This window comes from Macaca fascicularis, chromosome 17 (assembly GCF_037993035.2).
Source record: "Macaca fascicularis isolate 582-1 chromosome 17, T2T-MFA8v1.1".
Classification (NCBI taxonomy): domain Eukaryota; kingdom Metazoa; phylum Chordata; class Mammalia; order Primates; family Cercopithecidae; genus Macaca; species Macaca fascicularis.
Genome location: NC_088391.1, coordinates 100,328,069 through 100,472,247, shown reverse-complemented (window position 1 = coordinate 100,472,247; position 144,179 = coordinate 100,328,069). Strand labels below are relative to the sequence as shown.

Here is a 144,179-nt window from a genome sequence, read left to right as displayed (position 1 = left end):
CAGCTGACTCCTGTTCTTCAACCTTTATGAGTCCAAAATGATGACTTCAAACATTTTTGAGAAGGAAGTGGGGATCAGGGGTGGCTAAGCCACAGGGAATGTGGCCTGCTAATCCTGAAGACAAGGGCTGTGGTTTACACTTCCTCTCTGTCCTTTCCTGCCACTCAGAAGTGGCCTGGGCATGCACGCCATATGTGCCATCACTTAATGCTGGTTTGGTTTGACTTTCCAGAAACCAACCGTTCTTCTGCTTGCCCAGAGGCTGAACTCCTCGTTCTTCAAGAGCTGGTTCAGATAATGCTTCTGTGAAAATGTCCCTACCCGACTTACGCAGTCTGAGGCCATTTGCTCTGTGTGCCCCAAAACCATGTACAGAACGGCCGATGTCACTCGATGCTCTTATACAAGTCTTTGTCACCTGCCTGTCCCACTACCCTTGAGTCATCGACAGCACAGTTCCAGCCTTCTGCATTTCTGTGTCAGCACTGGTGAGGTGCCTGCCACGTGTTCCATGTATTCCATAAATGTTCTTTTTCAGAAGGAATTTGAGACGAACAAGGGCTCTGGGATCATTCAGCAGGATACAGACGCTGACAGCCAGCACACAGCGGCCACACCGGCACAGTTAATCTCCTGACTCTGACACCACAGGAAGCAGACCCCCCACATAATGCTGGCTTTATTTTCTCCACGTTCAGGCTAATCAGTCCTAAACACTCTTCTTGTTGTCTCTTAAATGCCTCTTTTCCTCCGCAATTTTATTTTTAAAAATGCTTCTTGTGCCTTCGTTCTATTCATATCGGTTCCCTTAATTATAAAAATAGGCTGACTTTTAAAGATTAACTTATATATTAGTCTATTAAACTATCTAAGTTATGTGGCAGATATTATTCAAAACTTACTAGTAATAGATATTTTGCCTGCCAAACCCTTCAAAATGTCATATTACACCAAGGGCTGTTGCTTGGGTTAATTTAGTCACACTAGAATTAATCCAATTAGTGTGCTAATTTTTATTTTGATCTATCATGATTTCCATGAAACGTCTTCTCTGTTAGAATCTGCCCTGCCAAGAATGGATATGTCATTCCATAGCCAGCGAGGAAGGGTATCATAGAAGAATGTTTAATTGCGGGAGAAAAGATTGGCCCTCACTGTTTATTAAACAGGAAAGTATGTTCGAATCTCAGTTGTATTATGATCCTGAACGTGAAAAAAAATGACAGCTTATCTTTGGTTGGGATGCCTGGGAATGATTTTGATTTTTCTTCTTTATGCTTCTCTGGATTGGGGAGATTTCTTGGATGGACAGAAATTTCTTTACATCAGGTAGGGAAAAAGCACTTTCAAAAATCCTTGGTATTTGGAAAGCTTAAGCCATAGAGTTAAAACTTCCTGCCTCTCCTTGAATATCCAGAGAGTCGGGGCAGGGGTTCCCTTAATTCACAAAAAGACCAGGAGACTCTTGCTCCCCTTCAAGGTGTGAGAAATCTCCCCACCACTGCCGGCTCATGGCAGGTGGGATGTCACTAGTGTTAGAAGGTTGTGAACCCGGATCTGGGGAAAGCCACCGTGTTCTGTAACTGGGTAAGTCCTTGAAGAGCAGGGGAGCCCATACACATGTGTCACCCAGGGGGCAGAAAGGGCGTCATTTGGACGACTCCACACTCAGGTAAATGGAGGAGATCAGCCTTCAGGGAATAATGGTGGAGTCTTGCCGGGCAGGACCACCTCCCACGTGGCTGCGTGCAGCTGCCTTCTAAGGGATGGAACAGCACCTGAGGGGTCGGAGGGGTTCTATCCCAAGAAGAGATAACCCCAGATGATGACACAGCTGACTGGCACAACAGGATGACTCAAGACTGAAGTCAGATGGGCGGTCCTGTTGCACCTGCCAGCCCATGGTGCTTCTAGAAAAAGACAAATAGCAGTCCTGAGTGTCTACTCTAAAACCAGGTGTTTTATAGTACGTAAAGCGTTCGGTTTGATGCTGGAAAACAAATGCATCTTGATCATATAGATGAGGAGACTGAGGCCCAGGGCAGTAGTAACTCAGACAGAAAGTGGTGGAGCTTCAACGCCAGCCTCCACCTGGATTCCACGCCTCCTCACCACTTCAGGCTCCTTCCCCAGTGCGCGGAGCTGGCTGTGCCTTGAGTACATCAGGCATGGCCTCTGAACTACGAAGTCCATCTACAAAGTGAGGCTACATTTTTTCTGATGTTGACTTCACACAGCAAAGCACATCAAGGCAAAGACGGCATGTGCATTCTGATGATAGAGGACTCCAGGAAGGCCACAATTAGAATGGCTTCTCCCATGGGATTGTGCCTTCTCCTACTAAGCACCAAAATGTCAGTGAAATGGGAGCATTGCCTCTAGTGTTGGACAGTAAGTTTCTGAGTAAGTTTAATCTCACATTTATGTGTATACACTGGATCTAGCCCCCTTCTAAATTCCATACATATATACAATTTGCAATCCACTGATTAATTTTTCATCTTGTTGGAATGTTGATTTCCTCAACACCTATGAAACAAGCCTTCAAAATGGCAAATGGAATCACTTCCACTTTCACTTTGATACTAAACTATGTTTGAAAAAAATGTATTAATTTTACAAGCCTGTAATGACCGCTATTTTCAGTACATTGTAAGGGCATGAGTTTCTGAGCTCTCTACAAACCAAACAAATTAACCGCCCGGCACTTCAAAATCAATTAGCCAGTTAAGGTCTGTTTGTACTTTTGTTGTTCGAGTTGCTCATGTATTTGTTTTTCAGGGCTTAAAAATATTTTTATTATTTTTTAAAATTTTTATGGGTATATAATATGTGTATGCATGTCTAGGGTACATGGGATATTTTAATACAGGCATGCACTGTGAATTAAGCACATCATGGAGAATAGGGTCTCCATCCCCTCAAGTATTTATCCTTTGAGTTACAAACAATTCAACTGCACTCTTTATTTTAAAATATACAATTAAATTATTATTGACTACAGTCACCCCATTGTGCTATCAAATGGTAGGTCTTATTCATTCTTTCTATTTATTTCGTACCCATTGCTCATTTCTTTGGACTAAAGTTCTTCTGCTCATAATCATTATTAATGTCCAGAAAGACGAATAGGCCTGAAAGCAAAAATGCCAGAATTTCATGGGGCTATTTGTGTCCTATGGTAGAAATGGGAAATTCAGTCCATAATTTTATACGAATATACGTTCATAAAGGCATAAGAATTATGTCAGCTAACTGCTGAGAATTGTGGAGAAAGGGAGATTGTGGGGCTTTTGAGACAGAGAAAGGCTGCAGAGTACTTAGACTTCATTTATGTTCAAAGACACACGGGAAGTGCTTGGTTGGTGCCATCTCTGAGTGCCGCTGATGTTCAATGGGTTCGGCCTGCGGAAAGGACGTCTAGGGACTCGTTTGGAATCCAGCTCTGGTATCAGACAGACTCGGTATTCCTGGTTCTGCAGCTTAGCAGCCATGTGACCACGAAAATGCTGCAGGACCCCTGAGCCTCCATATCCACTTCTGTGAAGGTGGATTAATCCTAGTCTTTCTGCATGAGATGGTACTGAGACCTGTATTGGACAAAGTAAGTGACATGTCATCCCAGCACTGAGTACAGGGTTACCATCCAACAAATGGCTGCACATCTAAGTAGCAAAAGGGCCACAGTGTGAGTTTCCCTCTCCTAGGAAAGCAGGACCAGAGGAGAGACCTCCAGGCTGGAGTGGAGGAGCAGGTGGAGGAGAGATGCTGGATGAGGAGGCCAGCGCTGCTGTGACAGGGGCAGCAGGTGTGCAGGACCACGACCTGGTGTGAACCCCCATGCCGCTTCTCTCTCCTGGTTTCGCTGCTCACAACTTTCTTTTTTAAAGCACCAGTTACTGGATGGCTCTTGAGGCACTCATTCCCAAATAACTCTCATTTTCATGTTCTCATTGTGACCGCTCCTGTGCCCTGTGTTTACAGGAAGCCTGAGTTAATAAATGCCTAGCTTCACCTGCCACAGGTCCAAGTGCCTGCTCTGTATTGGTTCTGCACAGAGGACACACGCAAGCTGAACAAGCCTAACTGATAGACCGAGGTTATCAGCCGGAAAGCCCGGGGTGTGTGGGTGAGGCAGCCCTCATGACCATCCTGAGGAAGCCGAAGGGCCCTTTGACCAGGAAGCCATAAGGCTGAACGGAGAATGCAACAGACACAGCAAGCAGGACTCCAATTACAAGGTGGAGGGCACGAGGAGCCCAAGGCCACCCTTTACCCAATTACAATTTAAATTATTTTTCTCCAAATGTGATCATGATTCTTCCCGATTGGATGTCATGCAACTCTGAATAATTTTATCATTTATAAATCAGAAATAATACCATATAATGTCAAAACTGGTCTTTATAATGTGGGGAAGGAAAACAATAAATTTTTTATCCTTTAATAGTCTCAAAGTGGATCAGAATGCAAGGCCCATGATGCACAGAATAGTTTTGTCATTAGAAAGTGGATGGAAAGAATTTCGATGAAAGTTCTGAAGTCTTGCAATGCAAATGAAATAGGCAAGTTGGCAAAACTCTGCACTTACAGATGTTGATTAGTCTTTAAAAAAATGCATGCAGCCAAAAAATGAAACCTCAGGTGTTTGAAAGAATCATTTTAGAGCATGCAAAGATGTCCCCTTTACCTGCTACTTACCGAGGACCAGTGAAAGCACAGACAATTGTCTTTCTAGCTGGTGGTTGTGCCACAGAATCAAAAGCTTACACAATAAAAATAAAGCTATCCTACTGATACTTTCTTAAGGTGGGTTTCATTATTTCTTTTCTGGCTGTTAGTATTTCCCCATTGATGTAGTCCATGGTTGAGGGTGTTACTTAGAAACTGAAATATTGCAGAAGAGGTTTTGTAAGCAATATAATCATATGATCCATTATCCAGGCACCATGCCAGACTTTTAATCTCACAATAGCATCAGGGATGTAATTTTTAATATTATGTATGCCTGGAATTCTGTTAAAAATATAACATCGAGAACAGTTTGGAGCGAACTGTGGTTTGATGTTTTGTTCTCATGAGTAAGATTCATTTTTTTGATGAAAATGGGGGAAAAGTGTGAGTTTTGGATTAAATCACCCAAAGAGCCTGATTAAAAAATATTCTTTAAATGATTAAGCAGATGGTTTGTTCCCATTGCATCAACAAACAAGGAAACCAAGCTGAAACAAGAGGCACAAGTTGTTTCACCTGAGACTAAAAAAAAAGCTAGACAGGAGGAAACAGATGATGTGAGCGATACTGACGAGTCAAAAGGCGCAGACGGCGGCAGAGTGTGTGCTTCGTCCCGGAGACGAGAGGATCAACGGAGAGAATGTTACGTCAACCACCAATCTGTTAATTAATTTTACAGAAAGGCATTTATGTTTCCTTACCCTCCCCAAAAATGGCATTTCCTCATTCCACTGTACACTGACGTGGAGAATTTTTCAAAAACACAAATCTTGTATAGTTCCTGACTATTCGTTCAAGCTGCCCGGGTTTTTTTTTTTGTTATTTTCTGTTTTTTTGTCTCAGTTGATCTGAACCAGAGCTTCATGTTTGTCAATGGGTCTCTGGTCTCCTTATGAGAGGGAATTACTCCTTACACCCCACCCCGCACCCCCACAAGTATGTTGTTCACAGTGAAGTCCGTCATCAGTGTAGGGAGTGGGACCGGGCCAGGGGCACTGGCTGAAATCCTGCTGCCACTAGAAATCAAGAGAAACAAGAGAAATAGAGAATGATGAGCAGCTGAAATATCTGCTGGGAAGATCTTTAAAATCCTCGGAAATGTCGAGAATCGGGCTGTGAACCCTATTTTAGGACAAAGTAGTTCACATCACATAATCATAAAGAGATCATCTGGTCCACTGTTTTTAAAATTATTTATTATCAGCAGATGCTGTTCTCAAGCAAACTCTTAGGCAGGCTTCTAATATCACAAAAGGAATAGGGAAGATAAAGGAAGAGCTGCTCATACTGGGAAGATCCCAGCATGGATTATTCTAGATGGTTCTAAGACATTTCTAATTCAAAACAGCAAGCCTAAAGAGCAAAGACTTTGCAAGAATGTGAATTTGCTGTTCAGTAATTAAGCTCATTGAAAACAAAGGTGCAGCTACAACCCAATCTCTTTTCAGAGCACATTGGAATGGGGTTCTTTTTAGCACTCAGTATGTTAACAAGAACTGTTGAGTGAAGTATGGGGTACATGGAAAAATCTACATTGCAGTTTAGAAAACTTCCCAGTGAATGGTCGAATTCAAACACCATATGTCAAACCATTCACCTTTATTGATCAAGACAGGTTGTTCTCGTAGGGGAAAGGCTTAATTTAATGACTCTGGATAACAGGTGGCTTGGTTCATATGTTGATAACTATAGATAATGTGCTTTTGTTTTTTTATAGTAGTACACACATCTTTCCGGACTGGAAGCCCAAATAACAAAATGCCTCATTCACCAGCCTCTTCCCCTGTCATCACCATCACCCGCCTCTTCCTGGTCATACCTTGGAATCTTCTTGGAAGCCAACAGGGCCTCCATGAGCTCTTCCCAGAGTGACACTGTCTGTCTATGTGAATCAGAGAAGGCTCTTCCTTTTCCAGGACTATGGAATAATTACGAGGGATGCGATGAGTCCTAGCAGCATGGGCCATCCTCAGTAGGATGATGCTGTGCACGATGGAAAGTCACTATTCCACCTAAAAGGAGCAGTTGCTGAGCCCTCATCCTTTCCCAGCCCTCCGCTGCTCTTTCCCATCATAGCCTCAGGGTGACTATGAAGGGGCAGCAGGAGGAGACCTTTCTGTTGAGGGCATAGCCCTGCACAGGAATCTATACAGCTGGTAGGATGGCATGGGACTACACACATTGTAGCAATATGAATTTCCTGGTTTGATATTGCAGTATTGTTCCACAACACGTAACCATGGAGGGAAGCCACAAAGTGGATTAGAGATCTCTCCATATTAGTTTTGCATTTTCCTGTTAATCTATAATCATGTCAAAATAAAAGTTTTCTTAAAAAAAAACAAACCCTGGAATCTCTCTTTTTGTTGGGATTTGGTCCTTCTCCTTGTCTTTCTCCTGGGTACCTCACCTCTGTAGCACAGGGGTGCAGGGTAAGAGCAGTAAGCCAGGCTCTAGAACTAGAGTTGGGAAGGGCACTGGAGCCTGCGCACCAGAGGGACCCCCATACTTGCTTCCCCTGTCTCTCTCCTTCTGGGTCACCAGGTCCAGGCTGTCCATGCATATCAACTGTGTGAATGGGATGGCCATATTTTGTAATGCAGCTTTTGTTGTTTTGCAATCAGTATCTATGTCCAAGTCTACGTATGACAGATCTCTTGAAATGGACTTTTTAAAACACTTTGATTACTTTAGAGGAGAAATTTACCAAGTTTTTCAACTTTTAGGACGCATGGCTTTCTAGGTACTTTTCAGTGTCATGGACACGTCCCTGTTGTGATAGCAGAGCCTAAGCAGAGGGTGCTCCATGGCTCTGCAGTGGGCCTAGGGCAGGAGAGCCTGGGATCTTCCACTGTTGGTTTTGGGAAGTGGAGGAGATCTAGGTACTTTTTCCACTATTATTAAAAGTCTGTAAAATGAGTGACATCAGAGGACACTGGAAAACCCCAACTAAATTTTTCCTTTTTTAAATTTCTTCTAAAAAAATAACTGGGATACATGTGCAGAATGTGCAGGTTTGTTACATAGGTTTACGCGTGCCATGCTGGTTTGCTGCACCTATTAACCCATTCTCTAAGTTCCCTCCCCTTACCCCACAATCCCCAGCAGGCCCTGTGTGTGTTGTTCCCTCTCTGTGTCCGTGTTCTTATTGTTCAATGCCCACTTATGAGTGAGAGCATGTGATTTTGGTTTTCTGTTCCTGTGTTAGTTTGCTGAGGATGATGGCTTCTGACTTCATCCATGTCCCTGCAAAGGGCATGATCTCATTCCTTTTAATGTCTGCAGAGTATTCCATGGTGTATATGTACCACATTTTCTTTATCCAGTGTATCATTGATGGGCATTCGGATTGGTTCCAGGTCTTTGCTATGTAGTGTTGTAATAAACATACGTGTGCATGTGTCTTTATAGTAGAATGATTTATAATCCTTTGGGTATATGCCCAGTAATGGGATCGCTGGGTCAAATGGTATTTCTCATTCTAGATCCTTGAGGAATCACCACACTGTCTTCCACAATGGTTGAAGTTATTTACATTCCCACCAACAGTGTAAAAGTGTTCCTATTTCTCCACAGCCTCACCAGCATCTATTGTATCCTGACTTTTAAATAATCGCCATTCTGACTGGCATGAGATGGTTTCTCACTGTGGTTTTGATTTGCATTTCTCTGATGACCAGTGATGATGAGCTTTTTTTCATATTTTTTTTGGCCACATAAATATCTTCTTTTGAGAAGTGTCTGTTCATATTCTTTGCCCACTTTTTGATGGAGTTGTTTTTTTCTTGTAAATTTGTTTAAGTTGTTTGTAAATTCTGGATATTAGACCTTTGTCAGATGGGTAGATTGCAAAACTTTTCTCCCATTCTATAGATTGCCTGTTCATTCTGATGATAGTTTTTTGTTTTTGTTTTTGTTTTTTTGCTGTGCAGAAGCTCTTTAGTTTAATTAGATCCCATTTGTCAATTTTGGCTTCTGTTGCAATTGCTTTTGACGTTTTTGTCATGAAGTCTTTGCCCACACCTGTGTCCTGAATGGTATTGCCTGGGTCTTCTTCCAGGGTCTGTATGGTTTTGGGTTTTACATTTAAGTCTTTAATCCAACTATTAAGAAACTCACTCAAAACGACACAATTACATGGAAATTGAACAACCTGCTCCTGAATGACTCCTGGGTAAATAACTAAATTAAGCCAGAAATCAAGTTATTTGAAACCACCAAGAACAAAGAGACAACGTACCAGAATCTCTGGGACACAGCTAAAGCAGGGTTAAGAGGGAAATTTGTAGCAGCAAATGCTCACATTGGAAAGCTTGAAAGATCTCAGATTGACACCTTAACATCACAATTAAAAGAGCTAGAGAGGGAAGAACAAACTAATCCAAAAGCTAGCAGAAGACAAGAAATAACTAAGATCAAAGAAGAATTGAAGGAGATAGAGACACAAAAAACCATCCAAAAAATTAATGAGCTGTTTTTTTTAAAAAAATAACAGGAGCTGTTTTTTAAAAAAATAACCAAATAGATAGACCACTAGCTAGACTAATAAAGAAGAAAAGAGAGAAAAATCAAATAGACACAATACAATTTTTCAAGTATTTTGCCAAATATCGAATTTTTGAAAACCATTTGTTTACATTTATTATAAGATTTATGACTGTCGTCACATTTATTGTAAGATTTCTGCTTGTGGCACAAAATGCTAAGATAGAGCTTTTTCCTCTAAGATGCAAATTATATATCAGAAATAATGAAACTGAATTAAAACATCTCCAATGGTGCAATATTGCATTTGTGACATGGTGGCATAGTCATTGTTACTTCTAACTGTATTGTCATTCTAATGATTGTCAGCTCTGCTATTTTAAAAGGTTTTGTTGTAACAAAAAAAAAAAAAGAAAAAAACTTGGAAAACAATATTTTATAATTCTTCAACACTGACTGCAAATGAAATGCATTTAAAATTTTCCTAGGGATTTGAGTAAATTATTATTAAAGAATTAAAAGTAAAGGGAAATCTTAATCCTGGTCTTTGAAGTTCATTTGAAATTTAATTGACCATTAGGCCACCAACAATCTTGGCTCAGGACCATTTAATAATGAGAAACTCAACCTTACATTAGGAACAAGAGCAGCATAATTCATCAAAAGCTACACACCATTTACATTGCTTTCCATGGAGATTTCTTGGGGAAAGTGTAGAACACACAGTTTTAAGTAATTTATGAGCTCTTTAGAAGTGTTATAGCAATTGAGTTTTGGCAATAATGAAAATGTTTGCTGACAAGTAGGCTTAATTTTTTTTTTTTAACTTGGGCCATGATTATACCTCATCTCCTACCACAGAAACTCAGGCTGAAATTAATAAAGTCATGAAAGAAGGCAGTTGAAAAACTTCAGTAACGCTGATCAACAGAAACATCTTAAAGTGTTTAAATCAGTATAAAACAATAATACTGCCCTATATCCAAACAATGTCAATTTGTAAAATTGCATTGCTATTCTGAAAAACCTCATTTGATTCATATAAACCCTATTACTAAATTTTCAATGTAATAATTAATTGTCAGACTTGAAAAAGTATAACTCTTACATAAACCGTCTGATATGCGTATAACAAAAAGGATGACCATGATTTTTTCAAGTTTTGATCTGAAAATGGACATAACCCTGACCTCCTGCAGACTTTCCATTGTAAGGATACTGATGATCTCCACCTTCTCCCCTCTTTTGGGAGGCCCAGTAAGTTACAGGGAAAGAGGGACTCTGCAACCTGGATGCTGCTTTTCCTGTGACAAACTGTGTCCTGGAGCTCATCATTCCAAGTCTCTGGACTTCAGGTTTCAATCCTGTGATTCTGAAATATCATGTAGAATTGTGGTTTTCAAGCTTTAAACATATGAAGACCAATTTCCTAACTAAAGTATATTGAACACATATAATAAGGTTTACCTTCATTCTCCATTGATTAAACATATAGATACATATACATATATAAGAATATGTATACATATATAAATAAATCAGGACTTCTATTAAGTGAATGTGCATCTAAAATCTCAAAATTCTAAAATATACTAGCATATAAAATGGAATTTATTCAGTCTATAAAATCGTTAGAGCTATGAGTTATGGGGACTTATCTTGTGGTAAGCATTGTGCTAATTATCCACTTGCCATTATAAGTGTAAGTATATATAATTAGTGTAGTTATTTTATGAATGAAGAAACTGAGGCCTTGAGGGATTAACTTGCTTGAGGTCACAGAGCTAGAAAGATGTGGGTACACTGAACCCTTGCAAACTACCCTAGACTCCAATTTTCCCACATTCCCAGGCCACCTGTTGAACACTGCTGACCTGACTAGTCTAAGCTTCATCATTCTGTTAGAATGTTTGGCTGCAAGTAAATTCTCTGCACCAATCACCACAACATCAGATGAAAAGACCATACCCAGTTTTATTTATTCCACAAACGTTTATTTACTTAGGTACACAGAAAGATTCTGGATATATGCAAGACCTAAGTAAATAATTTATTAACAGTGAAGGTGAAACTGCCATTGGTTAATAATGTGCTTCTCCTTTGGTTTGAAATGACTTGTAGAATGATCCAGATAAGAAATGTAGGAGGTGAGGGAGAGGATTCCAAGATGGCTGAATAGGAACAGCTCCAGTCTACAGCTCCCAGCGTGAGCAACGCAGAAGATGGGTGATTTCTGCATTTCCAACTGAGGTACCAGGTTCATCTCACTGGGGCTTGTTGGACAGTGGGTGCAGCCTATGGAGTGTGAGCTGAAGCAGGGTGGGGCATAACCTCACCTGGGAAATGCAAGGGGTCGGGGAATTCCCCTTCCTAGCCAAGGGAAGCTGTGACAGATGATACCTGGAAAATTGGGACCTCCCACCCTAATACTGTGCTTTTCCAATGGTCTTAGGAAATGGCACACCAGGACATTATATCCTGCACCTGGTTCAGAGGGTCCCACGCCCACGGAGCCTTGCTCACTGCTAGCACAGCAGTCCAAGATTGAACTGCAAGGCAGCAACGAGGCTGGGGGAGGGGCATCTGCCATTTCTGAGGCTTGAGTAGGTAAACAAAGCAGCCAGGAGGCTCAAACTAGGTGGAGTCCACCGTAGCTCAAGGAGGCCTGCCTGCCTCTGTAGACTCCACCTCTGGGGGCAGGGCACAGCTGAACAAAAGGCAGCAGACAACTTCTGCAGACTTAAACGTACCTGTCTCACAGGTTTGAAGATAATAATGGTTCTCCCAGCACAGAGTTTGAGATCTGAGAATGGGCAGACTGCCTCCTCAAGTGGGTCCTTGACCCCCGAGTAGCCTAACTGGGAGACACCTCCAAGTAGGGGCCAACTGAGAGACACCTCCCAGTAGGGGCCAACTGACACCCGGTACAGCCGGGTGCCCCTCGGAGACGAAGCTTCCAGAGGAAGGATCAGGCAGCCACATTTGCTGTTCTGCAATATTTGCTGTTCTGCAGCCTTTGCTGGTGATACCCAGGCAAACAGGGTCTGGAGTGGACCTCCAGCAAACTCCAACTAGACCTGCAGCTGAGGGTCTTGACTGTTAGAAGGAAAACTAACAAACGGAAAGGACATCCACACTAAAACCCCATCTCTAGATCACCATCATCAAAGACTAAAGGTAGATAAAACCACAAAGGTGGGGAGAAAACAGAGCAGAAAAGCCAAAAATTCCAAAAATCAGAGTACTTCTTCTCCTACGAAGGAATGTAGCTCCTCGTCAGCAAAGGAGGATATTCGAACCCATCACAAAGAAGCTAAAGACCTTGAAAAAAGATTAGATGAATGGCTCCAGAGAAGACCTTAAATGACCCGATGGAGCTGAAAACCATGGCACAAGAACTACGTAATGCATGCACAAGCTTCAGTAGCCAATTTGATCAAGTGGAAGAAGAGTATCAGTGATTGAAGATCAAATAAATGAAATGACGTGAGAAGAGAAGTTTAGAGGAAAAAGACTAAAAAGAAACAAACAAAGCCTCCAAGAAATACGGACTATGTGAAAAGACCAAATTTATGTCTGATTGGTGTACCTGAAAGTGACAGGGAGAATGGAACCCAGTTGGAAAACACTCTTCAGGATATTATCCAGGAGAACTTCCCCAACCTAGCAAGGCAGGCCAATATTCAAATTCAGGAAATACAGCGAATGCCACAAAGATACTCCTTGAGAAGAGCAACTCCAAGACACACAATTGTCAAATTCTCCAAAAGTTGAAATGAAGGAAAAAATATTAAGGGCAACCAGAGAGAAAGGTCAGGTTACCCACAAAGGGAAGAATATCAGACTAACAGCAGATCTCTCGGCAGAAACTCTACAAGCCAGAAGTTCTTTTACACTGTTGGTGGGACTGTAAACTAGTTCAACCATTGTGGAGGACACTGTGGTGATTCCTCAAGGATCTAGAACTAGAAATACCATTTGACCCAGCCATCCCATTACTGAGTATATACCCAAAGGATTATAAATCATGCTGCTATAAAGACCCATGCACACATATGTTTATTGTGGCACTATTCACAATAGCAAAGACTCGGAATCAACCCAAATGTCCACCGATGATAGACTGGATTAAGCAAATGTGGCACATATACACTATGGAATACTATGCAGCCATAAAAAAGGATGAGTTCATGTCCTTTGCAGGGACATGGATGAAGCTGGAAACAATCATTCTGAGCAAACTATCACAAGGACAGAAAACCAGACACTGCATGTTCTCACTCATAGGTGGGAATTGAACACTTGGACACATGGTGGGGATCATCACACACTGGGGCCTGTCATGGGTTGGGGGGATGGGGGAGGGATAACATTAGGAGAAATACCTAATGTAAATGACGAGTTAATGGGTGCAGCACACCAACGTGGCACATGTATGCATATGTAACAAACCTGCACGTTGTGCACATGTACCCTAGAACTTAAAGTATAATAATAATAATAATAATAATAATAAGAAGAAGAAGAAGAAGAAGAAGAAGAGGAAGAAATGTAGGAGGCAACGTGTTTTTAGAGAAGCTGGCTTCAAATGAGTAAATAAATGAGAACTCTGAACTTCCTTTTCTGGACACTACTGTATTATTTATCAAATCGTGTGAAACGCCCAAATTTAAGGAGCTTCCCAAGGTAAACAATGGCTGAGTCTCTCAACAGGCCATAATACTCAATGAGCAATTCCCTGCTTAGATTTTAAGGTATGTCTACATTGTCCATCAACATTTCTGTGAAAATACTGTTCTATGATTTAGCAGCTCTGATATAATTTTAAATGTCTCTGCTGGAAAAAACAAAAACCTTATTTTTTATTGTAAACATTGGACAAAGATAGAATGCTGATTCTAAATTTGAAGCAAACAGAAACCAACCTCATTCAGATGTTTCGTGTATAAAAATGCGGCTCTGTCTTCCATTCAAATCAACCTCCTTTAGCGGGTTTGGATTTGATTGGTCCTGCCTGTGACTCGAGGACAGTTTTAATTCAGGACTCCAGGATTGTGGGTGGAGGGAACCCAACAACTACAAAATAAATGAGCCAAATATATATGTTTGATCTAATTGTTATTTTAGGTGACATTTGATTTAATAAGACAATGTCCTTCTAAAGTCACACACTATAACCTCTCCATTAATATAGTTTTCTAGGTTGAAAAGTACATTCATGTACACATTATCGTCACCATGACTAATGTTAAATTATAATGCTTTAATATATTTATATAAATCCTGTTGTTACATTTACTTGCATATGGAATGTTGTTTAAAAGAAATTGTCATTCCTATTTTTAAACCACATCCCTTATTTATTCAATTGAATACATTTACTTCAAATAGTCCACCAGAGACACAATTTCCCTACAAGATTCCACTTATTCTGGCAATACTTTAATGTGATATAATTTTGCAGATGCTAAATGTTCTTCTTTTTCCAAGTTTTATTTCATATTTGAAATTTGACCAACGAGTATTTACTGACACTGTGTATAATTTAACAAGCTGCAGAAATCTTCCAAACAATGTTTTTAATAACAGGAATATTGTCTCAATGATACTTAGCTTGAAAAATAAACAAATGCTTCAAGAAAGTGTGTCGAGAAGCATGAATATTTGATGCATACTTAGAAAGTACCAAGAGAATGGCGTGCTATCTTAATTTCATTAATTGAATTTTTAAAAACAACCAAAACCCTCAAAAGAACATTATGTACTTTAAAAACTTCAATAGTCCCATATTTTGCCTACACTTTTAATTAATAAAATCTACCAACGCTTTTACTGTTAACAAGAATAATGTATTCCAGCTCGACTTCTCCACATTTGTTTTATATTATTTTCCTGACTGAAGTATTTAGTTGCTATACCTAATCTGTGCCTCATTACATAATTTTGAACAAAAACACAGATAGGAATTTTTTCAAGCGGACATGTCCTCCAAAATATTTGAAAGATTCTAAAACAATGTTTGGAAGGGGTTGTTACAGGCATTGATAAAGTTATTGGAGACCTACTATGTTCCAACCAATTAGGGTATCAGTGAACACGAACCAAGTGGAGCTAATACTCCGGCAGTGGGAAGCACACTGCCCACAGTGGCAATAACAAGCATTCTATACTACAAGCTAAAGGGTGACTGATGCTATGACAAAGGGAAGCAAGTCAGCAGACATGTGATCAGAGCCTTGAAGGAGGCAGGAGGGAGAAGGATGCTCCAGGCAAAATCGTCCAGGCAGAGCCGTGGGCCCAGAGAGAAGTGCGCCTGGAGCGGCAGGAAGAGCAGATGCAGAGAGGGGCAGGGAGCTCAGAGAGGAGGGGAGAGAGACGGGTCAGCACGGGGCACTGCAGTTACTCGTAGGCTGTTGGAAAGCACTTGGCTTCCTTCCCTAGGATGTGGTAGGGATGTGGGTATCTAGGAGAAAACATTCTACGCAGAGAAACCCAAAAGGCGCAAGCCTGCCTGCAGTGAGCTGAACTGTGTCTCCCACAAAGGCATGTTCAAGCCCTAACCTCCAGTACCTGTGAATGTGACCTTATTTGAAATAGAATCTTTGCAGATGTGATTCAGCTAAGATGAGGTCACCAGGGTGTCGCCTAATCCAATACGGCTAATCCCTTCAAAAGGAAGAGAGAGACACACAGAGGAAGGACACTATGGGAAGACGGAGGCCAAGGATGGAGGACTGCATCTGCAGCCGAGGATTGAAGGCTGCAGGCAGAAGCTGGAGGAGGCAAGGAAGGGTCCTCCCCTGGAGACTTCGAGGGAGCATGGCCCTGCCAACACCTGGATTTCAGACCTTCAGCCTCCAGAATGGTGACAGAATCAATGTCTATTGTGTTAAGCCCCGGGAAGCTCACCCATCAGCTGAGAGAGAGGGTGGGGGAGGAGGTGACCGAGGTGTGAGGGGGGGGGGTGTAGGTGTGAGGACGGGGGAGTAGGTGTGAGGACGATCGCTGGATCATGGAAGTGTTGAACCACTGCTTAACCATCCTGAGTGAACATGACAGGTGTGTCAATTTGTTTCAAGGAAGACCAGCCAGCATGGTGTGTGTGCCCTAGTGACCCCTAGCTGGATGGGTGCAGTTTAACCACAGCATTTAAGCACAGGTGTGAGTTCTGCAGGTGAGTGAGGGGCAAAGCAGTGGAGGGTATTTGCAAGCAAGTGGAAAGAGTAAGTTGATTGCAGAATGAAAGCTGGGTGTAGAGGCAGGCACTGAGACACCCTTGAGGGAGAGAGAAAGGAGAAACCAGGAAAAAGCCGGAGAAGCAATGGGTGTGGGTCTCAGTCAAGGTAGTTTTCATCTTTCAACTCCTGGCACAGTATGTCACGTATCATTTCTTTCCAATACATCGGCTAATTAAAATAATACAGCCCCAAAGCTCCGCTTCTAAGCCAAGTAATTTGCTTAGAAAATTAAGGCTCTGGGTTTAAATGTTATAGAAGAATGGAATTTTTTTAGAACCGGAAGAAGACTTAGCAAGCACCCGGCCAGACACTCACATGTTTTTAGAGGAGGAAATACTTAAGGTAAGTGCTCTGCCCATAATTACATGCTATTAAATCATGGAAGCAGAAACAGGATTCAGGTTGTTGGTTGCTGTCTCGTGTTGCCGCCACATCATGGTGTCTGGCTTTAGAATGTTTATGACCTCAGTTCTCCTACAAGGACACGTTCTGCTGAAGGTTAATGGGGCCAGTGACCCAACCCAAGTAGGGGTGTGAGACGTGGATGGAGGAGGAACCACATGTCTTAGGTTTTCGGGGCTTATGGTTATAGCAAATTGTTTATTCAACCAAAACTTAAGCAAAAGAATAGAACAATTCTGGAGTGGGTATACTAAAGTTTCAGCACATTCTCATCTATATCTTCTGTTTTTTCTGCACTTCATTCCATAGTCTTTTATTTAATCTTTTGTCTGTCACCCATGCATATGCTTCTTACTCCTCTAAGGATTTAAACATCCCCCACAAGGACCCTCCCGCTACACAGGCAGGATTGTGCAGTGTTCACCACCAGCAGCCAGACTAGAATTCTCGAAGAATGACTATCAATGTGTTAACATGTCTGTGTACAAGTTTGGAAGGAAATATAGAATTCTTCTAATCTAGAACCATCTCTGGTCATCTATAACTTGCTTGATTTAAACATCAATCAGCTTAAACATGACGGAAACAAATTTGAAATGCAGTTCTTTCAACATGTCACCAATGTGTCTACTAATGATTATTTAGGACAGTTTGTTTTACAGAGCACATTGTAAGCATCAGGAAATATTAGAATAAAAAGTAACTTTATTATTATATCTATGTTCTATATAAATGTACTTGTCTTTCTCAAATTATACCATAAAAAGAAAAAAAAATCTACATTTTTAAATGTCTTTTAGTAATTTGGCAAAGACACAGTTACCAGGCCTAGGCGATGGAGGAGAGAAGGATGGGTGTGGTGAGAAGACATTGCATTCCCATGCAGTACTTTGCATTCAAATGTATGCCAGATGCTTGGTGATAATGTATGGACACTGCATTCCCTTGGTTGTCAGGCACCAAAAGAGAAAGTATTAGTCATATATGGGAAAGTGTGCACTACTGGCCATATCTAATGTTCAATTTTATGTTTCAATAAGCTGATTTGGAGTGATTTGGACAGTTCCAGCATGGCTAGGCTTGCTGTTGGCCTTCAATACACTCTTTTTCTCAGCAATTTATCTATCTTTAAAATGTAAATATAAGCTTCATACTTTCATTTCCACTCCACTGAGACGACTGCAGCTGTAGACACCAAGAAACAAAGGCTAAGGAGGAGGTAGGACCTCATCTCTGCGCCTTGGAAGATGGCGGCAAGATGGGAGCTGCCACCTGGCAGTACTTCCGCCTCTTTGAAGCACAGCCCGGATCCTGGCATGCTCTGCTCTCCCACATCTGGCCCCACTGGCACCTCTGCTTGTGTTTCAGCCTCCAGTTCATTCATGAGGTCTCCTCGCAGGAGACAAATGTGATTTGATTGACCTGACACTTCTCTTTCCACTGGAGCACGTTTCCCTGTCATCTCACATGACTCTGGCTGAGCGACTCCTCTCTGGGACCCCCTAGTGTCCAGCCCCGGAAGGAGGTGTGCGACTGAGCCTGGTAAATCATGTACCCCATTAACCCTCCCCAGGATGGGCTCAAAGGGTGGAGACAAGACCAAGCAGGACCAGTCAGGTGAGACTCCATCTGTGAAAGCTGGCATGCAGGTGCTGGAAGAATAGGCTGCTTCTCCCTTGGGACTACTCACAGCAGGAATGAGCGTAGTGTGGCCAGCAGCTGTCTTTCCACCACATGGGACAGTCCTTTTGTGGCAGCAGACAATAGAGCCAACAAGAAAAGTGAAACAGAAATAAGTTCAGAAATGGAGGGGAGACAGAGAGAGAGAGAGAGAGAGAGAGAGAGAGAGAGGAGTTCTGTTACACCATTATTTCAGCTCTGAATCCAAATATGTGTGAAGCCCACCCAACTGCTGACTTTGTGCTCAGGGCACAGGGTCCTCTTTTTGGACTGAACTGCCTTAGCTGACAGAACAGACCAGGGTCAGCAGGCACCTCTGCCTTCAAACCTCGTCTGCTTCTCGTCCTTTCTCTGTCTCCTGAAGATACCTTAAGCTGTTCCCATAACATTTCTGGTCATGTTTGATTATTGGAGCACTCACAATCTCAGACATCAAAAATCCCACTCCAATCTAAATTAAAACATTGTTATTTTTTCTTGTTCAAAACACCTCTTCTTCCTAGTTCAGGAATTCCCTGGAACTCCAGGCACCAGCCAGGAGAGAGGGGCCGGATCTGTCCTCCAGCTTTTGGAGCTCCGGATGCTGGATACTTCTCTCTGTACCTCTGGATCTCTCAGGATCCCCTTCCTCAGCAGGAGTCCACACTTCATTTTCCCTGTGGCCTTCCTAGGAGCAGCCTTGGAGCCAGGCTCCATCCCCTTTCATGGCATCCACCTGGTCAGTGGGGAAACCCTGTGTCCCTGCTTCCCCACCCCCACCCCCAATTCAGGAATAGCAAGTCTCTCTCCCTGACACCTTGTCTTTTGGTCCTGTCACTAAGGGCCACTCCAGTCTTTCTGCTTTTCTACTTTGTTAGGTAAGAGTCAGTCAATGGTCTCTTTGTTCAAATGTGCCCACCAATCCCAGGTGATATCCCCATCCCTGCACCCCTCCACCCCTCCCTACCATCTTCCATGAGCTCCTGGCCATGCACTGCTTAACCCAATGCAGGTCTGGTGAGATCCACCGCTCAGGATATCTCCTCTTGGAAGCACATCCTATGTTGCTTGATGATTCTCAAAGACACCCATTCTTGATTTGAGAGAGGGAGTGCCATAAACTCCTAACTCTCCAAACTATATCCGTAACTCCCTTTAAGGAAAGTTTCCACAATAACCAATCTCCTTTCATTCATTTTCTTTTTTTATATTGACTGGTGGTGAGTAATGGGCAAAGGATCTTAGGAATGGTTTTGGCTACTCTTTGCAAGTCCTGTGGTTTTTCCCATTAGGGGAAAGGGCGATCCTGCCCCACTGTCCCCAGCCTCCAAGCCTCCACTGAATCTCTGGGGCACCGGGGAAGCTCAATTTATTTATTTATTATTTTTTAAATTATACTTTAAGTTCTAGGGTACATGTGCATAATGTGCAGGTTTGTTACATATGTATACTTGTGCCATGTTGCTGTGCTGCACCCATCAACTCGTCAGCACCCAACTACTCGTCATTTACATCAGGTAAAACTCCCAATGCAATCCCTCCCCCCTACCCCCTCTCCATAATAGGCCCCAGTGTGTGATGTTCCCCTTCCCGAGTCCAAGTGATCTCATTGTTCAGTTCCCACCTATGAGTGAGAACATGCGGTGTTTGGTTTTCTGTTCTTGTGATAGTTTGCTAAGAATGATGGTTTCCAGCTGCATCCATGTCCCTACAAAGGACACAAACTCATCCTTTTTTATGGCTGCATAGTATTTCATGGTGTATATGTGCCACATTTTCTTAATCCAGTCTGTCACTGATGGGCATTTGGGTTGATTCCAAGTCTTTGCTATTGTGAATAGTGCCGCAATGAACATACGTGTGCATGTGTCTGTCTTTATAGCAGCATGATTTATAATCCTTTGGGTATATCCCCAGTAATGGGATGGCTGGGTCATATGGTATATCTAGTTCTAGATCCTTGAGGAATCGCCATACTGTTTTCCATAATGGTTGAACTAGTTTACAATCCCACCAACAGTATAAAAGTGTTCCTATTTCTCCACATCCTCTCCAGCACCTGTTGTTTCCTGACTTTTTAATGATTGCCATTCTAACTGGTGTGAGATGGTATCTCATTGTGGTTTTGATTTGCATTTCTCTGATGGCCAGTGATGATGAGCATTTTTTCATGTGTCTGTTGGCTGTATGAATGTCTTCTTTTGAGAAATGTCTGTTCATATCCTTTGCCCACTTTTTGATGGGGTTGTTTGTTTTTTTCTTGTAAATTTGTTTGAGTTCTTTGTAGGTTCTGGATATTAGCCCTTTGTCAGATGAGTAGACTGCAAAAATTTTCTCCCATTCTGTAGGTTGCCTGTTCACTCTGATGGTAGTTTCTTTTGCTGTGCAGAAGCTTTTTAGTTTAATGAGATCCCATTTGTCAATTTTGGCTTTTGCTGCCGTTGCTTTTGGTGTTTTAGACATGAAGTATTTGCCCATGCCTATGTCCTGAATGGTACTACCTAGGTTTTCCTCTAGGGTTTTTAAGGTATTAGGTCTAACATTTAAGTCTCTAATCCATCTTGAATTAATTTTCGTATAAGGAGTAAGGAAAGGATCCAGTTTCAGCTTTCTACTTATGGCTAGCCAATTTTCCCAGCACCATTTATTAAATAGGGAATCCTTTCCCCATTTCTTGTTTCTCTCAGGTTTGTCAAAGATCAGATGGCTGTAGATGTGTGGTATTATTTCTGAGGACTCTGTTCTGTTTCCATTGGTCTATATCTCTGTTTTGGTATCAGTACCAGGCTGTTTTGGTTACTGTAGCCTTGTAGTATAGTTTGAAGTCAGGTAGTGTGATGCCTCCAGCTTTGTTCTTTTGATTTAGGATTGTCTTGGAGATGCGGGCTCTTTTTTGGTTCCATATGAACTTTAAAGCAGTTCTTTCCAATTCTGTGAAGAAACTCATTGGTAGCTTGATGGGGATGGCATTGAATCTATAAATAACCATGGGCAGTATGGCCATTTTCATGATATTGATTCTTCCTATCCATGAGCATGGTATGTTCTTCCATTTGTTTGTGTCCTCTTTTATTTCACTGAGCAGTGGTTTGTAGTTCTCCTTGAAGAGGTCCTTTACATCCCTTGTAAGTTGGATTCCTAGGTATTTTATTCTCTTTGAAGCAATTGTGAATGGAAGTTCATTCATGATTTGGCTCTCTGTCTGTTACTGGTGTATACGAATGCTTGTGATTTTTGCACATTAATTTTGTATCCTGAGACTTTGCTGAAGTTGCTTATCAGCTTAAGGAGATTTTGGGCTGAGACAATGGGGTTTTCTAAATATACAATCATGTCATCTGCAAACAGGGACAATTTGACTTCTTCTTTTCCTAACTGAATACCCTTGATTTCTTTCTCTTGCCTGATTGCCCTAGCCAGAACTTCCAACACTATGTTGAATAGGAGTGGTGAGAGAGGGTATCCCTGTCTTGTGCCAGTTTTCAAAGGGAATTTTTCCAGTTTTTGCCCATTCAGTATGATATTGGCTGTGGGTTTGTCATAAATAGCTCTTATTATTTTGAGGTACGTTCCATCAATACCGAATTTATTGAGCGTTTTTAGCATGAAGGGCTGTTGAATTTTGTCAAAAGCCTTTTCTGCATCTATTAAGATAATCATGTGGTTCTTGTCTTTGGTTCTGTTTATATGCTGGATTATGTTTATTGATTTGCGAATGTTGAACCAGCCTTGCATCCCAGGGATGAAGCCCACTTGATCATGGTGGATAAGCTTTTTGATGTGCTGCTGAATCCGGTTTGCCAGTATTTTATTGAGGATTTTTGCATCGATGTTCATCAGGGATATTGGTCTAAAATTCTCTTTTTTTGTTGTGTCTCTGCCAGGCTTTGGTATCAGGATGATGTTGGCCTCATAAAATGAGTTAGGGAGGATTCCCTCTTTTTCTATTGATTGGAATAGTTTCAGAAGGAATGGTACCAGCTCCTCCTTGTGCCTCTGGTAGAATTCAGCTGTGAATCCATCTGGTCCTGGACTTTTTTTGGTTGGTAGGCTATTAATTATTGCCTCAATTTCAGAGCCTGCTATTGGTCTATTCAGGGATTCAACTTCTTCCTGGTTTAGTCTTGGAAGAATGTAAGTGTCCAGGAAATTATCCATTTCTTCTAGATTTTCTAGTTTATTTGCGTAGAGGTGTTTATAGTATTCTCTGATGGTAGTTTGTATTTCTGTGGAGTCGGTGGTGATATCCCCTTTATCATTTTTTATTGCATCTATTTGATTCTTCTCTCTTTTCTTCTTTATTAGTCTTGCTAGCGGTCTGTCAATTTTGTTGATCTTTTCAAAAAACCAACTCCTGGATTCATTGATTTTTTGGAGGGTTTTTTGTGTCTCTATCTCCTTCAGTTCTGCTCTGATCTTAGTTATTTCTTGCCTTCTGCTAGCTTTCGAATGTGTTTGCTCTTGCTTCTCTAGTTCTTTTAATTGTGATGTTAGAGTGTCAATTTTAGATCTTTCCTGCTTTCTCTTGTGGGCATTTAGTGCTATAAATTTCCCTCTACACACTGCTTTAAATGTGTCCCAGAGATTCTGGTATGTTGTATCTTTGTTCTCATTGGTTTCAAAGAACATCTTTATTTCTGCCTTCATTTCGTTATGTACCCAGTAGTCATTCAGGAGCAGGTTGTTCAGTTTCCATGTAGTTGAGTGGTTTTGATTGAGTTTCTTAGTCTTGAGTTCTAGTTTGATTGCACTGTGGTCTGAGAGACAGTTTGTTATAATTTCTGTTCTTGTACATTTGCTGAGGAGTGCTTTACTTCCAATTATGTGGTCAATTTTGGAATAAGTGCGATGTGGTGCTGAGAAGAATGTATATTCTGTTGATTTGGGGTGGAGAGTTCTATAGATGTCTATTAGGTCTGCTTGCTGCAGAGATGAGTTCAATTCCTGGATATCCTTGTTAACTTTCTGTCTCGTTGATCTGTCTAATGTTGACAGTGGAGTGTTGAAGTCTCCCATTATTATTGTATGGGAGTCTAAGTCTCTTTGTAAGTCTCTAAGGACTTGCTTGATGAATCTGGGTGCTCCTGTATTGGGTGCATATATATTTAGGATAGTTAGTTCTTCCTGTTGAATTGATCCCTTTACCATTATGTAATGGCCTTCTTTGTCTCTTTTGATCTTTGATGGTTTAAAGTCTATTTTATCAGAGACTAGTATTGCAACCCCTGCTTTCTTTTGTTCTCCATTTGCTTGGTAAATCTTCCTCCATCCCTTTATTTTGAGCCTATGTATGTCTCTGCGTGTGAGATGGGTCTCCTGAATACAGCAGACTGATGGGTCTTGACTCTTTATCCAGTTTGCCAGTCTATGTCTTTTAATTGGAGCATTTAGTCCATTTACATTTAAGGTTAATATTGTTATGTGTGAACTTGATCCTGCCATTTTGATATTAACTGGTTATTTTGCTCGTTAGTTGATGCAGTTTCTTCCTAGCCTCGATGGTCTTTACATTTTGGCATGTTTTTGCAATGGCTGGTACCGGTTGTTCCTTTCCATGTTGAGTGCTTCCTTCAGGGTCTCTTGTAAGGCAGGCCTAGTGGTGACAAAATCTCTAAGCATTTGCTTATCTGTAAAGGATTTTATTTCTCCTTCACTTATGAAACTTAGTTTGGCTGGATATGAAATTCTGGGTTTAAAATTCTTTTCTTTAAGAATGTTGAATATTGGCCCCCACTCTCTTCTGGCTTGGAGAGTTTCTGCCGAGAGATCTGCTGTTAGTCTGATGGGCTTCCCTTTGTGGGTAACCTGACCTTTCTCTCTGGCTGCCCTTAAGATTTTTTCCTTCATTTCAACTTTGGTGAATCTGGCAATTATGTGTCTTGGAGTTGCTCTTCTCGAGGAGTATCTTTGTGGCATTCTCTGTATTTCCTGGATTTGAATGTTGGCCTGCCCTACTAGGTTGGGGAAGTTCTCCTGGATGATATCCTGAAGAGTGTTTTCCAACTTGGTTCCATTTTCCCCCTCACTTTCAGGCACCCCAATCAGACGTAGATTTGGTCTTTTTACATAATCCCATACTTCTTGCAGGCTTTGTTCATTTCTTTTTCTTCTTTTTTCTTTTGGTTTCTCTTCTCGCTTCATTTCATTCATTTGATCCTCAATCGCTGATACTCTTTCTTCCAGTTGATCGAGTCGGTTACTGAAGCTTGTGCATTTGTCACGTATTTCTCGTGTCATGGTTTTCATCTCTTTCATTTCGTTTATGACCTTCTCTGCATTAATTACTCTAGCCATCAATTCTTCCACTTTTTTTCCAAGATTTTTAGTTTCTTTGCGCTGGGTACGTAATTCCTCCTTTAGCTCTGAGAAGTTTGATGGACTGAAGGCTTCTTCTCTCATCTCGTCAAAGTCATTCTCCACCAAGCTTTGATCCGTTGCTGGCGATGAGCTGCGCTCCTTTGCCGGGGGAGATGCGCTCTTATTTTTTGAATTTCCAGCTTTTCTGCCCTGCTTTTCCCCCATCTTTGTGGTTTTATCTGCCTCTGGTCTTTGATGATGGTGATGTTCTGATGGGGTTTTGGTGTAGGTGTCCTTCCTGTTTGATAGTTTTCCTTCTAACAGTCAGGACCCTCAGCTGCAGGTCTGTTGGAGATTGCTTGAGGTCCACTCCAGACCCTGTTTGCCTGGGTGTCAGCAGCAGAGGCTGCAGAAGATAGAATATTGCTGAACAGCAAGTGTACCTGTCTGATTCTTGCTTTGGAGGCTTCCTCTCAGGCGTGTACTCCAGCCTGTGAGGTGTGGGGTGTCAGACTGCCCCTAGTGGGGGATGTCTCCCAGTTAGGCTACTCAGGGGTCAGGGACCCACTTGAGCAGGCAGTCTGTCCCTTCTCAGATCTCAACCTCCGTGTTGGGAGATCCACTGCTCTCTTCAAAGCTGTCAGACAGAGTCGTTTGTGTCTGCAGAGGTTTCTGCTGCTTTTGTTGTTATCTGTGCCCTGTCCCCAGAGGTGGAGTCTACAGAGACAGGCAGGTTTCCTTGAGCTGCTGTGAGCTCCACCCAGTTCGAGGAAGCTCAATTTAATACTGCATTACAATGATTTCAGCTGAGGTTGTGTCTGTTGCAAGCAAAGGAGTTCGGACATGTGGCCTCCTGTTTTTCATTCATTCCGGAGGCCTTTGGGTCCATTTCTATAGATGCTTTTTTCTCCCTGGAAGGCCCCTGTAAATGCCTGGTTTATTACTGCTATGTTTTGATTCCCTGCCATTCACTTGGCATCCCCCAGGAATTCCCTTCTGCATATGCAGAAGTCCCGAATATTCTCTTCCCCTGCTCCCTGGCAACAAGCGTGTGCATGAGTAAACAAGTCCACACAGGAATCAATATGCTGCCTTCTCCTGATGGACGCAGGCCAGTAATTCTCCATGTGAAAGTTCATGACCAATTTTCACCTTTGCTAATAATCAAACCACTTTCCCTACCCACACAGACAAGTGTGCATCTGTCCCTACAAAGACATATGCAGCATAAAGAGGTGAACCATATTAAACAACAATCAAAAAGATGGTGGGAACCCTCAAAGAAAAACAAAGGAGAAGAAAATATTCTTTGAGACAACACAGCTCCTACAGTAAACAAATGTAGAGCTCAGTAAATTGTTATAAAGCCAATGCATTTGCAACAGCTACTAGGTCCGTATATTCAACTGTACCCGCTGCCCAGAAGCCTCTCTCTGTGTCCATATCCCAACCACATGCTCTTTTCTCCCTCCAAAGTAACCAGTACCTTCTTTTATACGAATCGCTTTCTTGCCTTTTTATTGTTGCACTTAGACTGGACATGTTTTTAAACCTATACCCACTCTATGCCATTATTTTTCTCATAGTTCACCTGTTGAGGAATTGGGCCATTTATCCTCTAGCGTTTCCCTCAGACTAGATCTTCCTGATTGTTGATAGCATGCAGCATTATCCAGTGCTTTCTCCGTGCAGCTGGATTCCGAGGTTTGATCAGATTCGGGTCCATTTCCTTTGGCAAGACGACAGGTGGCATCGTGCTCTCCCCTCAGGAGACACGGGATGTCTGCTTTTTCTCCTTTCTTGAAATAACAGCCATCGGTGCTCAAAGTCAAGATGCATAGATTCATCAGGGATTGGGAAATGCTTATATTCTAATTCTGTGTTTGTTGTTTTTATTTATTAGCTGGAATAAATATATAAGGGGACCTTTCCCCTCATCTAGTTTTTTGTTTCCCTATGGTACAGTTAATATAAGATAAGCAAAACTGTGCTTTATTCTTCCTTTTATTTATAAATATTTCAAGACAATGAACTCATTTCTTATGCTCTTCTGAAAGCAATCAAAATTTTAAGATATCATTACAAACACAAGGATGTAACCCTATGTGACATATGTCAGTCCCTACCTTCTTGGACCTGGTACAAGAAGTTTGTACTTTGCTCTGAAGTCCACTTGAAATGGTAGTTATAAGAGGCACCATATATATGGATCAGAACCATTCCCCATTTGGACATATGCTGCTTCCAAAACCCAGAGAGCTGTGCTGATTTTAGCAATAGGAGGTGCAATTCCAATCTTACTCTCTACCTTAGAGTGGATGTCTAGTAGCATGCCTTAGATGACCGGACAGGAAGAGCTCTGCTGATGTGAACTTTATTGTCTGAGTCTTTGTAAGGGCTATCTTACACGCATGATTCTAGAGTGCCACTTGCCGCCCATGTTGGCAAGTCCAATGGGCAAGTCTGTTGTCATCAATATGGTAGACCAGCATGACATCTGCATGTACAACATCAAAATGATAGTGGTTCCTGTAGATTACGTCATAACAAAGACATCAGTATTAATGCAATTCTTTGATGTGACAGTGAACACACAACTATGTTTCCATCATAAAAGCAAACTGCTTTTGATCCTCCTTCTAATGGGGATTATGAAAAATGCATTTACCAGATCAATAGCTGCCCACCAAATAACAGAGATTCTGATAATCTGTTTCTATAAAGTGACCATCTCTGGCACAGGTGCTGTGATTAGGAGCCTGGTGAGTTACACTGTGGCGGTCCATTCACTATCACCTGCTGCTGTAGGGGCCACAGCAGTGAATGTGTTGGGAATGTAGTGAAGGCTGACATATCCTCATCCTGTCAATCTTATGTTGGCTTTAATTTCTCTAATTCCTCCAATCATGAGGCATGGCTTCCAGTTTACTATGGAGGCCAAGAGGAGGATGAAGATTTAGTGGCTTCCATTTGCCTCTTCCTACCAAGATGGTTCTTTCTCTACAGGTCAGGGTGCTAATTTTGGGGTTCTGTCAGCTGCTAAATCCAGGGTTTCTCAACACCAGATCAGTTGAGATTTTGATCTGAATAATTCCTTGTCCTGGAGGCTGTCCTGTGTGTGGAAGGATGTTTAGCAGCATGTCTTACTTCTACAGCAGGTGCCAGTAGCACCCCATCCCCAAGTCCCCAGGTGAGAATCAAAAATGTCTCCAGATAATGCCAAATGTCCCCTGGGGGACAAAATCACCCCCAATTGAGAACCACTGTGCTAAATATAGCTACCCCAATTATACACTCGAAAACGGGGGTAATTAACACAATGTGTGGGTCCCTGTAGCCACTAAACTTGCAGGGACTTTGGTGAAACACCTGGCCTCATTACCCCCACTGCAATCACAGGGGCAAGATTGTGAAGTGACTTCGCTTTCCTGGCAGCAGTGTCTGTTAAACCTCTATAACCAAAAGTTATCAAAAGAGCAGAGCATTTATCTTTTCCCAGTATGTCATTGCCATTGAACCACAGCTGGTGACTTAGGGATTATTTATAGAATATTCTGGTGTTGGGGAGGTCTTTTCTCAAAGGTGCACTGTCTCCCCTTCAAATCAGAGGACTTTGGGTCAGTGGAAGTGGCCCAGACCTACAGCCTGCATTAGGGCCACTACTCTCCCCTGCAGAGGCTGATGTGAGTCTGCCCCTCCCCTTTCCCTTCTGGTTATGAAGCCACAGGCCTGCGTGGCCTGTCCATCATCATCCCTCAACACCATGATCAGTTACCCACTGTCACTTTGCCTTTCCATTCAAGGCCTCTGCTTGCCACCTGGCCCCACTGCCCATTCCCTTAGTTATGTCTACTTGGTGATTAGGTGTCACTGCTTGGTTTCTGCCATTCCAGGATTTTAGAGTCCTCTCTGATGCAGGTGGGATGGTGGCGTCACCTCCTGTGGACTCTGCCTGGAGGAGGCATTCTACCCTGAGCTCCTCAGGGAGGTCACGTCCCCAACCAGTGCCTTCCTTGGTGTCTCATGAAGCAAATTCCCTTTGGTTCTCCTTGAGGAACAATAATCAGATGATCTACCCTTTAGTTCCAAGTAAGAAACCCATTCCAGTATTCCTACAACTCTGAGCCTTCTGAATACTCTCTCCTCCTCATTCACCGCAGGGATCACACAGCCCCAGATGTGAGAAGCTGTTCCGGCAGCTACTAAAACTGGCTCCAGGGTCCTTGCCAGTCATTACGTCCTATTTCATAGATGAATGTTCTCATGGAAAAAGAATCCCCCTGTATACCTCTATCATCCATAATCCCTTCCAACACCCTGAGGACCCACTCCATGTTTCTGCATCTCAGACAGGTGCATTTGCTTCCAGAATGGAAACTATTTCTCAGGTTTACCTGTTCAGAGCTCTGACCCTGGTTATTGGCCTGGAGGTAATGCATGGAGGCGGTGGTGCAATTTGAGGAGGATGGGCACCACCTCGTAATAGATTCCCTTCTGGTGATGTTTTCACAGTGTCTAGGAAAGGGACGCCTGCTCTCCTCCGGTGAAGAGAGGGGTTCTGGAGGCAAGGAGCTCTAGGGAGCCTGAGAGTTCAAGTTGTTCAGGCTTATCCACCAAGGGTCTCCACTCCACTCCCAGGGACCCTCTGTTTCTCACCATGGCCTTGAATTTGGTATAGGATAGCTGTGTCCCTGCTGCAGATTCAGTCTGCTTTGTAGTTCAATTAAACCTGGTGCCTAATTTTCAGCACAGTCTGCTCTGAGGCTGTAGGGAGCCCAGGCTCTTTGAAGTCTTGCATGGCAGCCTTCTGGATTTCCCAGTATAATTTAGTTGACAGTTGGCAAAACTGAGTTTGCTCAATCTTTTAAGGCTCCCATATAAGTTAAACAAAATACAACCAACTCTATAAGAGTTTTAAATAACATTGCTTCTATATTGTTTAATAGTCATAGTTACAAAAAATAAACATTAAAAACCCTCACTGCTTTCCCTTCTCCTTGCTCTCAAATCAGAGGGCTGTGGGTCAGCGGAATGGCCCAGAGGTGTGGTCTCATGCCCATTCCACATAAGGGCGGTGACAGGAGAGGGGCAGCTATTCGCAAACCCTCAGCTGGAACTCAGCGACTCAGGCACATCTAAGTTCCAAAGGCAGCAGGCGAGAGCCTCAGTCAGCTTAGCCAGGGGCTTGTGTGCTTTCCTAACATCCTGAGAAAGAAAGGACGGGAGAATGGATGTCGGTGGACGCAGACGGCAGGATCTACAGCTGGAGCAAGGCTGGGAAGGAATGCTGGCAGCAGGCACCTGCCATTCTGTGTCCAACAGGGGAGGGCTCTTCGACAGCTTCGGAGGGCAGTGATGCCAGTCCTGCTCAGACAGGGAGGACTCGAGGGAGTTAACAAATCGGGCTATGGACCTTTAAGATTGATGGAATCCCTTCATTTTTATCAATGTGGTCTCATTGCAAGGGAATTGGAGTTCTCTCTTTTCCATACTCAGCTCAATCTTTTGCCTGTTGACACTTCTCATCTTCTCTCAGGCCAATCCTCCTTTTGGGTTATAGCAGAATCTCATAATCATTTTTCTTCCATTCTACCAAATTGCCTGTGCAAGATAGAGTACCTGTTCCAAAGACCTCAGACAAAGAACAATAGCTTAAAAATATTTATACTTGAGTCAATTTTTAAAATAAATGTGAAGCCAGGCATTTCCAGGAACCCTCTTAGCCCAGTCATACTGGGTAGCAACAGACCGAGCCAAATGCTGGAAGCAGGGTATGGATGGATGGAGGGGCTGCTGGAACCCACAGGCACAGTCAGACCAGACATCCAGTGGCTTTCCGCAGGGGACATCTGTCAGGTGCTTTGGAAGGATGCAAACGACAAGCCACATCTGTGGACCGGGGGGCGTCTGTGAGGCAGGATCTTCTGTGGTCTGGTTCTGGATCTGATTACATCCTGCCCTCAAAGAGGATGGATCATTCTCTAAAACCCAAGCTTGCCTGGAGCCAAACTCAGTGCCTTCGAGAGCTTAGGGCTAATGGTAGCCTCAGGCTACCCAGAACTGCCTCCTCCTGTCCTTCCTGGTAAACATCTTCACTCAGAGCTTCTCCACAGAGGACGGCAGGGAAAGGCACTAAGCAAGAACCTAATGCTCTGGGTCCTCGGTACATCATAAAACCATGATTGCGCAGACTCTTATGTCTATGTCCGATTCGACTGTAAGATGGCTGAGGGCAGAGGCCAGGGGTTGCTCTCACACTCCTCCCTCCTCCAGGACGGGGCACAAAGTGCCGCACACAGGAGGCTTGCTGCCACTCTCTTTGCTTAGCTAACAATGGGAACACGACAGGAGTGAGTTTTGGGCCAGATTTCCTGATTAGCAGCTGCAAATGTTCTGGAGCTGCTCCATGCCTGTGTGCACCACATCACTCCACACATACACTGTGCACTCCCAGGTATCCAGCCTCTGCACAGCCTGTTCCTTCTGCCCAGGTGGCAATTCCTTATTTCCCTCTCTTAGGACAATTCCAGGCTCCTACGTATCTGTGGCCTGATCTCAGTATAGATAGAGCTTCTCCTAGGAAGCATATTCTAAATTCTAAGCCCCAGGGAAGGGCTTCTCTGATGGTCTCCCATGGCTTTTCATACCCCACTCCTAAACTAGATGTGTAATCACACAGCCACTTCTCCAGGACCTCTGACTGAAACCTTGTCAAGTCAGGGACCACATTTGTCTGCTCTCTGCGGTACTGGGCACCCACACTGTGCCTGGGCACAGCAGATGCCCCATAGATGTTTGTTGGATGAACATAAGAAATATGACGGCTACCACTTAGTGAGTGCTTATCAAGTGTCAAGTTCTGTGCCGGCCTCTCCACATAAAGCATCCCAATGTTTAAAACAGTCTTGTTAGGTAGACATTACCATGACATATGTAAAGACAAGAAGAACAAAGCCCAGAGAGATTTTAAAACTTTTCCAGAGTCACATGCCCAAGAAATAGTAGAGATGCAATTTTGACCTTGGTCCTTTGAAAAAGAAGTGTGTTCCTTCCACCACTGGTGACTATGTAAGCTATGGAGCCAGTAGCCAGAGCAACTCATCCCTGCTGCTTTTTGAGAGATGGGCTTAAGTAACCTCCTTCCCTTGTGGTCCACACTGATGTTTCCAAAACAGCAGACATGAATTTCAAGAAGGCACAACTCAAGTCTTATTTCCGCATGAACTGTTTTCCTTTGCATATTCATAATTTATTTTTCACGACTCGTGGTTTTGCAATTGATTGTATACTGTCTTAATTCACTGCACACTCATTTCTTATTTACATAGGGCATATCCTCGAAGAGCATTTAAATGAATGAGCCTTGCACTTCTCCTGTTCTTACATGAGCCCCAGGTGCTCAGATGGCTGTGGTTGTCAGGAGGAGACAGAGTGGGGTGTAGAATCATCAAACACAACCGTTTGCGGGACAGGGCATCCAACTTTCTCTCATGCCACAGTCAGGACCTCACATTTAAATGCTTCTATCAAAAGGACAAGAGCAATTGATTCTATTTTTCTTCTTCTTCAGACCACGGAATATACTTTGGAATCAAGAAAGTGGTCCCCCAAGCATATCTCAAAGCCAGAAATGGGCTTCTGTGCCTTGAGTTTGTTGGTGTTTCAGATAACTGGGTGCGGCCTGCAGCGGAAAGAGTGCTCCCTTCAGGGGAACGGACAGCCAGGATGGTCTCAGGACGCCTTGACTTTCCTAATGAGGTGCCCAGGCCATCGTGGATGCCAACTGAGGGGTAAGGCAGGTGTTGGCCCACACCTGTCCGTGCCAGACTCCTGGGGTCCATGGAAATCCCTCTAGAACCGTCCCTGGCTATGCAGTCTCAGTCTTGCGCTTAGAAGCAGATCGTCACTAGAGCATAATGAACTCTGAACCACAGGAACTTTTGGAGCTCAGGAGATGCAGAGGCTGTGGCCCTGGCCCTCAGAGACAGCAGACGGTGTCTTTGGGAGGCTGGGGAGGGGACTCCTCACACACTGTGCCAGCCCGCTTCTTTGCACCGTGTCAGGAGCTCCACCTGGGCTCTTGCAGGAGTTGCAAATTTGGTCTGCAAAAGGTCAGAGAGTCAATATGTTGGGATTCGTGGACCATATGGTTTTTGTCAGAACCACTCAACAGGTGGGTTGGAGCCAGGATTCTAACTCAGGTTTATTTGACTCTGAATCCCCTGAGTTATTCCCTGTGGTTACCCGGATAAAATAGTGACTGTTCACACCTTATACACCATATATGCCAGACATTGTAAGCACGCTTCAAAAAATTAACTTATGTGATCCTCAATGATTTAAATCTATTTGAACCTCTCCATGAGATAGGAATTGGCCTTATCTTCATTTTACAAATGAGGAAACTGAGGCATGAGAGTTTAAGTAACTTTCCTGAGGACACACAGCTAACAGTGGTGGTGCTGGGATGTGAACCCTGGCAGATCACCTAGAAAGTCTGGGCCCCTATCCACTACACTAAAACAGAGGTGAATCAGATGTCCATAATAAAAGACACTGTATAATTGAATGCATAGCTTGGTGACCAGGACTCAAAGCGACTTCAGAGTTTACAGGGGAGTCTATCTGGAACAGGCCCAAAGTACCCCCCTAGCCCCATAAGAGGAGGACAGATATGACAGAGGAGGGCAGGAGAGGACAGTGCCAGTGCCTGTGGAACCAGACAATTTGCTCCTTGTCCAGACACTTTGCATCTAACCCATAACCAAAATTTATCGGGCACTTACAATGTGCCTTACTCCATTAAGCACTTTCATTTCTGTAAAAGACAAATTAATCTGTTTTACTACATAGATAATCGAGAATATTAAAACTAAACAAGGCTTTAAAAATCACCTAGAGAGTTCCAGCTCAGAGCAGGGGCCAGAGTTACAATCTGAAGACCAGGCTGTGGAGGCTGCACCACCAATTGCAGGGAGGCTTGGCAGGTGGGATTTCTCTTGCTCAGGTGGCAGACAATCCAACTTAAACTGGCCTACACCAAAAAAAAAAAAAAAAAAAAAAAGAGACACGTTGGCCACATGCTGAAAGGTCTGGCGGTGAACTCAATACGCTTATACACAATGGTGCGATCTGGGCTCACTGCAACCTCCGCCTCCCAGGTTCAAGCAATTCTCCCGCCTCAGCCTCCCTAGTAGCTGGGACGACAGGCATGTGCCACCAAGTCTGGCTAAATTTTTTTTGGTGTGTATTTTTAGTAGAGATGGGGTTTCACCATGTTGGTCAGGCTGGTTTTGAACTCCTGACATTAGGTGATCCACCCGCCTTGGCCTCCCAAAGTGCTGGGATTTCACGTGTGAGCCACTGTGCCTGGCCAGCAACTCATTTTTAAAGAAATTACAATCAATAACCAACCCTATAATGTACTGGGCATTTGGGTGATGAGAAAATTGAGACACACAGAGGACAAGCTGCTGGCCAGGGTGATTTAATAGAGAGGAAAACCACTGTTTTCAGGACGCCAGCACCCATTCCCACCTTGTGAGGACACTGACTTTTGCTTCGAGGGAATGGCTCTGACACCACAATTTGAAAAGCATCCTATAATTCATTGCTAAGTCCCGTGACAAAGACTCAAAATGGCCTGGAGAGGATGAATCCACCCCAGCACCAGGGATGGCTTGTGTCCTAGACCCATCGAACAAGTGCAGGACCTCTGTCAGCTGGTCAGAGACAGCGAGTCAGCTCCAGACCTTCTGACTGAGGTACTGGGGTAATATTTTCTGATTCTCTCTCTCTCTGTTCAGCTGGTGGTTAAGAAGCAATAGAGCTCAAGCATCCAGGGCCACTGTTGGAGGCTGGGAGAGGGTGCAGCAGAGTCACAGATGTGGGTAAGAAATGGAGTCAGAGAGCCCAGATTTCAGGGGCCCCGGCTTGCGCTGTATAGTGTTTCACTTTGTGAATATATTCTAACTTATTGTCCTTCTATTTTTGATGGCTATTTAGCTTGTTTCCAGTCCTTTCAAAACTACTATTGAAATAGTGCCAGGAATATTTTTGTACATATTCTTTGGTAGAAATAAGTACCCACTTACGCTGGGTATTTACTAATGCCTACAGAAGAATTTAAATCATGACAACTTTATGAATAACAAAGTTTGCCAAAATATTATTTATAATTGAAAAAAATAATAAAGATCAACAGGGAAATGATAGGTCATTAAATACACAACCTTGGGAAGAAGGGTTTTGATTTTTATTTTCACCATTTACTAAAAGAAAAGCATTAAATACATAAGGACATAATAAATTCTAAGAAAGCGTAAGCAACAGCGGACAAGGAAGAAATTTCTAAGTGTGAAAATATATTAAGTAAATCACAATGGAAAAATTTTGAGTACATAGCAACTTTAAACTTATGTGGGCCAACACACATAATTAACCAAATTATAACTTATCTAATAATTCAGAAAAATATTTATAACAAATACATCACAAAGGTTTAATAAACTTCCTATAATCTAAGTTCACATACATTGGTGATAAAGATATTACCAACCCAAGAAAAGTTAGCAAAACTGTAGAAATGGATTTACACCTGTGCTTAATAATGAAAACACTTCAACATTTCTAGTAATCAAAGGAGAGAGGACTGAAACATAGGGACATAATTTTGCACTATTACAAGGTACAAATATTTAACGCTATTAAAACAGCGCTGAAGAGAATGGGAAAAAAGAGGCATGGTTATATGCTGTTGGGCTAACTTCTGCAGAAAGCAACTCAGCATTACGCATATGAAGCTTAAAAACATGCAGAGCTTCTGAATCAGTATTTCTACACTGAGAAATCTGTTCTTCCCAGGAATAATGCAAAACACAAACAAAAAAAATGTATACCACATTCATCAAACCAGCATTTATCATTGAAAGAAATAAGAGAAAAAAAAAGGCAATACCTAACAATAAAAAAGTAGAGAAAAACGACTATTGACCGTGTGATGGAATGTGATGCAACCATTAAACGATGGTGGTCATTAGGTTATGCAGAGCAAGGTCAAGTGGCCAGGTGGCATGAGCATCACCACTCCTGCAGCAGCCTGAACAGGTCCACTGGGCAGAACAGACCCAGGACGACAGGCCCGTAGTACAGGACCCCACTGTCCATCACACCCCACCCCGCGCAGTAGCAGCAGTCCAGCTGGTGCAGATGTTTGTTGCCTGGAGAGACAGTCTGATCCCTGAACTGCAACCTTCAAACTGTGAGACTGGGGAGTGTCACTGGGGTGTCTTCAGGACCTTGGATAACTCCAGTGAGGCTGTAAGATTAGAGATGGCACCGGGAGACAGTGGGAGACGGTTGTCCACCTGCAATTGAAATAAGGACATTTCTCATGGCTTCACAGGGAGTGAAGGTGTCTGTGGGCTCGTCAAGTTGAGTAAGAAAGATAGATGTGGAGAAGGGGCACAGACTAGGGGAGAGAAAAGCTGGAAATACCAACTCATAACCCCTTAGAGACAAATGTATGTGTTTGTATATTGAACCAGACACAGCGAGGGGCTAGGCATTCTTCTTTGGCAGATAGGAGAATGTAAAGCAATAGGAAGGGCAGTTACCATCCCTGTGATCCTATCTTTAACTTCATATTGTGCTGAGCTAATGGACATGTTCTATGTTTCAAAGAAAGAGAAAAAGAAAAGGAATCATGTTACCTAACTCACTGTTGAGATGAAAAGGGAGTGTATGGTGGGCAACTGGGAGGAGTCAGTTTCTTTGCTGCTTCCCTTTGCTTCAACCAAGATGTTTTTATGGCTTTATTCTGTAAGGTAAAGTTTTTAAGAAGTTAAATGAGTGGCAAAAATCAAGCAGAATTTGTAGCGATTGTATAGGTTCTTTCAAAGATGGGCATGGTGGCGATAACATTTATATCGTGATTTCATGCATATTATCCTTTTTGTTCTTTGCATGAACTTTACTATGATTCTGATGTCACAGGTGAGTAACTAAATGTTCGGGAATGTTATCTGCCACAGGATCAGGGCAGCCACACTGTACACAGCCAGGGAGCCCTGTTCAGAGTGTTGTATTTGTGGGTGGTGCTCCTGAAGTTGCGTGTGGCTTTAGGTGGCAGTCCTGACCAGCCAGAAGTAAATGGCAAAAGGTGCCTCTCAAAACTACGTTCTTTGTCGTCTCTCCCAGGCTGTCACATTACAGAAATCTGCTAGTTAAGGAAAGGAGGATTTCTCTTCTCTCCTTTGTTTTCCCATACTACAAAATATAATTCATACTGCAAACAAGTTTCCCTTTCTACATGATTTATTGAGGAAATAAGTCATCCTTTTAGGGTTCAATGTCTTCAAATTTTTAAGCAGCTTCTTTGGAATGTATTTTATTTGGTATTGCTATCTATTGCTGTGACACTGTATTCACATAAAATGTCATTTAAAGACTATATATAAAATAGTTACATGTTCTTTCTAGTACAAAAACAAAGAATGAACATAAAAAAAAGGTTTTTAGATAGAATTCAAAAAATATTGAAAGCCTCTGGTTTTCCCTCTTGGGCAAAACTTCTAGTCTTGATACCCTGAAAAAATCTCTGCTGTAAAATACCTCTATAGTATAAAATAAAATAAAAATCCGCATCCTTTTAAGTTCATAATGACCTTGCAAGAATGTAGGAGAAATCCCAGGGGACGAAACAAAAGGAGGCAGGCACGCAAGGAATGATGGCTCTGGGGGAACCTGGTAACGTCCCCACACCTTGTGCTGTGGTTTCAGTAGCCGTAAAAGGCAGAAGACAACGTGGAGGGCTCTTGGAAGGGGAGAGTCTCCCTAGACCTTCTCATGCAGCCAGAAACTCCAAGAGCCATGCTGAGTGAAAGGACAAACACATACACAAGTCCCTGCCCTTCAAAGGGAGAGATGGCGACTTCAATATCATCTAGGCACAAAGGTTGAAAGTCAGCGAACAAAGCAACAGATGATGACTCAGTCACACAGCTCCACAGCCAGATGCTGGAACGATCAGACGCTGAGCCCTTCTCTCAAGGTCATTTTTTAGGGGAACCCAAAGTTAAAGAATGACCAGGTTAAATCTATTCCAGAAATGTACATTTTGGTTTAACATTGAAAAATCAATTAATGTAGTTAGCCATACTTAGAAATCAAACTAGAAAGGCCTAAGATCACCTCAGGAGGCACCAAAACATATTTGATTAATTTTTATATTCATTCAGCTTAAAATCCTTGGCATAATGGGCTAGAGGATAACTTCTTTAAACTGAAAAAAATTGAACCTACCAAAATCTTAGAGCAAACATGGTACCAAATGGTAGAATCTGGAACATTCCCTTTCAAAAAGGATTAAGACAAGGTTGCTTTTACACCATACATTGGGGGCTCTAGCCACTTCAATAAGATGAGAAAATCTGTAAGCAACACACAAAATGGTATTATTTGTGTATTATATTTATAAAATATTTCCTTCCAAACATCTTTAAAGCATTAAAATTAATATGAGGGTTTAACAAAATTATCAGATATAAGATAAATTAAAATTTGATTTTATTTCTATACCCAAGCAACAAAGAGAAAATGTAGTTTTGAAAAATGGGTACCTTTTACAAGAGTAACAAAATATATAAGGTGTTAGATTTATCTAGCAAAATATTTTAAAGATCTTTATGGGGAACATTATAAAACTTTATAAAAAGACAGTTTACAATTCACTAAAGAAATAGGGAAATGTGCCACATTCCTAGCTAGGAGAACTCAATACCTTAAAGATGTCCAATCTTTCTAATATTATCTCAGTCCTAACAAGGTTTATTAAACTTGTCAAACTGATACTAAATCATAAGGAAAAGAGTTACAAATATCCAAGACATTCCTGAAGGAAAGTGAGGAACTAGGTGAAGGAAATGGTCTACCAGAAACTGAGATTTGTTAATAAAATATAGTAATTAAGACAGTGAGGTATTGGCATAAGAAGAAGCAAAAGGAACATCAGGGGAAAAGAACAGAGGGCACAGAGGCTGACTCATGCAAACCTAGATACTTGCTATATCCGAGAAGCGCTATTCAGACCACTGGGAAAAAGTCAAATATTTAAAACATGCTTCAGAAACAGTTAAAAAAAAAAACTGAAACTGAGCCACTATCAGACACCATGCACAATCATATAATGCAGGTGAATTAAAGCTAAAAAAAGAGAGAGAAAGAAAATACAGGAGTAAATATATGAAAATTTGGCGATAGAGAAAAAACTTAAAACAAAATGAAAAACAAAACTCAAAAGGGAAACTTGATAAACTTCACTCAGTTAAAATTTAAAATTGATGTTCATTCAAAAGAAAACATAAGTAAACAAAAAGCCAGTAATAAATTTGACAAATCGATTTTTATAAAAGATTAACACACGGCATATGTAAACAATGCCTACAATCCAATGGGAAAAATTATGAAAGACAATGATACCCTGTTGGTGGAATTTTCAATTTGTACACTCACTTTAGAAAATGATTTTTATTATGCATTAAAATTAAAGGTGGGCAGAATTAACACTGGCAATTCTATTCCTCTGTCCAAAACAGTGCGCCTAAGAATATATATGTATGCATAAATGTTAAAAGGCACTTTAATTGTTAAAAGGTATGTAACTGTGAAACATACTTTTTAAAAAAACAAATAATGTTCAAATAGAAATTTAAAAAAAACAACTACAAATAACCTAAATTTCTATTGGCAGAAGTGAAAAACAGTTATATATTTATTATAACCGAAAAACATAAACTATGACTTCAGACATCGTAATACATTTCTCTCAAAAACATAAGAATGGACAGAAAGAGGACTTGTGACCACCAGAGGTGAAGGCAGGGGAACACAAAAGTGACTGCTGTGGGTACAAAGTCTCTTGAGGTTTCTTTTGGGGCGATGGAGATGTTCCAGACTTGGATTGTGATGACAATTTCACAGCCTTGTGATTATACTAAAAAATACTAAGCTGTACATTTTTATGGTACCTAAGTTGTATCTCAATATAAAACCCATAATGTTGAGCAAGTTGCAGAAGAATATTAACAGGATGATAATATTTCTATAATGCTTAAACTTAAGTACAATGCAAAATGTTTATATACATATCTGGTAAAATCATGAAGACAGTCAAAGGATAATAATCACAAAATTTCAGATCGTGATAAGGCTAATCAGTGGACTTCAAAATATTGATAATGTTCTACTTTTTAGGCTTGACTATGCCTATTTTAAAGTATTATTATTTATAATTTACATATATGTTAAATATCTTTTTGAATGTGTGTACTATATTGCACAATATAAAATCCAAAAAGTAAAAAATAAATTTCTTAAGGTAAATAAACTGAATTTCATCAAAAATTTGAGAGAAAAATTGGAAGGAGAGTAACAATAGGGTAGGTGTGAAAAATAAAAGATAATAAGTACCTAGTATATTGCTGAACCAATAAGGAATTAAAAAATATTAGGGCAAAAATATTTATGAGGGGTGGAAAGAAGTGAATAAGCTTAATAGATACTAAGAATAGAAAATTGACAGAATTTGGCAATGGATTGGGATTGGAGGTGAAAACTATTGCAAGAATGATTTCCAGGTTTCCAGCTGCACAATTGGATAGATGGTGACCTACTTATCAAGGTAAGAATCACCTCCCAAATAATCATTAGCAAGGGCAGTTAAATTTTTATTTGCAAGAAATTAGAAACACCAAAAATGAAGCAAGCAAGTATTAAGATGGTGGATAAATGAATCATGGTACAATGGTGTGGAGGAATGGTATGCAGCCATTAAAAATCATGTTTTAAGAGACTGATGACATCTTGCATTTTAGGAGCAGATTAATATCTGCACATACAGTACAGTTTCCATTCTGCAAAATAATATTAATATATATGTATATTAAAAAATGACCAAAATGTTTTAAAGTACTAGCAATGGCTGTCTCTGGGAGATGCAATTATAACTAATTTTAATTGTCTTCTATTTACTTTTGTGGAATCTAAAATGTAATTAATGTCCTACAATAAACAAGCATTAATTTAATATTATAGAATATGTGTGGCATTTCAAAATGCAACTAAAATCACCATGAGTCTCTTCAAGTCCATCTCTTTAGGACACTGATGTTACATGGAAGGCTGCAAAATCACACATCGTATAATGCATGTGCTATGAGGTAGTCTGGGAAACTGATGGGGAAGAGAAATGTTCCTGGTTGTTTGTTATGAAATAATTATGTGGCTGGGGTTAAAAGCCTCTTAGGACAGCCAAGTGGCAGCTTTCACTCAAGACACTTTTAATGCATTGGCAAAATGCCTTCTTTTCAAGTGCACCCCAGGTGATTCGGGGTAAAAGCTCAAAACAGCACCTTTTTTCCCAAAACTACCTTCAGAAAGAAGGGTTGTCAATTTGCTGGAAATAATTTTTGTCATCTTCTAGGGTTATAGGCACAACATGGTTATTCTCCTTCCTTTAACTTTGGGATGTTGGAGTTTTGCATGTCTATCGCTTCTCGTCCTTTTTTCCATTTTCTCTACTACTTTCTTCTACTTTCTTTCTGTTTCATCTTTTGAAATAAGAACTTTTTGGAATAAATATTATGTTTTTATTTATTTATTTATAAAAGGACAGTAGTTATGGTATTGTTCCTTTACCCCTCTCTGCGTAGACATAATGTCTTAATCATGGCAGTTCTATTATATTTTTTAGGTAACATTTTCATAACATGAAATGATTCATTTTTAAATATGCCATTCAGTGACAATTAGTACTTTCTAGTGGTAGATTTTTAATACATTTATGTTTAATATATATGACTGAATAAATAAAATAAATAAGATTGCACTGAATTAAATAGGCCTCCAAACAACAAAACGCAAATTGAAAACATTTTCTACTTTTTTTGCCAAGATGCTCTTGTTTCATTTAATCTAATACCTGCTTCATTTGTTTCATTCATCTAATACCTGCTTAGATACAAACTTCCTAAATTAATACAAATATCCTTACATAGTTAAACATAAGTTTAGGAAGCAAGCGTTTAGGTAGCAAGGGATAATTCATTTCCATTATATGTCATTAGCTCTTGGAAGGTAGACTTCCGAATATGAAAACACACTGATTTCATTGAAATGAGGGTTTTCTACTCCCTAAACAGAGAGCCATGGGAATAGGTGGTTTTATTCAAGTGACCAAGTATAGCTGGAATCACCTCTCACCTCTCTCTCCGCCTTAACCCCACAGATGCAAGCAGACTTCTCTCTAGCTCTAAAGATTACACACTTTATCTTGATAGTGTTGGGAAATGAAGAATTAGAAGAAACAAATTCTAGATCAGTAGCACATCTATAAGATGAGATTTTACAGATTAATCCTCTTTGCTGCAAAACTAGATTTTCTTTTTCCTCTAAAAACCTTCAGCTTTCTTTGATTGGCTTTACCTGTTTTTTCCCCTCTAGCAATGGTCAAGAGACAAATTGTACTCTTCCAGAACCAAATCTTGAAATATTTAATAAATACCTAATTTATCTAAATCATGTATTTATACATATTTGTTCAGAATACATAATATGGTATAACTTGTCATTTTTCAGTCATAAACCTCCTCTGACTCCTTCACAAAGGGCTCAGGTTTCCTTGCCTTGGCCAACTCTCTTCATCTAGAGACTCTAGGATTGGTACTTTCAGAAACCTGAAGGCCAACTGGGTTCCCTCTTCCCCCTTCTTACACTCCCTTTTCCACCTTCCTGCACCCAACATGCTTTGCTTTTCTCTCTTCCAGGTCATTCATTCCATCACACCCTCTGGAATTTCCACGTCGTTACAACAGAAGCTTCTTTCATCCTCAGATACCAGCTCTTCACTGCCTGAACAGAGAGGATCCGTAGGGCCCCATCTTTGTGGCCTGTAAACCAATCTGGTACAGAACACAAACGATCATAGCCAATATGTACTGGCTGTGTCTACTGTGCCAGGCAGGAGCTTTCAAAGGTCTTTAATGTGTTAATTTATGTGAACTTATCAGTAGCTCTACAAAAAGTACTTAATCAGAAAAATATATATATAAAAGTGTAATCTAAAACATAGAAGAACAATCCTGAAAAGAGTATGTTGAGCACTTATGATGCAGCAGGTTCTTTGAGAAAGCCTATCAAGCATAGAAAGTGAATCAAAACACATCAGGGCAGGTTCCAGAGGCTACCAGGAATGCCCCTTGAGGAGGTGCAGTGGAGAAAGGACAGCCTGCAGGACTGAGGACCAGAGGAAAGGCCAGACCCCAGTGTCCGTCTCTGTTCCAAGATGATGCCAACATTTGGTCTCACACATCTGGTGGCATCTACAGTCCTCTAATGGAGAAATCTCTGGAAAGGTTTGAGCTGAAGTTATTGGGAGGGAGGTGTTAAATGTAAATGTGTCGCATTCATTTCTAGTTGCTACATGAATGCATTCTAACAAGCTGTTAGAAAGGGAGTCAAGGAAAGGAAAGATTCTGATCCATATTCCAAAAATGCAAAGCTGAAGAGATGTTGCAAGATGACATTCAATATGGGGAAAAGCCCAGTAATGGGGCTTCTCCACTTTGCAAGAAAACCATGAGATTAAGAGGAATGATGGACACCCACCACCCAGACATGATGGAACCCCCTAGGGTTTCATACCTGGGCTCCCAGGGACTTTGACTCAAGCAGAAGAACCCTGGGCACACCTACCCTCTCCCTGTAGGCACCACAGGGCCCCTGGTTGGAGCCTCTCTGCTCACTGATGACAGCTATTGCTGCACTCACCATGGATGCCAATGCAAGCAACACAGAACAGGCGGTCTGCAGTGCTCCTCTCAGGTGCCAGGCCACACTTCCAGGTCACAGCTGAACTTGCATCTTCACAGACATCATTAAAACTCAACCTACTGGCCAGGTGCAGTGACTCACGCCTGCAATCCCAGCACTTTGGGAGGCTGAGGCAGGTGGACTGCTTGACGTCAGGAGTTCGAGACCAACTTGGCCAACATGGTGAAACCTCATCTCTACTAAAAATACAATAAAAATTAGCTGGGCATGGTGGTGCATGCCTGTAGTCCTAGCTACTCAGGGGCTGAGGCAGGAGAACTGCTTGAACCTGGGAGGCAGAGGTTGCAGTGAGCCAAGATTGTGCCACTGCATTCCAGCCTCGGTGACGAGTGAGACTCAATCTCAAAACCAAACAAAATTAAAAAACTCAACCTACCATGAGTCATATTTCTGCCCACAGTGGAAGCCCTTAGAGCTATTCACTTTCTCCCATGGGGTTATCCTAACTGATGTTTTCCTTTCACCCAGTCCTTTTTCACTCCTTTACCTCCCAAACACTTCCAGAGTCTTCTCTCAAGTGTCCTTTCCATTGCAACACTACTCCCATGCTTTCTCAGCCTTTTCTGAAAGCTGGCCGCATCCTGGGCACTCTGACTCTTTTGCTTATTTTGCCCCTGGGCTTTCCTTGGGATTCTTCTCGTTCTTCAATGATTCTGTCAAATAGTACTTTGAATCCATAATGCAAAGTCTTTATTTATTGAAAGTTCATTCTCATGGATCCTGCCCCATCTGTCATGCCTTCTCCAGGCTGCATTCCCCTCTTCCTCATACCAGGAAACCAAGCACTAGATCAACATGGCTTGCATGTCGCCAGGTCCCCTGCCTGGACCACTCATCCACGTTACCCCTGGCTGGCCAGTCCCTGCTGCAATGCTCTCTTCTGTCCACTCCCGTGGTTCCTCAGCTGGCTAGTCTGTGCCCCTTCATTGCGTTTTCTCTGCTAGCTTACCTTTCTGTCCCTCACTTCTAAAAGTTAGAGTAGTTGGGTCCCATCCCAGGTGCTCCCTTCCATCTCATCTCTCAAGTCACTTTCAGCAAATCCTAGGGACTTAAATGCAGCTAGATGCCCATGAATCCCAAATTAACATCTCCATTCCACGCCTCTCCAACAGCCTACCCAACATCTTCTCTCATATTTCTGTTATGTCCAACCTCGTATGTCCAAAATAAATCTCTTAACTCTCCCTCCCCCATCTCAGGAGAAGACCTTGTCATCACCCAGTGACAGTGCAGCACACTGAAGGTTCTCCCTTCCTCCCCGACTCCCAAATCATCACCAGGCGCTACTGAGCCTTTAGAAATGAAAGTCGATTATTTTTACACCGTTAAATATTTAATACATATGTGTGCTACAAAATTCGGGAAGTCCAAAAAATAACACGATGAAACGTGAGTCCTCTCCCCAACCCGTCCCTTCCCCAGGAAGTCAGGCTGACTCCTTGCGTTGTCATATTTTTGAGTTCACTTGCAGTAGGTATCTGTGCACATCGTTGTCACATTTGTGAGTTCACTTGCAGTGGGTATCTGTGCACATACCCACACATTTTAAAAATTAAAAAAAAAATGGTTGTACTATACCATACACACTGTTCTGGAGCTTGTTTCCCCACCTCACACTATACAGTCAAATATTATTCTGGGTCAGTATAAACAGAGCTGCGTCGTTTGTGTTAACAGTTGCATAGGATTCAAACCTTCGCCATTACAAGACAGTACTGTAATAAGCATGTGTATAAGCTTCTATTCCTAACAATAATGCAATGAAGCCCCTTATAAAGAAATCATTTCCCATCCACATGAGTAATTCCTGGAAATTAAATTCTGGGTCAGGGAACATAAGGCATTTGTCATATCGATAGATACAACCAAATTGCATAGATGCTTGCTGTTCAGTCTGTACCACCAGCAGCCTTGGGTGGGAACCCGTTTCCCAACATTCTGGCAAACACACTGTGCTATCAAACTTCTTGATCTGTGCCAATCTGATAGGTGAACTATTCTACCACACTGTGGTTTTCATTGCATTCATCTTATTACAAGAAAGGTTAAGCAATCTTTCATACATGTAAGCCTTTCTTGCATTAATTTTCATGATTGTGAACTTTGTATTCAGGTCATTCACCCATTTTTAGAATGTTTTTAGTTTCTTATTTTTTATAGCGCTCTTTTCAAGTATTAAATAAGCATCATTAGCACTTCATCTATGATATTGGCTGCAATTTCCTTCCAGCTTGTACTTTAATTTTGTTTTTACTGTTTTTGTTTTGTTTTACTGTTTTCCCCCTACAGAATCCTATTTTAGAAAGTCAAATTTATCAATATTTCTTTACTTTTCTACTAGGTTTTATGGTTTCATGTTTTAATATTTAATTTTTTGCTTCACCTGACATTTTAGTGAAAGGAGACAGGCATCTAACTTTTAGGTGTCTACAGGTATATTTTCTGGCTCTGCCTACTCCATTTACTGAATAATCTATCTTATCCTCCAATGAAATAAACTGCCAGCTTTATAATATGTTTTGTCCTTTGTATCTAGATTTATTTCTGTACTAAATACAACTGGCCTTTTGATTTGGCTATGTGCATGTAGGTTCTCCACTTCCACCGGTTTGTGAGCTTCCTAAGCACACTGTCAGGGTCTGAGATTTTATTCCCCTTCCCTTAGAAAGTAATGTTAGCCTGTCACCGTTAGGTGGATGCTGGCAGAGGATGCAAACCTTTCCGGTCAGAGACTCATGGCACAGAAAGCGGCATGACTTGCCTCTATTCCTCTTGCTCCCCAGGCAGCATGGGGCAACAGGGCGGGGCCTGTTGGATGCCACGTCTGCAGTGGGCTGTGTTTCGGCTGACACAAAGGGCTTGGAGAATCCACCATTTTTGCAGCAGGAAATAAGCAGGCCTGCTCTTTGTTCTGGAATGCAACCTCACCTTTTAGTGTGGTTTGCTGCAAGCACAACCCCTAGAAAAGGCTTGAGTAAAGCGAAACCAGGGTCTTGCGTATTTAACTGAGCCACTAAGAGGCATGGGGGCAGGAGAGACGCACGGAGTAGAGTCCTTCCCAGCAGACACAGCTGGGTGGTTGTGGTCGGTTTGCATTTTGATGTCCACAGGATCACACAGTGTCTAGCACAAACCAGATGCTTAAGACATTGATAAATTTGACAGAATCCAACGTTTCATGGGGTTAGAATGAATTTACCACCACATAGCATAACTACGAACCATCTATTGAGTATTATTCTCCTCCACACAGATAGTTCCTCACACTATTGACCCAGGCAGCGTGGAGTCTAAAACGTTACCTTTTAAAGGAATCAACCTAAAAATAAATGAAATAGAATTACTATTTGACTCATTAAAACTAATTTCTGTGAAATGAAATTTAGAGACTTTATTTACTGTCTTCATTTCCTGTGAAATGTTGAGCTGATAACTTGGAAGCAAGCACTGAGTTGAAGCACCCCTAACCGTTTTTTAGTAGCTGTACCATATTTGCCAAGGGCCCTTGGTTATTACCACGAAAATGTTTTAATTATGCCTTATTATGTTTGAAATTACAATCTAACCAGGACCAGGAATACCATCTAGTGAAGAAACACGAGGAGATAAAAAAGCGTTTTTCCCTCTTACGAAATTAGCTAGAGATTGCAAATACCATTTAGAAACTAGAAAAACGAACTTGTTGAAGAACTTCAAGGAAAAAAGGCCCAATGGAAAACAGTGAGACAATTGGCAAATAGTTTAACTGTACTTAAGAAACATTTGGAAATGAATGACGGGATGCAGTCACATTAAACACGTAGACTTGTGACTCTGTGCCTGCACACTGAGTAAGAATTGAATGACACGCATGACGCGCTCTGTGGAAGCACAGTAGAAGACAGTTAACGTCACAGGTGGATGTGCTGCAGACCTCACTGAAGCTGGCACACTGAAAACAGCCCTCTGGATCACTTGCAAATCAATTTAAATGTTAACATTTAACATCGATACATTAAAACAAAGGTTGCCTCAATTTCCCTTCTACTTGTTTTCATTTACCTCCTGTCTTCTAACTGCAAACATAACTTCAATCGGAGGATAAACCTGTTTAACCAAGATGGAGTTCCATTCTTTTTTTTCTTTTCTTTCTGTTTTTTTTTTTTTCTTTTGGAGACAGAATCTCGCTCTGTTGCCAGGCTGGAGTGCAGTGGCCGGATCTCGGCTCACTGTAACCTCTGCCTCCTGGGTTCAAGCGATTCTCCTACCTCAGCCTTCCGAGTAGCTGAGACTACAGTGCGCCACCACACCCAGCTAATTTTTGTATTTGTAGTAGAGGTGAGGTTTCACCATGCTGGCTAGGATGGTCTCGATCTCTTGACCTTGAAATCCTCCCACCTCGGACTCCCAAAGTGCTAGGATTACAGGCGTGAGCCACTGTGCCTGGCCCATTCTTGTCTTCTTACCTTATCTTTATATCACTTTTTCCTGGAATTTCCCTGAATATGTAATCTGATGTGATATTTGATACTTTGTGAAACTTCCTCAGCTCAAAGATAAGTCACTTTCTCTACTATACTACTATATATAGTAGTAAGAAGAAGCTAAAATTGCAGCATTAGACATTAAAATTAAGCACTAAGAAAGTTAAAAAAATGCCAGATGATGGTTATAATACATGGCAATTTTTATCTTCAAATTATGTGTGGCAATATTGTAACAAAAGACACAAGAAAAAAATATTTGAGGAAAGAAATATTTGAGGAAAATAGTGCCTTATTACTTAGATAGACAGCTAATGGGGCAAAGACCTATGTTTTGGTAATTCTTAGTATATATTTGAGGCTTAACAAATATTTAGCACATTTTTAGTAACAATGTTTGCTGATTTTTATATTTTGAATTGAAAAAGCCATAAATGCACCTTCATAATAAAGGGTGAGCCCACTTTTCTATTATTCTGTAACTAAAACATGATGCTATTTAAAACAACAGGGCAAAATAATGAACTAGATATTAATTTCCTTTAAAGTTTATACTGTGAGAGACAAGGGTGCCATTTTGAAACTGTGTTGTACTTTTAGTATGAAGAAACTTTAAAACTAGGTACAAGTTTATCAAAATAAAACAGGTATCAAGTCTCAAAAATACCATCTATTTCATTTTCTGTGTGCTTTTAATGGCAGTGAGAATCATGTTTTTAAATTCTCACTTTTACTACCTAAAAGGAAATTTTTGTAGTATAAAATATAATTTTAAGATGTTTTCAATATATAATACCTTTTTTTTTTTTTTAGCAAGACAGCTTTGGGCTGACATTTGAAACTTTTACTAAAGAACCAGCAAATATTAAAATGCAGGCTGATGTTTACACTTTCAGTAGTAATTCTTAGAATGTGTTTATCTGAACTGAAATCTCCACTTAACAGTCAGCGGGAAATGGCAATAAATGGCATCTGCCCTAAATTTCACAAGTTGTTGCTTTATTTATTTTCTTGTGAACCTCATTTATCCATACTCCCTCAAGTCACTTTAGTTTAATGTTATTTGTGTGACAAAAGTGTTTTAAACAAGGAAAAATGGAAAATTCATGTGTAAATAGCTAATCATTGCTTTTAAACATAGCATATACACGGGGGCTCAGAGGACAGGTTGGTGAAGATTACTCAGAGAATTTAAAAACCTTACCTCAATTCTCAGGTATGTCATAATCATATCTTTATATTACATATTATAAAATATTTTTTACCTATCCCTCATACTGGTCAGAGTCAAATTCATGATCTTTGTGAGTATACTGACAAACTACTCTCACAAGCTATTACTATTATTGATATTTTATATATCAACTGTTTTTTTTTTCATCCATAAAAGCACCTCAACGACATGTTCGGTAGCAAATAAGTTTTCAGATCCCTTCACTCCATTGAATAACAGCTCTAAAAACACTTTGACTAACTTGAATATCTTCTATTTGCAATGCCTAAAGATTGAGAATAAAGCGGTTAAGAAGGAAGGTGTAATTTGTAAATTTAGAATTGCCAAATTAGTAATGAGTACATAAGTTCAAATAATTTTACTCAATCAAAAAGATAGTGACATTTGATGCTGATTAATCACCATTTTTGTTATGTGTGATTTTCAGAGTATGTTTTCTTTCCTATCTTACTTTTTCAAATTTTGCTTTTCAGTATCTTTCAAGATGACTTTGGCTTATCCTAAAAAGAATTTGAGACCTAAAGGTCAATGTAGGGGAGAAATACAATTAAAAAAATCTTTGCTTGCCAGACAAGCAAATCTTGATTATAACTTGTTTGATTAGGTAAACATTCTAAAATAATACTGAATTTAGGTTCTTGTTTTTATTTTGTTGGCTAGTTTTCTAAACTCTTAAGTGGGCAGTGATATACATTTCTATTAAACTGTATAAGTATGCAAATTGGGATATAAATTGCATTAGAAAATGTGAACGTATTTGCTTGATATTTAATTCAACCATAAAAAATAAATTATTGCACTTATTACTGTTCTCTTTCCTCATTTGTCATCTCATATTGCTCTTAGTCACTCACTATCAAAATTTGTTTAATCTTACTTCTATTAATTTCCTTAAAGATTCATGCAAAGTAAATTTATGTCAGGTTGTAAGCACCTTTCTCTCAAAGCAACCACCACTGTATTTGTGACAACTCACGCCAGAACCCTGAATCTGCCTTGGGAAGAAACATTGCCAGTTGGTGGCAGCATTCACAAGAGAGGGTCACATTTCCTCTGTTATCTTTAGGTTGAATTTCAAAACAACTCTAGAAAACAGACTCAGAAGGCTAGCCTTGGAAACAGCATGCAAACAACTGCAGAAAAGTGGAAGGTTTCTGACTATAATACAGTTCTACCAAACAGCAGGGCATGGGGCAAAAAAGCAGGCTGGCTCCCTTCCTCCTGTTTACCTCCTGAGCAGTGTATAAAACAGGGTGAGCTTGCTCCTGGAATCAATACGTGAATCAATGAACACAGGCTGATCTTCCCCCCTTCATAAAATCTGTGCTCTGTACAAGGACACTCCGGGCCACCCTCACTGAGCATCCTCCCGCCCTCTCCCAGAAAATATAGCTGTGTCATCTTAGAGACATTTTTAATGTCATCTGCTTATGATGTGCAGATTGAGAAGCAGACAATTTTGTTCTGCTCTGGCATGAAAAAACAAAACGTTTCAGTCGGCAGCTAGGATATCAACATGAAGCAACACACAGGACATCAAATTTCATCATGCAAAATATGGGTGTATTCTATTACAGGGGCCAAGCATTCCAAGGAAAAGTAATGGTCTAAGAAGATGCTCTTGCATTTTAAAAGTATCTACTAGTGTTATACAGTCATTAATGTGTAATTTCCATTTCAATAATAGGAAGCCTTCTGGAAAAAAAAGCCTGTGTTGCTTCTTAAATCTAGAAACACATTCCCAAAATTCAAACACAACAAAATCCAGAGGCATATTAATAAAAATTTTAAACTCCTAACTGCAGTCAGTTTTTAATTGGGCATTTATGTATTTCTTCCACATAATTATATTTATAATGAAAAATGTTGCAAATATTGGATTAGCTGTGTTTGTACCTACAACGTATTTTTCTAAACAGTATTAATTTAATTGATAGACTTTTAAAAAGTTACAGTAGTTTGTTCTATCATATATGCACATTAAATAATCATTTATTTTAGAAAATCCTCCCTCATCAAATGAACATTTAGGAAAGAGACTGATCCATATTTTTAACAAGAATAATAAACACTCAAGTAGAAAGCCTTTATAATTTCCAAGGGGCGGATCAATTCCATTAACACATCCTGATACTTTAAATGTTTGCAATGCTGCACATAGCAAATGATCCAAACAGCAGTTACATTCTCTCATGTAAGTCATTCTGTTGCACATACACAGACTTAGCAAGTTACAAAACTCTTGTGAAATTTCAGTTGAAACATTAGCAAATAAATTTGCTGGTAAAGTGCAAGAAGTCTCCTTATAAATCCTAGATGAGGAAAAGTCTGTCCACAGTTCATTCATCAGAAGAATGGAATTTCTCAAATGAGCTACTGAACAACATTATCTAATAAAATGAAATATAACGAAACGGTGCCACTCATTTTAAAGATTAAATATATCCTTTGACAGAAACCTGTGAAGTTAAAAATCTTTCCCTCTTAAAATACCTTTTAAATTAAAGCTATTCTAACTAGTTATATAGCATTCCACTTAATCTGCTTAGTTTTTAGATTGAGTTCACCTAAATACAAAATACTATCAAACACCTACAGGGCAAATAACTAAAAAAGAAAGACAATTTCACAAGCAATAAAATGCTATCCACCTTTCTCCTCCCATACTTGCCTCTCCTATATGAAACAAAGAAAAGAATGAGTGATGTTCATTATTGGTAGTGCTACTAGTATTTGTATGGTGAACCTGTAACATATTTTTAAATCTCTACACTTTTATATAATTGACTCTTTCTTCAAAAGTAATTGTTTCAGAAGACTTCTAATAAAATAATCATTATTATATATGATTCTGTTAAAAATAGAAAAAACAAACAAACAAACAGAAAAAAATTCCTGCTGAAAGATATCCCCATTTTATTAGCCGTGAAAGGAAAGAAAGCTTCCAGGGAAAGATCTTGGACCATGAGAAAAAATTTCAACCAGGCTGTTTGCTGGCAAGAGGCCATGCCGGCCCCAGCCAGTCCTGCGTGCAGAGCATGTTGGCAGATGTTATTAGCTGACTTTTGCTGAAAAAGTATGGAAGAACAGTTGGAAAATCACAAGGTGTAGAACAAGCTTTAAATAAATAAATAGCTTATCTGGCAATAGAAAGGGGGAATGAAAACAAGTTCCTCAGTTGAGGAAGAGGACTGGGATACTTCTAATCACACAGTTTCTTACTGTTGGTTTGTTTCATGGGCTGACTCTCAATGAGAATTGAAATTGTATCACCCACATTTGTATTTAGAGGTTCTAACTGCAGAATTGCAATTAATTTCCAGTTTGCTGTAGGAAATTTATACTCTCTATGACAGAATACCACAGATAGAAGTGATAATTCTTTAACCTTCTCTCTTTTGTCCCCAGTCTGGTAACTGAGGCAATACATGGGGAAAGTGCTAACTGCCGATCCAGAGCTGCTGATACTTTAAAAACACTGGCCTTTACCACTAGGATGCCCCCAAGAAACAAGCAAACAGGAAAAGATGACACTTGCTAACATGTGACGGGCACAGCAAGTAAATGTTCAACACGGATATGAAAATGTAACTTCATATTAAAAGTCAAAATGAAAAAGAAAAAAAATGCAAAATATACTTTCTCAGAAGAAACCATGACATGATCTTTAAAAGTGGTGGTTCCTTTAGCATTGTCTACTGATGGCTGGCAACATACAGGAACGTAGAGGTGGCCCATTTACATCCTCATAAAAGTGGGATGTAAGTGATCACAAAGCCAATAAAACTATACTACATTTTTTTCAAGTTCCAAGATAAGAATCCCTTCATCTTTCCTGAGTAGACATATTGCTAGGCAACATTTGTGAACATAAAAAAAGGTAACAAGATCTAAAAAGAACGCCAAAGCATAATGTTCATAAAGGTAGGGCCCCCAACACACACAATCATACACACACAATCATACCTATACACACACAATCATACACAATCTATTATATAAACAAACGCACACATACAGGTGCACAGACTTCAAATGGCATTTCTTGAGGTATTATTTTTTAAAGATATGACTTAAAAATGGAAGATCAACTTTAAACACACCTCTTTGAGGCACATTGCGTGATATTTGCCACACTGATTATTCTTCCCAAATTCAGGCTACTAATCAATAATCCTAACTGTATACATGCTAAAAATAAAAACGCCATAATCTTTGTACTAGTCAGGGCTCTCTTGGCACATAAAATTAGCCAACACAATCTTCAAGTCACTTGTTACAAAAATATATTAAAATATGTATCACCCTTTCAAAAATTACAATCTTATTTTCTCTTAGATTAAGACTTTATTACATTTAAAACACTTCTATGAATTATACAGGACATCCAAAAGTAAACATCCGGGACTTAAAAACAACCAATATTGTAAGACAAATTATTGCTGTAAATTATTTCATGAAGACATAATTAAAAATAAATAAATAAATAAATATGCAGCCAAGGCCGGTTTTGTTGAGCTTTCTTCGTTGTACAGGATCGGCAGCCCGCTGGGATCTGAACTCAGGAAGCCCTCACCTCACCCTGACTTGGTCACTGAGGAGAGGCAATTGTAGGGGTGCTTATTTGCTATAGGCTTTGAAAGTCACAAAAGCTCCGCAGATATAAGAATTCGAAGCAGTGCTCCAATGGCATCTCCAACTTGGCCGTCACCGCCCGCAACGCGCACGCAGGTAGTGGACGCCCGCCCACCTGCCCGTCCGCTGGGCGCGGGCCGCTCCACCGCGGGAGAAGGGGCGCTCCTGCCTCGGAGGGGGCGAGGACGCCCCTGTGGAAAGAAGGGGGCCCCTGCCTCGGAGGGGGCGAGGACGCCCCTGTACAAGAAAGGGGGGCTTTTGAAGCGGTGTGGTGAGAGGACGCTTCCGAGGAAGGAAGGGGGGGTGGCTCCCGCAGCGGTGCAGGGAGAGGACGCCCCTGCGGAAGGAAGGGGGCGCTCCCGCGGGGGCTGGAGAGACGCCCGCGCGGTCTCCCGGCTCCGGGGCCGCTGGTTCGCGGGCCCGCCCTCTCCCCGGCGCTATGGAAACCGCACTTTCTCCGCCAGCCGTCCTCAATCTCTTTCTCCTATTACCTCCCAAATGCGATTTCAACTTCCCGAGAAGCTGACAAGTGAATGGCGCAGAGGATGCCCCGTAAGGCGCCCGCGAGCGGGTGGGACACGGACGCCCCCTCTGCGCCCCTCGCAGCCCCGCTGTCCTCCAGGGAAGGGCGCGCGCCGCTCTCGATCTGGAGCGCGGGGCTCGCGAACCCGCGGCCGCGGGCCCTGGAACCTCCCTGCGCTCACCGGCTGCGGGGGACCAAGACGGGGACGGGGAACGGGGAGGGGGCGCGCCCACCCCGAGCGCGGGAGCGGCCGCCCTCGCCCAGAATGGGGACCCCGCGCCCCGAGAGCAGGGCCCAGCTCGCCGCCCAGGCTTCCCCTGCGAGGCCGCAGCCCCCGCCGCCGATCCAGATCCCCCGCCCCGCCCCGCCGCGGCCCCGCCCGGCGCCCCCTCCCCGGCGGAAGCTCAAGCCCAATTAATTGAGTCCGAGGCGGGAGGGAAGGGCCCTGCGCGCCGTGGCCCGCCCCGCCCCTCCTCCGCGCCCCTTTTCCCGCCCTGGGTGGCATCTCCTCCGCCGGCATCCACAACGAGCCGCTGATTAATGAGGCCGGGGCCGCCCCCACCCCGCCCGGCCCGGCCGGGGCCTCCGCGGGAGGGGGAGGGGACGGCGGGAAACGCGGCCCGGGGAGAAAGGGGGGCGGGGCGGGGGCGCGCGGCCCGCCCCCGCGAGCGCCGCGCCGATTGGCCGAGCGCGCCGTCCGTCGGGGGGCGCGGCGCCAATGCGAGGCGGCGGGGCGGGGCGGCCGCGCCGTGTGTGCCTGCGTAACGCCGAGTCACATGTTGTTTTGCTCTTCTTAGTTCAGTCACTCGGTGCGCGATGTGTTACTCACTGTGCGGCGGGGACCGCGACGAGCCCGGGTCGCCTTTGGCAGCAGCAGCAGCAGCACCAGCAGCGGCAGCAGCCCCGGCGGCGGCGCGGACCCCGAGCGCCCGGGCGCACCCCGGCTCCCCGGAGCGCGACGCGGCGGCAGCAGCCCCGGTGCGGCCGCGCGCGCCTTAGGCTCGGCCCCGCGGCTCGGGGACCCCGACTCCCGGCCCAGTCAGCGCGTCCCCCGGCGCCGCCCGAGAGCCTGAGGAGGCAGCGGCCGCAGGCAGCCGGGGCGGGGGGCGGCCACCGCCCGCGCCGGGCATCCTTGGGAGCCCCGAAGCGCGGAGGGCGCGGCGCAGCCGAGCGGTGCTGGCCCCCGCGGGCCTCCCCGGACCTTCCCCACCGCCTGGGCCCGAGGGACGCGTGCTCGGGCGGGCGGCCGGGCGCAAGGGTGGGAGGGAGCCGCCCCCGCCCGCGCCCCCTCCGCCCCTCGCCCCAGCCCCTGGGCGCCGGGCCCGGGCGGCGCGGCCTGAAGCGCCCGGGATGGCGAGCCCGCCGCGGCACGGGCCGCCCGGGCCGGCGAGCGGAGACGGCCCCAACCTCAACAACAACAACAACAACAACAACCACAGCGTGCGCAAGTGCGGCTACCTGCGCAAGCAGAAGCACGGCCACAAGCGCTTCTTCGTGCTGCGCGGGCCCGGCACGGGCGGCGACGAGGCGACGGCGGGAGGGGGGTCGGCGCCGCAGCCGCCGCGGCTCGAGTACTACGAGAGCGAGAAAAAGTGGCGGAGCAAGGCAGGCGCGCCGAAGCGGGTGATCGCGCTCGACTGCTGCCTGAACATCAACAAGCGCGCCGACGCCAAGCACAAGTACCTGATCGCCCTCTACACCAAGGACGAGTACTTCGCCGTGGCCGCCGAGAACGAGCAGGAGCAGGAGGGCTGGTACCGCGCGCTCACCGACCTGGTCAGCGAGGGCCGCGCGGCCGCCGCAGACGCGCCCCCCACCGCCGCGCCCGCCGCGTCCTGCAGCGCCTCTCTGCCCGGCGCCCTGGGCGGCTCTGCCGGCGCCGAGGACACCTACGGGCTGGTGGCGCCCGCCACGGCCGCCTACCGCGAGGTGTGGCAGGTGAACCTGAAGCCCAAGGGTCTGGGCCAGAGCAAGAACCTGACGGGCGTGTACCGTCTGTGCCTGTCGGCGCGCACCATCGGCTTCGTGAAGCTCAACTGCGAGCAGCCGTCGGTGACGCTGCAGCTCATGAACATCCGCCGCTGCGGCCACTCGGACAGCTTCTTCTTCATCGAGGTGGGCCGCTCGGCCGTCACGGGTCCCGGCGAGCTGTGGATGCAGGCGGATGACTCGGTGGTGGCGCAGAACATACACGAGACCATCCTGGAGGCCATGAAGGCGCTCAAAGAGCTCTTCGAGTTCCGGCCACGCAGCAAGAGCCAGTCGTCGGGGTCGTCGGCCACACACCCTATCAGCGTCCCCGGCGCGCGCCGCCACCACCACCTGGTCAACCTACCCCCCAGCCAGACGGGCTTGGTGCGCCGTTCGCGCACCGACAGCCTGGCCGCCACCCCGCCGGCGGCCAAGTGCAGCTCGTGCCGGGTGCGCACCGCCAGCGAGGGCGACGGCGGCGCGGCGGCGGGGGCAGCGGCCGCGGGCGCCAGGCCAGTGTCGGTGGCTGGGAGCCCCCTGAGCCCCGGGCCGGTGCGCGCGCCCCTGAGCCGCTCGCACACCCTGAGCGGCGGCTGCGGCGGCCGCGGGAGCAAGGTGGCGCTGCTGCCGGCAGGGGGCGCGCTGCAGCACAGCCGCTCCATGTCCATGCCTGTGGCGCACTCGCCGCCCGCCGCCACCAGCCCTGGCTCCCTGTCGTCCAGCAGCGGCCACGGCTCGGGCTCCTACCCGCCGCCGCCGGGCCCGCACCCGCCCCTGCCGCACCCACTGCACCACGGCCCCGGCCAGCGGCCCTCCAGCGGCAGCGCCTCCGCCTCGGGTTCCCCCAGCGACCCCGGCTTCATGTCCCTGGACGAGTACGGCTCCAGCCCCGGCGACCTGCGCGCCTTCTGCAGCCACCGGAGCAACACGCCCGAGTCCATCGCGGAAACGCCCCCTGCGCGAGACGGCAGCGGCGGCGGTGAGTTCTACGGGTACATGACCATGGACAGGCCCCTGAGCCACTGTGGCCGCCCCTACCGCAGGGTCTCGGGAGACGCGGCCCAGGACCTGGACCGAGGGCTGCGCAAGAGGACCTACTCCCTGACCACGCCGGCCCGGCAGCGGCCGGTGCCCCAGCCCTCCTCCGCCTCGCTGGATGAGTACACCCTGATGCGGGCCACCTTCTCCGGAAGCGCAGGCCGCCTCTGCCCGTCCTGCCCCGCGTCCTCTCCCAAGGTGGCCTACCACCCCTACCCAGAGGACTACGGAGATATCGAGATCGGCTCCCACAGGAGCTCCAGCAGCAACCTGGGTGCAGACGACGGCTACATGCCCATGACGCCTGGCGCGGCCCTCGCGGGCAGTGGGAGCGGCAGCTGCAGGAGCGACGACTACATGCCCATGAGCCCTGCCAGCGTGTCCGCCCCCAAGCAGATCTTGCAGCCCAGGGCCGCCGCCGCTGCCGCCGCCACCGTGCCCCCTGCGGGGCCTGCGGGGCCAGCGCCCACCTCTGCGGCGGGCAGGACATTCCCGGCGAGCGGGGGCGGTTACAAGGCCAGCTCGCCGGCCGAGAGCTCTCCCGAGGACAGCGGGTACATGCGCATGTGGTGCGGCTCCAAGTTGTCCATGGAGCACGCGGACGGCAAGCTGCTGCTCAACGGGGACTACCTCAACGTGTCCCCCAGCGACGCGGTCACCACGGGCACCCCGCCCGACTTCTTCTCCGCAGCCCTGCACGCCGGCGGGGAGCCGCTCAGGGGCGTTCCTGGCTGCTGCTACAGCTCCTTGCCCCGCTCCTACAAGGCCCCCTACACCTGCGGTGGGGACAGCGACCAGTACGTGCTCATGAGCTCCCCCGTGGGGCGCATCCTGGAGGAGGAGCGGCTGGAGCCTCAGGCCACGCCAGGGCCCAGCCAGGCGGCCAGCGCCTTCGGGGCCGGCCCCACGCAGCCCCCCCACCCCGTAGTGCCTTCGCCCGTGCGACCCAGCGGCGGCCGCCCCGAGGGCCTCCTGGGCCAGCGCGGCCGGGCTGTGCGGCCCACGCGCCTGTCCCTGGAGGGGCTGCCCAGCCTGCCCAGCATGCACGAGTACCCACTGCCGCCAGAGCCCAAGAGCCCCGGCGAGTACATCAACATCGACTTTGGCGAGCCCGGGGCCCGCCTGTCGCCGCCCGCGCCTCCCCTGCTGGCGTCGGCGGCCTCGTCCTCCTCGCTCTTGTCCGCCAGCAGCCCGGCCTCGTCGCTGGGCTCAGGCACCCCGGGCACCAGCAGCGACAGCCGGCAGCGCTCCCCGCTCTCTGACTACATGAACCTCGACTTCAGCTCCCCCAAGTCTCCCAAGCCGGGCGCCCGGAGCGGCCACCCCGTGGGCTCCTTGGACGCCCTCCTGTCCCCTGAGGCCTCCTCCCCGTATCCACCGCTGCCCCCGCGTCCGTCCGCATCCCCGTCGTCGTCCCTGCAGCCGCCACCGCCACCACCGCCCCCCGGGGAGCTGTACCGCTTGCCCCCTGCTTCGGCCACTGCCACCGTCCAGGGCCCAGGCGCCGCCTCGTCCTCGGACACCGGAGACAATGGTGACTACACCGAGATGGCTTTCGGTGTGGCCGCCACCCCGCCGCAACCCATCGCGGCCCCCGCGAAGCCAGAAGCTGTCCGCGTGGCCAGCCCGACGTCGGGCGTGAAGAGGCTGAGCCTCATGGAGCAGGTGTCGGGGGTCGAGGCCTTCCTGCAGGCCAGCCAGCCCCCGGACCCCCACCGCGGCGCCAAGGTCATCCGCGCAGACCCACAGGGGGGCCGCCGCCGCCACAGCTCCGAGACCTTCTCCTCCACCACGACGGTCACCCCCGTGTCCCCGTCGTTCGCCCACAACCCCAAGCGCCACAACTCGGCCTCCGTGGAAAATGTGTCTCTCAGGAAAAGCAGCGAGGGCGGCGTGGGCGGCGTCCCTGGAGGGGGCGACGAGCCGCCCACCTCCCCCAGACAGTTGCAGCCGGCGCCCCCCTTGGCACCGCAGGGCCGGCCTTGGACCCCGGGTCAGCCCGGGGGCTTGGTCGGTTGTCCTGGGAGCGGTGGATCACCAATGCGCAGAGAGACCTCTGCCGGCTTCCAGAATGGTCTCAACTACATCGCCATCGACGTGAGGGAGGAGCCCGGGCTGCCACCCCAGCCGCAGCCGCAGCCGCAGTCGCCGCTTCCTCAGCCGGGAGACAAGAACTCCTGGGGTCGGACCCGAAGCCTCGGGGGTCTCATCAGCGCTGTGGGCGTCGGCAGCACCGGTGGCGGGTGCGGGGGGCCAGGTCCCGGTGCCCTGCCCCCTGCCAACACCTACGCTAGCATTGACTTCTTGTCCCACCACTTGAAGGAGGCCACCATCGTGAAAGGTGAGGCCCTTTGCCTTGGCGTCTGGCGGGAAGCAGGGGTGGGGCGGTGAGGGAGCCTCTTGGGTTTCACTGCTCTCACTTCTTTGGGACCTTGACCCTGAAGCCAACAGCCTGGCTCTGGCTCCTTGTTTTGTTTTTCTGTGGGCTGCCTTGTTCTCTTCCCTCAGAGAACTTGCCAGAAAACTCGTCTTTGAGTTGAATGACGTTTTCCGCGTGGGAGGGAGACTGATTTTTGAGGCCCCACCCATTCCCCCATTCTGTGCGTCCCACAGTCCCCTGTCCCTTAACACAGTGGAAGTTCTCCCAGACCGGCCACACTGGAGGCCGTGGGGCACCCGACTGTCTTCCCCTGGGTGCCTGGGTCCGTTCTTCCGGAGGACCTGCGGGTCCGGACCGCTGCCCGCAGCTGCAGTTTTCACCTTTCTCTGTGTTCCCGGAGCTGGGCTCCGCCTGATTCTTGGTGAGCTTGAAGATTCAGACCTGAAAGTCATTTAAGAAATGAGCATCCATTTTGATGGCTGTTAATAGTGACAGTTAACTATTTCCATTTTACACATAAACTGTAGGAGCTTTTCCATCGGAGGCATTGTTTTTCTCTGAAGGGTGAAACGGTAAGGCTGCACACAGCCTAATGCAGTGGTGTTCAACTTGAGCATATGTGGGAATTACCTGGCGGGCTTTGCTGAAACATGGATCTCTGGCCTGTGTTAACCCCGCAGTTTCCGATGCTGTAGCTTTGGGGCGCGGCCCGGGCTGCGCATTTCTAGTGAGTCTCCACATAATGACGATGCTGCTGGCCAGGGGACCACCCTCTGAGGACCCTGCCCCAGGTGAGACTCACCTGGGGAGGATTCAAAAATTACCTATTGGGCCTCATGCCAAGACACATTGAAGTGAAACATGAGATGTCTAGGAGGCAGGGATGGGTGTTTTTCAGACCTGTCCAGATGATTTGAATGTGCAGCCAGGATTTACAATCAGTGCTTTGGAGAAAACAGGGAAAGACAAAAAAACACAGGTCTTTTCAAGAACAATTGGATAGGAGGGTGCTGGTATTGTTCTTTGCGTTCTCATCAAATATCCGTGAGGAGACAGAGCTGGGCTGACTTTGCAGCTGGTGGTGCATTCTGGTTGTCTAAACTTTGAATGGTGTTTGGGTGGGGGAGATGAAAGGGAAAGGTGAATGTTCAAATCGGGAGACTTTATTTAATTTCGTAGCTGTTTTCTTTGTGGGGTTCCTAGCAGGATAGAGGCTTTATGGGAACAGTGAAACATATAGTAAAATTTGGATGGTGGACTAGATGTGAGCCTAAGGTGTAAACAATCTTCAAGGGTCATAAGATGAGGATCAAGGTGGGCTGGGGATTCGCAGCCTTTTGTTCTTAAATAGACCAGTTTAGTGCTATCCAAATCTAGTATCTGTTTTATAGTATACTTAGGACTGTTGGTCCATGGGATTTAAAATTATAGCTGTGGGGTGAATACCCTGTTATTCCAGTGTAACAGAGAAAAGCTCTTTCCTTTATTAAAACCGTAGACTAGAAGATGAAAAGAGTCACAGAGAATTATTATCAGGAGTGTGGTGCTTCAGCATCCAATTAAATCATTGGAAGTCGCCAGAATGTGTCCCATGAACAGTGATTCTCAGCTGAAGGTCACTTTGGTTGGAGTTACTTATACACTATTGCTAGTGTGTCAGAAAGTTGAAGGATTAGCTGCCTTTAAGACACAGACCATTATAAACACAGCAGCAGTATAATTGAGGAGGGAAACACACACATATTTATGGTCTGCACAAATGGGTATATGCTAGTGTGAACATGAAAGTAAACTACATCTTGCCGGAGTCTGATTCTAATCAGAAAACAGCCTAAGAACATAACACCTTTTCCTGCTTTCAGTGGAGCCAGTGGGACAAACCTGGAGTGGGTGGAGGTGGGGCCTCAGCAGTGGGCTCTGCCATAGCAGGGGCCATAAGCTGGAATTTGTGCCTACAGGCCTGGAGGGACTCAAGGCCTTTCTGATGAAGCTGATACATTCAGAATTGGGGTCCAAATAGGAGACAGTGCCCTTTTCAGGCTAGTGAAAATGTTGAACTCTAAGAGATAAGTTTATTTAGAGACTGGATTGAGCTTTCGTTTAAGATTTCCCACCAACATCAAATTCCTTTCAGCCATAGGATTCTCGATTGTGAAGTCCACACAGAAGCTGCGTTCTATGGCTGCTGAACAAAGATGAGAGATCATTAGGGCTGCTGTTTTTCCGAAGTTTGTGTGGGTATCATGATGAACCCTCTTCTAAGATGTAAAAGGACTCTTTTAAATCAAAATGGACAACTGCAGTCAGTCCACCACGCCAAATCACATTTTAAAAAAGGAAATATCTGCCCCACTGGGTTTCTAGTAAAGTAAGTTGAACACAGAGAACAGCAGAATAGGAAAGACTAGTGTCACCTTAGGCCACGTAGCACCAAAGTTGTGGTCTGTTGAGACAGAAAGGAAACATTTAGGAACTTGGGATGAATATCCACTTTTATTTAACTCACACATGCACTAGAAATTTGTTTGTGATGCTCATAAATACAGAGTTCACAGTAGATAAGTGTCCTTTAAGGCAATGATTTGTAGAAGGCAGACTCGCAAAGCATTTCTTTGAAGACAAGTAGAGAAAGCACTTACTAGGCGGCCCCCTGCCCTCCCTAGCTCTTAAAAGTGGCCTGTGTTTCCACCCTGAGCTCCTCCTGTTCTGCCTGGGAAGACCTCATTAGTGATGCTGATGCAGAATAATTTGGGGTTACTTGGGTAATGTTTGGCATTTGCATAAGTGAGAGCAGAGAGGTAAGGTTCCAGCCATGTCTGGCAGTTGTTTACAATAGAATTGTGAATGGGGATGGGGTTTCAATGCAAGAGCCAATTAAAACGTGTATCTCAGGTACCTCTGTTTTTATTAGTCCAGAGCAAACTCTAAATTATGCATCTTATTTTAGGGCAAGTTAAAGTTACTTATCATGTGTTTTTGGTGTGTATGCATGTGGAAACTCCAACCAATTTGTTAGGTTTTGTTGTTTGGGAATTGGAAATACGCTACTGAATTTCCTGCGCTTTAAAACTGATTTTTACAATTAACTTTTTATGTTTTTGTGTTAGGATAGTAGATTGATGAATGCCATAAAATATGCTGTTTTAGTGTTCCTCTTTAGTGATTTTAGGGATTTTATTCTAAAATTGGCACACACACATATATATATATGTATGTATGTATGTATAAAACAGATTAGATCAGAACTACCACTGAAAGTATCCATATTTAAGTTTTGTTGGCTACAAGGACTATCAATTCTTATCCTACGGTGAAAGAATGATAAGAGACATGTTTCCAAAGGGACAATAAAATCACGATTTATGTTGAAAAGTTTTGCCTTTTGAAGTTGTAAAGAAGAGAATTTTCCTAAATTCAGAAATCCAGTGAGATGATTGACAAACCACACAAGCTTTCTGTTTGCTGTGGCGGGCGCTGGTTTGCTTTAGTTGGCTGGCTCTGGCCATAAGAAGATAATGGCACGCACTGCTGCTGCCCTCTTCGCAGGAGCAGACAACTAAGGTGCTAATGAAAACACACACGGGCTTTCGTGAATGAAAGTCACGTGACTTGTTCTGTTTCCTTTATTGAAAGAGAAACCTTTACAAAAATAGTACTTCATAGAAGGAAGCATAGTATGTGGAACACTAAACCCGGAATCAGGAAACCAGGTTTCTAGTTGCTGATCTTAATGAGTCATTGTGTGTCTATGGGCGAGCCACTTAATCCTTCCTTCTCACTTTCCCTGTCTGTAAAATGGGGGTAATTATAATCCTCCCCTTTCTGTGTCACAAGGCTGCTGGAAGGCAAATGAGATCATAAACATCAAGAGTGTTTTAAGCTCTTCTAAAGGAAGATGCTAATAAATCCAATTGTTGATACTTACTACTTTGAAACCATGCATGTATTCAGAAAAGACACTTTTGTAAATGGGTACTCTTACATTGAAACAAACAGTAACAGTGTAGTCTGAAAATGGAACCAGCACCTTGAAAATTGCTTACCTTTACTGCTTCATTGCTAGTTCCACTCCAGGCTCCCAAGAGCTATTGTTTTCCCCCTTTGTTTAATTTAAGATCTGTTCATAGATATTTATGAACAGATTGTAACAAAGTGGTGTTCTGAATTACATAGTAAAGTAACAATTAGGGAAAACAGTATGGTAATCCTGAAACTATATTAAGACTGAACTTCTGACTACCTTTTATGACTTGTTTATGTATTAAGAGATGTTGACAAGATGAAAGTGTATAATTCGAATATACATTTTAAAAATCGCCTCTTAATGCTGAATGCATTGAAGGAAAAACAGAACACTGCGGTTGTTTGACTACTCCTTGTTTAGTCTGAGCTTTCATTCTTTGGGGTTGATTTAATTAGGATGGTCATTCCTGCAGTTTTGATGGTAGCACTGTGCTTATCAAACATAGTAGGAAAATGTGTGATTATTTTGTGTTTCTACCCCCCCAAAAGGAATCTTAGTAGAGAATTGATATTTTATTTTCTTTAGAAGTATCAGTATTAAAAATGAGGCTCTTTTTTCTGAAGAGAAGAACTTGCAAAAGTTTTAGTAACAGCATGAGTATAATGGGTTTTCTGTTAAAATTCCCACTAATGCATTTTCTTCAGAAGCATAGTTCCAAGAGCTAGTTAATTTTGGTATCAGATTTGGCAAGTAGAAAGGGTTTTTGTTTGTTTGTTTGTTTTGGGTTTTTTCTAGGGGGAGTAGCACAGAATTAAGTGTTCCCATTTCACCTTATAAACTTAAGGGAAAATGTAACTTTATTCTTTTATCTGCATTGCCAAGTAGAGTGAGGAAAACACTGGGTGAAGCAAAGTGCTGTGCCACCCTGTCCTGCATTTGGACAGCTGTAATGCAGGTGGATTCTCTGTTTAATTTCTCTAGTATGGATGAGAGCAGAATGTATATTTCTATACAAGATGAACAGAACATTTTAGTGTTGGCATTTTAATGAACAAATGAAGACAAAATTTTCTGAATGTCCAAAAGTATTGGTTATAAACATACTAACTGTCAGATCATGGTTTTTGTGAAAATAATGCTGTCCAAGTTTAGACAGGGACACTGTTTCTGTATTTAGTTTGAGTGGGTTCTTCCAGATTGCAGTGGTTATTCTGACTCACTTAAGGTAGATTATTGTAGACAGAGTTCAGTGCTAGACTTTTCTGAAGAAAAGTAGTAAAGTCATCATTTGGCATGGAGGAGATGATGAGGTTGATGATTGCTATTTATTTTAGTTTCTTTCAAGATAGCTACAGAGACTAACATTAAGTGGGTGCTAAAATAAAATGCATAGGTGAAGATTAGTATAGAGAGAGTTGGAGTCTATATTGTGTGCCAGCATTTTGCTCTGTAGGTGCAAATAATGCAAGATGCTTCTGTGTTATAGCTTTATTACTTAAGTGAATTCATTACATAAGAATTCCGAAATAGATTGGATTAAAACTTACAGGTTACATGTTTACAAATGATAAAATAGTCAATTTGGTGGTTCGGATTAATTTTCTATTAGACTAGAAAAATACTAAGTTTGTATAGAGTCACTTTTACGTGTCCAAAGACACTGTAAAACTTGAGTGGGTAGAGGTGAAACCTTGGAACCTTTGTCCAGTTTTCTTATGTCTTATATGATATCTATATACACAGGGTTTATAAAATATTCCTTGCTTACTGTGTTTTTATTGAAATTTGGAATATTTGATACAATATTTTGACCCACAATATATTTTTTAAAGATAAGTGATCACATGCATTGCACCCTGTAAATGCTGGATTTTTTTTTTTTTTTTTTGAGACAGTCTCGCTCTGTCACTCAGTCTGGAGTGCAGTGGCGTGATCTCAGCTTACTGCAACCTCCACCTCCGGGTTCAAGCTATTCTCCTGCCTCTGCCTCCTGAGTAGCTGGGACTACAGGCGCGTGCCACCACGCCCTGCTAATTTTTTGTATTTTTAGTAGAGACAGGGTTTCACTGTGTCAGCCAGGATGATCTCAATCTCCTGACCTCGTGATCCGTCCTCCTTGGCCTCCCAAAGTGCTGGGATTACAGGCGTGAGGCACCGCACCCAGCCTAATGCTGGATCTTTTAATATTCATTTTAAAGAGTATTGGGTTTTCCAGAAATAAATATTTGGGGCTGGTGTGTGTGTGTGTGTGTGTGTGTGTGTGTGTGTGTGTATGTGTGTATGTGTGGTTCCATAATATCTCATTCAGTGATGCTCTGGGAGGCTCAATGTGATATTTTTCTCCATAACCGAAATTCAAGTATTAATGATGTGTTTTTTGTTCGTGTTGAAACTTTATAACTTAAGCTTAGTCTACTGTTACTTTACCCCTATACAGTTAGTACAAATACTTGAGTCTGTTATTATGGTGTGGTATGAAATTTCAGTTGTTTTCAATGCATAAAAGCAGATACTATGATATAGTTCATTATACTATGTGATTTTGTTACTTTACAATCCTGTTATACTGTGTGATTTTGTTACCTTAAAATACTTATGTTTATGTTAAGAATGAGTCATTCTTGGATGGGCGTGGTGGCTCATGCGTGTAATCCCAGCACTTTGGGAGGCCGAGGCAGGCGGATCACCTGAGGTTGGGAGTTCAAGACCAGCCTGGCTAACATGGTTTAACCCCGTCTCTACTAAAAATACAAAAATTAGCCAGGCATGGTGGCGTGCACCTGTAGTCCCAGCTACTCGGGAGGCTGAGACAGGAGAATCGCTTGAGCCTGGGAGGCAGAGGTTGCAATGAGCCGAGATCGTACCACTGTACTCCAGCCTGAGCAACAAAGAGTGAAATTCTGTCTCCAAAAAAAAGACTCATTCTTTTGCATAGTATTAATGCTTAATCTTTAATATTTAAGACTGTGATATAGTGCTTTCTCTGTGCATTCTATGGACTTAAATAAGTCAATCTTTGGCCTCCAAAGTGTAAGTGTAACAGATAATCCCATAACTTGGCAGACAACTGGCAACTGAAGATTTTGAAAGAATGTTATTGAAGTTGAATGCAATGACAATGTACCATTATTCTGATCAATATGGACAGATAACTGTCTGCTATTATCCTCTTGGGGTTAAAAGAGTTGTGTAAAATTCAAAAGGTGTTTTTATTCCCTTTATAGTGGTAAGACATTTTCCTATATACAATATTGTACCCTATTCCAAAAAATCCTATGGCATAGGCAGAACCACCATGAACCCCATTCTTTGGAATTGAGAACCTACAGTGTGGAGAGGCCAGATGACTTGCCCGAGATCTCTGAGCTAAAAGGAGAAGGAGTGTGCGGTTCAACCTCATAATATCTTAGTATCCCTAGCCCAGTTCTCGAATGTCGTATTGTCTGCTCGGGAAGCTCATATGCAATAATTACATTAGGATTTTATTCTAGACCCTTGCCTTCAAGTTAATATTTTGCTGGAGTGATAGTTACTTACCCCCCACCCCTTTTTCTTCCACTTGGTATCAATTCAAAGAAAAATGGGGACAATTGAGGAGGAAGACTGGTAGGAAAGCCCTCTATTTATTTTAATCAGTTTTTACATCCACCAGTTTGGAGAGTTTAGTATTTGATGCTATTTTCAAGGCTGTCATGTTGCTAGTGAATTTTAGAGTTGACTGTTAAGTTGGTGATGGATCTGTTCTGGGGACTCCAGTCATGCTTCCTGGACCTCTAGATGTGTCGACAAAGTGGAAAACTTAGATTCCTCTCGCTGTCTTTGATTACATCTTAGTAAAGCAAACAGTTTATGATACTTGGTAAGATACCTCCCCACCACCACCATCAAATACATTAAAACTCTTGCAACTTAGGTGGTGACAATAAGAAAAAAATATGCAAGGGTGTTCTGAGAAGGAAGAGTTGAGAACTGTTGATAGAATGTAACTTACTTAAGTTGTGAAAACAGGCTGTGTGAGGTCGGGAGTCTTAGTCAAGGTCACTGATTTAATTAGTGGTAGAGTTGTTTGTAGATATCATCAAGAAAGAATAGGAGAATGTGATACAAACAATGACACATCTCAGTTGGTTCTTTGTATCCTGATGAATAACTTTCTCCCAGGATACAGCCTATGCTCTTTAGAACAACGTAGTATTTGTAGAAATGATATTAGTCTTTTTACTTTGGAACATTTTAGTAACTTTCTTCATCCATAGACTAAAAGATACCCTGAAAGCCAGAAATAGAGAATGCTGAATTCCTAAATGAGGAAACGTGTTATAAATCAGAGAAATATGGCTCTTCATGACTATGTGGACAGTGTTTACTGAGCGGGGAGAAGATTTGACAAATGTTTTTCGGTCATGTATTCACTTTGTTAAAGAAAAGGAAACAAAGTTATTGGGATGAGTGAAAAAGGCCTACATTATCTAGCAGAATTGAAGTCTTTGCTCTGTGTAACAGGTTCAGCCTGCGGGGGGAGGTGACACAGTGATTGATGAGTCAGTGGGTGCGTTCAGTCACTGCTCTCTGTGTCTCTAAGACAGGCGCTTGTTCTATAAGTGAAATATCATATATTCCCCATTATGGATAAGTCCATTAACATTTTGCTAAGAAATGAGTCATTAACTTATTTAATGAGTTTATTTGAAAACTAACCAATTTAGAATCTGCCTAAGGACCAATAAGTAACTAGTCAGTCATTGCTAGGTGGTTATCTTCTGGGGTTTTGAGTATTTCGTCAGTGCCTTTTTATTTTTAACAGCCTTTGTTGTTTATTGTTTCTTTTTTATAATTCTCAGGGAAAAAAATCATTTAGCTGGATTTTTATATGAAGATAAATAGTTTTCATACAAATTTAATTTCACAGAAGCTGCTGTCTTTCTAAAGACGTGACTATAACCTCACTTTCAAAAGCAGAAAGAAACACTTTAGCAAACACATAAAAATTCTTAAGATATTCACACTTTAAAACACATAATAGGCAAACCTGTGGCCTGGAACTCTTGTGGGCAGTGCAGTGTTTGGTTTGTGTGAGCTGTCAGGCCCCTCAGCATCAGGGGAGAGTACCTCCTTCGTGGCCAGCACCCCCAGCGGTGAGCCCTGTGACTCACCAGACAGCAGGTGAGATTGGAGACCTGGTTGAATGAGCAAAGCAGGAAAGCAGTTTTGCTATCAGGGTGAATGGACTTACGGACCCCCTTCCAGGTTAAGAAGAAAGCCACATTCCCAGCACCCTGTGTTGCAGTGATGGGTTTGTTGAGCACCCACCAATTTAGTCAGGAAAACTGATCCAGGCGTGTGGTCTGGGGGTCTTCATGAATAGGCCAGAAGCCCTTTCCCCAGCAAGGTTTGGTGACAATGGGAACTTTTGCCCTCTGCAGAGGACCTGGGAAGAGCATATACCTATCTGCACTGCTCTGTGCTGTGAAGCCACCGAAAATAGGGACTGAAGCCAGAGACCATCTGATCCCTTGAATTCCCAGGTCTTCGGTAGAAGCCGCCCCTGATCCCAGCATCTCAGTGGCCGCCCTCACCCATGACTGCCCGGCGCTGCCCGGGCCCAGCGCATGCCAGGTGGGCCTCTCTGCCCTCCTTTGTTCGGGACTTCCCATACTCAGATGGGTGGATAAGTAAGGGGAATTGTGAAGTAGGGAGAAAAGTTTTGGAAATAGGCCAGAATTTCCTTACTAAATTTAAAAACCATGCACATAATCCTTTAGAAACTCCAGGCAATAAGCAGGATTAAGCAAGTCATGGATTGGAGTGTATTGAGCAGAGACTGTGTTTGTTTGAAGAGGTCAGAAATGGAGGTACTGGGACCCTAGTTTACTGTGGACATTGCAGGGTTTCTGAACTTCCCAGATGGCAGAAATTCCTGGAAAAGTAGAGTCTTGTGGTCAGTTTTTTACCCCACACCTTGGGTGCATTTTTAAAAAATAAATTACTAAAGTGCTTTGCTTCAGTTTTATGAAGTAAAATATTTGGTATACCATAAAACTATTTGGTATGATAGTAGATATTCACTTTTTATTGTCTTCCTGCATAAAAGCGACCTACAGTAACATTTCACATCTGCAAATGAAACAGAAAACAAGTCCGTGAGCTACCCATGCCCTCTTCCAGTTCTATATGTCAGATGAGTGTGCGGAGACTTGTACAAATAACTTTTGTTATGTTGCCAAGTAGACATCTACTAAGTGTATAGTTGAACTGAAAGTATATTTGGGTGTGCTTTAGCAAAATGTATTAGTTGCAAAAGTACCAAATCTCTTTTTCTCTTTTAATGTATTATAAATCCAGGATTGTAAATTTATTTTAATTGCAGTCAGTTTCAGAAAACTAACTTTAATTTAGCTGGCTGAGAAAGCAAAAGAGAAAATATTGGAACTTTAATATTGAACTGTATGAAAATACCAGATACAAATGCTACACAAAACCCTTTTAGATGTAAGCATCAATGAATTTGCAGACATTGTTGAGATTATTTGTTTTGACAAGTTTTTTAAATGATAATTTTCTCCTAAAGGTTTTGTAGCTTCCACATATAAGGGCATTTTGGTGTTTGGGGATAGATGAAAGTTTCAGTGGTCCAGTAGAAAGGACACACCTTGGTCCAGTTTGCAATCTTACTATTATTTGCAGCTTAGCTTATCAGTGGTCCTAGTTCCAGATGAAACAATCACTGCAATAACATGTCCAAGTTTTCCCAGCAGGGAGCATTTAATTAAGTTCTTAGAACAAGTCTGGGTGATACGCATTCATCTGTGTGAGTCTTGGTCTGTCCAGGTCAGCTGGACTGTTTAGAATTCACTGGGTCTTCAGCCATTTCCTAAAGGCGGAACGTAGTTGATATTTTAAGCCAATCAATGTATTGAGAGTTCAGCGTGTGTCAGCACAAGAGTAGATGTCCTGGGAGATGCAGAAGAAGTGTGAAGCCGGGCCTCTGTCCCCTAGGTGCCTTCAGAGTCAACTTGGCAGCATCCCACCATGCGCCATTTTCTGGGCAGCCCCTCTGATCCTTTTCGTAAGTGTCCACCCTGTAGGCAATCTTGGCTGAGCACAGATAATGGCATGTTTCATGGGATGTCACTGCTGCAATTGTGGATGTCCTTGCTGGAACATTCACAGTACTGGTCCCATTCACAGCTGGGACCACTCAGATGTTTCACCGCTTCACCCCTGCGCGAGCCTGGGGTGCATCAGATGAGGTGGTGGTTGTGAGTTTTCTTCTCTGAAAAATAGTAGCTTTGATTCTGCTCCTCTCCCGATTCCTAGATGTTAGCTTGCCCTGAGCTGTTCGGTGGCCTTGTGGCCATACTCTCCTGGTATTTCATTCTGTGCTCAGTCTCTGTAATACACGGTAGTATTCCAGAAACTTCCCCATTGTTAGGTTTCTTGGCTCCTTTTCGTAGGCGGCTCCGAAGCCTGCGTTAAGAGTATTGATCTCATTCTTTGTACAGGCATCCCTGGCCTGTCCAGGAAAGCCCCCTCCCTTCCTGCCAACCACAGCCTCCCCCGGCTCAAAGAGCTGCTTCCCACTCTTGGCCCCCCTGCCCACCATGGTGGTGGCCAGTGGAGGAGAAAGAAGGAAGTCCCATTGGGTTGGAGAGCTCCAAGTCACCCACCCGTGAGGCTGATGGGAGAATTGGTCACAGATGAGTCTTGTGTCATTCTCAGCTTTTGCCACCTTTTACAGTTCTTTTAGGCACAACAACAACAACAACATAAAAGGAACTTTACTTATGGGGTGTTTGAGAAAGGTAGAAAGTTGGAGGCAGAAAGGACGATGGCAAAAATGGTGAGATCTCCCTTTAATTTTTAAATTTATTCAAACCATTAAATTTCTGCATGTTTTCATTACAAAGATGACAATTATTACATATAGACTGTCTCAAAACTACTTCATCCATTTGAGCAATAGTAAAGGATAGGCTAGAGAGAAACAGATTTGGTTTTTCAAGCTAAAAAGAATAACAGAAAGTGGGCAAGTCTTCAGTGGACTGTCAGCCTTTGAAACCTAGGAAGTAAACTTAATTTTGTTGTGCATTTAGGACATGAAGCACTACAGGTGGTGAAACCCTCTAGAAATGAAGCAGGAAAGGGAGAGGGGGGAAAAGGAAATTTGAGCCAAGCAACCTGAAGGTGGGGAAAAGCCAGTCTTCTGGATGTTAAGGGAAGAATCCAGGTAGGCAAAGGGGATGAACAGCAGTGCAAAGGCTCTGGGGCAGCAGGTTGCCCGGTATGTTCCAGAACAGGAAGGAGGCCAGTGTGGCTGGCATGGAGAGCTAAGGCTCAAAGGAGAAGGTAAAGAGAAAGAGGTAGTAAGGGACCAGGAGGAATCCAGCCTGGCCAGCCATGCTACTGACGTTTCTTCACATGTCACAGTGTGTCAGGGAGATAGAGTCCTTGGGAACAACAGGCAGAGCTCTTAAAAACTTTCATACTGTGGCCATCAATTCCATCATCATGGTGGTGGTATCCCTGGGTGGTGGTGGCTACTTGGTAGAGCATCTGTCAACTCACATTTCTTCCTCAAAAGTATATAAAATTGGAAAGGACCTAGTAGTGATCTAGTGGAATGAAGACACTGAGCTGTCACTGAGGTTGGGGAAACCACTGGGACATGCTTCCAGGATCAACTGCAGAACGAAAGCGCATGTCTGTAATCAGGGAGTGACATGCCTTATTCTAAAAACTTACGTTCGTAGCGTACCTTATAATTTTAAGACATTTAAAAATGGTGTTGAATCCCGATAACCTATGCGTAGGGTTGGATCTTGTTGTTATCCCTGTTTTTTAATGGAAAGTCTGAGGCCCGAAGATGGTAGGCCATGTATATGCCTGCCCCGCCGTGGAGCCTGACTCCTGCTGTTGGAGAAACTTTCCCAGTCTGTAGAGAGAGGATGTGGTCCTGGCAAGCCTGGCTCCTGCCTGGTTCTGTATCTTCTGGGTAACACAGAGGTTTCATTTTTAAAAAAAAGACAAAGTCTTTCCCTCTGACAAACTAAACGCTGAATCCGCTTATTTTGAACTCTTGCCTTGAGGCGGGGTGACCCGTGCATTACGGTTAACTGTAGGACCTGCTAACTCTCGGCTTATCAAACAAATCAATTTCACTCTTCAGTTAACTTGGAAATGAAAATTATAGAAATTAGAAAAACTGTGCAGAAAATGTGTTATTCCAATGTATTATTCCATTTGTTTCATAGAGATCCTGGCTTCACAGGAAAGAGCTGAGGGCATGGGTTTTGCTGACGGTGTAAGAGCTTGGGGAAGGTGAGGGCTCGGTGTGGACGGGCGCCCTGATGTCCTCTTAGCCTGCTGGTGAGGAAAGTGCACGTTTAATAAATGGGCTCCAGCCAACTGTGTGCAGTTATTTGTAGCCTGCATAATTTTAAAAACGTGGTGGAGCGTTTAGGTCTATCTTTAGAATTTAGGTTCAATTTGACTGACTTTTCCTGAAATATGTAGAAAACTAATGGTGAAAGAGGACCTCATTCTTGAGTTATCTGCTTGAACTGTGTTGCTAGTTATTCCTTCCAAGTAGAAATTATAAAATGGCCCATCATTCTCTAAGCAAAATGAGAGGAATAACAATTATTTTATAGGAATTTCATATATATTGAATGTCACAAAATCATGTAACTGGAAATGTTTAAGTGGTCGAGCTGGGCCAGGCACAGTGGCTCACACCTATAATCCCAGCACTTTGGGAGACCAAGGCGGGTGGATCAGGAGGTCAGGAGTTTGAGACCTGCCTGGCCAATATGATGAAACCCCGTCTCTACTAAAAATACAAAAATTAGCCAGGTGTGGTGGCGCGCGCCTGTAGTCCCAGCTGCTTGGGAGCCTGAGGCAGGAGAATCACTGGAACCCAGGAGGCGGAGGTTGCAGTGAGCTGAGATCACGCCACTGAACTCCAGCCTGGGCAACAGTGTGAGACTCCATCTGAAAAAAAAAAAAAAAAGGAAAATGGTCGAGCTGATTTTCCAGGATGGAATATCACTGCGTGAAGCTCTCCAGGAAGAGAAGGCATTAAGTCTGTAACACACAGGATAGAACTATTGTCTATTTTGTGTACATCTGCTTGATCCTGAGTTTTGTCACCTTGGTTACTAACAAGATGGTTAGAAAGGTATGTCTCTCTTAAATCCATTCTTAAAGGCTGTAAAGGAACTCAGGCACAGCCTTGGGAAACCTGGAAATGTGACTGTGTCAATCATCACACACAGTCCAACTTCCTTTTCATGTAAGAAATGGTTTTTTTTTTTTTTATCATTAATTGATCGTTTCTTCCTTTTCCAAACTTCTGGCAATTTGGGAAATGGAATCTTTACGTCTCCAGGTATTTTCTTCTTCCACACCTCCTCCTCCTTGCTGGAAAGGAGATGTGTTTGTGGCCACATTCCCAGTGTGGCCCGCCTGGGCAGGAGCCAGGGTGCACACTGACCTGCACAGCCTCTGGCCTCTATCCCTGGGCCTGCGAAGCAGGAGCAAGGGGCCTGTGCTCACTCTGAATCCAACTGCTGGTGACTCAGGGCGCCCTGCTGGACCCTCCAGGAGAAGTTGGGGCCCACGTTTCTAGGCTGCCCGCTCATCCAAACCTCCCTCCATGTCCCCAGTCAAAGCATTTCGGGGATCTAGGTCCTCTGGTGTGTGAGGCTCCTCCCAGCCCGTGAGCATTTGAAAATGTCTACAAGATCTTTGCCATTTTAGGTTCTACGGAGGCTAAAGAATGTATGTTTCCTCTGCTTAGACTTAAGTTTTTGAGTAACTTTATAGACACTTTGGCATTTTGGCTGAAAGGGCATGTGCAGTAACTTAATATGACTTGTGCACTGTTTCACTGCCAATCGGTCACATGCGGGGGAGTCAGAGCCAAGGTGGGTGAGGTTGGGATAGCTACATGCTTGGTGGGGAGGAGGAACCAAAGACATGGATTTCCTCTGTCTCCACGTCCCTGGGCAAGGCCTGGTGATCAGCTGCTGCTGTCTTGTTTTATTTGCTTCTTCAGTAAATGAACTTATATAGTTGGTAACTTGGCATTTTCCATTTTGCATTACTGAAATTTCAATAAATAGTGCTTTATTTAGATGTAAATCTCTGTCATTTGTGGCAGAGGAATTTAAATGTTGGCCTGCATTTTAGTGCACCTTTTGGTATAGAGCAGAGAGAAGAGAAGTGCTATCCCCCGATGGCCGGGACCAGGCGGAGTCCAGCTTATTGATGATGCATTGTGTGTGCTTGGCATGTCTGTGATATGGTGAGGGATTCGTGTTCTCTACGGGCAGCTGCCTGCGTGGTAGACATGTGTGACCCCTTCCTGGGCGTTTTGTCCTGTCCTCAGGACATGAAGAAAGCAGCTAGGCAAAGGCACTCTTTGCAGCTTTAAATGGCCTAGAGTTACCCCCAGAAAAACAATTCTACTTCTGTTCCACTTCTGTCCACTTAAAACAGGTTCGTTCATTTTATTCTGGGAGCTACTTGCCATTGTTTTTGTGCATTCGGCAGTTGTTTATTTGCTGCTTGCAGTTGTGGTTGTTCGTGATACCATTCACGAATACAATTTTGAACGAGGAAGAACTGTGATGACAAGTGCACTGGGAGACACCACCGTGGCTCTCCGCAAATTAGCCAGAACAGGAGGGTGGGAGGAGCCGGTCTTTCCCTCGCAGCACAGGGCTGCCTGGTCTTAAGAAGTCTGTAGTTGAGAACACAGCATGTGGTTACATGTATACATTATTTGAAGGTGCACAAAGAAAGCAAAGGGAAGCCAACCGCAAAATGCCAGTTGTGCTAGTAGCATGTGCTTCTTTATGAATGAACCTACATATTTTTGTATTATTTATATATTTTATACATGAAATCTCATTCGCCATATTCCCTGTGACTCCACTGGGGAATTCAGGGTGGGAGAGGTAGTGCCCCCATCTTCATAAGAGGGAGCAGACTTAGAGACATAGCTGTAGAGATTACACAGCTGGTAAGAGGTGGTTCCGAGATGCCAACCCTGGGGGCCTGGCTGTGGTACAGTGCCTTTCACACCAGTGTCCTGAGAGTCGTGGGAATGGCATGTAGTTTAAAGCACAGAGATGGTGGCATGGAGTCATTTCCAGGGTCCTGGGGAAAAGCAGGATGTTTCTGATATGGCCGATTAGGAAGAATGGGTACTTTGATCTCTACAAAGAAAGCCTGCACTTCAGTGACTAAGTAGGATTTGACCCTTCAACTTTGACTGTAGTAGATGCTCAGTTAAAGGCTACATGGTCATTCTTATGAGGCTTTGAAATTAGATAGGTGAATTTGTCCCCAGAGAGACAAAGCTGAAATCCTGTATCACATAGATGTTATAGACCGGGGAGGGGGGATTTACCTACAGTTATTTAAGCTTTTGAAGTAGAAGAAAGGTCCAGTTGAATTGATATAACAACAGGCTATTTGGAGATGGATATATTTTGAATAAATAATTATTCTACATTCCCTTAATTTGATAGCAAAAATATAATTAGGTTTTATAATTTCATATATAAACAATATAAACATTGTTATGGTGTACATAAAATTTTTTAGATTAGTAAAAAAACCATACGTAGAAGCGTGTTAAATCTGAGAAAAGAATTACATCGTTCATTGGCTATTTGCAATTTTAATGCACATTATATCGCTTGGCCCAAATACTGTTAGGGCAGAAGCATAATGCTTACATTCACATTCTCAAATGACCCAAGAAAGAAAAGATTTGGACCCTTTATGAATTGCAGATCTCACATGTAAACCTTTACTTTTGTTAAAGGAGGAATGCTAGTATAGGATGTATTTAGCAATGATTAGATTATGAGTGAAAAATCAAATAGAACAGCGGTAGCTAAGAGAAATTCATTCCAAAAGTGTGCTGGCTTCATAAATGATTTTGTGATGTGCATCCTCTTTTTCAGTAGGGTCTGTAACAGGATAGTGCGGTTTTTAGTAGACAGTATTGCATTTCTAAAGTACGTAAGCTTGCAGATGATTTTCAAAGGGGTATCAATTAGTTTCCCAGTATAACACACAGATGGAAATATATGGTGTTATTCTGACAAATTTTGCCTGTTTTTCTTCGCATTGTCTTTCTTAGTAAAGGTTGCCATGTTCCTGTGCTCCTTGAAGGGTTAACAAACTTTCTGTGAAAGGTCAGGTAGTAAAGGTTCATTGCCACGCAGTCTCTGTCACAACTGCTCCATTCTACTTATGGTGTGAAATCAGCCATATGTAAATGCGTGAGCACGGCTGCGTTCCAATAAAACTTTATTTGCAGAGACAGGCAAGCCGGATCTGGCCTTACTTTACTTACCTCTGCTTAGAACGTCACTCTCCGAGTGGGCTGGAAAGGGTTTTCTTTTCTTCTGGGTCTCACGCAGTCCTAAAGCTTTGTTCTTTTTTGAAAACTGCTTGAGCATTTCTGCCTGTGAGAAATGGCATGAACCACATGGGGTTTTTGCTTCAGTTTAATACCTATAAGCTTTACTAAGGATCTAACCAGCAGGGTGCCAGGTGCTGGGGACAGGGAGGTGAGAAGGCAGAGCCTGGGCATCGCCTGGCAAGGAAGACAGACCATGGAGCACACCCACATCGACTCACAGGCTTCACTGAATTGTGTGACATGCTAGTGTGCTGTTTAATGTCCTTCGAGGAGAGTTTTATAAAGAGCTAGTGGTTCAGTGTGGAAGTTGACACTCTGGGGCCCCAGTTGACAGTTGCAGGTGTCTCTGCTCCTGCCCCGTTCCCACCCATCTCATTGTCACCAAAGGGGAGCAGAGAGGAAAGTGTTCTGGGAGAAACTGAGGACTCTGCTCTTCCACAGACCGCCGGGGAGGCTTTAGCAAGTTGTTTATGCTTCCTGGTCTGGGTTTTAACTAAAAAAGGGTCTAACATTTCATAATTTAAAAGAAAGGGTCCACCCGCAATTCTTGGGACTTCTTGTGTCTCAGGTGTTTGTGCGGAAGAATCATCGATACTGTTTCTCGTATGGCACTGGCGGCTGCTGCAGGGGCAGCGGGCAATTCTTGCCATAGACGAATAGCTCACATCATGCACATGGCAGGGTTTTTAACAATAACATTCAGAAAAGAACCATGTACGTTCTGTGTTACACAATCTGCTGTAGCCGTGCACTGTAAAATTTATACAGGCTCCTGTGTAGGAAAGTTGAATGTGTAGAGGGAATTTGAAGTGCAGTAGATAAAAGTTTAGGAGGCCTGATTTTCCTAGTTTGGGATGATTAAGATCGGGTCTTATGTGAAGGACTAAACAGGAGTTAAAGGGGGAAGATACCTTTTACTAAACCCAGCCTGTGAGACACCCAGATTGTCTCATCCTGTTTCATATTGTGTCATTAACATCAAGTTGCAACTTGATATTAGGAATTTTTTTACTAACAAGCATTCAAAATGAAATGATTTTAATTGTCAGTGGAAGTGATGAGCTCATAGAAAAGAATGTTGTCAGTCTTTGTCAAGGAGGACTGGAAAGCAAGTTATTGCCCCTGTTTGTCTTGGGAAACTTATTCTTCCATATTTCCCTTTTAAGTTATTTTTTTTCCAATTTAAAAGAAAAGTTCAAGTAACCGTTTTTCCTAGAATCTCTGGCTTTTGTTATCATACCCAACCTCACTTTTTTTTTCCCCATATTCTTAAGAGTGTCTTGCTTTAGTAAAGTCTGGAGATACTAAATTATCGGGTTTTTTTTTTTTTTTCTCAGAATTGCTCCTGCAACTGAAAAGTTAATTTTCCCTCGTAATTCTGTGTTTAACATAAAAGGGTGAAACTGGGCACTGAGATGGACCTGTATGATATGTTTGAGCTCATGGAAGGTTTCATTGCTTTCTGAATCACATTTGCTACTAGAAATACAAATTTTAATTTTAAGAAGTGTATGGTTTCATTTTGTCAAGCACATCAGTATTTGTAACACTCCTAATTCAGCTACGGCTGAAAATGGGAAAGCATCTGTATCTACTCCATGAATCTGGCCCCTGGGCGGTCCAGTGTTGCTCCCCAAAGGCCTGTGAGGCCCCATGTCCCACAGTCTCTCTGCAGAGAGGACTAGGGCCTCCCTGGGCAGAGCTGCCATGACTCCGGTGTATATCCTGGATTTTGAACTTGGAAATGTGACGTTGGAGGCAAACACGTCCAAACCCAAACTGTCATGAGAAATCATGAAGAAAAAGGATTGGTGAGTCAGACCGTGTGCCTAAAATGCTGCCTGATGTTATTGGCTGGAGCAAATTGACCTTATTTCCAACATGTTCTAGGCTTGATACCCACTTCAGTTTTCTGTAATGTGATTGCAGTCATGGTGCCCAGCTCCGCGTGACATGTCATTGTTGGGACATTGTTCCATATATTATAAGGAAGCTTTCCTCCTTGTAATCACAATGTTTTCTAGTGATTCCTTTTCTCCTTTCTCTCTTTTGGGAGAGTCAAGTTGAGCAGTTTGAAGGTGGAGCTTTTACTGACAGCTCTCCTTCATTTGCATTCTGATTGCTCTTTCAAGTGGAGGAGAAAAGGGGAGGAATTATTGCCCATCTGCAGGGCATTATGGTGAGTGGCACAGGGGACTGTATCCCACGTATGAATGTCATCTGTCACAAGCGACAGCAGAAAGGAAATGCGGAGTGGCCACACTGCATGACAGGTCCTGTGGAACACTCTCATCTCTGCTAAAAGGGTTTTTGTTTGTTGATTTTGTTTATTTGCTCAAATAACTCTACATGGATACGTCTGTGGATGGATTTCTTTACAAAGCAACGTCTAAGGGACAGAGTAGCACAGTGTGTAATGAATGGTGTGACAAATTCAGTGAGTGTCAGTAAGTTTACATTTTTGTATCTACGTTACCTGTAGTGGCAGAACTGGTGTGTGGCGTTCTGTCATTGGGTTCATGAGCAACACGTGAGTCTTACTGTTTTCTTTTTGGTTTTGCCATTACAGCTGATGGTTTCTGAAAATGTCTCCCTTCTTAGTGAATGTTCAGGGTAGAACAGCCACAAAATTAATAATTCTTTGCTTCTACTAAAATTAACACAGATAATACAATAAATAAATTTTTGTTGGAATCTCATCTTCAGGAAGCCTGAAGTTTGATCATGTGTAAAGCTTGAGGATGTCAGATTAGTGTTAGATTAGTGTTAGAAAATTGTTGGTGTATTTTTTTCCCTAGTCGGGATGAACCAGGCCGATTTACAGGGTGAGGGTTAACTTTGGTTACTTTGAAAGTAAATGACTATAAAGGCAAACGTTTACTCTCATTCCTAGGTTTGAATCTACAAGAGTGTTTTCCCGCTTTCTTCTTCCTCGGGTAGGGGAGTGTCACTGATGAGTGGGTGGCTGTCAGGTGGATGGCAGGTATCGTGTTTCCGTGGTGGCTTTAACCAGGGGCACTAGCTCTTGGTGTTTGGCGTCTGAAAGCTGTGTGTGAACTACAGAGAGCCTTCCTGAGCCATTGCCCGTGTTAATCATTTTAGGCCTATGCCTGTGGGGCCTTTAATAATATGCGTGGCAAAGATTCTACCACCGGCTCAATTGGAAAAAGGTATTTGAGACATCAGTTCAGGCAGATGGCTTCTGTCTTAAGCCTTCTTTCTCTAACAAATGAATAAGAACTATACTTTGGGTTTCAAAAAAGATCCCTTTTTGCCACCACGCATTCTTAGTACTGATGCTTCTTAGGTCTCCGTTGTATCCCAGTTCCCCTGCTGCGGCGGGCAGGGTCCAATCTGAGGTGTGCTCCAGCCTTTTCCTCACTGCCCTTTGGCACCTCCACAAAGGATTGTTTCTGCTGGTTAATTCTGTTTAAATCACCGTGAGTGCTTCCAGGCATCCCTAAGGGTCACCTGGAATCAGCTGTGGCCTCCTGGGGTGGGGGGATGTCTAAACAAGCAGGTCTGTGAGAGGCAGGGTGCTGAGGGGCAGGAACTCTGTGCCCGCTGAGCACACCCAGACCACAGTTCTTGCTTCACCGTGAAAGGCGGCCGTAGAAAGCGATTGTATTTTAACCTAACAGGAGACACGCTAGGCGAGACACGTGCACGTTGTGCTTGCTCTGGTAACACGTGTGTGCAGACGGATGTGAAACGCTGCACAGCCGACGCCCCCACGACTGGCTCTGAGCGGGCGGTCATCCTATTTCTGATCTCCCTCACCTCAGCTCTCTTGCGTCCTTTGAGTGTGCCATTAACAGGTTCATCTTCCTGTAATAACCCTTCCTTCCTCCCTTCTCCTTCCCCTTCCTCTTCCCCTTCTCTCTCCTCTTCCCCTTCCCCTCCCTCTTTTTTTTCTTTCCTTTTTTTTCCTTTCCTTCCCCTTCCTCTTCCCCTTCCCCTTGCCCTTCCCTTTCCCCTTACCCTTTTTTTTTTTTTTTTGTCAGCCATCTTCCTCCAAGTTATCAGTGAGGCCCTGCACCAGCGTAGAATTAAAAAAAGAAAATTGTTGAAAGGTCATTGCATGAATAAATGCATGGATGAATTATTTCCTTGCCATTTATCAGCTCTTTTCTTGCATAATGCTAATGCTTAGAAATTAACGTTTTGATAACTATATTCTACTTCCAAAAAATAAAATTACATGTTCAACTTAATTAGAGCTCGCAAAGAGATGTAATGATAAGAATTGAGTTTTACAGCGATACAGCATCCTAAAAAAACAATGAAAATGTCAGTGGCCTCATGAAATCACAAATGAAAATGGAAAGTGATTTTTTCCAGCAATAATTTATCTGCCATTTATACGACAAAGTACTTAAGTTTGAGAAGCTGAAGAACTTACTTGTTTAGTTGTTTTCAAAATAACAGACTTAGAGTTAACATGGATAATTCACCCACATTTAGCTAATTGTTAGTGTCAAAATAAAATAAGCAATTGATTAGAAATCTTTCTGTCAATGGATTTGCAGACTCTCAGTTACCTGCTTTATGGTGGCCATGAGATTCTTCCCAAATCAGGGCCTCGGGGGCAAAATGCAAGCTCATTTTAGAGTGAATTACAAGTCAAGGTGTATGTTAGCAAATGCCTGCTTTTTTTTAGGGGATACAATTAGATTCTCACTGAAGTCTCCTGGGATTGAAAATCACAACAATAATGAATCAGATAACTCAAAGACAGATCTTTCCTTAGGAAGAAATTAATTCTGTTAAGGTTCATTGGCAGAACATTGTTTACTTATTAAATTTCTAATGGACATAAGCTTTATAAAAATAGTAAGATAGGCTGGCCGCGGTGACCCACTCCTGTAATCCCAACACTTTGGGAGGCCTAAGTGGGTGGATCACCTGAGGTCAGGAGTTCAAGACCAGCCTGGCCAGCATGGTGAAACCCCATCTCTACTAAAAATACAAAAATGAGTCAGGCCTGGTGGCACGCACCTGTAATCCCAGCTACTCGGGAGGCTGAGACACGAACATTGCTCAAACCTGGGAGGCGAAAGGTTGCAGTGAGCCAAGATCATGCCACGGCACTCCAGCGTGGGTCACAGAATGAGACTCCATCTTAAAAAATAATAATGATAAATAAGATAGAGTAAAAACAGCCTCAGAATGTCGCATTGTAGGGAATTTAAAAATGTATACCTTGTATATTGACAAGTATTTTTTCTGTAAAGCTTTTGGGGGGCTATAGAGCGTAGTGCCTCGAGTTCCTAAGGAGATGTGGTTTTGAGGGACTCACTCAGCTTCAGGGCACACTGGAAGTTTCTGTCTTGTTGAGTTCAGTCTTCTAAACTTAAGATGGATAGAAAAGAATTTGATTCACAAAAAAGTAAGTCAGGGAGTATGGTAAAGAGTCTAGGATCAAAATTCTAAATGATTTTAGAAGAGTGTCCAGAAATGCAGTTTGTATAAATGCATCTGCAAAGGAAGGAAATGTACCTGTTTGAGAGCAAAGCAGTGCTCGCCATCATGGAACTGAGTGATCAAAATGAACAGTATGTCATTTTGGTTAAAAAGCCAAGAAGCTTCGAAGGAAAAAAACAACACGCTGTGAAAGGTCAGAATCTTCCAATTTGTTCTGTCCCTTGAAGAAGGAATATATCAAGTAAAAATAGGCCTAAAACCCTGGAAATTGAGAAAGGTTAAAGAATTTTGATCCTTCATCCTGGAAGGGAGGAAGCAGTTAGATCTGGCCAAGTGTCCTCAGTCCCTGTCCCCTCTGAGCACAGCGAAAGGGTAAATTACCTAAACTGGAACATATGAAAGTTGAGTGGATAAAAATAACCCTTTCCTAATGTTGAGGGTTATGCAACCACACGTGAGACAGTGCAGGAGCCTTCCATTGCTGGACACGTTCAAAAAGAGATGGATGATCCAGTTGGAAGTTTTCTGAGGACAGAAGTGTGGAGTTCTTAGTTATTCCACTTTCATAACATAATGCACATTTGTAGGATAAACATAGTTTACAGAGCATTGTAACGTGTGTCATGGTTTTTCATCTCTGCAGCCCTGGGAGGAAGGTAGTGGATTCTGTGTATCCCACACAACACAGGGAGCTTCAAGGCCTAAGGAGTTAAAGGGGTCATTCCATCACACAGACACGCAGTGGCACCTGGGAACTGGCCCTTCTTTTTCTATCTTGTTCGACAGAATGATTCACAAAAACACGTGTGAATATTTTTCTTAAATTGAAAACATGAACCTCACTGTATAGACAACTCACCGTGAACCTAACAGCTCTGCTTCCAGGAAAACTCAGAGTTTTCCCACCGAACTCACTTCTGGAAAACAGAATGAATACGTGTTTCTTTCTCAAAGGGCATCAGTTTATGAAAATAACCCAGGTCTTAGCCGTGGGTTAGAGGGGCTTTTTCTGGAACTCCAGAGATTGCTCTTTTCTCCTGAGGATCTCTGCTAACTTCCCTCCTTCCTTTTTCAGAGTGAAGATCTGTCTGGCTTTATCACCAGGATGTCACACGTCAGAGAATGTCATTAAAAGAAGATGCTCAGCATTGTTTCAGCCCGAAGCTGCTTACAGTTTTCTTTTGGATCTGAGCAATGACTATGTTTGGAAACATCTGTGGACTCTGTTAGATGAGGCACCAACAAGGCAAGGTCACCTGCCTCTCTCCCTTGTTCCCGGATGGGGCATTCGTCATTGTGCTGTTTGCGTTTTGTTTTGTTTTGTTTTGTTTTAACAAAATTAGCTGAAGAAGTTATTCTCAAGAAAATTGGATGTTTTCATTGGCCTTCTTAAATTGTGGCCGGTGTCTTAATTTCTTCTTTTCCTTTTGGCAAAGCAGATGTAACCCTCAGCATGCTAGGAGAGTGCACCCACACCTATGAAAGTGGTAAAATCTGGTATTTACTGGCTTACACTCAAAACGACCACAGTCCTACCTCAGTTCAAGGTAAAGCCGGATTTCCGTGGCAGGGGTCCAACAGGACCTCCTGTAGTAGCCCCTGCGCTGTGTGTCTGGAGCGCGGTCCTCGGCCTTAGTGAAATGGTCCAAGTATAGACAGCTGCTTGTTGGATTCCAGTGCAGGTACCTGCCATGTTTACGTCCACACCGAGCCCAGTGTGGGACTGACATTTCTCGATGGAAGTGAAATTTGGGATTGGACTTCAAAGACGGATTACAAAATAATAATTACTATATGTAACTGAAGCAACCTACTTTTGAAACAAATCAACTGTATTGGGTAGTGGGGGGGTGGGAGGGAAGGGCTTTGGGAAGGGGATGAGTATCTCTTTTTACCTTTAACAGACTTGTTTAATCTTCTCGATGTAGATGTTTATGTAGGTACTTCACATTGCAAACGCCTTTTATTCTATTTACAAGCTCAGATGTGTCTGCTCTCCTGAATCTTGGGCATGCCTTTCTGTAACCAAAAATCCCTGTAGGTGTGCTAGCAATTCCAGGGTGGTCCGGGTGTGGCAGATTTAATTTTTTAAAAAATGTATTATCTTTCATAAAATGTTATTATGTCAACCAGTGAGGCTGCCCTGAACAAAAAACGAAAAGAAAAAAAGAAAAGGAAAGAAAGAAACTGATAAAAAGAGGCATTCCAGCCCCTATGTTGCTGATGGAAAAAGAAAAAGAAGAAAAGCAATCTCGCAGTACATGTTACTTGTCGAAAAAATTCCTGACAAGACTACCCTTGTTTTATGTTTTCAGTATTCTGAAAATACCAGTGTTGTGGCAGTTCTCGCAGACGTTACCTAAAACCGCTGAACTTGACCGGCAGAATGATCTGCCGTTTTCTGCTCCGTCGACACTCAATTGGAGGGCTGTCGACCTCTCCTCCCGTGGGGGCTTCCCCAGTGCCTATCTTCTCTGATAGTCGTGGAGAGGTTACACTCATTCATTGGAGATGTAAGTTGTTGGTTTCGTTTTGTTTTGTTTTGAGAAAAATATATATAAATATATAGATATATATCACTATAGAATAATGCATTAATAAAATGAGGCTTTTTTAGAGGAAGACCAAAAATTTCAATGTCTTAAAAATATATTTAATGGCAATGCAAAAGTCTTCCTGCTTCCGTGCTGAACTTTAGAACAGAGGATTGTATTGCAAGACAAAGTTGAATGTAAAGTGATCTCCCTGAACATTTTTAAGGTTTTACTTTTCTGAAATTATACATCACAGCAGCGCCTAGGCCATACAATGTTAGCTGGAAGGTCAATTTCAGTGTATGATGTACTTTATTAAGATGTATAAAACATCCTGAAGTTTTTATTTAGTTTTGGGAATAGGCATCGATGGGTGGTATTTGCTTTGTAACTCCCCCCAGGTACGATAGGGACTGAATATGGACCCTGCTGAATGCGGTGTATTGACGCATATTTAACTCGCCCTCTCTCCTTAGAGTAGTCATGACACTATACAGATGGTTCATGTTCATACTGCAGCTTAAAACAAGCAAAATACACAGATGATAATATACTAAATTTTCCTCTATCCTGTACATTTCAAAAAAAGGCATATGCAATATTTACATTTTTAATTTAGTTTACAGAATGGAACCAAAATGTATAAATGTTATGTTTGCTAAAACTTCACAATGTATATTGGGTCTTTGTACATTTTGCCTGACTTACCTTAAATTTAAAATATTTTTTGCTATATAAACTTTAACAGTTATTAAACAGTGTTTTCTTTTTGGGTACGTATTGTTTCTGGATATCAAGATGTTAAATATATTTCTTGCTATTGTGATATGACAAGAGACTTAACTTATCTTGCTCTGTCTTCCACTGTACACGCTGTATATAGGGGTCAATGTGATGCTGCTGGAGACGAGAATAAACTGGACTAGAATAGTGCATTGTATTTAGTCTGTATTGATCATGGATGCCCTCCTTAATAGCCATATGCAATAAAATAAAGTACATTATTTATGAAATGAATACAGTCCTGAAGATTTTTTCTGTATGAATTCTCCGTTTAACGTAAAGCCAATCTACTTTTAGAGTTTAAACGGGAGTAGTTGAGGAAATAACTAGGCTCCTAAAAATACTTTGATACCTTTTAATTTTAAAACTTTTATTCTGGAAGCCAAAAAATACCTGCCAGATAACAACATTTATGAAAAACAAATGTGTTATAACAACAAAAAAGAATATTCTATTTACAAAACACAGAGTCCTTACGATGTGCTGGATGCTATAATAAATGCATGACAAATATTAACTTCTTTCTAGCTCATGACAATCTTAGGAGGTAGGAATTGCCATCCTCATTCTGCAGAGGAGGAGCCCGAGGTACAAAAATGCTAAGAGACTTGTCTGAGAGCATGCAGTCCGTGAGTGGTAAAACCAGGACCACTCCCCAGCTCTGCAGTCCAGAATCTGCTTATGCACCTCTGCTTAGTGCTCCCTTCCTGATGTGCACACAGAAGATACACCAATGTGTACATCAGGAATGCTCCCTCCGTGACATGCACACAGAAGAAGATGTACCAATGCATACATTAAGAATGCTTCCTCCAGCCGGGCGCGGTCACTCACGCACCTGGCCACCCCTGGCCGGCACTTTGGGAGGCCGAGGCAGGCAGATCACCTGAGGTTGGGAGTTCAAGACAAGCCTAACCAACATGGAGAAACCCTATCTCTACTAAAAATACAGAATTAGCCGGGCACAGTGGCACAAGGCTGTAATCCCAGCTACTTGGGTGGCTGAGGCAGGAGAATCGCTTGAACCTCGGAGGCGGAGGTTACCATGAGCCAAGATCACGCCTTTGCACTCCAACCTGGGCAAGGAGCGAAACTCTACCTCAAAAAAAAAAAAAAAAAAAAAAAGAATGCTCCCTCCATGACACATACACAGAAGAAGATACACTGAGGCATACATCAAGAATACAAAGAACAAAATCATCAGATCCAGGAAAATGCAATTCAGGAAGCAGAAAATATAAAACTGATGCCGTGAATTTTTATCCAGGACAGTTTACCTCCTCGCTTGAAACATTTGTCCATATATCCACTTTGCCCTAAAATGATAGTCATGTAATAACGTGCGTGTTATCTTTTGAACAAATAAAATCAGTGCAATTTGGAAAGGTGACTTTTAAATGATGGTTTTTAAGTCAGCGAGATGAGCTCACACCGTGGTGTGGAAACCCGTGGTGGGATGGCCACGTGCTGCATCCCCTGTTTGTGCCTGGATGGTTTGTTCTGGGGGAGCCTGTAAGAGGCCTGATCTGCAAGGCTTGATATACCTGAAATCTGATAACCATTTTAACAACGAAAGGGCAAATGATGCAGTCATTCCACAGGCCTCATCTAAGGCAGGAAAGGACAAGTGATTCGCCTGAAAGAGCCACCATGGATAAAGTACAGTGACATGGAGTTGTTTCAAAGGTCCACAGATCCTGGAAATATTACTCAGAACCAATGCAGGGCCTTTTCCAGAATGTTAAGTATTACATGACAAGATATGATGACTGCAGACTGCAATAATTTTGGAAGAATTTGGTTCTAACCCACTGATGGCCCCAACAGGCAGCTTGCAGGAGGCACCTTAGCTCATGGTACTGTCATGATATTTGAGTCCCATCCTTGAGCTGATCTGCAGCTCGTCCTTCCTCAAACCTTCCTTAAGCATTGCTTCACAGGTTAGACGGGTTGTTCATTACTGTGAGTTGTGAGATAACCAGGGGTAATAGCATTTGAGTGAAGCTAGCATTACTTGACATAGCAACTTTTGGATGGCACCAGTTGAAGGACAGAGCGGATGATTCCTCCACTGAGAATGTGCAGTGTCTCTTCCCTGTCATTGCCCCAGCAGTTTTTCTCTGATTTCTATAACCGAGTGAAATCTGATGTTTATGGTTCTTGCTTTGGCGATGATACACAGATGATAGACCTAGCATGCCGCAGTGGATAGCTTGAAAACATTAAGCGTCCCTTTAGGAGTTTCTTTTAGATTTCGACCCTCACAGCCGTGTCTTTCCTCTTGTCTCTTCAGCCTCGTTTCCCTCTGCAGATCCCAGTGACCCTAAATAGCAATTTGATGGTTTCTTGTCTGCTTATCGTTAGTGCCTCCTTCATTTCACACTGGTCCCACTTTCCTACCTGAGCTCTCAGATTACTCACAGCCTCTCCGCTGCATCTGGAAACTCTCTGTCCTATTTTAGGCACTTGGTTCCTCTGACAGGAGCTCTGCCTGAGTTTGTGCCTCTGAAGTTTTCTTTTTCTCCATTTCAAAATCCTCTCCTTTCACGTTGGAACTCAAAAAATTCTAAATTTTTATGAAAATTACTTACACCCCAAGAAACCTACCCCCAACTGTTTTGCAGCCTGGGTGTGTCAAACACATATCAGAGACTGTACAACATGCTCCTATCTCTCCAGACCTTTCTGGCTATGATACTGTTAACTCTCAGATGACATTGACAGAAAACATACCGATTGATAGATTTTTCTAGAAAAGATGCATAAAACAGTAAAGGGAGATGTATGTATTAACATGTGTTTAGCTGCAAGTAATTGAAACCCCAATTCAATGGCTCTTAGCTGATCTGAGCTGCTGTAATGGAAGTCGTAGACTGGGTAGCTTATAGACAGTAGTATTTTTTTTTTCCTCACAATTCTGGAGGCTGAGAAGTCCAAGAACAAGCTGCTATAATGTGATGTCTGGTGAGGGCCTGCTGCCTGGTTCATAGACGGCACTTTCTCAGTGCCCTCCCATGATAGAAGGGGTGACCTAGCTCTCTGGGGTCCCTTTCATAAGGGTACTAATCCTGTTCATGAGAGCTCTGACCTCATGACTGAATCACTTCCGAAAGACCCCCACCTTCTAATACCGTCACTTCGGAGATTCAAATGTTAATATGTGAGTGGTGGGAGAACACAGACATTTAGACTATAGCAAGCCCAGAGCAGTAGTTCTCAAACTTCAGGACTTCTTAGAATTATCTGGAGGGCTTGTTAAAAACAGATTGCTGGACTCCACTCCTCGACTCTTCTCAGCAAGTCTGGGGTAGGGCCCCAGAATTTGCATTTCTAAAAATTTCCAGATGCTGCTGATGCTGATCTGGGACCACACAATGAAAATCACTAAATTGCGAAGGGATGTATTAACTCACACAACAGGAAGCCCAGGGCTGGTTAATTAGGCAGCTAAGTGGCGTGCACAGAAGCCCTGGATCTCTTCTTCTTTCTACTCAGCCATCCTCCCGATCTTTGCTTTCATTTCTCACACTTGGCCCCCTGTGTTTATAAGATGGTTGCAGCAGCTCCCGGCAGCAGATCATCTCATAATAATGTCCAGCGAAGACAAGGTCTCTTCCTTGGGTGTCTTTCTGGAGTGATGCAAATGACCCCAGAGCCACCCCACCACCAGCTGCCTGTGCCTCACTACCATTGTCTGGGATTGGGTCCCAAGCTCCTGGTTCCATTGATTATGAGGAAGGAGATGGCTGATTTACACTAAAAGAGATGCACCCTCCGGGGCTGGGAGGTGTCCGCATCCCAGGAAGAGACCATTGAACAAAAGCTGGGCGTTGGAAACCAGGAAAAAGAAGGAATACTGTCACTGCAGTAGCAACTAACAGTGTCTGCTACAGCAGCAGAAAATGAAAGGACTACCCTTTTCAAATGCAATTATATCTCTAATGTATGATCTCCATCTACAGTGATTTTGAAAGGGGGATTTATAATAGGGTAAAAGTAGAACAAAATTATGAATCTAGCGTGATCAAAAAGAGGATGGCGTCACTGGCTTATGTTTGCAGAATTGTTATTTTCCAGACTCAGAGCATAATTCTACCACTATAGGCTTCACATATCCTTGCTTTTGTTATTAAATTCTGTGCAACATGGGAAGCTGTTTTATAAAAGATCAAGATACAAAGGATTGGAAAATTGGACCTTTGAAGGTACATCAAAGAGCTAGGACTATTTAGACTGGAAAAGAGGAAACTATGGTGATTAATTAGCATTGATAACATTAGGGGCTATGGATAAAATAAAGATTAGTCAGCTGACCTTCTCAAAAGATGATAAAGCCAGAGAACACGGTAGACTACAATTAGAAAAATATGTCCTATTTCCATAAAAAATAACTTGATAATAATGAGGGTTATTAAATATCAACTTTGAAACCATTGTCGATTTCATTGCCTGGAGGCCTTAAAAAACAGGACTTTGCAGCTGTCTTTCTTCGTAGTGATGGGAGAGGGGACATAGACCACATAAACTCGACCGGCTCCTCCTCCCAGGGGCTCAGCATCGCACAGCTGATGAGGCAGCCACCCGCTTTGTTGCTCATGTCAACAGCTCCCCTGGACTTGCACAGGGCATGACCTGCAGCCTGAGATCCTGGCTTCTCTGAGGATGAGAGAACTACTGAGCATCGGATTTAATCAGGAAAAAGAATCGCCATAGTTTATTCTGCCTAATTTAGTCTGTAAAGTGTTTACCAAAATAGTATTTAGGAATCTGAAGGAAAGATCTAAAATTGGAAGGAAAGATCAGAGTGTGAGGTCCATCCTGAACGGTCCAGGTTCATAAGATCGTAAGATCATGCTGATAGAGCAGCTCTAAATCATGTTGCTTAAAGAGATTTTTAAATACAGGACAGCCAAAGTGACAAAGTGATCTTTATCAAATAGCCACGCCCTCTGACTGGCACCTGTAGTCCCAGCTACTTAGGAGGCTAAGGTGGGAGGGTCACTTGAGCCCCAGAGTTGGGGGCCGAACTGCACAATACAGCTAGATCCTGTCTTAAATAAGAAAAAATAAATAAATAAACGCATGTATAATTCAAATTCTCCTTCCTCCCCACCCACCTATTATCTTTTAGGAAAAGTCAAAATTCCTGAGCGTGGTAGGCCTGAGACATAAGGTGCTATATGAATTGGCTTCTGCCTAATTCCCCAGATGCATCTTCAAGGCCCTGTCCCTCCCCCTCCACCCCTCCCTGTGTCGGCACCTAAGCCTTCCTAGAGCATACGTAGTGCACCCAGCTCAAGTAAGGAAGAGACATAAAATGAAATGAAAAGACAAAGAATTGCCGAACCTAAAAATAAATGTTTATCTACCAAGAGTTATTATTTCCTAAAAGATCCCTTGAGGAAAGTTATGCAACAAGTTAGAAGCATTTTTAAAAGTACACATTTAAATGCTATACAACATTGCTTCACTTCTTCCTTTGAAATCTGAGGATATTCATCATCTCATTTCCATTCACCTCTCCTTTCTCCTTTTTCCCCGCCTTAACATTTGTCAGTTACATTATTTTCTGCATTTTCAAGGTAAAAAAAAAAATACATTTTTTTCTGTAATGTAATTCATATGAGTTTAAAATACTTATCCTTCATTTACATTGATTCATTTCATGCCACCAGTTCTTTGAACATGCTTAGTTTTTAACCATCTATTAATTGCTTGGATTTTGTTACTGAAAACAAACAACTCAAAACTTTTTTCCAGAAACTTTTTTGTATGCTCTGTTCCCTGAGCTCTCTCATATGTGAGAGGTAATTTGCCTATTGTCTTTGTAGATGAGCAACAAATTGGCTGTGTAGACCACTATTAGGTCCTATACTCCTTTCCAAAGAACTTTGTGACATTTGTCCAGCCTTCTTATTTATTGAATCAGGACGTTCTGATGAGTGGTTTTCGAGTTCACATTACTTTGGGGAAATTCACTTGGCGCAAAGGTGCCCTAAATACACAACCCTGTCTACCTAAGCAGACTCACCTTCTGCCTCTCTGCTACCCCAGGAACCCAGCGTTGGTCACAGTTGCACTGATCCTATCACCAAATTTTAATCCTTTTATGACTCTGCTTTGCATACAAGTATTTCATTTGCCCTAGAGTGTTGAAACCTCTTTCTTCATCTAGAAACTCGTACTGACTCTTCAAGACAACTCTACCATGTGTCAGGAGAAGGAAAACTGGAAACATCCAGTGAACGGTTCCAATGACTATAATGCAACCTGATTTCAACTCACCTCAACAGAGCTAGTGACTCACTTCTCCCGATTCTCAAACCACTCTGCTTACCCTTCTGTTAGGGCACCTTCCAAGTTTCACTGTAGTATCTGTTTATCTGTGTTTCTCCCACGAGGGGGCTCCTTGATGGAAAGGATCACGTTGCAGACATGGTAGCTAGCAAAACTGTGTTACCGCAACTGCTGAGTAACTCTGTTCAGACATTTATCTACCTCTCATCCATATTCACACACCTCTGAGAACTAAGTGCTATTAAGAAAACTGAAGCTCAGAAAGGTTAAACACCTTGCTCAGGGTCACAACTAATAAGCAGTGAGTCGGAATTCAAAGCATTTATTCCAATTCCACCTCTTTCCCACTGTGTTTTAGTGAACCTAACACAATACATGACACACAGTGGTAGGTACTCAACAAATATTTGTTGAATATTTTAAATGAATGCATCTGTCTTGTATACGACTAGAACACTCGCAGGCTAAGAGAGTAGGGTGTTTGAATGATCGTATTCTATATTTGCACAATTTCTTCAACAATTATCCTGTTTTATTGGCTTTATGAAGGCATAATGTTGCTCAGAGAAGTAAAGTGCATTTGTTGAATTATAAAAAGTGACCAATATTGAATCCCAATGGTTCTCTTATATATGTATAGGAAACCTTTAACTATATATAGCAGAAAAGTCAAAACAACAGCTGGAACATATATAATGTTTTATTCTCTCAGGTGAAACTAGACAGATGTGGGCATTCCAAAGCTGGCACGGGGTTTCCATCACTTCCCAGGACCCCCCTTCCTGCCGTCATTCAGCTTTAGCATTCTCAGTGCACATCTTTCTGTCTTCAAGGTTGCCTCATAGTCCAATGTGGCTCTTGAAACTCCAGCCATCACACCGGCTTTATCCACAAGAAAGGTGAAAGGGGAAAGGGTAAAAATGGGTGCCCCTGCTGGGTGAGTCAGCTACTTCATAAGTGAGTCTTCCACTTAAGTCTTGTAGGCTGCATATTTGAAACACTTCACTGAGAACATTTCCTTTCTCCATGATTCATTTCTGCAACTAATGTCTGCAACTAATTTCTGTTGCATTCTCCTCCTCATCCAATGTGCTTCTGGATACTGGATCGAGTCGGGAGGAAGCCTGAGGGCTTGGACTCATAAGGCCTTCTTCTGGTGATCAGCAAGTAAACAAATATGTAACATGAGACGAAGATAAGAACTGGGAGGGATAGGGGATAGCCCAGGTGTGGGGGAGAGAAGGCTGGTTTCGCTGGGGATGGTCAGAGGAGGCCTCTCTGAGAAGGCAACACTTGATCAAGTTCCAAAAGGGCCTACTGTGGGGACCGGAAGAGCAACCCAGCAGGTGCAAAGGCCCTGGGGCAGACGCATGCTTGACATGGCGGAGACTGGGAAGGAGGGCCACGACCCGGTCGCTCTCCTCTCATTCCACTTCTCACGGTTCTCTATTTAGTACTCCCATGTTTCAATGAGAACCAATTATAGAAACAGCCTATCAAAATCTTACCATTTAAGGGTGATCATTAAGAACTTTGCTTTACTTCTTCATACACAGAAGGGGTGGAAGGGGGGAAGGACAGTGTGAAGCAGACAGACAGAAACTCCCCTTTGGCTTTGAAGGTGTATTCTTTGCGGGTGCCGACATATTCCACGAGACAAGGCAGAGCACAGGGAGGCTGGGCATTCACGTAGACAGTGTGTCTTCCAGCAGAAGGTGTGCGTGACGCCCACCTACCTAGGAATGGGTGCAAGCAGTCAATACCTGGTTTCTCAGGGCACTGCCTGGGCTCTGCTGTTTCAACAATGCACTTGGCTTCTTCCGTGACCCAGAGCTGCTGCAGAAACCACTGCTGAGAGTATGATTGATTCTCGGTATGCCAACGTGTCCAAGGACAGTTAGTAGGAGCGGAGGTTTCAGGGCATCAAGGAGTACTGTCCTTGCACATGGGCACGGTACTGATAAGCTGTTCTCTGAAGCCTGGGTGCCGGTGCACCCTGCCGTGACCAGACGCAGCTCTGTGCTGCAGGATAACGTGTGCTATCTCATTACTGTCTGATCACTTAAAAGGCTTCTGATGAAACCCGTAGCTGAAAGGGTTGGGTCTCATGCTAACAAGATCTTGATGCAGATGCACCCACCACCCCATGTTTAAGATCTTTAATTTTATGGGTACAAGTAATAAAAAATTATCAGGCTGTGTATTTTCTGCATCCACTGATATAAATGTTACTATTGGCATTATTATAATCCTAATGACCATCATTGGTTACATCTGCTAAAAATGTTCATGCTGTCTAAAAGAAAATAAAAGCAACCGGTGGCAGGACCCCTGCTCTCACACAGTAAAGGGCAATAAACATTTATTGACATGCTGAGGAGAGGAGATTGTCATATCCTATTAGAATAACCAAAGATAAGGTTTGAAAGAATTCAACCTGTCAAGCTGTCTTTTCACACGGAGGCCAGAGACTTCCCAGAAACTATGATGTCCGCAGTGGCGTTGCAGGATCTGCTTTGTAACTGTACAGTGCTGGGTGTGTGAGAGCAGGCGTTCCCTGAGCAGCACCACAGACCAGTTCATTTGAAAGGCATTAGAAGAGAAACTCCTGCGGTCAGCCTTGGCAACCTCCTTTGTCCCTGTGGATGTGTCTGGACACCCGTCATCACCCTCCCTTGGGGGATGGGAAGCCTCAGTTAAGAACGGAGCCTGGTGCCCTCCCTCCAGGAAACCCCACAACCTTCACTTCAGGGGTAAGGGGCTTCGTCTCCACAAGCTCCACCCGTCAGCCCCAGCAGCCTGTGAGCTAGAGCTGGCAGAGGGCACCGCCTGGCTTTGCTTCTCCTCCACCGCCCTGCCCTTCAGGGAGCTGGGCCTGGGAGTGGAGGCATGAGGAGCGAACCCTAGGGGTGTTGCCTGGGATTCTGCTGGCCTCCCTGCTGGGTGTGGCCGAGGCCCGATGCCCACTGCTGCATGGGGCCACGGCAGCCCTTGCCCCGCCACCCCATCCACAGCCCTAAGGAGGCTTCCTCAGCCTCTCTGTGGAGCTTTCGAGGATCTCCTGCTTGAAGATGTCAGCACACTCCTCCCTGGCAGGCAGCCAATATTTTGTTTATTGCTCTCAAAGCACACTCACACTTTCCTCCCATCCGGTCCATTTTCTGAAAACATTGAACTCTTGGCTTACGGTCAGTGCCTCCTGCTTTTATCTGCTCGGCCTGAAACAGTGACGTCCAGCCAAAAGGCCGGAGCCAGCCCTGGGGCTCCTCCGATGCTCCAAGGGTGGTGGCCCCACTCCCCTAATGAGGCCCATTCCAGCAAGGCCAATGCTTGGGCATTTCAGAGAGATGCGCCCTCCCTCTTCTTATCACTTTCCCCTTCTGAGTGATTAAAATTAGGTGACTTTTCAAGACTCCATGCAAAGGGTGGCATGCATAGCTCTGGCCACTGCAATAGAAACTGAAGTAAGGCTCCTGTGTATAATCCAATCACACAGCTGCCTCACCTTGGTCTCACACCAGGTCTGCAAGATGGCAGCCCCCTGGGTTTGCCCTCCAGCCTTCTCTTAAGTCCTGGAGCCACTCTGGCAATCGAGCCTTCCTTCTGGCATCCTCCGGAAGGCTAATTGAATACAGCAGGAGGCAGTCACAGAGCTTTTTAACATTTCTACTTCCTTTCAATTGCACACTTTTCCAATAGGAAGCAAAGCTACTCAACGCAGGAGAGAACTTCCCTCTCTTCCCACTTAACCTTTCTCCTACATACACATTCAGGCTACTCAAAGGTATGCTGTTTCCTTTCCACTAAGTTTCCTCCTAATTACCTGGAGGCATCCAGGTGTGGCTGAAAATATGCTCAACCCTGGGAGTAAATATCTGCACCTAAGGGCAGTGAGTAGCAGAGCAAAACAGCTTGTGCAGGGCTCAGTGTGCTTAAAACAACCTGCAGCTATTTATCGGGTGACTCAGACAGGATGCAGGGGCCAGATGGTTAGCATCCTGCAAAGGCTGACGGGCGCTTTCATTTGATTGTTTAAGAATAAGTTCACACCGGAAAGGGGATTTCACACGTCCTCTTCCATTCTGCAGTTTCAGTGTTTCATTAAGCTACTCTATAAACTATTATCGTGGAGAAGAAACAAAAAAAAAACTTTTAATTATGTTTCCTTTGCATTGGTGGTCAGGCAGACAGGTAAAACTTTTAATTATTGAACTGCTCCAAAGTGTGCCTGTAAGTATATCTAAAATATGTCTTGGAAGAGTGATTGTACCTTTTTCTAGAAAATGATAACTTCTATGTTTCCTTTGTAAAATGAAAACCCACTTGTGACTGGTATACAAGGAAGCAGCTGACCTGAAGCTGTCTAAGTAATAAAGGCAAAACTAGTAAGACCCCAAAAAAGGATGTAGCTCACTCTTTTCAATCTCTGGCACAGGGAGAAGGTATGGAACTATCAAAGGAATTGAACTTGGGAAAGCTTGGTTCAAGTCCGGTGGGGCAGTGGGCAAAGGGTTGATGTTGTTGAACTTCACGGACTTCATCATCAGTAGGCATAAGAATATAATCGCTTAGGTGTTTAGGGTGGCAGTGAAATAGTAAAAGTGCATAAAGGTAGTCTTTAAAGAGTGAGTGAAGCACTATGCCAGGCAGGTATTGAAGCCATGTCAGTCACTAAGCTGAACATCAACAATTTGGGTTGTTTTTCTTTGGTGCTTTGGCACATACCTAAAATTGTCAAGTGAGTCCTCTGAAAGGCAAGGATGTTTGTTGTCTAGTTTCTTCGGAAGTTTTTATTTGGAAAACCTTGGGTGAAGTGTCATTAAATAATATATAATACTGCTTTTCTTTCTTTCCTTCCTCTTCCCCTTCCCCTTCCTCTCTCTTTTCCTTTCCTCTTTTCTTTCTTGACAGAGTCTCACTCTTTCACTCAGGCTGGCGTGCAGTGGTGCTATCAGAGCTCACCACAGTTTCAAAATGCCAGACTCAAGGGATTCTCTCACCTCAGCCTCCTGAGTTGCTGGGACTATAGGCATGCACCATATACCTGGTTAATGTTTAAAAATGTTTTGGCCGGGCATGGTAGCTCATGCCTATAATCCCAGCACTTTGGGAGGCCGAGGCGGATGGATCATGAGGTCAGGAGTTCGAGACCAGCCTGGCCAACATGGTGAAACCCTGTCTCTACTCAAAATACAAAAATTAGCTGGGTGTGGTGGCATGCGCTTATAATCCCAGCTACTCTGGAGGCTGAGGTGGGAGAACTGCTTGAACCTGGGAGATGGAGGTTGCAGTGAGCTGAGATCATGCCACTGCACTCCAGCCAGGGCAACAGAGCGAGACTCCATCTCACCAAAAAAAAAAACAAATGTTTTGTAGAGATGGGGTTTCCTTTATTTGCCCAGGCTGGTCTTGAACTCCTGGCCTCAAGCAATCCTGCCCACCATGGCCTCCCAAAGTGCTCGGATTACTGACATGAGCCACTGTGCCTAATAATGCTTTTCACATGTTAACATGCACACAAACATCCCTGGTGATCTTGTTAAAATGCAGATTCTGATTCAGGAGGTTGGGTGGAGAATGAGAGCCTCATTTCTAACGAGCTCCTGGGTGATGCTGATGTTGGGCTGTGGCGTGCATTTCGAACAGCAAAGGGTGGGTGACAGAAGACAGGAAATTCATGTGCGAAGAGGAGCTAAATCCTGAAAGTCAGTGGCCCTCACCTTATTCATTCTTCCTCAAACTGTCTTACCCAGGGGCCACAGTAATAGGGCTTAAAAGCCCCAAGGTGGGACAGGAGGATGGACTCACAGACATGGCAGGAGGGGAGCTGGGAACCAGCGCTGTCTGGGCTCTGAGGCTGGAGTGCTGAGGGCCTCCCCCAGCACTAGGGGTGCCTGATGGAGGATCCAGCGCAGACCCACTGGCTGGAAGGATCCCTGTAAAATCCCTGAAAGAGAGGAGGAGCCTCACCACAAATGACTACCTCTTCTTTAGGCCTGTCCGCAGTCACCCATGCATCCCAGAGGTCCATGCAAGATTTGTCTTCTGGAGCTTGGGGAGAAGTAACCAGAAGTCGTGTAAACGTCATGGTCTTGATTCTTTCCATTCTTGCTGATCCCGTCTCACTCCAGTGTGGCCCTCGATGACTTTCCTCCTCCTTTTCTACAAATGTGCCTGACAGCTTGCCGGACAGAATTTCTATGCTTGGTTAGAAAGGACGATGCAGCTCAGAAGATGTGAGATATTTATCGCCTCTCGACTGGAGTTTGTGTGACACCGCACCTTTCATCTGCAGATTTGTCTCCCGTCTCATAAAGGTCAGGGTTCTCATCTCTGCACTGCTCTCTTGCTTCACACCCCTTCCTCAGGTGCCCTCATCCCCCTCATGACTTCAAGTCACTCATCTACATCCTCAACTTTGACTTCCACCCTCACAACCACCGCTGCCTGTGCGGCAACTCCCAGGGCTGTGCCATGGACACCCCATGCCTAACTTCTCAGACAGAAGGTCTCACCCTGCCACGGTCTGCTCCACCTGCTAAATCTAAGCCCCACTTAGCCATTGCAGCCAAACATCGTCTGCCTCTTCCGAACAAGACCTGGGCTGGCATCTCACAAATTCATATGGCCTGAGTCCATCTGTATGCCGATGGCACTCAAATTCACTCCGCATCTCCATGTGCCTAGCCTGCACATGCCTCAAAACCAACATGATCAAAGCGTGGTCTTTCCTGCTCGGACCCACCCAGCCCACCCCTAAGCTGCCCTCCCACCAGCCTTCTCTGCACCGATCAACGGCACCACCAGCCATCCACACACTCAGGCCAACCAGTCTAGCACTCGCCAGGACTCCTCCATCTCACAGCCCACACTCCATCCTTCAGCAACCCTGTCACCTTGACCTCAGAGCATATCCCGGCCTCAGTCCAACCTCCTCCCATCCCTTCCCCTGATAGAAAAGTCGCCTTTCTTTCTTGCTTGGGCTACGCAGCAGCTTCCTAAGTGGCCTCCTCCTGGCATCCTTCCCCTCATTCCACTCCATTCTCTCTACTATAGTGTGGCGTCAGCCAGTTCAGATCCCTCCCCAGTGCTTTCCAGCACACTTGGAGCAGAATCTGCCCTCCCTTCCAGGGTGCACAAAGGCCTAACGTGTGTCACATCCATTTGTGCCAATATTGCACATCCATTCACCTTTAGATGTTGTTGGGTTCAGGGTGTGATTGGGAAAGGAGAAAATAGAGATCTAATTGTGATTAGGTGATTCATGTTCACACAATCATTAGAATTCAAAATGCCCATCTGAATGCCCACACAGATGTCATCTATTTGAATTGGTATAATCAGCACATGAGAATAACAGCCTTTGCCTGCACTTTCCTCTTTTCCTTTATAACAGGAGTGCCTGCACATTCAATTCCGGCACAGTCGCCTCTGACTCGCTGGCCATGCCGCTTGCCACCACAGATGTTTCCTGGTCACGTCACTGTCCACTGGCTGCATCCCATGGTGCAAGCTCATTCTGGAACCTTGTCTTTGAGCTGCTTCCTCTTGCTCTATCTTCTACAGACACCACTCCTCTGTGGTCTGGGAATTTTCTCTGCCAAGAACATCATGCAGTTTGGAGGTGCAGTTGACAAAGGGGAAACTGACAAGTGGATTGAAAGTAAAAACTTAAGGGTTCTCTTTCCCCGAAGCCATTCCCGAATCCTGAAACTGAAAGAGAGGATCCAGAGGAAGTGTGAAATTAGTGATCATGGAAAAATCCAGGGTGGAAATAAATTAGGCTAATGATAACATAATTGAACAACACTCTTGGGTCTGACTTCCTAAGCCATGATGTTAGAAGTTGGCATAGAATCTGATCCCTTATGTTGTAGGATCATCTATTTCATTCCATATAATATAGTACAGTAGGCATAATAGTTTTAGGGGGAGACATGGATTAAATGAAAATTATTACAAAACTTAATGTCACTGTGTCTTCAATCATTTTCTTTATTTTATTAATTAATTTATTATTATTATTATTATTGAGACAGATTCTCATTCTTGAGTTGCCCAGGCTGGAGTGCAGTGGTGCAATTTCAGCTCACTGCAACCTCTGCCTCCCGGGTTCAAGCGATTCTCCTGCCTCAGCCTCCCGAGTAGCTGGGGCTACAGGTGTGCGCCACCAGACCCAGCTAATTTTTGTATTTTTAGTAGAGACGGGGGTTTCACTATGTTGGCCAGGCTGATCTCAAACTCCTGACCTTGTGATCCGCCCACCTCAGCCTCCTGAAGTGCTGGGATTGCAGGCATGAGCCACTGCGCCCAGCCCGATCATTTTCCTTTTTTTTTAAAATCACTTACAAAACATTAATTTTCAAAAGGGGGGAAAAAAAGGTAGGGTAGACTAGGATCCAGGAGAAAAGTGTGTTCACCTGTGTGGGACTGCGCAAACATTTGACCTCTCGGGCCCTCACTTTCCTTCTACCTGAATCATCTCACAGGTGACTGAATGAGATTAATTCAGCAAATATCTACACTGATCACCTACCTTGTATCAGTGCCCCTGTGCCTCAAGACACAGGTCCTTCATACAATTCTTTTAAAATAAATTATTACAAATTAATATAAAATTGTTATTTTGAGACAGGGTCTTGCTCTGTTGCCCATGCTGGAGTGCAGTGGCATGATCATAGCTTACTGCAGCCTTGATTTCCTGGGCTCAAGCGATCCTTCCACCTCAGCCTCCCAGGTAGCCGGGACTACAGGTACACGGCACCACGCCTGGGTAATTTTTTGGATTTTTTTTTTTTTTTTTTTTAGTAGAGATGAGGTCTTGCTATGTTGCTCAGGCTGGTCTCGAGATCCTGGGTTCAAGCAGTCTGCCCTCACAAAGTGCTGGGATTACAGGTTTGAGCCACCATGTCCAGCCAATTAAATAAAATTATTATAAAATAAATTAATTTTATAATAAATGACAACCATTCAAAATAAATCATATAAGAAACCCTGAAGATCCTTCACCCAATTCACTAAATTACATTGTGTGTGACAGATTACAGTATCAAACAGCAAGTCTTAGGGCCACACCTCAGGCCTTATCAGGAACTGAAACCGATCCATCTCCAAGATTTTGAATGCAGAAGTTCCCCTGCTTGACCACAGTGCCCCTCTTCCTTGTCCCTTTCCCCTTCCTGGAGCGTCCTGGGGTAGACTGACTGTGAAAACAGCCCACGCATTCCGCCGTCGGGCCCTGCCCTGCATCCAGCCTGCGGTGATGTCACTTTGTGGCTCTTCTCATCTGGAAGTGGAGGGTATTTCTCTCCACTCCTGAGTCTGGCCAGCCTTGCAAGTCACTCTGCCCATTGGAATGTGGAGGAAGTGGCAGGTGCCGGTCCCGAACCTATCCTCAGAAGCTATCTGCTGGGAAACAAGCCCAGGCGAATCTGCGAGATGAAGAGAGACCACACGGAGCCGATACCAGTCCGTCCGGTTGTCTCAAACACGTAGGAAGCCCAGCAGGATGAGCCATCGCCACCCCCACATCCCGACTCACAGACTTGTGAGCAAAGGTCAAGGTGGGCTGGTGTCCGCCATGAGGTTGTGTGGTTGTTCAGCCCCGTGTCCAGGTGATGGGCACCTCCCATCCCTCCCCTCTTCCTCATTCTCCCAGTCCATCTCCCTTGCACAGTTTTACGTACCTTTCTGTACACACTGATCCTGAGGCAACTGTGTGAGCATAAACTGAGGCAACAGACCAGCCCAGAAAGGCTGACAGATTTCAAATCCCAGGCCCCAGGTAACCTCGTGGTAAAGGATATTCCTGACCCTGGGTGACAGGTGACACTACAAGTCAAATCGGTAATTCTAATCTCAGTTTAGGTCCCACTGATGTGTTGTTATTCCTGTCTCTTTAAATGACACCTCAGGTGACTCAATACATGGACTTCTTCACTCCCTCCCCTCCGGCCCACTCACCTGCTACTGGGCCAGCTCCATACAGGTGATCTCACATCCAGGAGATGGGGTGCCCCGAGCAGGAGTCCCCCTCCTCTCCCTCCTCTCTTCTTTAAGCTGTCCTGCATTCTGCTTCATGCTCAGAGCTAGCCAGCTGTTCAGCAAGCACTCGATCAGAGGCTGTTCTATGACAAGGCCATCAGTTCTGCCTTGAGTCACTCTCAAGCTAATCAGTGTGGGTGGCTGGTGGAAAACATGCCTGTAAGAAAGCAAATGACTGGATGGCATCATTGGGACCTCATATAAAGAACAAAGACCCATAGAGACACCAGAAAACAGACCCGTCCCAGGGAAGCTCTAGAGAGAGAAAATGTCAGCTATGCCTTGGAAGGAAAAAGACCTTTGTCCAGATAGAGAAAGGAAAAAACAGAATATCCATCTATTTCTTGCCTTGTCACTTACGCCCTGCTCCTTTGCAATCTGGACTCTGCCACCCTCAGCCGCTGACGGGGCTGTATTGACAATCTTCTTGATGCTTTCTGTTGCAAGAGCTCCCAGCCCCCTACAGCAGCAGCTCATTCTGTTGACTCCTCCCTGCCTAATAAAGGTCATAGGCACCATTCCTTAGTGCTAGTTGTCACAAGACCTTGCACCAAACACCTTACATCTTATTTCGCCCTTGCAACAACTCCCATTTACAATGCAGGGAAGCGCTGACAGGGCGCTCAGATAGATGTTCCAGGTTACAAGACCACACTAGCAGAATCATAGCTTCACCCTGAGTCTGGCCAATTCCACACCTACACACAGCCACCCTGCCCCGCGCCTTCCCTGCAGGGTGAGTGGCTGAACATTTTCTTCGGCTAGCGCACTGGCCACCCCTTCTTTCTCCCTCTGCTCTCTAAATGTCCTTGACCCCCAAGTTTTCAACAATGACTTCCCATCCCTCACTTCCTTCCTGTGTGATCTCCTTCTCTGGAGATCCCTTACTGCCTTCCTCTCTTTGCAGCCACCTGTCAAATCCCAGAAGCCAGGATGTTACATGTGCAATTTGCCTGCAAGGTGCCTTAATTTGGTTTTCCTAATGGCATCTTAAATTCAACATGTCCAGAATGGATCAGTGTCTTCCTCGAAAACCAATTCCACTTTTTGACATTTTCTCTGAGTCACTGGGCTAAAATTTAGAGAGGGTCACTTGTTTCTGACAGCTCCCTCCCCACATCCTTGGGCCCTCCCCACATCCAATCAATTCCTGTCTGAAATGTCACCTGTAACCGCCCCTCCCTTGCCATTCCCACGGATATCACTTTACTTATTGCTTGTTACTTCTTGTTGGGCCACAGAAACGGCTGGACCCACCTTCCTGTCTCTGGTTTATGTGCCATTCAAAGAACCTCTGAGGCATCACCTGACGAATCATTGCCATACTCAGCTTGCAGGATCACACTTCTCTACTCAGGGACCTGCAGTACTTCCCCATTCTTACTGAATAAAGTCCAGATTCTGCCCTTCAGTGTTCTAGCCCCTTATCACATGGGCCGTGAAACCTTCGGCTCCTTCTCAGAAAGCTCATGGGCAGGTCCTCTCTGCTGTCACACCCAGAGTCAAGAAGGCCTCGGATTCACTCCCCTCACATTTACACTTCCCTGTCTCCTCACAAACTGCTTTCTCTTTCTTCTTAACTCTTCCTGGGAAAATCTTCCCCATCCTTGAAGGTCTTTCTCCACTGTTACCCCTCCATGAAGACCTCACTCTGACCCCCCGACAAGTGTTTGACCCAAAATACCTTGGCTTTTGCTTATAATATTTGGCTCTGACTTGGGGCACGTGTTTCATTCTCTATTTGAGTGTATGCTCTTTGAGGGTAGGAATGAGGGACTGCCCGGCCTACCCTGAATCTTGACTCTCGTGAATCAAGTTTTAAAAATTGACTCAAAGTAATGAGTTAGAGTTACAAGAATAAGGTGGTAACGGTGGTTTTAGAATTCAGAAATAATCCGATTAAAAATGTAAAAAATACTCCAAAAGAGTCAGCTGTGGAGGTTTGCTTGTAGTTACCAAGGAGCAAAGACTTTCTGAGAGCTTAACTCCGGTGGGTTTGAGCCTCCCTCTGATTAAAGCATCGGTGCCAATAGTACTGGATCCCTCCAAGAATGTGATGTTTGGGACTTTGTTTGTGGAATTGTGTGTAGGTCTGAAATGTCAGCCCCGTGGGGAACTAACTTTGAATTTTGTTACATGACTTTTGTGGTCAGTTCGGGTCATCCAGCTACACTCTGTGGTGTATACTTTGGCACATCTGCTCTTGAAAGATATGATTATATGTAACTCTGACAAATAGATCAGAAGTGTATTTTAATTTTTTTGCCCTTTAGATTTAATGAACCAATTCCTAAGAGAACCCTACATGTTTCTTTAGAAGATCTAACCAATTGAAACTACCTTATGAGAAACCCTCTACCTGAATTCCCTCATTCATTCAAAATTATGTTTAAACCCATATTGTCCACATCCATTTCTTTTTTTAACATGAGGAGACATCATAAGAAACGAAATAACAGTTTGAGTCACGGCAACAGAGTCCAACTTTCCTTCCAAGAGGCCAAGTTGTTTTAGCAGAAAAGGATATTGGCCCCAAAACTCATACTAGGTCCACCGGCAGCAAACACAGAATGGTGCAGTCACTCTAGGAAGCTGGCTGTTCCATATTTTTATACTAGATTTAAGGTTCAAGATTTCATGTTGGCGTTCATAAATGCAAACACAAGTAAGCAAACAGAAAGAAGAGTTTTTTAGTTCATATTTTCTTCTCCCATCCTTTCTCTCTCTCTCTGCAAATGTTTCAATCGCATAGGTTTGACTGCATAGCTGCGTCTTACACCATTCTCCTTTATGTAAAGATGTAAAGCACCTCTGCACTTTTTTTTTTTTAAGACAAAGTCTCACTCTGTGGCTCAGGTTGGAATGCAGTGGCACAATCTCGGCTCACTGAAACCTCTGCCTCCTGGGTTCAAGTGGTTCTCCTGCCTCAGCCTCCCGAGTAGCTGGAATTACAGGTGTGTGCCACCACACCTGGCTAATTTTTGTATTTTTAGTAGTGGGCAGGGGGTGGTCACCGTGTTGGCCAAGCTGGTCTCGAACTCCTGACCTCAGGTGACCTGCCCGCCTCAGCCTCCCAAAGTTCTGGGATTACAGGCCTGACCACCCCGAGCGGCCATCCACTTGGTTTTGAGAGCAGCGACAGCGGCCGTCTGTTTGCACTGCCCCAGGGAGAAAGGTTGCTTGCTGGCTTACTGCCCTCACCTCCACTGGACCCTGCAGGTGCTGAGGCCTCAGGCGCCCTTGCTGCCCGTCACCACAGCCATCTCATCCATTCCACGGCTGTAAATATGCTGATGACTCCGTTTTTTGTCCCCAGAGTTGTACATCCAGGGAATATGGCAATTCTCTCTTCCCAGCTGCCGCCGCAGGAGTGGGGTCCCCTGTGCCCCGGCCCAGCCCCATGGGCCCCCTTGCCGCCCCCACCGCCCCTGCCTGGCCTGGATGTTGGCAATGGTGGTTTTCCAGTGCCCACCCCCGCCCCCCCCCACCGCCCATCCTTTCCCTTACCCCTTTCAGCCTGTTCCTTCCTAGAAGCCACCGCAATGTTGGTGAGAAAGTGGATCAGATGTGCCACAGCCTCAGGCCGCGTCAAAGTCTAACCACGTCCCAAAAACCTGGTTTGGTTCCCAGCTCCTGCTCTGATCTCGCCTCTATTTGGAAACCACCGTCCCCACATTGGTCACCTCTCAGTCACCCCATCCTCTGGCTCACCCCCGAGGCCACTGCCAATTGGGGGTACCCGTCCACAGCATGGATGGCGCTGCCTCCAGCACCTGCGCTGCCCGAGGGTCTCCTGGCCATGGCCTGGGGGTGCCAGGCAGCCGTGGCCACCGCATCCTCCCTCAGCGCTTCCCATGGCTCTCCCATGCGCTCCCCCACGGCTCCCCGACAGCTCCACCATGCCCTCCCCACGGCTCTTCACGCTCTCCCCAAGTGCTGGCCATGCTCCCCCAGGGCTCCCCCAAGTGCTGCCCACACTCCCCCAGGGCTCCCCCACTCCCTCTCCACGTGCTCTCCACGTGCTCCCCACGTGCTCTGAGGAGCCTGGGCAGGTGGAGCCAGGTTGCCCCCGGGACTCATTCAGGGGTGAGCACACCTTCTTGTACTTTTCCCTCGTTGTTTCCTCTCCCTCCTTCCCCTCCTGGAAATGCCTCCTGAGGAAATCACTCAAACCCTTGTCTCAGGGCCATGGCAGGGGTCTCCTTTCTTACAGGGCTGGCTGCTTCCTCAGTCAACGCTTCTCTGGCTATTTATTTATCTAAAATGAAAACTCTAGCCGTTGCCTTCGTATTTCATAGCCTCCTTTCCCATGTTGTTGTCACTCTTTAAAGTACTACCTATTTCACACACTCATAGTGTCCACTGTATCCCCCTCCTACCAGAGTGTGACATGGATGGTAATGTCAGCCTTCTTCACTCCTGGTTAAGCAGACTTGAGAAAAGGGCCTGGCATACAGTAAGCATTCAGTAAATGCTTTGTGAATCCTGTGTCTTCAAAAAGTGGGATATCTCTTTTTAAACAGAGATAACATTGCAGAATCTTGGAGTTGGAAGAGACCTCAGATGGTGTTGAGTCCTGTTTTCTCCTCAGAGCAGAAATCCTGGGACGCCATTCTGGTCCGATTGTCCGTCTTTTCTCCTGTCCTTGAGCTATTCTAACAACAGACATTTGCGGCTCCACACGGCCAGGCCCTCTGTTAGAGAACTTGGTTAGCTCGGCTCAACAAATGCTGCTCTGAGAACACTGACTCCCGTGTCAGGAGGTTGTCTGCGCCTGGTGCTCCCGGAGGGCCAGCTCAGGCCTCTTCTTGTCATCCAGGGGACTGCAGTGACATGGGAGGCCCTTGCTGGGGCTGCGGGGAAGGGGTTCCAGCCCTACTGAGAAGTCCTCTGGAAACACCTTGCTGTGGATTTCAGAAGTTTTCGGGCAGCTAGATTACTACTGGCAGTGAGCCGGGGACAAAGCCGATGCTGTGGGTGACAGAAAGCAGAAAGACAGAAGGAATCGGGGACTTTGGTGAACCAGAGAATACTTAGCTCCTCCAGCCATGAAGCAGGCCCCACCACAGGGCTTACAGTCCTAAGAGCCACGGGGTTTCCTTGTTCATTAAACTAGGTTAATTTGGGTTTTCTACATCCTAAAGGACACCAAGTCAGTGTGCAGAGGGACCCTGTAGACAGGTGTCCAAAGAATAAGCCGACAATCATGGAATTTCTGATGACACCACCGACACGTGGGATGGAGGCCGCCTTCCCAGGGCACCCCTATACTCAAAACAACGAATCCTGGCTCTTGTTCACCCCTTTGGATTTCATAAGCAAGTGGTAAGTAGAAAAATAGAGAGAGTAGCTTCATTTTATTTTCAATACATCAACTGAGTGTATTAATACTTGTATCTACTTCCACATGTAAGAACTCTATTACATAAATTTGAGAATAATCTGCTCTTTGCTATTTAGACTTTATTTACTTTCACTGAAGATTACCAATTGTTCCTACAGTTTGCGTTTTATAGTTTAAATCGCTTTACACTTGATCTTATACGTAACAAAAGGTTCTCAATAATTACAAACAACTGTGTTGATTTAATGTACTCCAAGAATCTCATGGACACAGTCCAAATTATAATTCAAAATTGAAAGTGGTATATTGGGCTAAACTGTCCAGCACCTAAGGAAGTAACAATGACTTACTTTTATTGTCTGGGGTCACAGACACATAAAGTTGATGTACCTGACTAGAAAATTAATCGTGGTATATCTTTTATATCTTCAACATCACTATGAATCTTCCATTTTTTAAGTGACATGGAAACATTCAAATTGGGACATGGAGTCTAAGAGTGACGGGCTACTGGAGTCCACACCCTGTTGAGGAAATCCACACCTTCAGTGGCCAGCTCTGTTTTGGTTTTCAAACTTTAAGCTCCCTTGTATCCCCAAAATATATGAATGAAAACAAATCAATGTATTTACTTATTTATTTTTATTTTATTTATTTATTTGAGATGGAGTCTTGCTCTGTCGCCCAGGCTGGAGTGTGTTGTCCTGTTCTCGCCTCACTGCAACTTCCGCCTCCTGGGTTCAAGTGATTCTCCTGCTTCAGCCTCCCGAGTAGCTGGGATTACAGGCACACACCACCTTGCCTGGCGAATTTTTGTACTTCAGTAGAGACAGGGTTTCGCCATGCTGGCCAGGCTGGTCTGGAACTCCTGACCTTAAGTAATCTGCCTGCCTCAGCCTCCCAAAGTGCTGGGATTACAGGCATGAGCCACCGCGCCTAGCCCGAGTCAATGTAGTTATAATATGTGAATTGTCTGCACACCTTTTCCAAGCACTGGAAAAAAAGAAGAAAAAAAAAAAAAAGAAAGAAAGAAATAGGTCCATGAATGAGGTAAGCAGAGTTGGACCCAAATACTTGGATGCCTTCTCAACAATTTCTTCCAAATGGCTTCCCGAAATTAGCTCTGCACGACCCATCTTTCTTGGGGGGTGGGGAAGCGATTACTTTCTAAAAGCCACATTAAAGTGTATGTTCTATATCACAATGGCAGTTAGGGGAGGGGAGGCGTCTACAGCTGACTTGGGGAGGTTTTAATCACTGAACTATGCACAAGTGGGGCTGGGGCAGGAAGCAGCAGGAAAATGGGGCACCTTCTGTAGAACCCAGCCAGCCTGCAGGCGTTCCTGATCTGAGGAAAACACTTTAATTAATATGTAAAACAGCAGTGGGGAGAAAAGCAAGGTTAATTTCCAAACCACATCACTACCAGAGGCATTTGGGTTATGAAACCTTGGGAAACTTCTAGGAGATCCTGTTTGAAGGCACAGAGGTGCTTTTGTGTGTGAGCAGCTTCCGAGATGCTCAAAAGCTCTTTTATCTGCCCCCTGCAGTGGTATTGCTCTTTCTGTTCTTAAAAACACTGCCTTTGACTGGCAGGCTGTTGTTTTTAATTTGCAGCGCACCCTCCATTTTTGTTTGGAACCTGCCTGAAAGCAGCGTTTAGGAGAGAAAGAGCTGTTTGATTTCCTTTGTTGCGGCTTTCTTAGCTGCTGGCTACCTTTGGAATGTGTGACACAGGCCGTCTCTCCGGTTAGGAAAATGTTCTGCACTTGCCTGGGGTGAGACTGTAGCTCATTTCCTGGGTTGAGGTCTAAATTCCTGAGCAAAGTATATCAAATACTCGCTGTGCCAAGGACCAGTGTCTGGTGGAGACAGCGGATTCTCCAAGGTCAGGGAAGTGAAGAAACAGCTGACAAGTCTTTCCCTAGCTTGAGCAGAAACAGCTCCATTCAGTGCTTGAACAATTAACTCAATTAGAGGATGTGCAGCTTTCTAAAGACGCGTCCACTGTGAGCGTGTGGGCCTGCGTTTCCTGCCTCCCTCTCCTCATGGATACCTCAAAAGCAACATATCTGAAAAGCAGTCCTCTTAGCTACCCTGTCTAGGAGAAGTCAGAGGCTTGAGGACGATACTGTGTTCCTCCCACCGCTTGGTATCCCACCAGCACCAGCTCCTGGCCATTAGACACTCGCATCTTTCAAGCAGGGAAGAGGACATGTTTGGGGGGTCACGGACTCCTTTGAGAATTAAAATTTACCCCAGGAAGAAAATCATATCTGCACATATCAAGATCAGCACACATTTTCAGGGGTTTTCCCACACCTACTCTGAGCCCAGCTAGGATTTCTATACTAACACCAGTCTCTGTCCCATTTCCTCTGGCACGGCCCTACGTGCAGCCCCAGGCATCACTTGCATTTAGCCTGGAGGGTTAACTTCGACTTCCCAGCTTCTGGCACAGTTTCCTTCTCCATCTACCATGGAGGCCATAGTGGTCTCCACATTCCCAAGCGCTCACCCATGGCCTTTAGAAGAAAGTCCAAACACCAACTTGACACTCGAAGTCTGAGGAATTCTTCATCCCTTGCTCCAGGCACATGAAATGCCTGTATTTCCCTGAGCAAACGTTTCTCCTGTGGCCTTCCAGTTTCTCCCAGTACATCCTGTGGACTATTGTGGAGGATTTGCGTTGCAGTGTGCACCTCTCAGGTCCACGTTGGAGTGCCCTGCCCCCACCTCCCTCTGCGCGGTCCACTCAGCTCGGTGGTGTCACTGGTGGCTGAGCTTTTGCCTCTTTCCCTTCATTGGAAGACTCCTCAGTCAGAGTCTGGGTCTTCATCTCTAAACCCCCCAGGGCAGCAGCAGCCCCTGATTTTGACATAGGAGGAGATTAGGACTGCGGCTTGTAGGGAGGTGGTGACCCACGGCTGGGCTTCTTTTGAAGCTGACTTTTGTAGCAAGCACAGCGTTCCAACTTATATTAAATACATATGTGGGGTGGCTTGATACGACAATGGAGAAGATCCTACATTGCACAAGGTTGGAGCTGAAGCCCCAATTCTCGCCCTGCAGCTGTAGCACACAGCCTCACAGTTACGTGCACAGCCACATGTATGTAATATCTGGCATGTAACAGGTGCTTGTTCAATATTTGTTGGATGAATAGATGAGTGACCCTAGAAAAACATAATGCAGACCTATGGGTAGAAGAAGCAAAGAACCCAGGAATTTCCTGGAAGTTAGGCGTTCCAGCCCACTTCTGTCCACAGCCATGTGATCTCTCTCTCTCTCTCTCTCTCTGTCTCTCTCTCTTGCTCACACACACACACACACACACACACCTGCACCCATGAGCCTCCCCACTTTGTCAGGGATAATGATTCACAGGTTATGCCACATCTTCTAACTTCTCCATTTCTTTACATTCGCTTCTTAACTCCATTTGTAGGCACACAGCAACCCCCGTCTCCTGCAACGACCCCTGCTCCAGGCCTCACATGAACCACCTGCTGTCTACACTCAGCAGCCCTGGTCCAAAGGCAAACACAGTCCTGGTCGCTCTCCCCGCCACCCCGCCCCGCCCCAGGACAATTGATCCTAGCATCTCTTATTCACTCTCCAGCTTTCTCTTGGCTCCACTCTGTGCTGAAACAGCTAACCCTCTTGACTGGCAGATTCAAGGAACTTTTTGAGTCCAGGGCCTCCAACCTTGTGTCTTCAGGAGCCTCTGCAAAGCCGGCTGCCGCGTAGGTGGGCTCTCTCCCTCCACTTCCTGTCTTCTTCATTCTCTGGTCCTCCGCATCACCCTTCAGGGTCATTCTTTCTCAGCTCACTTAGCGAATGTAAGGAAGTGTTTCATTTTCAGTCTTTCAAATCTTTCTTCAAATACTTCGTATTCAATCATTTCCTCTTCTTAGATAAGAGTTTTGTGTTGTTTTAAGTACAGTGTTATCCAATGGCTAGATCCACACCTCTAGCCAACTCACTCCCCTGTGGCCCAGACTCTTTTTGCCAACTGTTTGACTCTCGTGTATAAATGACAGGCAGCTGCATATGTCCACATGTCCAGCTGTCTGTTCCGTAGTGGGTCACTTATGGGGTCAGATTGTACATCTGCCTATTTCACTTCAAATTGCCTCTTTCTTGCAAGCATTAGGGGGTGTCTTGTTTCACATGCAAATAAACACAGAACAAAACTAAAAACAACCTCAAATGAATTTCTGTGTTGAAGAGATTTTAATGGTAAAATAATTAAGTTTACTTGTGGTTAAAAAATAATTGTAAATTTTTTATTAAAAAAACTCAAAACTATCTTGCCGTATTTTTCTTTTATTATAATCAAAGTTTAGGCAAGAAAAGGGGTATCTAGTGGCTCATGAAATTAACAATTCCATGGATCGACTTAGAACAGTGCTTTTCGAATTAAGTATGAGGCCCATCCAGAGAGCTTCTAATGCAGTGAGTCTGGGGGGTGGGGGTGAGAATTCGAATTTCCAGCAAGGCCATGAGGCTGCTGCTGCTGCTTTGGGGGCTCCACTTTGAGAACCACTGACCCATAGCATCAGGCACCACAGGACCCAGATGGTCAATGATATCCGGAGAATCAAGGCTCCCTTTCCCCAGTGACACAGAAAGCTCCTGGCACTCCCAGACTAACATCCTCTCTGGAGTTGGTAATTTCTTAAAAAGATCTTTCCAACTTCCATAAAAACTTCAAAACTATGACTCTGGCTCTACATGAGCTACCTGCTTACCCCTGGGCCAATCACTGATGCTCCCTGTGGGGGTAACCTGACTCTCTGGCCTGGGTCACATGACTCGCCTTGTGGTGGGCAGGCTCCCTTTGTGACTGACAGCTCTCCTGCCTGCCCCACATTCAGAATCCTATCTAAAGGAAGGAATGTAGGGCAAATAGAGTGCATTTTTAAAAATATATTCCAATCTATATATCTATATATATATCTATCTACCTACCTACCTACTTGTCTGCCTACCCACCTATTCATCTAGGCCAGTTACTTAATCTCTCTGAACCTCATGTTATTTATCCAGATAAGTGATTCTATAATACTTACCTTTCAGGACCATTGTGGGGATTAGAAATATCACCTGCTTAAAACAGCCAGCATATTGCCTGCCACATGAACTATGTAGAATAAATGATAGCTAGATATGAAGAGGAAATTGCTTCATCCTTGACCCTGTCTCCCCCAGTAAGGGTGGTTCATTAGGTGTCTGGCACCAGATAGGGTGGAGCCAGATTGAGGATGCTCACCCTATCACTTGTCCTCACTCATCTCTGCCTCCTTCACCAGTGACTATGACCTCTCCATCCACTCATGCGAATATGGAGGTTTTTCCATTGGAAAATGGTGCATATATTTCAGAAACACCCATCACATATCTGCAGCCCTTCGGTGAGAGGTGCAGGGGCACATGGAATGCTCCTTCCTGCTGCTAAGTTCATTTTTTTTTAAGACGGAGTCTCGCTCTGTCTCCCAGGCTGGAGTGCAGTGGCTCGATCTCGGCTCACTGCAAGCTCCACCTCCCGGGTTCACGCCATTCTCCCGCCTCAGCCTCTCGAGTAGCGGGGACTATAGGCACCTGCCACCACGCCGGGCTAATTTTTTGTATTTTTAGTAGAGACAGGGTTTCACTATGTTTGCCAGGATGGTCTCGATCTCCTGACCTTGTGATCCGCCCACCTCAGCCTCCCAAAGTGCTGGGATTACAGGCGTGAGCCACTGCTAAGTTCATTTTTGTGTGGCTTTCATCGTTTGTTCCCTGTTGAAGCCTTCTCCAAGCTTCGGGTGTTCACAAGTCTCCAAGGGCTCTGTGAGATTAGAACTTCCTTCCTCTTTCAGCTGATAATTACAGCTCTATCGTTCTCCTTTGTAGGTCTTTCCTCGAGCTCCAAGACCGAGTGTTCCTACAGTGGAGCTTCTATTCGAGCAATTAGGGCAGTCAGTTGTATTGGAGAAGGGATGAGTTAACTACCTCTATCTCCTTTGCTACTTGGTTCTGGGCTCCTACATATCACAGCTACCTGGAGGATAATGATAATGATAATAACTATTATTTACTGAGCTTATGATGCCCTAGGCAAGATTCTTTTTTCAGTGAATTCTCCCAAAGCCTAGAAGGTAGCTATTCAATTTTACAGATGAGGAAACTAAGGCTGTGCAAGATAAATGCCTCCTCTAAAATCACACAGCAGTACAAGGTGTGGCAGAGCAGGAGGGCCAGCGGAGTTGCGACTCCAGCCCAGCCTGTGAATGCAGACTTTAGGTGTAACCTGCACTGTTCTTGCAGCTCTCTGTGGACCTGGATTGAAGTTTTCCCACAAAGAACTGGGGAACATTAAATTGTTGATGTTGTTGTTGTTGTTGCTCTAAATTGGATTACATATAAATTCTCTTTCCCTCCAATATTCTGTGAGATTTTGGCAGTCAATGGAGACTCACTGCCTAATTGTTGCCATGGGTGATTTTCTCAAATCACTGCTCCGGGCCCAGGGCCATCAGAGCAATTCACCACACTGAAGAGATGCCTTTGTTAGTCCAAAGGCAACCTCAGGTAATCCACCGCTTGACCCACCTCTGATTTTAAGCACCAAATTAATTTTAGACGTTGCATAAAGAGAGGTAGATCCTCCTGTTTTCTTTGGGAGTGGCAAGTGAGCAGCTCAGCTGGAGTGCGTCCGGGCTCTGCCTGTGTCCCTGTCCTCACCCTGTCTCTGCTTTCACCAAGCAGGAGCTGCGTTTGGGGTCGGCCAGGGCTTTCTCACCTCTGGAGATTCCTGGTCCAATGTCACTGGCAAGCACATGACTCGGGAGAGCCTGAAGATTAAAACACTGGACTTCGAATTCCAAGAAGTCCTATCATCATCTATCAGGGAACTTAGCAATATCACTTCCTTTCATAGCAGATATATTTATGTGCTTGACTTTCATTTTAATGGTTTATAAAAGCTAAAAACAATTGCAGTTTGGGGCGCCCTACGTGGTTTTATGAGTTCCCTTCAATTCTGCTATTGTCCCTTAACGAAGTAAACAAACCCAATGGGCAGATGAATGAATGCTCCCAACCTAATTAAATCTAACATTTGAGAATAAAATAATAATAAATATGTAATCTTATTTCCATTTGGAACCAACTAGAGCTTCTTTGAAATTTGGGGCTATTTGGAAAGTATTATAGATCACAAATAGATGGAACCGCAATGGAAACACATTACCGCTCCAAGAAGATTGAAAGTAGCCCTCCCGTAAACCTAGTGTTGTATCTCTGTACTTGTGAAGGAAAAGACTCTACTTTGACCGGAGTGGGCTCTGTTGAATAATGTTGAAAATGCACATCTGAATGAGGCTGCATTAGGCTGTCCCAGGGGGAGAGCAAATCAGAAGTTATGTTGTTCATGCAAACCATTTTATCTGGCTACCTTTCTAACATGCTTATTTTTCATTTTCCTCTTTTTCTCCCTTTTTTGGGGGGCTGGGGGGTGGGATATTACCTAGGGAGAGGGGAAGCCAATCACCATTTGACTGTGTGTTGAATTTAAGGAAGCCTAGAGGGGAAAAGAGGAAACCTTATGATTGAATTTTGCCTACTAATGAAAGTTCATATAAATCAAGGCTCACATAGCTCTTATATGAATAAAATATTATACCTGGAGGCAGGAGGATGTGATCTATTTTACTATCTGCATTAATCTGCAAATTTGCTGTTCAAGGCTGCGGCCACACATCACTGTGGAGAAAAGACATTCCCTTCTGCGTTGCTGTTTTCTCAGGTCCAGAACATTCTCTTTCTTTAGTACAACACATGTCTTTTTTCTGATAAACACCTGGCTTCACTTTTTGTAAGGTTTACAAAATTCGTTAGGCATATTCAGGTTCAGAGGTTGGTAAAGTGCTTGAACCATATCTTTAGGTGATTACCATCCTGCACTCTGCATTTTGTAATTACGATGCTTTACTCAGTTGTAGTCAGGTCAAACAAGTGACAATGATAAAGACCATTGTGGAGGCAGCACAGTCACTGACTGGACCTACAAACACACTGGCAGGGCTGTTTGCCTTACAATCTGGGCTTTATAATTAAAGGAAACGTCAATGCTTAAGCCCAGACCTTTGGTGAGGCAGTTATCATGAACTCTGGAAGATTCAATCCATTAAATATTTTAGTTTGTTCCAATCAAACAGTGTTCATGACCTACTTTGACAGGTATTCGGGATGTGCAGTCAGGTGATTTTTCTTTTAAACTGTCTTATCAACCAAGCAGATTCTTCCATGTGGCCATCTGCTCAGTTTTGCAGCCCTCAGCTGTTCTTGGAGCTGGAAAAAAATTCTCCTGTGGAAAAATCAATGTACTTCTCTCACAGACATGGAGATTTAATATGTTACAGGAATAGATGCAGTAGAAATAACTAAATTGATAACCCTGGTTATATCTCCATTTGATTGAGAGATCTTAGGGTAAATAAAATATGGCTCAATTTACAGTCAGATTACTTAGGTTGTTATTTTAATAACTAATTCAGTAATTTTAGAAAGTAAGAGAGTAAACTTATGGCATTTTTACACTAAAATAGGTTTCAGACATCCTTCATGTAGGTAATGTCTTGTTGAGACTATTTTCCTGGTGATTTTGAAACTGTGGTTCTGTTTGTAGTTTCATAAGAGCTTTGAATTTGGCTCCGTTTGGGGTTCAGCAAATTAGTGTAGTTTGTTCTGGTTTTTATTTGAGGTTCTGCTTGGGACGAGTCCCGGGAATGGACGCCATGTTTGTGAACAGGGCCCACTTTCATCTGAGCATGTCAGTCACAGGAAAAGTCAGATTGGGAGCAAGCCCCTACCAGCACCCCCACCACATCTGCACTCACACCCACCCCTCCATGTTGGCTCCAGAGGTGAGAGCTGGTTTCTCTTTCACCATTTTGGGGTGAGCCTAGTGAAAGACAGCCAGGGTGTCCATCAGTGGATACATATAGAGATAAAGATGGCTGACTTCCATTCCCTACCCCAGCACACCTGCTGGCGGGATCCGGGCGCATAGCCGTCAGCACTGTGTTTGCCGTTGGACCAGTGTGGGGTGTCAGTCACTGACTGGAGGGGGCGGATCAGGATCCAGCAAGGCCTCCGAGTGCCAGACAGTGTGCTAAGCCCTCTGTACAGTTAGGAGATCCCTGTGGAAGGTGATATCACCCCCGTTTTTACGTTCAAGGAAAAGCAGTCCCAGAAAGGACTCAGGTTTGAGTCCCATGGCAGTAAGTGCTGGAGGTAATTCGCGTTTTGGCTTCCTGCCTGTTCTGTGCTCTGTCCTGTAGCTTCCATAAACACAAGTAGTTGGTGGCCGATAGATTGCAATCTTTAGCATTTTTACAAGCCAAACATCTGTGAAAACCACAGCAGTATCATTATAAAAATCCCATGTAAGTATAAATCTTTTAATATGATAAAATTAAATAACAGCAACTCCTTTTATTTGAATACAGCAGTATTTTAGGCCAAGCGATGTTTTGGTCAAACATATTCCCTATATCTGGAAAACCTGGTATTTTTTGAACATAGTTTCCCTCATTCTTGCTGCAGGAATGACTTTTTCTGGATTAAAAAATAGACTATGGGACTACTACCTTGTTTTTTTGTTCACAGAAGTAGGCCAACTTATGGATGTGGGGGAATTACTCATTTACGATTTTTTCATGAAGCCGTTCATCTTCAGGTCTTCCTTCCAATAGTGGCTCCCTTCCTTCAGTTAGTGGCTCCCTTACAATCTCAGCATAACATGAAATGTACATAAATCCCTACTTCTCTTTTGCTTTGGATTAATGATATCAAACAGGCAACTAGAATATGCTGCCAGTGCAGAATATGAATAAAATAAATAAAGTATTTACAGCAGCTGTGATTGTTAATTTTAGTGTATAGTGAGACTCCTACAGTGTGATTTGCTGTAGATTTTTTTCTTTTTGGTTCCTTTTTTTAAAATTGAGGAATTATGTTTTCTGTTTTTATCTTCTGTTTTATGTGTGTTTTGTGGTTTATACTCCTAGATTTTCCTGTTAGTTTTACCCCACCTAAAATTCTAGCTCATCTTCCTTAGCTATGTCTTAATATATGATTACAGTGACCCTTCAAGTGAACAGAATGATCCCTTTGAACCATGGAATAGGTGAACGACCTTTTGAAATACACACAGACTCTGGTGCAATGTAGCCAGAAAAACCAAACAAATTGACAGCCAAATGAAAAGTGATTGGTTCAATTGAGGTACACCTGCCAAATCAAGGCTGCCAGCTGGGAAATTCTTACGCATTTTCCTAAGTGGCTGTTATATAAAATATTGAGCCTGCGTGTATCTGTTAAGTCATCATGGCTCTGATATTTAAAGAGCCTTGTTCTTTTATTTTTTCCTTCCTGGAATGGGGAATCAAGAGACCAGGGTTTACATATTGAAAACAAGAAACCAAATCAAACAGTGGCTTATTCTTTAAAGTAAACAGAGCAAAGGCTATCAGTGGCAGATGTAACCAAGAGCCGGCTCCATGCAGACAAAGAGCAGATTATGAAAACAAAAATCTCTTCCACTGAAATAATTATCCTTAATTACTGATCCAGGAACTGCATTTAATGTTTTTCATTTGCACAAATCTTAAGGGTAAGAGAGGCTGACAAATACTAATCAGGAGACAGGGGAGATTATTTTGTGGTTTTGGGTGGGACGGGCATCTAAAAGCCTATCCTTCTCCTTGGCTTTGCCAGCCTAGACCCTGTGTCTCCCTCAAAGTTCAGCTGAGACCAAAACTTCAAGCCCCACTCTTCAGGGAGCGCTAACCCATTCTTTCCAACCTTCCTTCTTCTGCGTTTCTGAAATCCACAAAATCAAGTTATCACTGCGGCGACACCTTGTCACTTGGCTGAGCTCTTCACTTTAGCTGATAACCTGGGGGAACAAAGCCTGGTTCCATCCAGGGTTCATATTTGAAAACTAAATAACAGAACATAGGATACTTGAATGAACTCTATTCTGTTTTGTATATTGTCCCTGGCTTGACATCTGCACCGAAAGCTGCTCAGAGGCAGGGGTACTTCATGTCTCTTTTTTCCCCAGCTCCCAGCAGGATATTGAATCAGTCGTGAATGATGGATGGATGGGTGGATGGATGAATGGATGGATGGATCTGGGATTGTGTCCAAGTGATTGCACTGTGGTTTTTAAAGTTTATTCAGATATTTGGAACAAGATCATAGACTATCTCCTACAGATAGTAAAAAATTTAATCCTTTAGCCAACTAGTGGAAGGAGATCAAGACTATCCATCTGTAAAATTGATCCAGAGTCATGCCTGATGCCATTTCACAGAGAATGCCAACCCTACTCTTGGTTTACTGTGCATTTCCAATGGCAGGGCTGATCTCTGAGAACTGTGAAGTAGTTGTGTATTGTGGTTGTTTGGTTGTTAAAGTCTGACCCTGGTTGGAGTCATTCCGTATTCTAAAAGGTCTCCACTCTTCTAGAGAGAATCACAGTGAGCAAGTGTTACAATGGCAGCAGAATGTTTCCTGATGAGATCAATGCACGCTTCAAAATCCCATGACTGACCCTTCACCGAAGGGTTACCACCAAGGAGTTAAGGACCTTCCAGTAACATAGGTATTGCCAATTTACCTCCTTACCCTAAAAAACAATTCTTGCTTTGAGACTCCATCAACAGTCCCTGTAAATATTACACAAAGCACTAATTTTCTTCTTCTACAAAAGCATAATTTCTCTCTGTTTTACTCTCTGTTTTTTTATGAAGTTCTGTGGAGAACTGTTCAATATTTAATTCCTGCTGTGTATGAGAGATCAGCTATGATTTCTAAGTACAAAACTAAACTTTAGCAATCTATAAGAATAGTCTGTAGTCCTGGTAATTGACACCGTGATAATATATCTCTAAGCGGTGACAGTGTGAACACAGTATCACAGTATTAAGAGATAGATTTGGTACAAATAATTATGACTAGCTTGTGTGGTATATGTTGCATATATGTGATACATGGTATACACGTGGTGTATGTACATACACCATAAGTACATATGTACATATACATGATGTGTATAGATAGGCATATATATGTGTATACACATACACGTTTCAGTCTTTTTGGATATGGTCTGGATTTCTTTGCAAAACATATTTTATTTTTTCATCCCAAGAAAATATTTGTCTTGCAGAAGTGCACTGGAAATACTTAGTTGTTGATTCAAAATAATTATCCCTGAAAAAAAGCATGATTTGTGTTCAATCTCGCAGCCCTGTTTGATTGCTTCCCATGCCCTACAGAACTATATTTATAAAAGGATTTTGTCCTTTTGCCCTTTCCATAACTCACCATCAACTGTGAATCAAGTTTCAAGAACAATGGAGGCTGTTTTCCTGAATCAATAGGCAAGCCTTATTACTTTTTCTTTTTCAGGGCTTCTTTACTCGCTCATTTTCCAGAGTTCTCCTGTTCTAGACTCTCATTTATATTAATCAGTCAGAGTCCCTCATATGCTTACTGAGTTTGCTGTTGCCTGGAAGAATTTCCAAGTACTCTTTTACAAAGAAAACAACATATTTTGTAGTAGGAAGTAGAAGTTGCCTACGGGCCACTTACAATCAGACTTTCAATCAGTAGCTTGAATTAGATATTTTGAGTTAGATTTTTTGTGTGTCCTGTTTATTTTATAAAAGGACATTCTTATTTCTCATTTTTGAGTTATACATTGGTTAATAAATGTATAATATTGTGACTTCTTAGGAAAGTCACAATATTACTTATTATATATTTATTAGCCATTAAGGCCTTCTAAATGGCTTTCTAAATAAAGCAGACTTTTTTTCTTGTAGTAAAAGCAAATTAAACAAGACCAAAAATATTTCAAAGTATTATCAAACCTCCATCATGCCTATACTCCCTCAGAAGCTTGTTTCTCCCTCCCTGCTATTGATTTGGTTACAATGTAACCTCATTACAAATAGGCTCCTTTCCTCTGGGTCACCTTGTAGGATGGCTTCCTCCAGGAGGTTCCCAGAATATAGGGATGGATAGCCAGGGTCATCTTCTGCCAACTTTGGTCTCTATATGCTTATACCCACTTCAGCCAGGTCCCACTTCCTCTAGGACTTGCCATGGCATGAATCCTAGGCTGGCTGGGTCATTGTGAAGGGGCCAGAAGGGGCCAGAATTGCAGGAAGGAAAAACCCTAAGGTTTGTGAGTATCACCTCCAGGCTTTGAGGCAGGTGCCTCTTCTAGATGATCTCAGTGAGTCTCCACTCCAGCTCTGGCACACCTCACTGTGGCAGGTCTTAAGCTTCAGAGAGGTTTAGGAGTTGGCCTAGTCGCAGACAGCAGGTGGGCAAGATGGGCATGACTGCAGGTGAACACGAGCCTGCCTTGCTGAAGCTTTCTTCCTGGTCTTCCTTTTGGAACAGAGGTTCTTGCCCGGTCCTCCTATTGCTGTGATCTTAGAACTGCAGGCTCTCGAGAGGGCTCCGTTTACACATCTGCTGTTTACCTCCTGCGGATGCTTGGCACTCCATTGGTCACTTGCCCCATCCCTGTTGGAGGTAAATCCTTAAGCTCCTCATATCCTGCCCACCATTCACTCACTTGTTCATTCTTGTAGCCTCTTACCCACTTCAAGTCATTTATTACGTTTGAGGCACTAGGAAAGAATTTCCCGTTTCAAAGACATGCAGTTTCCTGGAATGAATGACCACTGCTCTAAACATGATAGTAATTATAGTTATTATTATTATTACCTATATCAACAGCGCTATGGATTGAATTATGTCCCTTCCAAATTTATGTGATGAAATTCCAAACCCCCAGCATCACAGAATATGATTATATTTGGGGGACAGGGTCTTTAGAGAGGTAATCAAGGTCACTAGGGTGCACTCTAATTCAATATGGTTGCTATCCTTGTAAAAAGGGGAGAGTTGCACATAGACACATGCATAGAGTAAAGACGATGTGGAGAGACTCAGGGAGAAGATAGGCGTCTACAGTCAGGGGAGTGGCCTGGAGCACAGCCTCCCTCACAGCTGTCAGAAGAAGTCAGCCCTGCCACCACCTTTATCCTGGACTTCTGGCCTACAGAACCGTGAGATAATCAATTTCCATTATTTAAACCACCAAGTCTGGGGTACTTTGTGGTGGCAGCCCTGGTAATGTAATACACATAGGAATAATATATATATGAAAATGTAGGCTTTTGCTATGTGCAAGGTGTGGTGCAAAATGCTTTCAGTGCAGAATCTTGCTTAAATCTCACCCAAACCTTAATATTACCAGCACTACTAAGATTTAAAGATTAAGAAACTTGCCCAAGACCAGACAGCTAGTAGATGAGAAACCCAGGGTTCAAACCCACACCTGTGACTCTGGAGCCAGCACCTTTAACCATCACTTTGTCTTATTTCTCCCCAGGCTGAAAGCGTCCTCCCTATTCACTGGATGTGAGTCCTACATGTCCCATTATAAACTGTCCCTCTGCCTCAAATGTCAAGAGCAACATTGAAACAACAGTATTTTTTTTTTCACATCAGTATAATATTCAGAGGACATTAAATTAAGTAGGCATTCTCATATTCTTGGTCTCCACATAGCAGAAAAATCTGTTAAAATGAAGAAGGTAATCTTGTTAGTGAGGCATTACATTGACCTGAGGAGCAAATACTGTTGTTGTTTCTGGCCACAGAGGATTTTGCCCCTGAACCAAAGCTAGCGTGGTGCTCTGAAGCAGGCTTTTATATGAACAGGTCATTCCTTACAACACCACCAAGTGTTGCTTCAGAATGAGCCTGGCTCCTGCCATGTGGGTCAGGGCTGACAGCAGGGATTTCAGATGTAGCGGATGACTAAGGGTTTATGTGGACATGGAAGATTTGAGGCTCCTTTCTGGCAATTGAAGATCTTTTTCTCTTGGCAGACCTAGAAATTGTTTGCCAGTGGGGGCAGAATGAGGGAGGGGCTTTGAAACTCAGATGCTACAAGTTAGTGTGTACGTTTTGATGAACCTGTGTTAACAATATACTTTTCCAGTGGATCCATTCCAGATTAAACTGTGGTCTTTGTGAGTTTCTCAACTTCCGTTTTCTTATTGTTTGATATTTATTGCTTTTTAAAAAGATGTGGTAATCTTACACACAAACATTTTCATACAAAGATTTCAGGGAAAAATCTTTCATACGAAGATTTCAGGCAATAAATTTCTAGTATTTATACCGCTAGCGAATAGAACTCTTCCTAAAATTGTTTGAAGTTCAAAATCTTATGGCAAGAGATTGGCTCTCATTTTCAGTAGCCTTGATTGAAGCCGATTGATTGAACTGTTCCTGTCAATCTTGTGACATTCTTATACTAACGAGGTAAAACAAATGCTGAGTCCGGAGGTCACACCAGTGCTCGCTACACATGTCCTTCACCTGACTTGATATTTTGAAATTTTTATCCATGATGAGAAGTTGAGATCTATCCTCCCTTTTTTTGTGTGTGAAAATATGCCTTGTTTTAGTCATTGGTCTGTCCATGTAAACAATTACGCTTTCTCAACAATTGAGATTCAAAACTAAGAGCAGACCTGTGCTTCCACAGAGAGAGGAGATGGTAGAGAGGCAGGAAGCCATGGAGTCCTGCGAGATAACACCCCGCAGAGGATGTTAAATGATGGCATGCATGGTACCCATCTGATAAGTGCTATTCTAGTTTTCCCCATCGTTGGGCTTGACCATGACCATGGAATCATACAGCTTTGGAACAGAAAAGAATCATCTCGTTGTGGTCAAATGTCACATTTTTTGGGAAAAACCTAGAGGTGAGGGGGACACAGTGACTTGTTCAAGGTCACGTAACTAGTAAATGTCAACGCTGGGATGATAAACCAAATCTCCTGGGCATGAGTTCAGTGTTTTTCAACAGAATTCACATGCTGCTATTTCACAAATTAGATCAGGTTTACTAATTTTTGCCTTATGCTAGATCTTGAGAGGCAACAGCTGTGTTTGTCCTTATCATTTGACACCCAGAGCCTAGTATAGTACCTGGGACACAAGAGAAACTCAAATGTGTTTGCTAAATTAAAGCACTAAGGAACAAATACATTTCCTCTTAATGATCACGTTCAAAATAAATCTAATATTCATTTAAGAATACTTATAGCTTTGACCCTTCACTTGGTCATGAATATGGCTGCCTGAAGTTAAAAATAAGGTAATGAATGTAAATTCACCTGTGTCTGGCTCTTTGTTATTGGTGATAGTGAAAAGTTTCATGGCAAAAAAAGATACAAATCAATGAAAAAAATGGAGTTGGGAGATACCTTCTGTCTGTGGTATACGTGTTCCCCATGATCATAAATGGAGAAGTGGAGGCAATATGAACAAAATGTGCACTTACAAAGCCTGTGCTCAGCCACTTTTGGTAATACTTAAGGCCCATACAGTCACAGATCCGAAGAGGTCAATTAAACTTTAAAGAGCTTGTTTAGCTTTGTTGCCTCCAGGAAGTCCGTAGGAAAAAGTACCAGAAAAACATAAAACAAACCAAAGTAAAAAAAAAAATGATTTCTTCTGTGTAATATGGTTCCAAGAAAGCACTGTAACAGGCTTCTGCCCTAAATTAATCAATGTAAATTGATATTTGAAGATAAAGCATAAATACTCAAAGACTGTAACATACTATATCCAGAGTAGTAAGAACAATTAAAAATAGGCTCCGGGGGGGAAAAAAAAGAAAGATTCCTAAAACTGAAGAGAAATTCTCTTTTTCTATTATATCAGCTATATACCAATGTCCCTCAACTTATGATACAGTTACATCTGGTATGGTTTGGATCTGTGTCCCTGCCAAAATCGTATTGCAATCCCCATTGTTGGAAGAGAGGCCTGGTGCGAGGTGATTGGATCATGGGGGTGGATCCTCCCCCTTGCTGTTCTCGCGATAGTGAGTTCTGGTTGTTTAAAAGTGTGTGGCGCCTCCTGCTTCACTCTATTCCTCCTGCTCCCACCATGTGCCTGCTTCCCCTTTGCCTGCACATGATTGTCGGTTTCCTGAGGCCTCCTCAACCGTGCTTCCTGCAGAGCCTATGAAACTGTGAGTCAATTATACCTCTTTTGTTTATAAATGATGCAGTCTCAGGTATTTCTTTATAGCAGCATGAGAATGGACTAATACACATTCCTATAAACCCATTGTAAACTAAAACTATAAGTCGAAAATGCATTGAATACGCCTAATCCACCAAACGTCACAGCTTAGCCTAGCCTACCTTAAATGTGTTCGGAATACTTACATTAGCCTACAGTTGGGCAAAACCACCTCACACAAAGCCTGTTTTATAATAATGAGTTGAGTATCTCATATAAGTTACTGAACAGGCTCTTGAAAATGAAACACGGAATGGTTATTTCAGCTCTGGAAATACAGTTTCCACTGGATGTGCGTTGCTTTTGTGCCATTGTTAAGTAAAAAAATCCTAGGTCAGGGAGCATCTGTTTCTTTTTTATTTTTATTTATTTCTTTTTAGAAGGAGCCTCACACCGTCACCCAGGCTGGAGTGCAGTGGCGTCATCTCGGCTCACTGCAACCTCCGCCCCCTGGGTTCAAGAGATTCTCCTGCCTCAGTCTCCTGAGTAGTTGGGATTACAGGTGCCTACCACCACACCTGACTAATTTTTGTATTTTTAGTAGAGACAGGGTTTCACCATGTTGGACAGGCTGGTCTTGAACTCCTGACCTTGTGATCCGCCCTCCTCGGCCTCCCAAAATATGGGGATTACAGGCATGAACCACCGTGCCGGCCCATCTGGGGATTTTTGTAGTGTATCTTAGTTGCAATCTAGAAGAATCTGATGAGTTTTCACTGTGTAGATTTATTTAGACTTGCTCTATTTTTACTGTGTCCTTTACCTTCTTAAAATGCATTTATGGTTTAAAAAGTCTGATCTCATATAGTTAAGCAATCCTCAGAAATAATTTGAATATGTTCTAAGTAAAGTTAATAATTTTCAATTATACATAGGCCAATAGTGGGTTTATTTTGTTTGTATTCCATGTAGACTTAAGTTGCTTGCAAGATAATCTGGGAAATTGTAGTCTTTTTGGTGGCGTTATAGAATCCAGAGGTTGGGAGTCGCCACTGTAGACCAAATGCTCTGGAGTACGTGAAATTTGTCTATCAGCAAATCGACAGACTGTTGACTAGTTAACCTTTCTCCAGGCAGTGTCTCCCCTCCAGCCCTCAGGCATTTTGCTAAATCCCACGTCTTTTTCTTTGCCAGCTGTCTGCTAATCCCTGAGAAAGAGTTAGCTGATAATTTAAGGTGTGGCCACTCCCAGGAGTATTGCATTTCAAAAGAGGCCTCCAAGATAGAAAATACTACACTTAAAGGAGCTAGAGAAGGAAGGAAGGCTGTGATTTTTTAACCTGCTTGTCAGTTGAGTTCCAGGCCATTTAACTCAGTCTTTAGCAAGATCCTCTATGAGCTTCCCCGCTACATGAATTTCCCTCCAATTCTGAGAACCAGTGACTCCGGACCGCACTTCCTCACTTTAAAGCATCACATCACAATCATTTCAGCCTCAAACGTATTACTCACCTGTGTTAGCTAGAGATTGCAGCTGCGTGAATGTGGCTTATTTCATACAGAACAGAAACATTAAAACCATTCAACTCCTGCAGGACTTCTTAATAGCGTGTGAAAGGAAGAATTCATATTTCCAGAACTCTGTACTTGTTACAACTCAGGCAGACTATGCTTTCATAAACATAGTGACATATTTTATGCATCGATCTTAAAACCCTAATACAAGTTCTATTCCATATTTTCTTAGACATTTGGACACACTTAAAAATAAAGCAACCATGTGTCAGGGTTTGCTCATTAACGTTTTCTTCTGCTCAAATCTGTATGAACAATGTATAGATGACACATACCTATATATGTAAATATGTATATAGGTTATGCCAGTATCTTCCATTTATTCTCATATGATTACAGTTATAACAACAATGATTTATATGTTCAAAAGCAAACACTTCTTGAGTTTATTCTGTGATCAGCTGATATTAGACATTGGATGTGCAGCTAGAAATGTGTATATAAGAGCTTCAGGGCCCGGTGTGGGGGCTCAGGTCTGTAATCCCAGCATTTTGGGAGGCTGAGGCAGACAGATCATGATGTCAGGAGATCAAGACCATCCTGGACAACGTGGTGAAACCCCACCTCTACTAAAATACAAAAATTAGCCGGGTGTGGTGGTGCTCGCCTGTAATCCCAGCTACTCAGGAGGCTGAGGCAGGAGAATCACTTGAACTTGAGAGGCAGAGGTTGCAGTGAGCCCAGATCGCACCACTGCACTCCAGCCTGGGCGACAGAGAGAGCCTTCAGCTCAAAAAAACAAACAAAAACAAGAGCTTTAGGTAATGAGGGGTTTTGTCTCCTCATCCCATTTCAGTTTTTCTGAAAAAGTGAAGACACTTAACTACGTTCACAATTTCAGGAAATATGCTCTGTTTTCAGTTTCTTCAGCTCTTATGGTTACAACTGTCTAATTTTTATTTGGGTTGGTCAAAGACTGCAGCCAACAATCTGAGAATATGCTTCCTAAAGTGGCTTTGTCTTGCATATTTAATTGAGGAAGGTATATTTTATATTCACACATGCACCTGTGACTTCTATCTTCAGATTTCAATGGTCAAACTTAGGAAGTGCAGCGGAGTGAACGAGTAGTCAGCTTTCTTCCCACTTGCTCTTGCAAATTGGTTGTGATCTGTACCCGTGGGTAAACATCTATTTTGGCACACATGCAAAAATAAAATCAGTAATCTTGAGTTGGCAAAATTTGATTCCTAGTAACTTAGTTTTCACTTACTGACAACTCTGGAAATTCTTTTAACCTTTTCTGAATAATAATGTTTTTTAAGTTTTGGGTATAAAAAGTGACATTCTCCCTGAAACAAGGAGGCAGCTCTCCGTTCAGCAGAAAGTTTTGCAATAAGATATAAGAGACTGCAGGGAGGCTGAGGTGGGCGGATCACGAGGTCAGGAAATCGAGACCATACTGGCTAACACCGCGAAACCCCGTCTCTAGTAAAAATACAACAAAAATTACCCGGACATGGTGGCGGGCACCTGTAGTCCCAGCTACTCGGGAGGCTGAGGCAGGAGAATGGCGTAAACCCGGGAGGCGGAGCTTGCAGTGAACCGAGATCGCGCCACTGCACTCCAGCCTGGGTGACAGAGCGAGACTCCGTCTAAAAAAAAAAAAATAAACAATAAACAAAAAAAGATATAAGGGACTGCAGAACCGTTCTCCATCCTCCTCTCTCTCTCCCTTCTAAGGGGAAAACTTCCTAAGTTACCTTGGGCAGGTGCCTACATTTGGTGCTCCGGGACAGCTCAGCCGTCTGCTAAGAAACAATTCTATAGATGCCTGAGCTGCTCAATTCCGAAGGAGTTTTCTTCTGACTGCTGCTAAATAAGCCGACTGAAGGGTACATTTATTTGTTAATGGATATTCTGTTTTGGCTCTCAATTTAAAAACATTTTTTAATGGGCAATTGAAAAATATACAAATGAAGAGACCATGGTCTAATGAGAAGCCACTTCAGCAGCTATCAACTCAGGCCAATCTTGTCTCACCTAGAGCTACAGTAGAGAAACAGAGTGTTTGGAAGACTGGAGAATCAATAATCTTGGTGAGCTGTGTGTGTGTGTGTGTGTGTGTGTGTGTGTGAAAGAGAGAGAGAAATCTGTAGGACTGGGGCTTCATTGGTTCTTCTAATATGTAATATAGCTTGTGGACCCATATCATATTATTATGGGAAGTATGGCACCAAAAAATTTTAGGCCTACATTTTAATTTTAAACTTAATGACTAAATGTGTATATTTTCAAGACATCAGATAGCCACATGTAAAAAAAAAAATACAGCCAAGTATCTGGAAGTTCGTATCTCTAGATAGCTATCTCTGCGTGGATAAAACATCTAGTTTATGTTTAACAATGAATGAGGTAAGAATGGGTTCTGGTCATAGCCGAACAGGGAACCTGGGGTCTGGCCACTTCAGGGTGACCTCAGGCAAGTCATTAAATCAGTTACTTGGGTTTATACTTTCCCGCTTCTTTCATTTATTTATTAAACGTATATTGAGCGATTACTTTCTACCACGCACTGCGGAGAACACAACAAATAAACTGCCTTTCTAGATACAAAGTGGCTCCAGTCCAGAGGGGATGAGAGTAGAGGCTGGATATTCTGTAAAGCAGTAGTCCCTAACCTTTTTGGCACCAGGGACTGGTTTCGTGGAAGACAGCTTTTCCACGGACCACTGGGGGTGGGGAGATGGTTCTGGGATGATTCAAGCATGTGCTTTATTTTTACTATTATTACATCACAATATATAATGAAATAATTATACAACTCACCATCATGTAGAATCAGTGGAGCCCTGAGCTTGTTTCCCTGCCACTAGACATCCCATCTGGGGATGATGGGAGACAGTGACAGATCATCAGGCATTAGATTCTCATAAGGAGCGTGCAGCCTAGATCCCTCCATGCACAGTTCACAATAGCGTTTGCAGTCCAGTGTTCCTGAATCTAATGCAAGTGCTGATCTGACAGGAGGTGGAGCTCAGTTGGTAATGCTCCCTGTGGCTTCTGGCTCATCTTCTGCTGTGCAGCCAGTTCCTAACAGGCCACAGACCGGTACCAGACCATGCCCTGGAGGTTGTGGACCCCTGCTCTAAAGCTACTTCCAGAGCTGGTAGTATGTTTTTAATTATTTCTTTTATGTTAATTATATTTTCCAAATAATTCCCTATCTTCCAAATAATTACAGGATAAAGCCTTTAGTCTAATATTTGAGATTTACCACACTGTTATTCAAATCTGCCTTCCCAACTTACAATTCTACTTCTCCCCTGCTAAAATTATTCTCTCCAGTTACAATGATTTGTGGACAGGAAGTTTGCTTCATTCATCTTTGTATCCACAATACCTAACATAATATCTGACCCAGTGTAGATGCTCAATAAATGATTAATGAGTAGATAAATGAAAGCCCCAGTCTATCTCTTTTCTTGGCTTATAATAATATACCTTGAGTATGTGGAAAAAAGTACTGAAAATCTTTGATTCTTTTAAGGTACCCAGGGTATGATTTATCTAGAGGATCTTGAATTAATAGCTAGATTTCATTTCCAACTTATGAAATAGATTTCACGGTCTTTCAGGAACTAATAATTTTTTTCAATTACTTACTCAGCTTCCAAAGGTTTTACCAGTCACGATAAAGGTATACTATGATACTTGCTGATTACATACAATTTCGAGTGTTTAGATATTTGGAAATACCTGGATGTTCTTATTATGAGTATATAGATAAAATTTGTTTTTGAATGTCCTTACAATCTTATTTGGCAATTCTTTAGAAGAAAATTTAAAATTATTTTATTTTACTAACTCTGCTTCAACAAACATAAAATCCTGAGAACCTCAAATGATAGTACTCTTTGTGTTTAGAGCTGCCAGAAAGCACCTGAAGCACTGTCTCGGAGTCTGTGTTTTTTGAACCTTATAATCAACAGCAAAGTGGGAAGTTTCCAAACTTAGACGTTCTTTCACGAGGAGGAAATTGGGTTTAACACCCATCTTAGTAGTGCTGTACAGAGAGCAATAAACACGCCATAACGTGGTTTATTTGGGTTCACCTATTAGCCACGTAACCTCAAAGCTTGACTCACATGGAAAATAGACATGATGAGGTGAGAAGCAAATATGACAACCAAGAAAAGACAGGGATTCTGACAGCCTCAGTGACAGACGGCGGGCCTTGAAACAGAGTGCGATGGCCCAAAGCCGTCCCCGCTGGGCCTCAGCCTCCTGGCCCAGGCTCTTGGGGCTTTGGTTTCCTCTTCCATGAAGCAGAGGGTTGTGCCGATTGCTCTGCGTCTTCATACATGTGAAGCTCCCATGTCAGTGCCTGGCACATGGCTGGTGGGATATGTTTTCTCTTAGCACTGTACACATGAATTTGATAACAGGCTGACTACACAGATCCAGCTTTGTGACACCTTACTTGTCTGTATTTTGCTCTTTGTTCAGTTCATTCATTCATACATAGATAAGTAAACATTTTAAATAACTATTCATTTGCATATCATGCATATTTATTACCTGCTCTGTAACAGCAGTGTGTGAGGTGCTGCGTCCTTTATGTAAGATCTGGAGAGTGACTCTCCCCACCTGGGCTCCATAGGCTGTGGGAGGGTCAGGTACATCATTCTCACCAAGGTATCTGCGGGCACATGAGCTGGGGTAACCTCGAGGAGAGGCGCCTGCTCTAAAGTACACACCTACTGTGTGGCCGTCATTCTGCTCACAGTCGCCCCTCCCTGCTGGCCTGGAAGTTTGCTGCTCACCTGCTGTGACAGTCACCAAGCTGGTCGTGCTCCCTGGGAAACAGGAAGGGAGGAGATACTCTCATCCTGTCCTCCCTGCCTCCAGCCTAGAGAGGGGCGGGGCTCTGAAGACAACGGGACTCTGAAGATGTGATCCCACGTGTCCTTGTCCTCAGCAGATGTTCCTATTCATGTCCAACTCCAGGCTCCCTTCCCATGACACACGGACGTACACAGACATCCTGAAATCAGCATTGCTTTGTATCCCAACACAGGGATCCTTGCCTGCAATAATGTCTCGCTTTTTTCGTCAGTCATTGGAACCTGACTTTTCTTCTGAACCACACTGTGTGTCCATGAACTTCTCAAGAGGTTCTCCACCTTCCTCTGCAATGGCTCAGCTCCACTCCCAGGCCTCTCTTGAGAATTTCCGCACCAGCTGCAGCATGCCCTCCTCCTCTCTCTGAATTTCTCCTGTGACAAGATGCCTATCGCTTTGCATCAGGTTGCATCATATGATGTCAGAAAAGCTGAAAGAAAACAAAGTGCTGTCCCTGGGGAGAGAGGCACTCTTAACACAGAAAGGAGCCTTGGGGAGGGGCTGCACTTGGGTTTCACCTGCAGAACACCCACTTCTGGCTTCAAGGAATCATTCTTTAGTCCCACATTCTATATTGCCATTTGTTTTTCATGAGCATTAAAAACGCATTCTTAGTTCTTAGGTGTTTTCTTGGACTCAGAATTCATCCTGCTATTTCATTCAAGCTTCAGTACACTTCTTGATTTTATGTCCATCGTATTCCAAGGACAGATGATTAAAATATCATCAACAATCTAGGGCACTTTGTGAAACCCTTCATCACAGAACTCATATCCACTGATGACTCTCCTGGTTTGCTAAAAGCTCACTTATCGTGAAATACTTTCTTGGGATCAAATGTTTTAAAATAAAAATTTATATGTAAAAAAAATACTGTTTTGTTTAAAACAGAGGTAACAATATGACTTGAATTTTATTCATTTCTTAATCACAATTTTTTTTTCTAATGATGACCTTTGATTAAATTTTATAAAAGTGCCTCGAAATTGAATTGACACTGACGTCTTCTCTGGTGAGACCTCGGTTCAGCTGCTAAGGTAGGATTTCCGACAGTGCCGGCCCTCCAGTGGAACTGGCTGACACCTTTTCTCAGAGGACAAGGCACAACTGTGAGGTCCTTTGGAGGAACTGTGCACTCGCCCCACTGCCAATGTGGGGCCCAGTCCATGGGAAGGCCTCTAGTGTGCTCAGCGTGTGTGAAGATCAGAAGCACACGTGGGTTAGTAAGTCCCACACCGTAACTGACTGTAACTCACAGCTCTGAAACAAGAGTGAAGAAGATGAAATTCGTCCAGTTTTGTCACCACCTGTGCATTTCCACCAGAGAGGAAACCAGGCAGTTGTGAAATCGAAGGGGCTGGGCTGCCCACTCCTGGTCCACAGGCCTCCCTACCCTGAGGGATGTCCTCAAGGCAAAGGACAGGAAGCGGTGGGGTTGGGAGCTCTGTCTGATGCTCTGTTCTCCCAAAATAGTGTGGACTTTTCCACTGGATTTGAGGACATGTTCTCAAGTGCATTTCAGGCCTGGGATAACTGGAGGCAGTGTTGGTGGACAGCTAAGGAGGGCACAGGAGAATCACTCTGTGGAGGACCCTCATTTTGCTTGCTTTGGCTCTGAGCATGGCTGGGAGAATTTTTTTTTTTATATTTTTGAGATGGAGTCTTACTCTGTCACCCAGGCTGGAGTGCAGTGGCATGATCTCAGCTCGCTGTAACTTCCATCTCCCGGGTTCAATAGATTATCCTGCCTCAGCCTCCTGAGTAGCTGGGACTACAGGTGCCCACCACCGCGCCCAGCTAATTTTTGTATTTTTAGTAGAGACGAGGTTTCACCGTGTTGGCCAGAATGGTCTCGATCTCTTGACCTTGTGACCCACCAGCCTCAGCCTCCCAAAGTGCTGGGATTACAGGTGTGAGCCACCATGCCTGGCCTTCTGGGAGAATTAAATTCCACAGTTGAGGGTGGGGCAGCTTGGGAGAAGATGGGGTAACACAGGAAGGGAGCAGGAGGTTTCCCGGAGTTCGGTCCTTAGGCAGAGCTGGCACCCAGAGCTCACGACCCTTGCCTTCTTCAGCCTGTGGATCATGAGTGCGTCAGCTGAAAAGGGCATGAAACCAACCCTAGCAGGCATCAGATTTTGTAATCTTATGTGCTCTGTGCCAGAGCTGCCGCAACAGTATCCGCTGCCGGCCCCTCCTATTTTTCCTCTCCTTCCCTTTGGAGCAAGGAGACACAGCCATGCCTGACAAACACAAGCTGTCCCTGCCCTGCCAAAGCCCACTGCCTGGCATCTCCTTATGCCCCTTGTTCTCTCTCTGTTCTGCAGTCCCGTGGGCTTTCTTCAGTTGTTTAAACACAGATGCTCCTGGGGCCTCTGGCTGTTTGCAGATGCCATTCCTTTTGCCCGAAAAAAAATGTCACTTCCTCTTCCACCAGGTTCTTCCCATGGTCTTTCAAAACTCACCTTGAGCGTTACTTCCTTAAGAAATCTTTTTTTTTCAGTCTCAAAGTAGGCAAATATTCTCCTATTTAGTGATGTCACTGTGCCATGTACTTCTCGAGTTGTTATGAAATAGGGCAAACATTTTTGAGATACATTGATGTAATTTTATGCTTTGCATTTCCTGGTATATGGGCTTCTCCTACCACCTGGGCAGCCTCCTGCCCTGCAGGGAACAGGGTGACCTGCCAGGATGCAGACAGCAGGTTTACTCATATGGGGAAGGACAGGCAGGTTCTGCATGCTAATGAAGCTATCTGAGTTCACAGAAACACACAAGGCCCGAAGGCCAAGCTTTTAGAGAAAGAAAAATATTTCCCAGTTTGGGGAGCTCCCTTTTTGGCATATTCAAAGCTAGGCAAAGTGGATTTGATCATGGAGTTCTGTGTCTGGAAGGTGCAGTGGAACAGAAAGAGAAGAGGGATGGCCTGTCAGGTTCCACTGCACCGTGGGGCAGGGAAGGCAAAGCAGAGTGTAAAGCAGCACAGTGCCAGGACCTGTCCATGCCCTGTGTGGGACCTTCTCCTCAAGGTTGATGGGCAGGCTGTGGGGTGAGGGTGGGAGTGCATGGCAAAAATCCAGAAAGATGGAGGGTCACCTGTCAAGGGCAGAGGGGCAGTGTGCAAAGATAGCCTTGTAGGATGCCCCTGCTCCAACACTTCGGGGTGGTCTTCTCACAGTGCTAGTGGCTGCACAGCTCAAATAGGTAGAGTGAGGACCTCAGCTTAGTGTCCTTGTCTCTGTGGCATGGAAAGCATCAAGACATTCTCAAAGGTGCGTGGAGGGCATGGAAGGAGGCTGAGAACATTCCAGAGGTCATCTTTGTGGCAAAGGGTGCCTGCACCTGGAACCCAACAGAAGTCACCGACAACCTCAGGGGGTCTGTGGGGTCAGTGAGAGTAAGACCCAGTGAGCACGAGGAATGGCTAGTGGTTCCCAGGAACACAGCCTGAAGCAAAATAGAACAGCTGTTCCGTCACCACATGGTATAGTTGTGAACAGCAGGGAAGCATTAGGATGGGTCTTCAAAGTGGTTGGGATTGATGGTTCGGCAACCTGGGAGCCTTATGGAAAGCTTGGGGCCCAAAGAGAGAGACAGCATATGTTGGTGGGTAGCGTGTTCATAGTGACTGGCTCTGTATTCAGATCTGCATTAGCAACTTGCATCCACCACATGCGAAGTAGATAACAATAGGTATGTTTTTAAAACTCTGTGATTCTCAATTTGCTCATTGGTAGAAAGTCATTTAGTTGTGAAAATTTAATAAGTTAAAGTAAGTAAAGCAGGGAGAGCAGTGGCCTTGGATAGAAAGCACACAGATTGCATCGTTGTCCTGCTGTTAGTAATTTTAGAAGGTAAGTTTCATTCATGATGGCAAAACTCATATATATCTTTTTCACCAAAGGGTTTTAAGTGGCTACTACAATGCCATGATGTAATAGAGACTTTACAAATATTCCTGGAACAAATGTATAAATGAATGATTTGAAGCCTTAAGTTAGATCAGGGTGATTTATTTTTTAAAATGTCATGTACCTGTGTTAATAGCAGTGAATGAAGCCAAAAGTAATATGTGTGTGTGTTTCAGAACTCTTATCAAGAATATCACTCATGATAATATACAATAAATATAAATGGATCAAACTTCCTTTACAAAAAATATTGTCATATTAAATTTTATATACACATACATGTGTATGAAGCAAAATGACATAGAAAATAGATGAGTAAATTCTTAAAGAAATATGAGACAAAAAATAAAATGAACCCCAAAGTGTAATATTTATATCATATAAAGTAGAACTTGAGAGAAAACAAGGAATGAGGGACAAAGCGGGCTACTTTATATTATTTTTTAAAGTATAATTTATTATAAGAATGTAATAGCTAGGGATGTTTAAAAACTAAATAACAGCATCAAAAGATATAAAATAAAAGTTGTTATAAATGCAATAAGAAACTGGCAAAATATGTTCTTAGTAGGCTACTTAACAATATCTCTGCTTTTTATGTTAAGTACATAAACTTTACAGAGAACTGAATAATGTGATTAATATGTTTTATTTACTCAGTATTTCTTTAAAGAAAATGTTGTCTTCAAATGTCCATAGTATAGTTAAACATTGATTATAGCTTCTGTGTCAAAAAAGAGCTCAATACAAGGCATTCTCATAAGCCATATTTTCTGACAATAAGCAATAGAATTTAAGTAATAAAAAGTTTAACACCAAATCTAAAAACCATGTGGAAATTAAAAATACTCCCTGAATAATCCATGAGCTGTTAACTCAAAGAAAATGATAGAGAAAATTAAAACTGAATAAATAGATTGTTTAGAAGATGCCATAATATATGAGATGTAACCCACATTGTGCTAGGAGAGAACTTTGTGAGTTTTCAAGGTTTTTATCTAGAAGAAAGTTGCAAATGAAATATCCATTTTACTGCAGAAGCAAAAAATAAACAATTTAAAAAGCCCCAACAAAAGCATGAGTAAGAAAACAAAGATATAGTAGAAATTAATGACCTAGAACCTGAAAAACTGTGACAAATATAGTAATTCAAACCTTTATTCTTTGATATTAAATACTACTGATGACAAACCTTTGGCAAGGCTAAGAGAAAAGCCGAGAACATACAAATATTCAGCATTAGAATTCAAGGCACTGGGGAGGGGCGCAGTGGTGAGAGCAGCCCCTTAGACAAGGAACCCTCGGTCGACTTCACCAGTACTCATCTGTGTGATCCAGGAACGCTGTCCAGCCTTCTTGTCTCATGCCTTGGATTCCCACACCTCATAGTGCTGTTAAAAAAACAACATAGAGTTACCACTTGTGATATGGTTTGGCTGTGTCCCCACCTAAATCTCATCTTGAATTCCCATGTGTTGTGGGAGAGACCCGGTGGGAGGTAATTGAATCATGGGGGCAGGTCTAATTTATACTCTTTGTTAAAAAATGAGAATATCAAGTTGTGAAGATTAAAAGCAAACATCTTCACCTTCTCTACTCCCCAGTCTCAGTTGTCTGCTATGTATTCTAGATATTTTTAAATTCCTCTATCTATCAGTCAATCAATCAATCAATCAATCATCTATCTATCTGCCTGTTTGTCTAGTTGTGCGTGTGTGTGTGTATTTAAGCTCAGTAGGATCCTATTATCCATTTGTTTTGCAACTTGTTTTTCACGTGATGGCTGTCCCTCCACGTCAGCACATGGTATTATAATTATGCATATTTTATTCTCTTTGAAACAAGGTGAGCAAATAAACCTGTAGCAAGGGAAATGCAATCTGTCACCAAAACTCCCACTACTCGAAGAGTGACCCAAGGCCAAGATCTGCTGGATCCTTTTCAGAACCTTTGTGCGTCTTCTTAGCTTCTGATGGCGGCCACTGGTTCCTGCACAGCATGTTGTCCCCTTCTGTGTGTTGTTGTGGGAGCTTTTAGAGTTTTCCTTTTATTTTGGGGTCTGCAGGTTTTATCAGGGGACCTGTGGGTGGACACACAGCCCTCCATGGACCACTGTATAAGGAACTTCAGCTTCAGAAAAGAGGCTTCAATCATTTCTCCTAGTATTTCTTTCTAATATTTTTGTTCTCAATTTTTAAAAGTCTCTATTAGTTTGACCCTCCTGAATGTAGCTTGCAAGACTTTTAGGTTTTCATTCATTCATTTGTCTGTTTATTTTTCCTTTTCGATCTGGGAGGTTTCTTTGGCTCAACCCTCTAGCTGCCTGGTCTCCACGGTGGAACAGGCCCTCTTCTGGACAGCCAGCTTGGCAGCTCCATTTAATTTTCATTTTGTCAGTTAAATTTTATTTACCATACCTCTTCCTTTTTCGTAAGTGCTGTTATCTTCCTATTCCCTGTTCCTCACCCTCTGTACCTCCCCCTTCTTCTAATTGTAGCTAATTCTAATTTTATGGGTGCAATTTCCTCTCTAATCTCTCAGTATCAAATTGGATTTTTTTATTATTATTATTTCTGTTTCCTCTCAGGTGAGCTGTTTTATTTGTTCATCATTATCCTCCACGCTGGTATTTGCTCCCTGTATTGGGTGGCACTTGGTATGGTTCTTTTTTATGAATGAAGATGGGGTTGATTGCTTGTGGGTTTCCTCTGCAGCAGGCACATGTGTTTCCTGCTCGGCCTCCTCCCTGCCTGGCTAACTACAGGCCTGTGTGTGGATGAGGCCCCAACAGCAGGAAGAACCATCCGGCAGCCTGGGGACCGCCTCCTGCCCACGCCCCTCCTGGGCCAGCTGCCAAACCGGGAGGGTTTTTCTTTCCTGAGAGCCGATAACCACAGCACAGAGACTTCCTCACTTTCTTGGTTCAAGGCTCTATCATTGTTTCAGTAATTTTTTTCACAGTGGCCCTAGGCCAAAGCAACTTCTTAAAAGTTCTGTGTATAAGTAGTTAGGGCCGAACAACATAATTATGCATGCCCTAACAACTTAGTAGCTGTTTGAAAAACCGATACATATACCTTTAAAGAAAAAACAAACAACAACAACAAAAAAAAAAACAAAACAAAAATAAGCCATCTTTCCTTTTGCTCTGAAATTCCCATCACTTACCAGCGCTGCATGTGCCTGCTGGGGACAGCACAGCCTTGTCCGCCTTGGCACGAGATTGGAGAGCCCTACTGCGTTTGCTGTTTCGTGCTGGTTTTCACACGGGGCCTGCTTTTGATCAGAGCACCTGCTGAACGTCCAGCCAGGGCCTCGTGGAAAGGAAAGTAGCGCCCTTGAGCCTTGGAACAGTGGCCTCGCTAGAGCAAACATTTCACGGAGGGGCTGATGGATGTCCCAGAGGTTGTGTTTCTCTCAAACATGAAGAAACTCTACAAGCGCCCCTATGGATTTGCCGGGGCACCCCGGGCCCTGTGTGTGCGGTTGACAGCTTTAGTTCTCCTGTTTTCTCTTCCTTGCTGACTACTTGAAGATCTGCTTTGCTTCTTTTAGGCCCTATAAGTTAACCCACAACTTCATTTTCTTTAAAAACTAGTCTTTGGGTGAAACATTTCCTCCGACCGTCATTTTTCGACTCTATTTAAGGGATCAGTGGTAGGGGCTATAGTGAGCCGTTCCAGCTCTCACCCTAATGTTTGACTCATGGCAAGGTCTTTGCATCCTTGACTTTGCTCTCAGGGCTTTTTCTAGGCTTGCTTGGGAAGAAGTTTTCAACATTTCTATTCCATGGCTATTTTCATTTTTCTGTTTTCCAGTAATGTTATGTTTTCATTTATATGTATTATTTTTCTCAGAAAAAGGAAACTTGGAGAATAGAAAAATTGGAACCAACTCCTCCGTCAGCCATTTGAAGTTGCTTGAGGTTCTATGTTGGGCTGGACATCAGTTTTAATTCTTAAAATTGTGTTTGAATTAGAATGGTGGACTTTGAATCATATTGACTTCTGTGGATTCCATATTTTATGTTGTCAGTTATTATTCAGCTCTACTTGAATTCTAAATCACAAAACAAAACTATTCAAACCATCACGGTTTCTTCATTTTTAATATAAGTATTTGAGGTTCAAAGTTAGCTAATCATACAGTATATTCCAGAGTTAGTGAGAATAGACACTGAAAAATTACTCTTTTCTGGGATAAGGATGACTAACTTAGAACCACAGGAAACAGAGTTCCTCTAAAATGAGTTCAGTTTTCAAACAAAAATTTAAAAAAAAACACAAAACATTGCAGAATTGCTCATTTTATCGGATGACTGAAACTTACATTTGTAAAAATGCAGTTTGATTGATTATGATGGCTAAGCCAGGGTTTGGTGACCTCGAAGAGTAAAAACTTGGCACATACTTATTGGAAAATGTGAGCACCATGAAAAAGATACAAGAGAAATCTTTTAATTATTGCAATAGGATTCAAGAAATAAAAGATGTCATATCAACACAAAGTAAGGCTTTGCCTAGCAGCCACTTGGTGAAATGTTTACAAATTGTTGACAGTTTTGTACTTTAATACGTATATGCCTTTCTGTGATACAATATTTTAGATGAGATAGAATATTTTTCATATTTCCTCTTTTAGTATCTCATAGAGACAAATTATTTGATGTTCTCTCTTTTATGTGCATAGTACATCCATGGGTATCAACCACAGTAAGAAGTAAAATTACCAGCAAAACTCTTGCCAGGGATTGTAATTAGTTATTAAAAAATAATGTCTCCCTACGCCATATTCTCTTCCTGAGTGTATTTTGGGTTTTTCTTCCACTGCCAAAGCCTTAAAGCAAATGTCTAGACAAACCTCCTACACTCTGATAATTTCAAACCTGCACACTGCTGATTTCTAGTGATAGACCTACATCTTGATGTCATTCTATGAATGGCAAGGCCTGAGTTTCCAAAGGCTCTCTGAACATCTGCGCAGTCACTGGAACTCACCGTACCCTAATCTGATGGGCCTTCCTTCCCTGCTGCCTTTTCTCCTGTATTTCACATTTGAGCTGCTGATACTGCAACTGTCCCAGCGGCCAGGTAGGAACGTCAGCCTCTCCCGCGGGATGTCAATCCCTGGCATGAGACCCATCTGACCCTTCCCCCATACCATGGCCTCTTGCTTCTCCCTCTGAAATATCTCCCAAATCCTTCTCTCTGCCTTCTTTTCCTTCTCTCCTCACTCACATGGCTCTGCCTCAGGCCCCATTTTCCTTCACTTGGATCTCTTTGTGATGGTCTCTTTCCAAAGACACTGTTGCTGGAACCCCTTTCCAGAAGCTGAGGTAGAATCATACTGCTCTTCTAGAACCTCAGACACTCTCAGTGCATTTAGAGACATATCCAAATTCTGGCAACACCACACAAGTCTGCACCCTATCCTGCCTCATCTTCCACTTATTTATAAGCTCTGTGTTACTGAGCTTTCCAAAATATACCTTTTATTTTCACAGCCCATTCTTCTCTTATCCTGAAATGAACTTCTCTTCTATGCCTCTGACACCTACTCACATATGAATGTCCTGCTAACACACCACTTCCACCGGACCCAAGTTCACTCGTGAACCTTCCTGCCCATTCCAGTGGCTACTTTAGAACTCGCCGGATCTTTCTCTTGTTCCCATGTTATTGATCTGCCGTCTTTGTTTGCTTGTCACACTCCTTCTCTTATCCAAGAAAGATTTTAACAGCATCACACTCATTTAAATGTCTATAGCTTTAGTTCTAGACTAGTTTATCCTCTTGCTATATTTTTGGAGACAAATTTCCATCCAAATTTACTAAGCAAAATAAAATTCTTAAGAAATCTCTAAATCAGAAAGCAATTTTGGCATGTTTGCATTATGTATTTTTTTTTATTAACTGAGATTTACTCAGAAAGAACTGAATAAGCCAAAAATTTGGAGCTGAAATGCATGACATTTAACCCTTCTAGAAAAAATAATGTTGGTCTTACAATGAATTAATTGTACATTTTTGAAACATGTATAAGATTTTTAAAAAGTTATATATTCTAGTTTTTAAGCCATTAGAAAATTTGGATAAGTGGCCCCTTTTGTAGGAAATCCTGTGTACATCACAGTCTCTCCATAGCCTGGTGAGGAGCAAATGGCAAATCTTTTGCAATAGAAAACAGAGAAGTCAAGGCTGAGGAAACATAGAATTTCCATCACAAATATCTGATAAATTTATCTAGGATCCAAATTTGGGGAGTTATATGGCTAGTTCAAAAGCTATGTGTGTATTCTCCTACTGGACAGGAAAAGGAAAATAAATGAATTTACCTGGTAGATTGGCATCTACTGATTTATGTAACAGGTAGATATATGGAATGAATCCAGTCATCCTGGTTCTTACTTTTCTGTGTTGGGATAGAAGATGGTTTTCTCTCATAAGTGGATGTAAGAGAAACTGGTGGGGAAAATGTGTTAATTAAAATTTAAATTTTCATATGGAAGACTTGTTGAAGAATTCAATTGTTTTATTCCAACAATCTGGCAGTTTGGATGCCTGCCACAGCCTTACCATGCATTAGCTGTGTTATCTCAAATAAGCCAGCTCGTCTTGCTTGGCCTCAGTTTCCTTAGCTATTGAATGAGGGTTTGGACTGGGTGACCACATAGATCTCTTTCGGTGGCCAAATCCTGTGGCTTTGTGATTCTGTGTACAGCCCAGTTGCTTATTCTGTGCAGTTAAATGATAGCATCCAGACTCATGCACTAGGGGTGGAAACCCTTGACTCCTTTCTTCTTTCTTCCTTTAGTTCTGAAGCACTGCTTTCTCCTTGTTCATGTCCTGTCCTTTGTGACTACACATTATCAGTTTCTTGTTTCTCTCTGTTATTTTTTTTTTCAGATAATGCAATTACCCTTGATTCCAATCCCAAACTGCTTTTTTCCTCCCTGACCCTATATACAGTTCATCTAAGACAACTTCATCTGTACACATACATTCAACTATCATACTGTTACTCTTAGCTTGGGTATTTTTCCGGAGCTTCAGGCTCCTATCTTCCACCCCCATGGACATCTTTGCTTCAATGCCCTGTGAGTGTCTCTAACTTACTATGTACAGAGCTGAATTCATTATCTGTTGCCCTTAATTGATCTTTCTTGCAATGGAATACTAATTGACTTCCTTCTCTTCCATGTAACTGTGTCCAATCCATCTTCAATCTGTCAACAGAATGATCCTACTAAAACCCAGATCTAATCATGTCTCTCTCATGAGGAAAAATTTTTAGTTTCCCCATTGCCTCCAGGATGCATTTGAAACCTCTTTCCAGCTCTTCACAGCCCTGCCACCTGCTTCTTGGGTCTTTATGCACTACCACATGGGCCCTTCAGCCATTCAGCACAGTTGACTTTTTTCTTGTGTTCGTAGTTCTATCAATTTTGACTCATATATAGATTTGTGTGATCTCTACCACAATCAGGTTACAAACAATTCCCTCATCCCCAAAACTCTCTGGGGCTATCCCTTTACAGGCTCACCCTCCTGCATCCCGATGCCAGCACCCACTATTCTATCCTGCGTCACTGCAGATGTATCTTTCCAATGCTGTCATACCAGTGCAATCATATGGCCCTCACCTACTGAGGTCGGCTTTATTAGCTCCCCGTAATGCCTGTAAAATCCATCCAAATTGTTGTATCTTGTTTGTCCCTTGTTGGCTTCTACTCTGTGGTGCGGAGGAGTCACAGCTGACTATTCACTCACCTTTGGAGGGGCATTTTAGTTGTTTCCAGTTTGAGACAATTATGAACAGAGCTGCAATAAACATTCATGTACAAGTTTTTGTGTGAAGACATATTTTCCTTTCTCTGGGTTAAATACCCAGGAGCGGAATTGTTGAGTCATGTGGTAAGGTCATATTTACCTTGATATAAAGTCTGTGAAACCATTTTTGAGAGTGGACGCTTGTATTTTTTAAAAAAGATTTGTAGTTGACTCTGAGGTCCAGCCAGGTTTGGGAGCCAGAGCTGGAATAATCAGTTACCTGTTGGTCATTCCCACACAGTACACGTTGCTTAACAGGACTATGTGCATGCATGTTTTTGTAATCTCTGCAACCTCAAAGCTTAGTTAAGATTTCATCTTAACTTGATTGCTATGTGTTAGCACGTAGTTGAATAACTAAGAGAGAGCAGACCCCTTCATGGGAGCTGGTGAGAGGGTGCTCACAGCCTGGCTGCTCCCACTAATGTGTAGTCAGAACATGTGACACGCAGTACAGATGATTTTCCACACTCCTCTCCTGCCCATAACAAAATTACTTTTAGTGATGATCATGTAATAGTCAGTAATAGTGATGATTTTCTTGATTTATTCTTTAATACTAAAACAAGTAGAAATCAGTTAAAATTATACATTTCTATGTTTAAAATTTTTTTTCAGATTCAGTAAAATGTTTTATGAACTAACATTTGCATTTACTAAACAAAAATACTATGTTGTGCAGTTTGTCCCCTGTTGCATTGTTTTAGATTTTAAGCACAAGAAAACTTCCAAACGATCCCCTCTGATGACTGAATCCAAATAAGTCGTGTTCCTTTGTCTTGACAAGCACCGTCCTGTCACATTTAATTTAGAATCTAAGGTTTAAGAGTGAGAATAGGTATTATCCCCAGAGTTGGAGAAGCACCTGGAACAAGTCTGAATAGTTCACTCCATCTGGCTCCTTCCCTCCACATGAAGGTGGGGGGCTGGGTACCTGTGTGCCAGGGTCAGCTGAATAACTTGGAGTTTTCTGGAATAACTTTCCTATAGAGTATGATGTTTATTAAGGGATAAAAATACAAATGAATTGATTGAAGCTTGCATAGGTGTGTAAGTTTCATCAGACTGCTGTCACAAATGACCACAAACTGTGTGGCTGAAAAGAACAGAC

The 144,179-nt window shown here is 43.5% G+C and overlaps 1 protein-coding gene and 2 long non-coding RNA genes across 5 annotated transcripts; 2 read left to right on the top strand and 1 right to left on the bottom strand.

Moving 5' to 3' along the window:
• Positions 1-35,050: 35,050 nt before the first annotated feature.
• LOC135968152 (uncharacterized) lies at positions 35,051-40,082 on the bottom strand. 2 transcript variants are annotated; one of them, XR_010582685.2, is made up of 3 exons: positions 38,118-40,082; positions 36,527-36,633; positions 35,051-36,181 (listed from the first exon to the last, which is right to left on the bottom strand). It is a non-coding gene; the product is annotated as an uncharacterized lncRNA (long non-coding RNA). The 2 variants fall into 2 exon arrangements; XR_012426775.1 differs by lacking the exon at positions 38,118-40,082 and having other exon boundaries at positions 36,527-38,094.
• A 15,296-nt stretch (positions 40,083-55,378) lies between these two features.
• On the top strand, positions 55,379-86,327 carry IRS2 (insulin receptor substrate 2). 2 transcript variants are annotated; one of them, XR_012426774.1, is made up of 2 exons: positions 55,379-60,368; positions 83,852-86,327. XR_012426774.1 is itself a non-coding variant. In XM_045377428.2 (2 exons), exons 1-2 carry the CDS (start codon positions 55,909-55,911, stop codon positions 83,854-83,856), a joined length of 4,005 nt encoding a protein of 1,334 aa, XP_045233363.2. In that variant the 5' UTR covers positions 55,379-55,908; the 3' UTR covers positions 83,857-86,327. The 2 variants fall into 2 exon arrangements, 1 of the variants encoding a protein (XP_045233363.2); XM_045377428.2 differs by having other exon boundaries at positions 55,379-59,908.
• A 7,244-nt stretch (positions 86,328-93,571) lies between these two features.
• LOC135968151 (uncharacterized) lies at positions 93,572-100,354 on the top strand. Its single transcript, XR_010582684.1, has 2 exons — positions 93,572-98,707; positions 99,787-100,354. It is a non-coding gene; the product is annotated as an uncharacterized lncRNA (long non-coding RNA).
• Positions 100,355-144,179: the final 43,825 nt, after the last annotated feature.

Excerpts from the sequence above, each read along its gene's own strand:
- IRS2 (XM_045377428.2), top strand. The coding sequence starts at position 55,909 with ATGGCGAGCCCGCCGCGGCACGGGCCGCCCGGGCCGGCGAGCGGAGAC.